The sequence below is a fragment of the Lotus japonicus genome, chromosome 5 (genome assembly GCF_012489685.1).
Source record: "Lotus japonicus ecotype B-129 chromosome 5, LjGifu_v1.2".
NCBI classification, from domain to species: domain Eukaryota; kingdom Viridiplantae; phylum Streptophyta; class Magnoliopsida; order Fabales; family Fabaceae; genus Lotus; species Lotus japonicus.
The window spans coordinates 54006254-54150432 of record NC_080045.1 but is presented as its reverse complement, the minus strand read 5'-3'; the positions used below and the strand labels follow the sequence as shown (position 1 = coordinate 54150432).

The 144179-nt window shown below is 35.3% G+C and overlaps 11 protein-coding genes, 1 non-coding gene and 1 pseudogene across 30 annotated transcripts; 8 read left to right on the top strand and 5 right to left on the bottom strand.

The window, feature by feature from the left end:
• Positions 1 to 47895: 47895 nt before the first annotated feature.
• On the bottom strand, positions 47896 to 141577 carry LOC130719796 (WAT1-related protein At1g09380-like; annotated as a pseudogene).
• On the bottom strand, positions 53209 to 58199 carry LOC130720065 (aspartic proteinase-like). The gene is made up of 14 exons (XM_057570650.1): positions 58038 to 58199; positions 56748 to 57116; positions 56595 to 56655; positions 56376 to 56470; positions 56185 to 56297; positions 55836 to 56004; positions 55710 to 55749; positions 55399 to 55463; positions 55207 to 55320; positions 55038 to 55102; positions 54192 to 54345; positions 53967 to 54086; positions 53709 to 53797; positions 53209 to 53544 (listed from the first exon to the last, which is right to left on the bottom strand). Exons 2-14 carry the CDS (start codon positions 57105 to 57107, stop codon positions 53460 to 53462), a joined length of 1530 nt encoding a protein of 509 aa, XP_057426633.1. The 5' UTR covers positions 57108 to 57116; positions 58038 to 58199; the 3' UTR covers positions 53209 to 53459.
• LOC130720075 (uncharacterized) lies at positions 58735 to 60013 on the top strand. 2 transcript variants are annotated; one of them, XM_057570674.1, is made up of 3 exons: positions 58735 to 58891; positions 59299 to 59457; positions 59658 to 60013. In XM_057570674.1, the coding sequence occupies exons 2-3, from the start codon at positions 59310 to 59312 to the stop codon at positions 59798 to 59800; spliced, it is 291 nt and encodes a 96-aa protein (XP_057426657.1). In that variant the 5' UTR covers positions 58735 to 58891; positions 59299 to 59309; the 3' UTR covers positions 59801 to 60013. The 2 variants fall into 2 exon arrangements, with proteins under 2 accessions (XP_057426657.1, XP_057426656.1); XM_057570673.1 differs by having other exon boundaries at positions 58745 to 58891; positions 59271 to 59457.
• Positions 61428 to 65358, top strand: LOC130720062 (uncharacterized). 3 transcript variants are annotated; one of them, XM_057570645.1, is made up of 5 exons: positions 61428 to 61588; positions 62184 to 62358; positions 62600 to 62949; positions 63038 to 64963; positions 65133 to 65358. In XM_057570645.1, the coding sequence occupies exons 2-4, from the start codon at positions 62338 to 62340 to the stop codon at positions 64944 to 64946; spliced, it is 2280 nt and encodes a 759-aa protein (XP_057426628.1). In that variant the 5' UTR covers positions 61428 to 61588; positions 62184 to 62337; the 3' UTR covers positions 64947 to 64963; positions 65133 to 65358. The 3 variants fall into 3 exon arrangements, with proteins under 3 accessions (XP_057426628.1, XP_057426627.1, XP_057426629.1); XM_057570644.1 differs by having other exon boundaries at positions 61429 to 61588; positions 65128 to 65358; XM_057570646.1 differs by lacking the exon at positions 62184 to 62358 and having other exon boundaries at positions 61429 to 61588; positions 65128 to 65358.
• On the top strand, positions 67637 to 69038 carry LOC130720069 (uncharacterized). Its single transcript, XM_057570655.1, has 2 exons — positions 67637 to 68701; positions 68823 to 69038. The coding sequence occupies exon 1, from the start codon at positions 67822 to 67824 to the stop codon at positions 68662 to 68664; it is 843 nt and encodes a 280-aa protein (XP_057426638.1). The 5' UTR covers positions 67637 to 67821; the 3' UTR covers positions 68665 to 68701; positions 68823 to 69038.
• Positions 70309 to 73945, bottom strand: LOC130720064 (pentatricopeptide repeat-containing protein At1g63330-like). Of its 2 annotated transcripts, none has more exons than XM_057570648.1 (2): positions 71359 to 73945; positions 70309 to 71029 (listed from the first exon to the last, which is right to left on the bottom strand). In XM_057570648.1, exon 1 carries the CDS (start codon positions 73729 to 73731, stop codon positions 71557 to 71559), a length of 2175 nt encoding a protein of 724 aa, XP_057426631.1. In that variant the 5' UTR covers positions 73732 to 73945; the 3' UTR covers positions 70309 to 71029; positions 71359 to 71556. The 2 variants fall into 2 exon arrangements, with proteins under 2 accessions (XP_057426631.1, XP_057426630.1); XM_057570647.1 differs by having other exon boundaries at positions 70309 to 70999.
• On the top strand, positions 84765 to 89579 carry LOC130720068 (nuclear envelope-associated protein 2). 2 transcript variants are annotated; one of them, XM_057570654.1, is made up of 6 exons: positions 84765 to 84922; positions 85497 to 85757; positions 85966 to 86073; positions 88198 to 88659; positions 88777 to 88878; positions 89105 to 89579. In XM_057570654.1, the coding sequence occupies exons 2-6, from the start codon at positions 85557 to 85559 to the stop codon at positions 89276 to 89278; spliced, it is 1047 nt and encodes a 348-aa protein (XP_057426637.1). In that variant the 5' UTR covers positions 84765 to 84922; positions 85497 to 85556; the 3' UTR covers positions 89279 to 89579. The 2 variants fall into 2 exon arrangements, with proteins under 2 accessions (XP_057426637.1, XP_057426636.1); XM_057570653.1 differs by having other exon boundaries at positions 84806 to 84934.
• LOC130720066 (uncharacterized) lies at positions 90388 to 92870 on the bottom strand. The gene is made up of 4 exons (XM_057570651.1): positions 92653 to 92870; positions 91470 to 92318; positions 91189 to 91381; positions 90388 to 90967 (listed from the first exon to the last, which is right to left on the bottom strand). Exons 1-4 carry the CDS (start codon positions 92735 to 92737, stop codon positions 90778 to 90780), a joined length of 1317 nt encoding a protein of 438 aa, XP_057426634.1. The 5' UTR covers positions 92738 to 92870; the 3' UTR covers positions 90388 to 90777.
• Positions 101717 to 101790, top strand: TRNAI-UAU (transfer RNA isoleucine (anticodon UAU)). The gene has a single exon. It is a non-coding gene; the product is annotated as a tRNA-Ile (tRNA).
• On the top strand, positions 104796 to 108868 carry LOC130720067 (shaggy-related protein kinase alpha). The gene is made up of 13 exons (XM_057570652.1): positions 104796 to 104947; positions 105510 to 105679; positions 105780 to 105875; positions 106442 to 106501; positions 106607 to 106879; positions 106966 to 107040; positions 107209 to 107265; positions 107358 to 107498; positions 107578 to 107628; positions 107871 to 107966; positions 108079 to 108162; positions 108353 to 108455; positions 108559 to 108868. Exons 2-13 carry the CDS (start codon positions 105560 to 105562, stop codon positions 108639 to 108641), a joined length of 1239 nt encoding a protein of 412 aa, XP_057426635.1. The 5' UTR covers positions 104796 to 104947; positions 105510 to 105559; the 3' UTR covers positions 108642 to 108868.
• On the top strand, positions 112182 to 113176 carry LOC130720074 (zinc finger CCCH domain-containing protein 3). The gene is made up of 3 exons (XM_057570672.1): positions 112182 to 112522; positions 112602 to 112689; positions 112773 to 113176. The coding sequence occupies exons 1-3, from the start codon at positions 112313 to 112315 to the stop codon at positions 112886 to 112888; spliced, it is 414 nt and encodes a 137-aa protein (XP_057426655.1). The 5' UTR covers positions 112182 to 112312; the 3' UTR covers positions 112889 to 113176.
• Positions 115484 to 118779, bottom strand: LOC130720072 (uncharacterized). Of its 2 annotated transcripts, none has more exons than XM_057570670.1 (5): positions 118627 to 118779; positions 117857 to 118183; positions 117206 to 117310; positions 117075 to 117122; positions 115484 to 115988 (listed from the first exon to the last, which is right to left on the bottom strand). In XM_057570670.1, the coding sequence occupies exons 2-5, from the start codon at positions 118133 to 118135 to the stop codon at positions 115749 to 115751; spliced, it is 672 nt and encodes a 223-aa protein (XP_057426653.1). In that variant the 5' UTR covers positions 118136 to 118183; positions 118627 to 118779; the 3' UTR covers positions 115484 to 115748. The 2 variants fall into 2 exon arrangements, with proteins under 2 accessions (XP_057426653.1, XP_057426654.1); XM_057570671.1 differs by having other exon boundaries at positions 118459 to 118638.
• LOC130720070 (uncharacterized) lies at positions 123869 to 130403 on the top strand. 13 transcript variants are annotated; one of them, XM_057570664.1, is made up of 7 exons: positions 123870 to 124374; positions 124513 to 124586; positions 124728 to 127141; positions 127797 to 127859; positions 128108 to 128209; positions 129374 to 129655; positions 129736 to 130403. In XM_057570664.1, exons 6-7 carry the CDS (start codon positions 129413 to 129415, stop codon positions 130237 to 130239), a joined length of 747 nt encoding a protein of 248 aa, XP_057426647.1. In that variant the 5' UTR covers positions 123870 to 124374; positions 124513 to 124586; positions 124728 to 127141; positions 127797 to 127859; positions 128108 to 128209; positions 129374 to 129412; the 3' UTR covers positions 130240 to 130403. The 13 variants fall into 13 exon arrangements, with proteins under 13 accessions (XP_057426649.1, XP_057426650.1, XP_057426647.1 ...); XM_057570665.1 differs by having other exon boundaries at positions 124496 to 124586; XM_057570660.1 differs by having other exon boundaries at positions 124525 to 127141.
• Positions 141578 to 144179: the final 2602 nt, after the last annotated feature.

The following is a 144179-nucleotide window of genomic DNA, read 5'->3' as shown; positions in this document are numbered from 1 at the left end:
TTAATCTGCAAAACAAAGAGGATCTGCAACAATTGATGTATCAGAAACCTTCACTGGGTTACATATATGAATTATGAAGTTACTGGTTTTTACATGGATTCCTTTTGTTTTGAAATTCTGTGATGTTTACTTGTCTTTGTTCACTTTGGAGGCTACATAGAACATGTTATGCTGTGAAGATGGATGTACAATGATTCATGAAGTGATGGTAGATAGCCAAAGAGAGAGCTTAAACACCATCGACATAAAGGAGGTGTTAGTGCAGAATGTTCATGCTAAAGCTAGTACTCTATTTATCACTCATTTAATAATGTTCTCTGTTAAAGAGTCTACTATTCATCTTTAATTTCTGATTTTATGTCCCATCCAATACCACTATAATTGAATGAGTGCATGAATATTAATTGACTATTCCTGCTGTCACTAGTAGTTACTAACATGTACAAAATGGCTGCTTATGCCCTGTTTGGTTCAAATAAGAGGTTTTGAGGATTTTCAATTCATACTATGTTTGGTTTAAGAAGAAGAGGAAGGGGGAGAGGAAAGAGAAGTGCTATTATAACCATCTAGATCCTCTATTGGTGCATTCTCTCCGGCCTCCATCACACTTTCAACCAACAAACTATTGATTTTATCATCCAATGATTTAGATTTAGATTATGTCGTCACTTGTTCTTATGTCAAATAAAAAAATTCAACGACCAAACAAATCATGCACAAATTTCCCAATAACCAATTTAGATTAGACCATAATTTAACCTTAAATTGTTCTTCGAGGATATATATGGGTGATGGCGATGCCCCCTGCCTAGATACGCCCCTATTCCAAGATCTTACGATGTTCAATGGTGAGCAACCGATGGTCTAAAAAGAGGGCACACCCTAGTCTTTACCTATTTTAAAGTATTTCAAAAGCTATCGGAAGTGTATATTTCAAATAATAAAAAATCCAGTAATGTGAGACTTGACAAAAACATTGTGATATCAGGTGTACGGTTCATTCTACTTATAAACGTATCAACATTTTTATTTTTATTCGATATGAGATTTTCTTTCTTAAACTAGGTATCCCAAAAAAATTCCCTTTCGTTTGAGGCAATCTCAAGTGAAGGCCTCCACATACTCATTATGTTGTTGGCTCTCATCACATCAATAGGACATGCCACTGACCAGTATATTGTCGTGAAGACATTCGATACAAAGAGTCGGTCACCATTCAGTAAGGCCACACTATCGGCTTAAATACCAAAGTTGGGCCACATGACACCTTAAACTTTGAGGGATCTCCATATTGGACTAGGAGCAAACAACACTAGAGGTTGAAATGTTTGCTGGTCATAGTTAAAATGCTCATTTTTTATCCTTATATTGGGATGACGATGGCGACATGTGATGTACAAAACTTATCTGACCATGATTATTTAAAGATAGGAATGTGTGCATTCGACAAAGCTAGGGATTTCCGTTTGATCCAGAACGGATGGTTCAAATTTAAGGATGTTACTCTACACTTAAAATATTTTTATTAAATTTGGATCACACTATTTTAATTAGATTACTATGAACCTCTTATTTAATGAGTTCAGGATTTCCAAATTGCACTGAGCCTGAATTCCTCCAACCTACTTGCTAGTCACCGTTTGAGAACTTGTTCACATCATTTCAAGTCAAATTGCTAGTCATAGTTCAAGAATTTGTTCACATCATTTCAAGTTAAATCGATCAAGATTTCTACAATGTGATTTCCTCCACCTTCTCTAAGGGTGTAATGCTAAATTGGTTTTGGAAAATTATATTTTTATACTCATTCTATCCACACAGGGAGAGATATGAGTAAAAACTAGAAAAATGAGTGATATGATAAGGGATTTGATATTGTGATGGAGTGATAAAAATAAAAAAAATGAATACATGAGATGGAAGAGGAAATGAATGTAAACTATCAAACTCGATTAGTTGTATCCCTCTCCTCCCCCTCCAACCAAACCAAATAAGGAATTTTTATTTTTCCTCTCTTACCCTTCATTCTCCTCTTCATTAAAATTCCTCCATAGTTTAAAGTTGAAGCTTAATTTTTAAAATTAAATCTTTTACATGCAAGGATCTGACAAATTTATTATCTTCCTTAGTGCATATAACATAGTGAAGTCAAATATTACCTGGAAACAAGAATAGGTTATTGATAAGTCCTTCACATACAGAGAACTTATAGGTGAATAAAAACATGGTATTGAGCCAGGGAATACACCACTAATAACCTATGCATAAACACTCACATTGGCCTGCAATCTCAGAGGTATTTCCTACAATAATGAAGTCATGATTCATGAGACCTTTACATTACAGATTTGACACAAGTGAAGCCAGACATAAGGAAGCATGCACTAATTGAATGTTCAAACCATAGTTTCTTGAGAAACATATATGTATCTATCTACTTACTTGAACTCATGGAGAAATAAAGCACATAGGTTGGGGAATTGAACTTGTCATCATTTGAAATTAACTTTTACCCAAAACTTTCTCCATTTATTTACTCTTGATCAATCATACACACTTATGTACAGAAACCATAGATATTAATCATTAATCATATATTACATGAAGAAGGAAGAGCAACATGAAACTGAAGACCATGCTACATAGTGATCAGCATGAATAACTATACAAGTAGTAGTAGTTGAACACACATGAAGTTACTTATAAATATATATAAGAACTAACATAATTTCCACCAGTACAAACCAGAACCAATAATAACCTATAAATGACAAACAAATATACATATGGATTAATTTCACATCATGCATCTTCAGAATGCGGATCAACTTGGTAGCAAGAGGATTCTGAAGCGCGTTGCTTGTATTTACGGATGAATGCATCAGCTTTAATGTTAATAGCAGGGTCAGCAACACCCCAGTTACCTTTGTCATAGTCACTAGGCCACACCTTCCCATGATCACAGGCATCATGGTATCCTGCTTTGCAGTGTTTCTTAGATGAGAAGATGTTGAACATTGAAAAGAAACCAGAAGAAGAAGAAGATTTCTTCTGCCTATTACCTCCCATGATGAATGAGTACTCTTCTCTTGGCTGCTAATTAGCACTTTGTGTACTATGAATTTCACTTGTGAAACTGTCTTGGTTTTTCAATTGATGAGGTTAATATGATTTATATAGTTGAGGTGGCTTGAATTGCATGACTATGAACAGTAAAAGAATCTGATAAAGGAGAGGTAAGACCAACATAAATGGTTGAAATGGTGCTGAGTTGGAAGGGTAATAAACGACAGTTTGCTCTTAACAACTTTGTTAAGGCACATTTTCTGTGGTCCGCTAGTTTCGTACTTGAAATTCTACTAGTAACGCACGATTATTGGTTCTGCTTTTGTACTTTCTAGTTTCTACTCTTGTGAAAATTCACTTCTTAATATTAATCTTAATCTTAATAATATATAAAGCTCATCCACCAAAGTGGTCATATAGTAACTTAAATGACACATGTTTTAATTCTATTGGAGGTTAAAATGAATTTCCAAATATCTTCTTCTGATTGGTCCACAATTGATGACTTCTCATTGGTCCAAATTGATAACTCAATAAATCAATAAATCAATTATCTCAAAACTTAATTCATTCAATCAATACATTTTGAAATTTAAAATTTGAATTATGTTTAAGGTGCTTGTTGTGGTACCTTAAGCCAGATTAAGGCGTGGTATCCAGAATGATATAAATTAATAAAAAAATAATACAATTTGAACTTAAAAGAAAATGATGGATGAAGATTTGCAAGGTTTAACATAGGTGAGGCATGGAGAAAGAAGATCTGATAAGAAAGGATCTTAGATGATCTCTCAAAATCGAAAGTTAAACTTAAAACCCTAATTTTTCAAATCGTGCATTGAACAATATAAACAAACTTAAATACAATATGTAATTAGTTAATTGAGTCATCGAACTTAAATTCTTAAAAAAATTGCAACAATAAATCATCCATTTTTTTAAGAAAATAACAAAATTATAACTTAAAGTACTATACGAGGTACCATACCCGAAAAAATATATGGGTACCCCAGAATTCACCTATGTTTAATTTTGTTAAGAATTTAAGTTCAATGACTTAAAGTACTATACGAGGTACCATACCCGAAAAAATATATGGGTACCACAGAATTTACCTATGTTTAAATAGGTATTCGAGGCACATGTGGAACATTTGGACCAAATTAGGAAATATACCAAGTTGTAAGCATATTTTTTCAATTCCATAAAAAAAAGCATATTTTTTCAATTAAAACTCAAAAAGAAAATTTTGGTAAAACAATTTTTTTCTAGAACTAGCTTTTAAAAAAGCGCTACAATTTTGGTAAACAAAATTTTCTTGGTAACGAAATTTGATAATTTGTAAAACTTTAAGCATCACTTTTTAATTATCATACGTATCAACTTTATTTTTCTATTTACCAAAAAAATAATACATATCAACTTTTTTTTAATTATCTTTTTCAATTAAATTTCATTCTCTATAATTTTTATTGGCTTCCCTCATTCAATTTGTTATCCAGAAATGTCTTCATGTAGTTATGGCTTACTTTTTCAATTGAAAAAAAGTTTTGATTTAATCAATTAGTTATTCACGTAATAATCAATTGACAAAGTTATTCACGTAATAGAACTATTCCTTTTTTTTTTTTGTGTTTCAAAAAAAAAACTATCCCTTTTTTTTTGTCTTGACCAAGGTATTGTAAGATCAAGTTTTGATCGTGTAGTACAACTCTATGTTTTGATGATTACAAGTTAACATTTTAGTATGAACAATTATGGTACTTTAACGTGTTTCCTGAGTGTGCTCTTAACAGGCTCTGACCTTAATATCATCTCACACAAATCAGAAGCACTTTGATTAAAGAGTGACCCTAGCAACGCTTTCGCAATCTCTATGTTCAATCTGAATAGTAGAAAAGCTTCAGAAGATCTGAAGTTAATCAAGCTCTGACGTGGACTCAACTCACTTGAAGTTCTGAAGATCCAGACGTTATGATAACCCAGACACTCTGAAGGTTCAGATGTTCTGATGGTGTAGAAGACTCTGAAGATCCAGAAGCTGAAAAGTGAAGACTCTGAAGTCCAGAAGCAAAATGACTCTGAAGACCAAGTACTTCTCCTCTGAGTTCAGAATCAGAAGATACAACGGTCAGAGGATCCATTCTTCCCTCTGACTCTGATCAACAAGCTTCACAAGTTCCAACACGAAGCATTCCTCTGATCAGAAGTCTACTAGGTTAAATGTCAAGTCACTATCCAAAGTACAAAAGCAAATGTACTATCCTGACGACCTAACCTAACATTCTCAGCCACAACAGAAGCTAGAAATCCCAGATCTGCCCTCCAACGGTAGCATTCCCATGCAATGTTCAAACCCTAATCCTTGGAGTATATATAGAGGCTGAAGATTGAAAGATGCGGTTGGAAGAAACTTACACGCGCAAGCTATATTAAAATCTTCTAAGCATTCTTTCTTCATTGAATTCATTGTGTTTACTACAAGTTTTTTAGAAGCAATCTCTTTGTAAACAATATTTCCTAAACAGTTGTTTAGTTTACCTTTAGGAGATCAAGGTTGATCGGATCCTAGAGAAGACTAAGAGAGTGAATCTTAGTGTGAGCTAAGTCAGTGTATTGTTAGTCACTTGTAGGTTTCAAGTGCAGTTGTAACAATTCTCTGATTAGTGGATTGCCTTCATTCTAAGAAGGAAGAAATCACCTTCACGGGTGGACCGGACTAGCTTGAGTGATTCATCAAGTGAACCAGGATAAAATCCTTGTGTGCTTTTCTAATCTCTTATCTTAAGCACTTTACTTGTGTCTCGAAAGATTTGCTAAAATCTTAAGGTGGAAGTTTTATTCTGAAAACGCTATTCAAACCCCCCCCCTTTCTACCGTTTTTCATACCTTCAATTGGTATCAGAGCGCAAGTTCTGATTACCACACCTAACAGTGTTCAGTGATCCGGGCCGGTGTGAAAAACAAATGGCTACCACCCGTGAAACGCAAAAAGATGGTTACAATGCAAAGCCTCCCATGTTCGATGGTCAAAGGTTCGAATATTGAAAAGACAGAATAGAAAGTTTCTTTCTAGGCTTCGACGCAGATCTCTGGGATATCATTGTGGATGGCTATGAGCGTCCAGTTGATGCTGATGGCAAGAAGATCTCCAGATCAGAGATGACTGCTGAGCAAAAGAAGCTTTACTCACAGCACCACAAAGCTAGAGCTATTCTTCTTAGTGTTATTTCCTATGAAGAGTACCAGAAGATTACAGATCATGAGTTTTTTAAGGGCATCTTTGATTCCTTGAAGATGTCTCATGAAGGAAATAAGAAAGTGAAAGAATCAAAGGCGCTGTCCTTGATCCAGAAGTATGAATCCTTCATCATGGAACCTAATGAGTCCATTGAGGATATGTTTTCCATATTTCAGTTGCTTGTAGCTGGAATAAGACCTCTCAACAAAAGCTACACTACAAAAGATCATGTCATAAGGGTTATCATAAGTCTTCCTGAAAGCTGGATGCCTTTAGTGACTTCAATAGAGCTTACAAGAGATGTTGAGCATATGAGTTTAGAAGAACTCATCAGCATACTGAAATGTCATGAGCTGAAGCGCTCAGAGATGCAGGATCTGAGGAAGAAATCTATAGCCTTGAAATCCAAATCTGAGAAGGCTAAATCTGAGAAGTCAAAAGCTCTCCAAGCTGAAGCAGAAGAATCTGACGAAGCATCAGAAGATTCTGATGAAGATGAGCTGACTCTGATCTCCAAAAGACTCAACTGCATCTGGAAGCACATGCAGAGCAAGTACAGAGGCTCTGGAAAGGCCAAAGGAAAGTCTGAATCCTCGTCAGGCCAGAAGAAGTCCTCAATCAAGGAAGTCACATGTTTCGAGTGCAAAGAATCAGGGCACTACAAGAGTGATTGTCCAAAGCTGAAAAAGGACAAGAAGCCAAAGAAGCACTTCAAGACAAAGAAAAGTCTGATGGTGACTTTTGACGAATCAGAGTCAGAGGATGTTGATTCTGATGGTGAAGTTCAAGGACTCATGGCTATTGTCAAAGACAAAGAAGCAGAGTCAAAAGATGCAACTGACTCTGACTCAGCATCAGAAGAAGATCCTAACTCAGACGATGAAAATGAGGTATTCGCTTCTTTCTCAACCTCTGAACTAAAACATGCTTTGTCTGATATTATGGATAGGTATAACTCTTTATTGACTAAGCATAAAAAGTTGAAAAAGGATTTCTCTGCTGTTTCTAAGACTCCTTCTGAACATGAGAAAATTATTTCTGAGTTGAAAAATAATAATCATGCTTTAGTGAATTCCAACTCTGTGCTTAAGAACCAGATTGCTAAGTTAGAAGAAGTAGTTGCTTGTGATGCCTCTGATAGTAAGAATGAATCTAAATATGAAAAATCATTTCAAAGATTCCTGGCTAAAAGCGTAGATAGAAGCTTAATGGCTTCGATGATCTATGGCGTAAGCATAAATGGAATGCATGACATTGGCTATTCTAGTCCTAGTAGAAATGAGCCTCCTATGCCTAAGGCTAAATCCTTGTATAAATGTTTTGTACCCTCTGGTACTATATTGCCTGAACCATTACCTGTTAAAGTTGCTAAATCCCCTCTCAAAAAGGGAACCTTCTCCATGTCTAAATATCATGCTAAAATTCTGTTATACTATCATGTTGAGAAACCCAAGGTGATCAGAACCTCTGAGGTAACAAACAGGAGAGGACCCGGAAAGTGGGTACCTAAGGATAAGATTATCTATGTTGCAGATATCCTTGATAGCTCCACTGAAACACCAATCATGGTATCTGGACAGTGGATGCTCGCGTCACATGACGGGAGAAAGACGTATGTTCCAAGAGCTAAAACTTAAGCCTGGAGGCGAAGTTGGCTTTGGTGGCAACGAGAAGGGTAAAATTGTTGGTACTGGTACTATTTGTGTTGATAGTAGTCCATGCATTGATAATGTTTTATTGGTAGACGGATTAACTCATAACTTATTGTCTATAAGTCAATTAGCTGACAAGGGTTATGATGTTATTTTCAATCAAAAGTCTTGCAGGGCTGTAAGTCAGATCGATGGCTCTGTTCTGTTTAACAGCAAGAGGAAGAACAACATTTATAAGATCAGATTATCTGAGTTAGAATCTCAGAATGTGAAGTGTCTTCTTTCTGTTAATGAGGAGCAATGGGTATGGCATAGACGGTTAGGGCATGCCAGTATGAGAAAGGTTTCTCAGCTGAGTAAGCTCAACCTTGTCAGGGGCTTACTGATAAAGGTTTTTTCCTCATTTTTTGTACTGCTTTTGGCTAAACCTTTATGATTCAATCATAGCAAAGCAGATACGGGTTTATCGTCCTCAGGGATTGTGTGAACATCAGTTCCACCAGTTAAACATTGATTTGAGCGGATAAAAAGATGTTTGATAAATTGTTTTTGTGATTTTCAATATAAGGAAAGCGGTAAAAGAAGGTTTACAGAGATAACAAAGAAGAACACGTATTCAGAAATGCATTCACATAATCCTTTGATTGCTTTGAACACAAACACTTATGTAAAGGTTCATTTCACTTACGATGTCGAGAGCTATCCACCTAACTATCCCTAGCCTAGGTGAATCTATCAGTTGGAATTCTTAGACGTAATCCCTTACCATCTAGAAAACCAAAAGGAACATTAAAACTCAAATTCTCTCTCAAAGACATTCACAATAACAAATTTATCCTAAGACAAGGTACCCTAAGCTTGCAAATCTCCGTTGTCACCCCGGAAACTCCTGTTAGAACTCAAAACCCCACGTGTCACGTGGAAGCCCACTATTGTTCCTACCTAAGATAATCTCACCATAAGACAACTAGTTCATTGAGTGGTTTCTCTCTTGAACCGGACCCGCAATTATCTCCCGATCTCATGCTAGTCCATAAAAATCTAACACAAATCAATGATACTTGAAGTGTAGAAAGCAAAACTTTAACACACGGCGTGACCTAAGACATAGGCATTCTACTTTCATTGATCTAAGCATACACCAACTCATATCAACCTCTCGATCTATTTATAAATTAGTGAAGCTCTTTTGATTATCAATTGATTGGTTAGAAGCATGAAGTACAAAGAGAAACACCATACATGAAAGATTTCCATTTACATCAATAATTGAGTTTACAACAATCAAAGAACTAAGCTATCACATTCTAGATACAAAAATAGAAAAGAACGTATACAAGAGATAAGAAAGGAAGAGATGAAACCCAAAGAACGGAGACGAATCCACAGCGATAGAAACTTTCTCAAGCTTTCCATAGCCACCAAGAGGTTGTCATCATGCTCCAAAGCTCCACTCCATCAATTCCTAGCCCAGGGACCCTTCCTCCATGAAGCCCAGCCTCCTCTGAATGTTTTAGGGAGGAAAAATGGTGAAGAATGGAAGAGATCCCGAGAAAAATCGTGTTCTGGCCTTTTATAAGGGTCCAAGGCGGTTTATCTCGCTTAAGCGAGAGCCTTTTCTTAACTCTGAAGTACTCTTCTCGCTTAAGCGAGAATAAGTCTCGCTTAAGCGAGGGTTCACTTTCCTTCTATGCCACTAAATGGTTCACTTAAGCGAGAAAGAATTCGGCTTAAGCGAGATTGTCTTCCAGAATTGATACCCTCTGCCATATAATTTCGCTTAAGCAAGTAAACATTTGGCTTAAGCGAAATTCTTCATTTCTTGGCCTTTTGGCATCTTATGGCACAGATCTTCATAGATTTTCACCTATCATTGAAAACAAAAGATTAAATGTGACAAATATAATATTTACTCTATTTCTATACTAAAATTAAGTATTTACTAAATCAACTACTTATGGGGATAAAATAATCAACAATGCAAGCATATAGGTCAAATAAGTGCTTAAAATGATATTTAAAACACGTAAAATTGGCACTTATCACTTACCCACTCTGAAGTTTTCTTCAGATGCTCTTTGTGAAGCATGTCAGAAAGGCAAATTCACAAAAGTCTCTTTCAAGGAAAAGAATGTTGTCTCAACCTCAAGGCCGTTGGAACTTCTGCATATGGACCTATTTGGACCAGTGGAAACTGAGTCTATAGGTGGCAAGAGATATGGGATGGTCATTGTTGACGACTATAGCCGCTGGACATGGGTAAAATTTCTATCCCGCAAGGATGAGTCTCATTCTGTGTTCTCTACCTTCGTAGCCCATGTGCAAAACGAGAAGGCTTGTAGGATTGTGCGTGTCAGAAGTGACCATGGTGGAGAGTTTGAGAATGACAAGTTTGAGAATCTGTTTGATTTCTATGGAATTGCACATGATTTCTCTTGTCCTAGAACTCCACAACAAAATGGTGTTGTTGAGAGGAAGAACATAACTCTTCAGGAGATGGCTAGAACCATGCTCCAAGAAGCTGGCATGGCAAAACACTTTTGGGCAGAGGCAGTAAACACAACATGTTACATTCAGAACAGAAACTCTGTGAGACCAATTCTGAATAAGACTCCTTATGAATTGTGGAAGAAAATAAAATCCAACATTTCTTATTTTCATCCTTTTGGTTGTGTTTGTTATGTTCTAAACACTAAGAATAGATTGCACAAGTTTGATGCTAAGTCTTCTAAATGTCTATTACTTGGTTACTCTGATCGATCTAAAGGTTTCAGATTTTATAATACTGATGCTAAAACTATTGAAGAATCTATTCATGTTAGATTTGATGATAAGCTTGACTCTGATCAGTCAAAGCTAGTTGAGAAGTTTGCAGATTTAAGTATAAATGTTCCTGACAAAGGCAAAGCTCCAGAGGAAGCTGAGCCAGAGGAAGATGAACCAGAAGAAGCTGGTCCCTCTGATTCACAACCTCAGAAGAAGAGCAGAATCACTGCATCTCATCCTAAGGAATTGATTCTGGGTAACAAAGATGAACCAGTCAGAACCAGATCAGCCTTCAGACCCTCTGAAGAGACCTTGCTCAATCTGAAAGGATTGGTATCCTTAATTGAACCTAAGTCAATTGATGAAGCTCTTCAAGACAAGGACTGGATTCTGGCTATGGAAGAAGAACTGAATCAATTTTCCAAGAATGATGTTTGGAGCCTAGTGAAGAAACCTCAAAGCGTTCATGTTATCGAAACCAAATGGGTTTTCAGAAACAAGCCGAATGAGAAAGGAGATGTAGTCAGAAACAAGGCAAGGCTAGTCGCTCAAGGCTATAGTCAGCAGGAAGGAATAGACTATACTGAAACATTTGCTCCAGTAGCAAGACTAGAAGCAATCAGACTGCTGATCTCTTTCTGAGTGAATCACAACATAATTCTTCATCAGATGGATGTTAAGAGTGTCTTCCTAAATGGTTACATCTCAAAGGAAGTCTATGTTCATCAACCCCCAAGTTTTGAAGATGAGAAGAACCCTGATCATGTTTTCAAATTGAAGAAATCTCTCTATGGTCTGAAGCAAGCTCCCAGAGCATGGTATGAGAGACTCAGCTCATTCCTTCTGGAAAATGAGTTTGTAAGGGGTAAAGTAGATACAACTCTCTTTTGAAAAACTTACAAAGATGATATCTTAATTGTGCAAATTTATGTTGATGATATTATATTTGGATCTGCTAATCAATCTCTATGCAAAGAATTTTCTGAGATGATGCAGGCTGAATTTGAAATGAGTATGATGGGAGAACTCAAGTACTTTCTGGGTATACAAGTTGATCAAACACCAGAAGGAACGTACATCCATCAGAGCAAGTATACTAAAGAACTTCTGAAGAAGTTCAACATGACAGAATCTACAATTGCTAAGACTCCAATGCATCCTACATGCATCCTGGAGAAAGAAGATGTAAGTGGTAAAGTTTGTCAGAAGCTCTATCGTGGTATGATAGGATCTCTTCTATACTTAACTGCATCTAGGCCAGATATTCTGTTTAGTGTTCATCTATGTGCTCGTTTCCAATCAGATCCGAGGGAAACCCACTTAACTGCTGTTAAGAGGATCCTGAGATATCTGAAAAGTACCACTAAACTTGGCTTGATGTATAAGAAAACATCAGAGTATAAGCTTTCAGGTTACTGTGATGCTGATTATGCTGGAGATAGAACAGAGAGAAAAGGCACTTCTTGAAACTGTCAATATCTGGGAAGTAACTTAGTCTCATGGGCAAGCAAGAGGCAATCAACCATTGCACTATCTACTGCAGAGGCAGAATATATCTCAGCAGCAATTTGCAGCACTCAGATGCTCTGGATGAAACATCAGCTGGAGGATTATCAAATCCTTGAGAGCAACATCCCAATCTATTGTGATAACACTGCTGCAATCTCATTGAGTAAGAATCCTATCTTACACTCAAGGGCAAAACACATTGAGGTAAAGTATCATTTTATTAGAGATTATGTTCAGAAGGGTGTACTTCTTCTGAAGTTTGTTGATACTGACCATCAATGGGCAGATATCTTTACAAAGCCCTTAGCAGAGGATAGATTTAATTTCATTCTGAAAAATCTGAATATGGACTTTTGTCCAGCATAAAGAGGGATCAGAACCTCTGACTATGATGCTTCTTTATCATAAGATGTCTAGTTCAGAAGGTAACTCCATCAGAAGATAAGTACCCATTGGTGCTTACTCTGAAGCTGAGACAATAAACGTGTGTCAGTAGCTATGATACATCGTTCCTTGTGCCCTTGCTGACAGTCTGTCGTAATGAGTGTTGATGTGCTTCTCTCCATCGTGTGATATGTGTATTAACTGTTACTATGATGTCTTTAATTTTTAACCGTTGATTTTACTTTGCTTTTTGATCAACAACGGTTATTTTCAAAAACCCACTATGCACACACGTTCTCCATCACTTACTGCTTTACTCTCTCTCTCTTCGGTTGCAAACCCTTAATCCCCACGATATCTCTCTCTCTTCATTCATCCTCTCTCTTTCTACCCAAACCTTCAACCGCTTCAGAGATGGTGAAATCTAACAGAGGTGAAACTGTTGACGGAAGGAGATTTCCTGTCATGGAAGTAGGTCAGATTACCGGTCAATCGAGCTCTGCAACTCAACGAAATCAACCATGAGCTCAAGCTACAGGGCAGATGATTCCTCTAGCACAAAGGGGTTGTGCTGTTACATGTGTCTACTCTCCTGATGAACTTCAGGTTCTTGCTGAATGGAGATTTGATCTTGACAACATTGCTGCAAATGGGTTTGATCTTCGTCCTGAAGTTAAAGCTCAAGGCTGGGAAGAATACTTCAACATGCTTCGTGGCCCAGTCTACATCAAGTTGGTAAAGGAATTCTGGAAACATGCCGACTGTGATGATAATCAAGTAGTCTCCTACATTGCTGGCAGAAGAATCTTCATCAAGGAGAAATCAATTGTTGATCTTCTGGGTGAAAATACTGGTACAGGCTACAGATTCCAACTGTCGGAATCAAAGGTAAAACCTAAGACCAAAGAAGATACCAACCAAGCTCTCTACACAAACTATAAGCCAGGCAAGAGTGACTACAAAGTAGTAGAACTTCATCCTAAGCTGAGGATTTGGCACAAGATTCTTCTACATTGCATCAATCAAAGGCCAAAGGGAAGCTCTCCTGACTACATCAATTTCTGTCAGAAAGTGATGCTCTTCTTCATTCAGGATCGCAAGAAGATCTGTCTTCCCTTCTTCCTGTTCTCTTATCTCAAAGAGTGCATCAAGAAGTCCAGAACAACTGCTTCTCCAAAGTCTGCTATCAGATACATTCCTTTTGGAAGATTGCTCTCAGATCTCTTCCTGGAAAGTAAGTTGATAGAAGATCTGACTAAGGCAGGCTGCACAGAGGATCTGACGACTGTTGTTGGTGATGTCTTCACCTCCACGTCCATGAAGAAGATGGGATTGATTAAGACAAAGGTTGCACCTGATCATGAAGATACCTCTAATGAAGTCAGACAGAGAAGAGTCCCTCTGACCAATTACCCTCTATGGTCCCAAGCTGATGATCCAGTTGCTATCTTGCACTATCTAGCTGACTTAAGGGAACAAGGTTATGAAATAGATGTGGACGAGTTCTTCAGAACCTTACCACCAGCTCCAGAATTTGATTCTCCTCCCAAGAAAAAGAAGAAGAAGAGAAGAATAATTATTGAGGAATCCTCTGAAGAGTCTGATCCTTCTGATGGTGTTGATCAGAGGAAGAAGAATGACAAGCTTAAGAGGAAACATGAGGAACCCTCTAAGCCAGATGCTCCATCTGATGGTGATAATGATGATGCTCCTCCACGAAAGAAGTCCAAGAAGCAAGTGAGAATAGTGGTGAAGCCAACTCGTGTGGAACCAGCTGTTGAAGTAACCAGAACTGAGGCTCCTGCCAGGGTTACTCGGTCTGCAGTGAGATCATCAAGTAAGTCTGCTGTTTCATTTATTGATGATTTAAGCTCATTTGATGCACTCCCAATCTCTGCACTTCTTAAACGCACTGCTACCCCACTCTCTCCCATTCAAGAGTCAACCAGCTGAACAAAACACCTCTCCACCCACTTCACCTAGATCTTCATTTTTTCAACCTTCTCATGAAGAAGCACCTCTTTGGAATATGCTTCAGACTCCAAGACCCTCTGAACCTACCTCACATATAACCGTTCAATACAACCCACAAGCCTCTGAACCCATTATCTCAGATCAATCTCACCATAAACCCTGAACCTATGATCACTCTGTCCTCAGAGCATCAGATCATCTTGTTCGCAAAACAACTGATACATAAACTACAACTCCTTGTCCCTCTGTATCTTTTCCCATAAATGTTGATGAATCCTCACCCTCCAATTACTCTGAATCCATTCACAAATTTGATCAAATTGCGAAAGAAAAAGAGTCTGCAATTCCTGAGTACTACCAGACCGTTCCTAGCCCAAGGAGATATCCTGGACCTAAACCAGAACCTCTAGTTGATCCAGATCATCCCATTCCAGTAGTCCCTCTGAATGCAGCATCTCCTTCATCTCTTCCCTGTCCAACCAGCACTTCCCTCACAACTAGAACCTGTCCAACCAGAAAACTCAGTCTCTAACCATTCCTCGGTTAGATCTCCAAACCCTAAGGTTGAAACCTCTCAGCCTAACCTTGAGATCAACAATTCAAATGTCCAAACTTTAGATGTTGGTTCTCCTCAAGCTGCTTCTGAAGCCAATAGCAGTAATCACCCCACTTCTCCTGAAACCAATCTCTCCATTGTTCCCTATACATATCTCAAACCAAACTCTCTTCTTGAGTGCATCAGTGTGTTTAATTATGAAGCATCATTAATGATTCGCAATGTGCAAGGTCACACTGACCTTCATGAGAATCCTGACTCTGTTGCTGAAGAATGAGATCATCTGTGTGATTGGATGATTGCTCAAGTTCCTATCATGATGAATCATCTCACAGCTGAAAGGGATCAGAGGATTGAAGCTGCTAGGCAGCGTTTCAACAGAAGAGTGGCTATGCATGAACAACAACTAAGGGTTGAGTTACTTGAAGCTATTGAGGAAGCAAGAAAGAAGAAAGAACAAGCGGAAGAAGCTGCACGTCTAGAAGCTGAACAAATTGAGAATGCAAAGTTAGAAGCTATGAAAGAAGCTGAAAGGCTACATGCTGAAGCTGAAGCTCTCAGAGGTCAAGTTCTTGCACCAGTGCCTTTCACAAGTGTTGCTTCACAGTCCACTCAAGCTCTTCACTCTGCTCGGGATGTTCCCTCCACTTCTACTCAGTCAAGTTCTTCCAGACTTGCTATTTTAGAACAACGTCTTAACTCTCATGAGACTCTCCTGTTCAGTATGAATGAAGCCATTCAAGAACTTCTTCGTCGCACTGCAAAACCTTAGTTTTTAGGACCTCTATCGTTTTCTCCTTTATTTGATAAACTTTTAGTTCTTTGTTTTCTTAAATTTAAGTTATTCGCTTCTATATCTTATGTCTATTTATTGCATTATGTGATTATTTATTTCATGTTTCTTCTTGCATTTAACATAACATATATCTGGAAGTTTTATATATAAATAACCAAACTATTGCATATTACATCTTCATACATCTACATTCTCTAGAATGGAGGATCCTTCCTCATTCTACTACATTCTTGGCGCTGCTCTACTCTATCTTTCTCCAGACGATCGAGCATGTACTCTATGTTGCCGAGCCTTTTGCTCAGATCATCCCTCTCCAAACGATCTCCTATCGTCTCCAGATTCTTCTCCACTGCTTCTTTTTCTTCCAGCAGATTCAGCTCCAGCTTGCAAAGCTCCTGAATCTCCTCCACGAAGCAGAGGAACTTCTTCAGATCTTTCTCCAACTCTGGACTAAGACTCTTTTCTAGCAGTGTTGTAGTAAGCTCATGTATGGTTATTGAACCATCTGGATGCCTAACATTCATGAACAAATCTTCTTCAAAGGCTTTCTTTCTGAGCTCCTCTAATGCAACCATGTATGATGCCATTTTATAATTGGAATTAATCTTGTTGTGAAGCTTACTGTGTTCCTAATCGCTTTATATAAGCATCCTTTTCTCTCCGGAAGTTATTGCTACTGCAGTTTCTCGAGGATAAGTCCTTGGTAACTGAAGCTTCTCTTTACTCCCGTGGCCGGTGGTAAACGTTCTACGCATGCATTAACTCCTTTCTTTAATTCGCTAATCTCTTTTTCATCATTAATTAATTCTCCATATTTTTGAACTTAGTCCTTCTTAAAGGGGGAGTACCTTGTACTTCAAGCTAAGTTTTTCACACCCCTAGCTTTTTGCTTATGACAAAAAGGGGGAGTATAACCCAGTTTTTGATGTATATGCTGATTAGTGTGATGTTTGTTTTTTTTTTTTGGAGAATTTAAGAGTTCCACTGTTATGACCATAGATATGTCACTGGGCAAGTACAAGGAATACATTTCACTTCTTCTGAAGTGATTTTAGTTGACTCTGATACCCTACTCGTGACTCTGAATACTTATGCGCTCTGATTATTTCAATTCATCTATGTCATGCGTTTTCACTCTGAACTCTTATATTATTTAGCTCAGAATCTAGATAGCACTAATGTTTTCATTAAGTCTTAGATTCAGGGGGAGCTAAGCTCAGAATCAAGCTGTGACTTGGATTCATAATGAGCAAAATAAACCATTCACATCAGGATAAGTCTAATTCTATTTCTCTAAACTCTGAGTGCATTCAGTTTATTGTTTAAGAATTGTTCATCAAAATACTTGGTTTTGTCATCATAAAAAATGGGGAGATTGTAAGATCAAGTTTTGATCGTGTAGTACAACTCTATGTTTTGATGATTACAAGTTAACATTTTAGTATGAACAATTATGGTACTTTAACGTGTTTTCTGAGTGTGCTCTTAACAGGCTCTGACCTTAATATCATCTCACACAAATCAGAAGCACTTTGTTTAAAGAGTGACCCTAGCAACGCTTTTGCAATCTCTATGTTCAATCTGATCAGTAGAAAAGCTTCAGAAGATCTGAAGTTAATCAAGCTCTGACGTGGACTCAACTCACTTGAAGTTCTGAAGATCCAGACGTTCTGATAACCCAGACACTCTGAAGGTTCAGATGTTCTGATGTTGTAGAAGACTCTGAAGATCCAGAAGCTGAAAAGTGAAGACTCTGAAGTCCAGAAGCAAAATGACTCTGAAGACCAAGTACTTCTCATCTGAGTTCAGAATCAAAAGATACAACGGTCAGAGGATCCATGCTTCCCTCTGACTCTGATCAACAAGCTTCACAAGTTCCAACACGAAGCATTCCTCTGATCAGAAGTCTACTAGGTTAAAGGTCAAGTCACTATCCAAAGTACAAAAGCAAATGTACTATCCTGACGACCTAACCTAACATTCTCAGCCACAGTAGAAGCTAGAAATCCCAGATCTGCCCTCCAACGATAGTATTCCCATGCAATGTTCAAACCCTAATCCTTGGAGTATATATAGAGGCTGAAGATCGAAAGATGCGGTTGGAAGAAACTTACACGCGCAAGCTATATTAAAATCTTCTAAGCATTCTTTCTTCATTGAATTCATTGTGTTTACTACAAGTTTTTTAGAAGCAATCTCTTTGTAAACAATATTTCCTAAACAATTGTTTAGTTTACCTTTAGGAGATCAAGGTTGATCGGATCCTAGAGAAGACTAAGAGAGTGAATCTTAGTGTGAGCTAAGTCAGTGTATTGTTAGTCACTTGTAGGTTTCAAGTGCAGTTGTAACAATTCTCTGATTAGTGGATTGCCTTCATTCTAAGAAGGAAGAAATCACCTTCACGGGTGGACTGGACTAGCTTGAGTGATTCATCAAGTGAACTAGGATAAAATCCTTGTGTGCTTTTCTAATCTCTTATCTTAAGCACTTTACTTGTGTCTCGAAAGATTTGCTAAAATCTTAAGGTGGAAGTTTTATTCTGACAACGCTATTCAAACCCCCCCTTTCTACCGTTTTTCATACCTTCAGGTATCCCCACAGCCGACAGTCGTGAGACTAATCCCTCGCCCCACGGTCAGTATCCCTTTTTCAAATTGATTCCTATAGACTTTAAAAAAAAAAATAATTCCTCTAGGAAAACCGTTGACAACAAAAAATTAGTAAAAAATAAGCATATTTGATTAATTCATTTTTTAAATTGATGAATGGATACATGAAATATGCTTCTGGTGGGATTTTCTTCAAGCAGATTTTCTTATTTTGAGGAATGAATACTAAATTCAAAAAAAAAAAGGAATGGATACATGGAATATGCTTATGTTGGAATTTTCTTCAAGCATTTTTTTTGAACTCGATTTTCTTATTTTAGAAATAACTTATTTGCTCCAGTTTTATAAAATCGGCCAACTTCATGAAATAGCTTTTAAAAAATCTCTACAATTTTGGAAATATTTAATGCTCGATTGAAGCTGATAATTAAATTGTAAGACTACCTCAAAATTGGACTATTTTTTTAATTTATTTAAATCATTCTTTATTTCTTCCTTAAATTCATTCATACTAGGTTATATATAATAGTTGCTTTAGTCACGTTTTTTCTCCCATCTTTATCCTTCTCTGAATCCTATTCTACTCTAAACGCTACACCTTTTGTTACATTGTCTAACTAATTTATACTTTTATCAGAAATCAAGAATCAGAGCCAGGGTTATCATGAAGTGGAATTGTGTAGATTTCAAAGACCGTACCAAAGTTACATGACGAAGGATACTACTTGATGAGAAGGTATCTTTCGTTAAGTTTATACTGTTTATATAATGTTTAGTGCGGGACAACGCATGCTATGATTAGAAGTGATCTCATGCCCAATTTTGTAGCATGTTTAGCAGAAGACGATGTGTACATTATAGAGAATATTTTGGTGGCTAATTCTATGCTTGGTTCAAGGTCTCCATGAATAAGTACATTTTAAATTTCATCGGCAATTCAAGGCTGTCACGATCAGAATTCAAGGGGATTCCAAAACATTTTTTCAAGTTCGTGCCGTTTCCGGAAGTGACAGAAAAGTGTGCTAATCAGACATCTTTGATAGGTACAAATACATGCCGTTATCCAATCACTATTGATTTAATCACTCTTATCATGGTTACCTTCAAACTGCCTTAAATTACGTTCTCATTTTTTCAATTTGGATATGGTGGTTCTTGCAGTAGAGTTTGACCCACACACATTAATATTTCTATCGTGAAGACAAGTTATGAGTTAATTTCTAGGATATAGGAATAGGAAGACCAAACTAAGAGGGTGGACATCAACTTCCATTTTTTTTTCCGATCCATACCTGTCTATGACATCTTGACGGTGCATTGTAGAGAGCAGATTTCGTGTTCTCATCAACAATGAGCGTTGCCCTTTATATTCACTTTCAGGTTTTTTTAACACCCCGTTTGATTCATCTGTGTACCCAAGCAATTTTCCAAAACAAATAATCAAAACTACTATCATTCAATCCATTTATTCAAAACTAACATCATTCCGCTTAAGTTTCGACAAGCATTCCAGCACAAACAGTATTGAACAAATGGAGACGCATCCAGGAATTGTAATCCACATGCCCTTGAAAAAATGGAGATGCATCTGAGCCGCCACCATGGTCCTTCGGAGCTACTTCAAACCCTAATTTTGAGCTGACAAGCCCATCTATTCTTCCCTAATTTTGGTACATCTTGGAGGCCGTAAATGGGATCCCGTTAATTTCTCTGTTATAATGCGCATGTACCATAAAAATGTATTCTCTCAGATATTATATTCTCTCCCGTTAATTTTGTTGCGCTAAATTATTTTAAAGAATTTATTTATGTTGCGCAAATTAGAATCAACCAAAAATATTCATGACCTGCAATTCAAATTCAAATTTGAGTTCAAAATTAAACTGCAAAATTGAGTTTATTCAAGGTATATTGCAGCCCCATATCTTCTGTTTTGTTCTCAATTTTCACGATTTTCTTCCCCTATTTGTTCTTATCTGACCTTATCTTTCTGAATTGAGTTTATTAATACAGTGTTGTTCATTGTTTCTATTACGAGTTTCATTTTTTTTAATTACTGTTTAATTTCCATTGTTGGAGGAGGAAGCAAAGTCAATGAGCAACAAGGTAATATCTTGAATCTATTGTATCGAAATTGCTGCATTGGTATTGATCTATGAATGAAATTAGTCTTATTAGAGTTTTCCAATTCATGATGTTGCAATTAAGTTTTACTTATTCTTTAATGGGAAGGTATGGTTTTTCTTATCAATTGAGTTGATAAATATATAATATACTGATTGTTACATTAATGTGATATCTCATAGCATAGCCAGTTTGAAAGCAGAATGTGCTGTTGTAGAAAACAGTAACTGCTGAGAGCCAGAGACTAGACTGTGCCAACAAAAAATGAAAGGATGAGAAGGCTACATTTGAGTCCATAAAACATTTAGAGAGATCTGTATCTACTTAAATATGTTAAATTGTAGATGGCTTTAAGTGCTGGTGTTGCCGGAGATGATTGTGGATTCAGGCGGTGGTAGGAGGCTTCGACGTGAGGTGTGGCGGGTACGAGGGTGAAGTTGATCTAAGAGGTAAGATGGGCTTCCCAGTTTTAATACAATTGTTTTTTGAACATATTTTATTCTTTTTCTGATATATTCAAAGAGAATTCTACATCAGAGTCGTAGATAAATGTTCACAAGTGTACCTTAGATAACCAAAATTTCTATCAATTTTAGCGTATACCAATCAATCATGTTCTAATTCAAGTTGTTAAGTTGTTAAGCCTCATATTTATCAAGTTTGTACCCTTCTATGTCAAGAGAGTCTCCCAAAATTTAGTTGTTAGAACATTATTTTCCACTATTTACTTCAATGACTAAAATTTTACTTTGAAAACCTCTTACATATATATGCTTTCAAATCCTAGCGGAACATCCAGTTTGTCCATGGTACACCTCGGTTTCTCTCGAACCCAATCAATCATTCCAACCACGCCCTTTCATCCAATCATAACGATATCCATATCATCAGGCTCCATATCAGGTAGTCTTTAAACAACTTCAAATTTGGTTACCTTCCTATCAAATTACTTGACCTATAAGTTTAAAATCTCCTTTTTATTAGCAGTTTTGTTATCTTCGCATTGCTAATTGTATGGATAAAGTCGTTACACTTTCAATTTGTTTCTTGCTGACCTTGTGGAATTTCTATCTAACCAAGACATCAAGGGAAACTTAAAATTTGAAATAAAAATTAATTCTCTAATTATAAAAGATATTAATTGACTACACTGAATTTCAAAATTTAAATAAAAAATTAATTCCCTAATTAGAGATATTAATGGAGTATTATAGTCCAGTAAGAAAATCAATACGAAATGGAGTACTATTAATGCAAATAATTCTCTTATGCCCACTTAAGAGTACTATAAAAATTAATTACCAAATTTTCATTTCGTATCCCAAAACTAAATTTACATTTCTTATGTCCTCTACTTAATTTGATTGTCATTTCTTAATTAATGTATTAGTTTGAAGCTACTTATTTGTCTGTTTTATATTTTGTTCCCTATGTGTTTAGGTTTGTCGAATTAAGCTAATCTGAAAGAAAAAGCTATACTGGATAAGCTTTTAAAAATTATTCTTATAAATTTAAAATATATTTTAATAAACAACGATTGTCAATGAGTTTCATACTTTAGTTTATGACGCCTCTTATGAAGCACTCTCTTCACAACCTAATGCAAAACTGCACAAGATAGTGAGAAAAGTGCTTAATGAAAAGCACTTCATGCATAGGTCTTCTACATTGAATATTTTTCTCCTTCTATTTTCATATTTCAAATGATTTGGAACGTGGAACTCTTAGTGTTGAACACATTGGAGTGAAACATGAACACTATCACTTTCTTTTCTTATGCTTATAAAAAAAAACTTGCTTTTCTTATTTCATCACAGGTTGCCCTTACTAATGTGCAATATTAGAAGGTAACACTATTTGGATCAATGTAATCTATTACTAATATAATTTCATAAGAAACTAACATTAGTAGGAACATACCAATATGTGGTTGAAGAAGTAACAATAAAACTGAGGGCCAGTAAAAAGAAGTAACATACCAGTATCGATTGGCTTGAAGAAGTAACAATAAAATGAGGGCCCATTTGAGTGGTTGAGAAACAGAGAGGTTGATTGTCAGTGTTTAGTTTGTGTTTTTCTATGTAGAATTCATATATGCAACTTTTGTACAAAGAGCTGTTATTTTGTTCATGGTGATAGCAGTTGTTCAGATTTCATATGCAACTGTAGAATAACATGTGAATTGGAGCAGACTATATGTGAAGTTGTGCAAATAAAGGAAGAGGAATGGCAGAGAAAAAGCGTGGTTTTCAAGATATCCATGATGGGGCTTTCATCTTCTAGAACTATGATATCCAATTCATAGTCATCTCTTCCTCTCTTCTTTCTCTACCAGGTAAAATCTCCTTTCTTTCTTCTACATGTGATATATTTGTTATATTTTAATCTAACTCCCTGAACCTGTCTTGAAAGTAGAAAATTAGAATGCTTTATATCATTCACTGTCTTATCCTCTCTTTATATGATTTTTTTTTGTAGGTGAAGCATGTCTACCTTTAGTAGGAGTTTCTCCTGATGGTGATTTTGGGGAGAGGAACATTTTAGATGAAAACACTTTCATGTTATAACCAATAGAAAGTATATTTTTTATTTAATTTAAGTACTTTTTCATTTTTTTAATAATGTTAGGAGTAAATTACGGAATTATGTGTTAAAAGCTCCCACGTGGAGTAATATTTTACATAAAATACTTTCATGAAAATACATATAGAAAAATAAATCTTAATATAATTTTAATGTTTTTTTAATAAGTTTCACATATATTTGGGACTAAAGCTATATAAAATATATGAAAATTTGATGTTGGAGATTGTAAAATATTGATATATATTAGTCTATGTTTATTTATGATTAAATTACAAAGTAAAGAGCTCAAAAGGGGAGGAACTTAAGACAAATAGTGATGTATGATACTTTCGTGAAAACATTATATAGTTTTAATTATTTATGTTTAAATATAAATTCAAAAACTCTCACATAATATTTTATATGAAAATAATTTCATGTTAAATAAATTTAATATTTTTTTAAAAATTTAAATTATTTTAGACATATATATATATATATATATATATGATGAGTTTAATTTCTATGCACTGACAGTATAAAGTTTTGTTTACACGGTCAACCAATCAGATTTGAGGATGTGAGAAAATCTGTGTTTTTATTTAATTTCATTAATTGACATGACACATCTTTAACTTTTGATTGGTTGACGATGTAAAAAAACTTTACATTGTCGGTGCATCATCATTTTTCTCTAATATAATTATGAACATATGTCGTGCGAAGAGAACATTTTGATAGAAAATTCCTACGAAAAAGTTTAATCATAAATAAATATAGTCTTATGAACATATCTATATTTATTTATGATTAAACTATAGTGTTAAAAACTCCTACGAAAAAGAACATTTTGCATAAAACACTTTCATGTAAATTTTAATAGAAAATTAGAAATTAATAAAACTTCACTTACTTTTCCATCTAATTTCATGTAATGTAAAATATAAAACTATAATCTACTATCATTTTTTACAAATTAAAGGGTAAAAACTCTCACGGGGAGAAACATTTTTCATGAAAATACTTTCTGCTATATATCTCATAAGACGCATATCATTTTCAATTGCAGTATGATTTGCGATTACCAAAAACAAAAGCCAAGGACAAACATTATCTCAGGTTGGGCTCTTCCTTCTGAGGTCCGTCTTCACTCATGGTCAGTTATATGTAGCTTTCTCTAGAGTACGCTCAAGAAAATGGTCTTAAACTTTGTATATTGGATAAGTCGGGCAAACAACAAACCCGTATTGTAAATGTAGTGTTTAAGAAAGTTTTTGGAAATGTTCAATGTAGACAACACAACTTTATTTATTTACTATATTTTTCTTTTCATATATTATCACACGGTTGACTTATACACGATTGACTTATTTATAATTAAAAAATTACATATATGTGAAAAGTAATTTATTTATTAAAAAATTCCAACAAAAAATTCCGTGCAGCACACAGGTTATCGCACTAGTTATTATTATTGCAACTTTTCCACTTCTAATCTCAGCATGCTCCATGCACCTAACTAGGTCATTGTGCCTCCAAAAATCTACCAACTTGGCATACCAAGACTAGGTGATACAAATCATATAACAAAAAATTCAACTAAGTTAGGTTAGTTAGATGGGTCAAACGAATCATCAGGTAAGGAAAACTGCATAAAATTTATTAAAAAAATAATAATTAGGTAATGAAAACTGCAAAGATATACTAACATCTACCATAAAGCACTATTTTTCTTACCTAGAAAGCAACAAAAATGAATGTTGTACACCAGAATTTAGGTGAAAATTGCGACACCAATAATTTGCGACGGTTTTCGGAGTTTATAAGAAAAAGTAAGCTCTGCGGTTTGTGGGGGTGGGAAGCCATCACAAACTGTAGGTGTCGCCTAAAATTCTGGCGTACATGAATCACTACTGGAGAAGCAATGCTTTGGTAGGATCACAAATAGTAGTTAAACTTACCTGCAATTTAAGTATGTGTTTGTAAATAAAAAGGTCTGTTTACTCCACTCATATGTACGTGAAAGGGTCAAATTGCTTCTTGAACAGTATTGGACAAGTATGCAAACTTATCCAAAAGGCCTAAATCATTCCTTCTTATCATAAAATTTATTTCAAATCTCTATGTGTATTGAATTTTTTTTGAGAAGATGCATCCATGCTTCAATGGAAGTAAAAGTTATGTTAGATACACTGTAACTCAAAACTTGAAGGCTTATTTGGACATGTATGCAAACTCACCCTAAAAGCCTAAATCATTTTGGTACAAGAGTTACTTGAAAACGATACTCAAACTAAAATCAGGTTAACATGGAACATGTATTGTCCCTTAAAGAAGCACAAACCCACTTCATGGAGATTCCTTCCATTCACTTAACTCTTCACGAATGCTGATCATACTATTAATGAGGAATTTTTGAAGTCATTAAAATGAAGGAGATTGATACTCCCTCCATCCCCTATTATAAGTCACTTTTAATCAATTCTTTAAGATTAAGAAAAATTGTTAAAATTAGTTAAGAGCAATAAATTTGTAGCTTTTTAAAAAAACTTTTCATAATCACCCTCATATGAAATTCTCTCTCTATATTAATATTCCACTACCTTTAAACTATAAGGGTCTTGGAAATCAAGCAAAATTTTGGGAAACATAAAAATTCTTTAAATGTGGAGTATTAAATATGAGGGTAAACATGGAAAAATATAATTAATGCTTCATAGATAATGTAAAGTGACTTATATTATGGGACAAGAAAAACTCAAAAAAAGTGACTTATAATAGGAGACGGAGGGAGTATGTTCACGGGAAGTTATGCATAATATGAGGAATCAAGCCACTGGTGTTACTCTGAGAAAGTTTCATACGCCCTAGGCCACTGATTTTCAGCTATGGAAGTTCTTTAGTTCGACAAAGAATGGTTTATCAGAATGATTTGACTCCTCTAAAACAAAAGACTCACGTTGAAATTTAAAGAACTGTATAATGTGTTGTAAATGTACAAGTATTTGATCAGAATCACAACCGTTGATTTTTCAACCAACCACTACAGTAACTTACTTTACTATCTAAAGTAGAGCATCACTTCCAAATTCTTCTTTGGGGTTTTGGCTGGTGTAAATTCTACTCCTCTTGACCTGTCTAAAGGTGACTGCAAACTTACTAAGAACAATAGTGTACTCAAGAACTGTAGGAAAATAAAAGTAGACTGTCAAATTAGTCCCTGAAAATACAACATTTTCATGTTAGTTTTGTAAATGAAAGAAATTATACTAGTCCTTGATTGATGTCTGACCTCTGTGAAATTAGTACTTGAATGTATATTCTCTCGATCAAATCCGTCCTTAAATACTTTACGTAGGAATGAAATTAACGTACGTACAAAATACACGGTTAGGGAATTTGAACTTAATTTCAATTATTCAAGAACTGACTAATATGAGTGACACTAAATACTTATTTGATTTGATTATTGGATTCATGAAAAAAAAAGATTTGTGCTGCCGACAGCAACAAACAGAGGAAGAGTATAAATTGGAAAATGTTTGGTGAACACCTCTTGGGTGTAAACACCAGACTCAGATAGCAAGAGAAGAGAGATAAGTGATAGATGTGTTATATGATATTGTGACAGAAAGAGAGATAGAGAGAAAAATAGACGTGTTTGAGGTGTAGTGGTGTACAAATCCGTACGAATCCATACTCGTATAAAACTGAAAGACTGTATGCACTTCATCAACAAAGGTATGAAATTTGAGTGAAGTTGAACTCACAAATGTTAAGCACCTGAACTTTTGATTCACTTAATTGTTATTCTTAAGTAATTGAAACGAGTAACTTACTAAAGAAACATCTGATCTGAATACTTTGTACTATTCTCTATATTGAAAGAAAAATTAATACTTTCCAAATCAACATTATTGGTTGTTTCAGCAGTTGTAAACAAAGTGAGTACAAAGTGATCCATGAGATAAATGATGTAACATATAACCAGACTCTAGAACTGCTAAAACAGTTCATGTTTTTTAAAAGCAAAAGACATCAAGAGAGGAAGAATTTGCATGACTATATGTACTAGATAATACTCAACAACAAAGATGAAAGATGATTCATACTACAACTTTACTTAATTTGATTCAAATATGAAATCAATAATTAATTACAATAGAGGCACAAACAGAACAGAACAGAACAAAGTAGCAAAATACAATCGTTTCCTACTACTGCTGAGGTTGAGCTTGCCAGTGAATTTCAGACTCTGAAATCTTTTTCTTGTACTGAGCAATGAAAGCTGAAGCTCTCATGTCAATGACAGGATCAGCTACCCCCCAGCTACCTCTGTCCTCATCACTAGGCCACACTTTGGTCCATTGCTTTGCCCCATCATCATCATTATACCCTCTTCCTCCTCTTTGCTTCTTATTAGAAGATTTGAAAATGTTGAAAATTGAACTGAAAGATGAAGACTTGTTTTGCTTGTTCCCTCCCATGCCTCTTTGCTATTGAAAAACACTAGTTAAGTTAGAAGAGAGAGTGTGTCTCTTAAGGGAATTAATTGTCTTGTGCTTCAACTTGTAGGCTAGGGGGTGTCAATTTATATAAGTGCTATCTAGAGTTCCTTTGTTTATAAAATCAGACAAGGGAATCTGATTCAAACCATATACTTGTAAGTCCAATATTCATGGTCCAAACATGCTCACATGGAACAGTAAACTATGATTCAACTTTTGAGCATGGTACATTTTCTGTGCTCCGCTGGTTTTCTTGCGTGACTTGATTACTCGAATGATTGGTTTTGGTTCTGTTTTTGAGTTCATTGATTCACATTTCTTTGGCCTTCCACTTGCACTTTGAGCCACTATGAGTTTTAGATTCATGCTATTTATGGCACTGTTTACTTTTTGTTGTTTTGTGAGAAAGAATTGCTGTCTATGCATTAGTTTGTGTGTATATGTTAAACTAGATAGATACTTAGCAGATTTGATTTCTAATTGAGTTTTGATGCACTATCGATTTTTCCTCCCCTTCATTTCCACTTTTTTTCTTATTTTATTCCTCTCTAATTGTTTTTACACATCATCTTTTATATCACAATTTACATGATTCTCAATAGAGTGGTATTGGTGAAAGAAAGGTGCTTATCTTCTTCAATCTTCACAGTAATTCATGTTTGAATGAATCAAAATCATGTGACTGTTGCGTACTTTTTACTACAAATTAAATATGAGCTATTAGTGTCACTGAATCTTGAATCAAAGACTACATTCCCATTTCCCTTATCTTTTGCTCTAATGGGAAATTGCTGGTAAAAAGACACTCATATTCTACTGAGGAAGCTAATTGTGTAACATTCAGCCAGTTTATTGTTATTCTTCTGCCTTGACTGCCAGCACTTCAGGCTTTACCTTTGCAATTTGTCTCTGCTGGAATATACCAGAAGTCAAAAAGGCAAGTGAAGATGAGTTAATCTAAAAGGAGTTCCACTTTCAAGGTTAAAAGTTAAAACATCTATGACTTGAAAACTGTGAGAATAGAATATTAGAATAGAATATTATAATATTTATTAATTTTTGATTTATTATAATGTAATTACGCATGTAATCTCGCTTAGATTTATTCTCTTTATTATGATGTAATTACGTATGTAATCTAGCTTAGATTTATTTTCTAGTTAAATTAGCCTAGGTCCTTTGTATATAATTACTCAGTTGTTCAATAATATTCATGGAATACAATTCCTTCATGGTATCAGAACCAATGGTTGTTTGATCATGAGCCTGAGCCCCTATCCTAGATCCATTTGTTGTGTAGACCTCCCATGTTTGGGTTACCCGTTTCATTCCACGCTCCAAATTTTCTACACTGGGCGAGGGGGTGTGTTAGAGTACCACATTGGCTAGAGATGTGGCCAAGCAAGTGCTTATATATAGTTGTGCTTTTTATTTTTTATTTTTTTTTCTCCTCCATCCTATGGCAGATCGCACTCCGATCCCGGCTCTCGGACGCCAACGGTGGTTCCTTCCGCCAATTGTGGTTCCCCCTCATCAGGTCACCGAGAGTTTTCTCCGGCCGCTCTCGCGTTTGACAGATATTTCCTTTTTTAGTGATTTTCTTTACAGTCTCAGCATCGGTGAACCTCCAGCTTCGATTGCGGGGGTGTGTTAGAATAGAATATTATAATATTTATTCTTGATTTATTATGATGTAATCTCGCTTAGATTTATTCCCTTTATTATGATGTAATTACGTATGTAATCTAACTTAAATTTATTTCCTAGTTAAATATTAGCCCCTTTGTATATAATTACTCAATTGTTTATCAATAATATTCATAAAATACAATTCCTTCAAAAACCCCTTCTATTTATATGAAGCCAACTAATTGCTTGATGAAAATTAATCAGTAGTGAGCCGATATGCTTAAGAGAGTTAAAGCTCCATCGCAGAAGAAAGATAAATTTTCTTGCTATATTAATAAATATGAGAGAGCAGTTAGACTAAATAATTCCAATAAATCCATTCATGAAACAATATTTAATAGGAAAGGTTAAGGATTCTGCTGAAAATAGTAAAAGTACTTTCTTCCTTCATATTTAAAAACAGGGAAAATGATGCGTGAACACCACTTTATGATAAATGTCATTGACAAATGTAGTTTATGACAATTGTTTACCGCCGCCAAATTACAGAATTTATATAAAAAATGTCACAAATTGCAGGTGTAGTGTAGTATACACCAATCGCAACTCCAAATCAGAGTTAAACAAAGAATACATCAAATCATTCCATCTTATCATATAACTAAAAAACTTTGAAGATTTGATATACGCTTAATCAATTTTTCAGTATTTGATATCTGAGGTAGGACCAAAAAAAAAGCAATAGTGTGTACTAGAACTATGGAATACCCAGCGACATGGTCCAGAGTCTAAAAAGCAAAAACAATCGGTTAGGAAACACTAGACAACCCTCAAAAGTGGCTCCTATGATTCTTGGGGAAAAAGCAGAAACTTCACAACTATAGATGGTTACCATTGCATCCTGTTAATCTGCAAAACAAAGAGGATCTGCAACAATTGATGTATCAGAAACCTTCACTGGGTTACATGCATGCAGATCTATATATATGAATTATGAAGTTACTGGTTTTTACATGGATTCCTTTTGTTTTGAAATTCTGTGATGTTTACTTGTCTTTGTTCACTTTGGAGCCTACATAGAACATGTTATGCCGTGAAGATGGATGTACAATGATTCATGAAGTGATGGTAGATAGCCAAAGAGAGAGCTTAAACACCATAGACATAAAGGAGGTGTTAGTGCAGAATGTTCATGCTAAAGCTAGTACTCTATTTATCACTCATTTAATAATGTTCTCTGTTAAAGAGTCTACTATTCATCTTTAATTTCTGATTTTATGTCCCATCCAATACCACTATAATTGAATGAGTGCATGAATATTATTGACTATTCCTGCTGTCACTAGTAGTTACTAACATGTACAAAATGGCTGCTTATGCCCTGTTTGGTTCAAATAAGAGGTTTTGAGGATTTTCAATTCATACTATGTTTGGTTTAAGAAGAAGAGGAAGGGGGAGAGGAAAGAGAAGTGCTATTATAACCACCTGGATCCTCTATTGGTGCATTCTCTCCGGCCTCCATCACACTTTCAACCAACAAACTATTGATTTTATCATCTAATGATTTAGATTTAGATTATGTCGTCACTTGTTCTTATGTCAAATAAAAAAATTCAACGACCAAACAAACAGGGGCGGAGCCAGGAATTTCAGAAGGGAGGGACTGAGATTTAAAGGAGTATAATTTGTAAGAAAATTTCAAGCCCTTTTATTAAAGTCTAAATCTTAAAGGAGATTTTTTTACGAACACTTGATGTGCATAATTTTTATCATTTTTTTTCAAGCAAAACACAAACACCACGAATTCAATCTCATATATAATTAGACTAATTAAGCAACCAAAAAGAGAATTGAACCGATAAATTCGAGTTTCAACTCATAAAAATTTGAATATCCATAAAAAGTCACACATGAGAAAGTGAAGAGTAATAGAGTTTATTATTTAGTTATAGGTAGAAAATTAGAAATTATCTGGGGAACTTCTCACCATGAAAAAACTTACTTCACTTCTTCACGTACAGGGACCTTCTATCCAAAAATCATCTCCTTCATCCCATAGCATCATATCACAAAACTCATCCTCCATGAATGTTTCTTCCACCTTCCCACCAATGTCCTTAGTCCTTACACTAAGCAGCACCTCTACTTCATCATCTCCCATTTCCCTTCTTTCCATTACCTTTTTGAACCACTAACAGATCACTATCATAACTTTTTTTGGATAAGCCAAGGTACCAGTGGTACCACCAAAAACACGGTAGACAAATTACAACAAAAGGTAAAAGATAAGTGGAAAAGGGATAAAAATAGGGGAATAAACATAAAAGCCCCTTCTACTTCTAGCAAAGCCTACTGCCTGGAAACAACAACGATGTAGAGCCAATCAGATCTGGAACCTTCACCACCATCATCAACTATCATAAGTCATAACTATTCACCATCATCAACTTTCCTGCATCCCCAAAACCTTCACCACCGTGACTATCTCCATCAAGTCCAAAATAGAACCACAACCTTCTCCACTTCTCTTCCCATTTTCATTGAAAAACAAAGCAACTGGAACCTCAAACCTCAAGCCAATACCTTGCCCCAATCATTCAACATTCAAACCTCAGACCCACAACAAAAGTCCCGCATCATTAATAAAAAAGAAAACAATGAAGTGGTCAAAACACAACCCACAACCACGATGAACACCTTGTTAATGAAACTTAATGTTTCATTTGAGTCAGGGGTGACTAAATAAAGTCCCACATTCACAAAATACAACCCACAACATATGAGTAACTAAAGTCCCACATCGGGTTAATAAAAAAAAAGGAACATTAGGAGAGAAATTCTAAAATTGCAGGGGTGACTAAGCACCCCTGGGGTGACTAAGCACTCCTGTGCCTCCGCCACTGCAAACAAATCATGCAAAAATTTCCCAATAACCAATTTAGATTAGACCATAATTTAACCTTAAATTGTTCTTCGAGGATATATATGGGTGTACTTGAATTTCCGTCAATAATGGTTAAAAGTAATTTTAATGAAAACTTATATCTCATAGTGGATTAAAAATACTTTTACATGAATGTAATAGAAATTCAAACAAAGGATTAGTAACTTTCAATTTGCAACTTTTACAAAAAGAATAAGTCTATCTAAGCACACAAATTTGAGCCAAGGAGTGACTCCCTTAAACAAAGTACAATCTAGCCTATTAAGAAATTTTGGTATCATAAATTAGTGATTGGTTTATTGTCTGATTTTTCTAAGTAAAATCACGATTTGAGTTTTGTAAATATAAAAGCCTTACAAAATTAAAAAGCTAGATACAAAGAGTCGGTCACCATTCAGTAAGGCCACACTATCGGCTTAAATACCAAAGTTGGGCCATATGACACCTTAAACTTTGAGGGATCTCCATATTGGACTAGGAGCAAACAACACTAGAGGTTGAAATGTTTGCTGGTCATAGTTAAAATGCTCATTTTTTATCCTTATATTGGGATGACGATGGCGACATGTGATGTACAAAACTCATCTGACCATGATTATTTAAAGATAGGAATGTGTGCATTCGACAAAGCTAGGGATCCCCGTTTGATCCAGAACGGATGGTTCAAATTTAAAGATGTTACTCTAAACTTAAATTATTTTTATTTAATTTGGATCACACTATTTTAATTAGATTACTATGAACCTCTTATTTAATGAGTTCAGGATTTCCAAATTGCACTGAGCCTGAATTCCTCCAACCTACTTGCTAGTCACAGTTTGAGAACTTGTTCACATCATTTCAAGTCAAATTGCTAGTCATAGTTCAAGAATTTGTTCACATCATTTCAAGTTAAATCGATCAAGATTTCTACAATGTGATTTCCTCCACCTTCTCTAAGGGTGTAATGCTAAATTGGTTTTGGAAAATTATTTTTTTATACTCATTCTATCCACATAGGGAGAGATATGAGTAAAAACTAGAAAAATGAGTTATATGATAAGGGATTTGATATTGTGATGAAGTGATAAAAATAAAAAAAATGAATACATGAGATGGAAGAGGAAATCTACTACTTCTTATTCTCCAATCCCTGTAGCTAAAAGACTGATGACCCGGGATTTAAGGCTATTTTCCTGGGTTATTTGCATGTAGTTTAATATAGTTGTTAGGATATTTCGGTCATTTTAGGACACTTTTGGCTTAGTTCATGCATTTTAATGTTTTCATTTAGTTTTAGTATTTTTCTATATTTTTTATGTTATTTTTATAGATTTCATTAGGATTTAATCAAGTTATTTGAATTCGGTATCTTACTCTATCTTCTAGTTAATCTCTATTATTGGTTTTTAATTATTTTCCTTTATTATTATTGTTATTTTAGGAGAAGATGTGGAATCAATGAGCAAATCAAGGGAGAGAGCCAAGAATCTCGAAGTCTGGAGCAATCTGGATTTCTTTGCGCCAGTTCTGCACCAATTTCCTATTGCATTTCGCGCAGACGCGCCAAGGAAGTAGCTGCTGGAAAATTCTGCGCCAGTTTTGCGCGAGTTCCTTCACAAAGTTCGCGCATTTGCGCGAAATATCTGTCAAACTCTATTTAAGTGCGTTTTAAACCTAATTTAGATACTTTTTCACGTTAGAACTTGGAGAGCTGCGTTTTTGGGTTTTTGCTTAGAGCTTACTTGGTTCTTTGTCAAGATTTTGAGGTTTGGCTTGAATTTTGATTTGTTTCCATGACTATGTCAGGCTAAACTCTCCTTTGTGTTAGGGTGATTGATCTAGTTTTCTTTCAAGTTATGTTTTGAACCAAGTTTCAGTTATGATTATGGATTCTATTTTATGTCTTGAATTTCTCCTCTGTTTCAATTGAAACTTTCTATTGCAATAGTTTGTCATACTATTTTCTATGCAATTGGAAAATTGGTAGAATTTAGGGATTTGAGGAGAAGTTGAGCAAGGGTCTGTGCACCTTAGGAATAAGGGTAACGAATTGCTTGTGTTTGCCTGAATTGAATTGAACTTCATCTCTAATTAATTAGGATTAGTTAATAAAAAAAAGGAACATTAGGAGAGAAATTCTAAAATTGCAGGGGTGACTAAGCACCCCTGTGCCTCCGCCACTGCAAACAAATCATGCAAAAATTTCCCAATAACCAATTTAGATTAGACCATAATTTAACCTTAAATTGTTCTTCGATGATATATATGGGTGTACTTGAATTTCCGTCAACAATGGTTAAAAGTAATTTTAATGAAAACTTATATCTCATAGTGGATTAAAAATACTTTTACATGAATGTAATAGAAATTCAAACAAAGGATTAGTAACTTTCAATTTGCAACTCTTACAAAAAGAATAAGTCTATCTAAGCACACAAATTTGAGCCAAGGAGTGACTCCCTTAAACAAAGTACAATCTAGCCTATTAAGAAATTTTGGTATCATAAATTAGTGATTGGTTTATTGTCTGATTTTTCTAAGTAAAATCACGATTTGAGTTTTGTAAATATAAAAGCCTTACAAAATTAAAAAGCTAGCACCAGCAATCCAGCATGATGATGATGTGTATGTTTCATGCTTTAACATGATACATGTATTACACCAAAAGAAACAATTTTGGCATTACGTTTTCTTTTGACTTTCTCTTCCCACCATTAATGTAATTGGATATAGAAAACAATAGTTAGCTTCAATTATGAACTTTGGAGAGACCATATATAGTGGCAGCTGTAAATTCTTCTCCTAGCTGTGGTTCTATTAATGACTAGTTCTCACTAGACAGATCTTGTTTTACTGTGCTGTCTAACATTATCTCCAATTTCTGAAAATTGAATGTTTGTGAAGTAGACTCTTATTTCCTCCATAGACGTTTGCCTTCAATGCCAAGCTAGAATTAACAAAAAGGCATGAGGAACTTAGTATATAATAAAGGAATAAAGCAGGCTGAAATGAAAAGAATAAAGGGACTTTTACTGAATCTCAAATCTGAAGGATGTGAGAGAGAAATACGCATGTTGAATGTACAATATTGTGCGCCTTGAGGAAACACAATCCTCTAACTGTGGAAACATGTACGATTCCTCGAGCTGGCAATCAACTTACTATTTGGTACAAGAGGAATTGGGAAAGAAGGAAAGGCTAGGCTAGGAATTCTAATAATAACTAGATATAGTGTATATTTTAAAGGCAAACAATAGTCTTTTTTTTTAATGGTCACAGGGTTTACTTGGTAATTTACTCTCTTCACTTCTATGATCCCACCTGTGGTCCGTTTTTCACTTATTCTTTTTTCTCATGAACACCACCACTTTGGTTGAGACCATCATCACAATTCACAACCATCATGAATCTTCACTTTCCTCATAAAAACTCCAAAAAACTTCCATCTTTACTTTTCTTAACACCTCAGGAGCATCTCTTTCTTCCTTTTCCTTTCTTCACTTTCACTTATTCTTCACTTTGAACTCCACCACCATGGCAGAGACCATTACCACGACCATGAATCTCCATTTTCCTCCACGAAAACTCCAAAAAGCTTCCACTTTTACCTTTCTCGGCGCCTCAAACACATCTATCTCTTCATATTCCTCTCTTCACTTTCATTTCTTCTTACTCATCATGAACATATATAACTTTCTTCTCTCATCAGATCGCAGTGGTTCACGACGGAGATGTGGAGACTCTGTCGCTGAAGAAGAAACTAAGTAGTAGATCCTCTTCCTCTTGTGGCCAAGAGTGCGATGGTGGTGTCCTTTCCTCTCAAACTCAACGAGTTGGCGACAAACTCCATTTACAAATCGGAGTTGCTCACCCTAAAATTTCCAAATTTGGATGAAATTTGGTGGTTTTTGAGTCATCCTCCTCCGTCCAGGACACAAATAACAATATCCATAAGAAGCTTCACCGGAAAAATGAAAGGAGATTGATGGTGGAACTTGCGGCGTCCTCTCTCCTCTCCACAGTAGTGGTGGTGGTTTATCCAACAATAAGGGAAATGAGATGAACTTTGTGAGGGCTGCAAAGCCTTTCTCATGAAGCAGAAAAAGAAAACGAGAGCTTGGTGAGGATTCGGGAGAGAGAATTCAAGAGAGATGATATTACATTTTTACTCTTTTATATCTAATTCATTCCTAATTACTCATCTAAAGAATATTCCTAGATTCCAAGACAGGGGCGTATCCGGCCAGGATTTTCTTGTAGTGGGGGTGAAATATAAGACTAAAAAAATCTTCATTAAATATTATATAAACTTTAAATAATAAAAAATTATTTAAATACAACTCTTCATTCTTTCATAGTACTAAATTTATCTGTTATTGTATCAATAGAGATTTTTTCAGCAAATTCTCTCCGATATATACAATTAATAAATTTATGAGAAGATCATCTTCAATTTTGTTGCGAAGTCGAGTCTTAACAACTTTCATTGCAGAAAATTAAAAGATCACTCTAAAGATGTTGTTGAAACAAGGAGTATCAAACAAGACGTATCAATCTATTAACAAATGAAAATATTGTTGCTTTTCAAATTTCAACTAACTTCTGGTAAAACTCGGATAAACTTCAAGTTTTTCCTAAATTAGGATCTCGGGAAACATCTGAATGATAATGTCTCAATTGGAACGGCAAATTTCTTCTTTCTACTCGAAAAAGACCTATAGTTGATGAACATTTCAAAATTCTTGGGGGGGCGATGGCCCCTGCCTAGATATGCCCCTATTCCAAGATCTAACGATGTTCAATGGTGAGCAACCGATGGTCTAAAAAGAGGGCACACCCTAGTCTTTACCTATTTTAAAGTATTTCAAAAGCTATCGGAAATGTATATTTCAAATAATAAAAAATCCAGTAATGTGAGACTTGACAAAAACATTGTGATATCAGGTGTATGGTTCATTCTACTTATAAACGTATCAACATTTTTTTTTTTATTCGATATGAGATTTTCTTTCTTAAACTAGGTATCCCAAAAAAATTCTCTTTCGTTGGAGGCAATCTCAAGTGAAAGCCTCCACATACTCATTATGTTGTTGGCTCTCATCACATCAATAGGACATGCCACTGACCAGTATATTGTCGTGAAGACATTCGATACAAAGAGTCGGTCACCATTCAGTAAGGCCACACTATCGGCTTAAATACCAAAGTTGGGCCACATGACACCTTAAACTTTGAGGGATCTCCATATTGGACTAGGAGCAAACAACACTAGAGGTTGAAATGTTTGCTCGTCATAGTTAAAATGCTCATTTTTTATCCTTATATTGGGATGACGATGGCGACATGTGATGTACAAAACTCATCTGACCATGATTATTTAAAGATAGGAATGTGTGCATTCGACAAAGCTAGGGATCCCCGTTTGATCCAGAACGGATGGTTCAAATTTAAAGATGTTACTCTACACTTAAAATATTTTTATTAAATTTGGATCACACTATTTTAATTAGATTACTATGAACCTCTTATTTAATGAGTTCAGGATTTCCAAATTGCACTGAGCCTGAATTCCTCCTACCTACTTGCTAGTCACAGTTTGAGAACTTGTTCACATCATTTCAAGTCAAATTGCTAGTCATAGTTCAAGAATTTGTTCACATCATTTCAAGTTAAATCGATCAAGATTTCTACAATGTGATTTCCTCCACCTTCTCTAAGGGTGTAATGCTAAATTGGTTTTGGAAAATTATTTTTTTATACTCATTCTATCCACATAGGGAGAGATATGAGTAAAAACTAGAAAAATGAGTGATATGATAAGGAATTTGATATTGTGATGGAGTGATAAAAATAAAAAAAATGAATACATGAGATGGAAGAGGAAATGAATGTAAACTATCAAACTCGATTAGTTGTATCCCTCTCCTCCCCCTCCAACCAAACCAAATAAGGAATTTTTATTTTTCCTCTCTTACCCTTCATTCTCCTCTTCATTAAAATTCCTCCATAGTTTAAAGTAGAAGCTTAATTTTTAAAATTAAATCTTTTACATGCAAGGATCTGACAAATTTATTATCTTCCTTAGTGCATATAACATAGTGAAGTCAAATATTACCTGGAAACAAGAATAGGTTATTGATAAGTCCTTCACATACAGAGAACTTATAGGTGAATAAAAACATGGTATTGAGCCAGGGAATACACCACTAATAGCCTATGCATAAACACTCACATTGGCCTGCAATCTCGAGGTATTTCCTACAATAATGAAGTCATGATTCATGAGACCTTTACATTACAGATTTGACACAAGTGAAGCCAGACATAAGGAAGCATGCACTAATTGAATGTTCAAACCATAGTTTCTTGAGAAACATATATGTATCTATCTACTTACTTGAACTCATGGAGAAATAAAGCACATAGGTTGGGGAATTGAACTTGTCATCATTTGAAATTAACTTTTACCCAAAACTTTCTCCATTTATTTACTCTTGATCAATCATACACACTTATGTACAGAAACCATAGATATTAATCATTAATCATATATTACATGAAGAAGGAAGAGCAACATGAAACTGAAGACCATGCTACATAGTGATCAGCATGAATAACTATACAAGTAGTAGTAGTTGAACACACATGAAGTTACTTATAAATATATATAAGAACTAACATAATTTCCACCAGTACAAACCAGAACCAATAATAACCTATAAATGACAAACAAATATACATATGGATTAATTTCACATCATGCATCTTCAGAATGCGGATCAACTTGGTAGCAAGAGGATTCTGAAGCGCGTTGCTTGTATTTACGGATGAATGCATCAGCTTTAATGTTAATAGCAGGGTCAGCAACACCCCAGTTACCTTTGTCATAGTCACTAGGCCACACCTTCCCATGATCACAGGCATCATGGTATCCTGCTTTGCAGTGTTTCTTAGATGAGAAGATGTTGAACATTGAAAAGAAACCAGAAGAAGAAGAAGATTTCTTCTGCCTATTACCTCCCATGATGAATGAGTACTCTTCTCTTGGCTGCTAATTAGCACTTTGTGTACTATGAATTTCACTTGTGAAACTGTCTTGGTTTTTCAATTGATGAGGTTAATATGATTTATATAGTTGAGGTGGCTTGAATTGCATGACTATGAACAGTAAAAGAATCTGATAAAGGAGAGGTAAGACCAACATAAATGGTTGAAATGGTGCTGAGTTGGAAGGGTAATAAACGACAGTTTGCTCTTAACAACTTTGTTAAGGCACATTTTCTGTGGTCCGCTAGTTTCGTACTTGAAATTCTACTAGTAACGCACGATTATTGGTTCTGCTTTTGTACTTTCTACTCTTGTGAAGATTCACTTCTTAATTATTATTATTGCAACTTTTCCACTTCTAATCTCAGCATGCTGCATGCACCTAACTAGGTCATTGTGCCTCCAAAAATCTACCAACTTGGCATACCAAGACTAGGTGATACAAATCATATAACAAAAAATTCAACTATGTTAGGTTAGTAAGATGGGTCAAACGAATCATCAGGTAAGGAAAACTGCATAAAATTCATTAAAAAAATAATAATTAGGTAATGAAAACTGCAAAGATGTACTAACATCTACCATAAAGCACTATTTTTCTTACCTAGAAAGCAACAAAAATGAATGGTGTACACCAGAATTTAGGTGAAAATTGCGACACCAATAGTTTGCGACGGTTTTCGAAGTTTATAAGAAAAAGTAAGCTCTGCAATTTGTGGGGGTGGGAAGCCATCACAAACTGTAGGTGTCGTCTAAAATTCTGGCGTACATATATGAATCACTACTGTAGAAGCAATGCTTTGGTAGGATCACAACTAGGAGTTAAACTTACCCTGCAATTCAAGTATGTGTTTGTTAATAAAAAGGTCTGTTTAATTACTCCACTCTCATATGTACGTGAAAGGGTCAAATTGCTTCTTGAACAGTATAGGACAAGTATGCAAACTTATCCTAAAGGCCTAAATCATTCCTTCTTATCATAAAATTTATTTCAAATCTCTATGTCTATTGAATTTTTTTTTGAGAAGATGCATCCATGCTTCAATGGAAGTAAAAGTTATGTTAGATACACTGTAACTCAAAACTTGAAGGCTTATTTGGACATGTATGCAAACTCACCCTAAAAGCCTAAATCATTTTGGTACAAGAGTTACTTGGAAAAGATACTCTAACTAAAAACAGGTTAACATGGAACATGTATTGTCCCTTAAAGAAGCACAAACCCACTTCATGGAGATTCCAAGAGCTTCCATTCACTTAACTCTTCACGAATGCTGATCATACTATTAATGAGGAATTTTTGAAGTCATTAAAATGAAGGAGATTGATACTATGTTAAAGGGAAGTTATGCATAATATGAGGAATCAAGCCACTGGTGTTACTCTGAGAAAGTTTCATACGCCCTAGGCCACTGATTTTCAGCTATGGAAGTTCTTTAGTTCAACAAAGAATGGTTTATCAGAATGATTTGACTCCTCTAAAACAAAAGACTCACGTTGAAATTTAAAGAACTGTATAATGTGTTGTAAATGTACAAGTATTTGATCAGAATCACAACCGTTGATTTTTCAACCAACCACTACAGTAACTTACTTTACTATCTAAAGTAGAGCATCACTTCCAAATTCTTCTTTGGGGTTTTGGCTGGTGTAAATTCTACTCCTCTTGACCTGTCTAAAGGTGACTGCAAACTTACTAAGAACAATAGTGTACTCAAGAACTGTAGGAAAATAAAAGTAGACTGTCAAATTAGTCCCTGAAAATACAACATTTTCATGTTAGTTTTGTAAATGAAAGAAATTATACTAGTCCTTGATTGATGTCTGACCTCTGTGAAATTAGTACTTGAATGTATATTCTCTCGATCAAATCCGTCCTTAAATACTTTACGTAGGAATGAAATTAACGTACGTACAAAATACACGGTTAGGGAATTTGAACTTAATTTCAATTATTCAAGAACTGACTAATATGAGTGACACTAAATACTTATTTGATTTGATTATTGGATTCATGAAAAAAAAAGATTTGTGCTGCCGACAGCAACAAACAGAGGAAGAGTATAAATTGGAAAATGTTTGGTGAACACCTCTTGGGTGTAAACACCAGACTCAGATAGCAAGAGAAGAGAGATAAGTGATAGATGTGTTATATGATATTGTGACAGAAAGAGAGATAGAGAGAAAAATAGACGTGTTTGAGGTGTAGTGGTGTACAAATCCGTACGAATCCATACTCGTATAAAACTGAAAGACTGTATGCACTTCATCAACAAAGGTATGAAATTTGAGTGAAGTTGAACTCACAAATGTTAAGCACCTGAACTTTTGATTCACTTAATTGTTATTCTTAAGTAATTGAAACGAGTAACTTACTAAAGAAACATCTGATCTGAATACTTTGTACTATTCTCTATATTGAAAGAAAAATTAATACTTTCCAAATCAACATTATTGGTTGTTTCAGCAGTTGTAAACAAAGTGAGTACAAAGTGATCCATGAGATAAATGATGTAACATATAACCAGACTCTAGAACTGCTAAAACAGTTCATGTTTTTTAAAAGCAAAAGACATCAAGAGAGGAAGAATTTGCATGACTATATGTACTAGATAATACTCAACAACAAAGATGAAAGATGATTCATACTACAACTTTACTTAATTTGATTCAAATATGAAATCAATAATTAATTACAATAGAGGCACAAACAGAACAGAACAGAACAAAGTAGCAAAATACAATCGTTTCCTACTACTGCTGAGGTTGAGCTTGCCAGTGAATTTCAGACTCTGAAATCTTTTTCTTGTACTGAGCAATGAAAGCTGAAGCTCTCATGTCAATGACAGGATCAGCTACCCCCCAGCTACCTCTGTCCTCATCACTAGGCCACACTTTGGTCCATTGCTTTGCCCCATCATCATCATTATACCCTCTTCCTCCTCTTTGCTTCTTATTAGAAGATTTGAAAATGTTGAAAATTGAACTGAAAGATGAAGACTTGTTTTGCTTGTTCCCTCCCATGCCTCTTTGCTATTGAAAAACACTAGTTAAGTTAGAAGAGAGAGTGTGTCTCTTAAGGGAATTAATTGTCTTGTGCTTCAACTTGTAGGCTAGGGGGTGTCAATTTATATAAGTGCTATCTAGAGTTCCTTTGTTTATAAAATCAGACAAGGGAATCTGATTCAAACCATATACTTGTAAGTCCAATATTCATGGTCCAAACATGCTCACATGGAACAGTAAACTATGATTCAACTTTTGAGCATGGTACATTTTCTGTGCTCCGCTGGTTTTCTTGCGTGACTTGATTACTCGAATGATTGGTTTTGGTTCTGTTTTTGAGTTCATTGATTCACATTTCTTTGGCCTTCCACTTGCACTTTGAGCCACTATGAGTTTTAGATTCATGCTATTTATGGCACTGTTTACTTTTTGTTGTTTTGTGAGAAAGAATTGCTGTCTATGCATTAGTTTGTGTGTATATGTTAAACTAGATAGATACTTAGCAGATTTGATTTCTAATTGAGTTTTGATACACTATCGATTTTTCCTCCACTTCATTTCCACTTATTTTCTTATTTTATTCCTCTCTAATTGTTTTTACACATCATCTTTTATATCACTTATTTCTCTATTTTACGTTCTTATTTCTCGTTAAATCGCTAATGTGGAGGGTTGGATGTACACATAATTTTTTCCTTAATCAAATTCCCCTGCTTTCTCTGTTCAGCCCCTTACCGATTGGGTGAGTAGACTGTTGAAAATGTCATTTTATTACTTTATTTATCTAAGAGGATTAGATTATTATTCACGGTCACACTAACTTTAACCAACCTACAAATTCTAGAACTACAATATCTGGTAACATCCAGACCGATCTTTATAGACTATAGTAAAAGATTGTACTAGAGAAAAGGTTTAATTATAATCTCATAATAACATGAGTTTGCATTCATTCATGTTCTTACTTTTTTTTTCACTTATTCTTCTTGAATTTCAGAAGAGATAATATCCGTTCGATCATAATAGTGCACAACGGTGTGAATGGCTGAGAGACAGTAACGTAAGAGATATTTACTCATCAATTCTTGTATCAAGTTAGCATTATACTAGGCCAATTAGTTCAAAAAAAGATCATAAGCTAGCTCATACGTAGAATAATTCTATCATGATGTGAAAGTTTGTGACTCCAATAGAATTATATTGAATAAGAGATACTTATGGTTAAACCATTGAAGATTGTGAATCTGTTGCTCATTTACATGAATATAAACATGGCAAAACAACATAAATTAATTATATGTTGCAGTTTCAAAAAAATATGTTGCGAATAAGATTAATGGGTTATTACCTTAATAAAGAATAGTAAAAAGTAGTCAAGAAATGGCTTTATTGATTTGGTTCGTGCACATCACACTATAGTAGGTAGGTGTTTTAAACATTTTTAAAAAACAAAAAAGTAAGGTTAAGGTGCTCTAAATTTTATAAAACAAAAGTTTCTTCTCCCTTTCTTCTAAGTTATTCTCTTCCCCTAGAAAAAGACCCAAGTTTCTTCAAACCTGTGGTGCCAGCTTGCAGGGAGGATTAACTTGTGGAATACACTAAATCCAAATAAGCAGTAAAAAAGGGTAAAGCTAATGCAGTGAACAGAGGGAACTAAATTGAATTTGCAAGTTGTCAAGTTAATTTGGGAATCTGAAAAAATATCTAAAATTTAAATAATTAAATGTGCAATGTCCAGTGTTTGGTACACCCAACTTGCACTCTTAGACCCGGATCTATATTATATTCTCCCTTTAATTTGCATTAAGAACTGCTATTTTAAGTAATTGAGATTATGCTCCCTTGCTGTAATCGAGCAGAAGAATAATGTGAGTTTTGTGTTTAATACTTAAATCACACGCTTTGCATAATTCTAGAACAATCATATGAATAATAAGTTTGAGTGTTTCACCAAAACAGAGTTGGGTGGAATCTATGTATATGAAGAAAATTGCTGTCCAGTGTATGTTGGTTATATGCTTGAAGCCAATAATGAAAGCAGAATTGGATGGAAGCAGTGAGTCTTAAAATTTGAGACCTTGAGGCTCTTTCTTTCTTTTGTAGGATGGTTACATCTTGTCATATTATGTGCTCTTTAACCTTCCACCATAGAGAAAAAAACAATGAAATGCTGCCCTTTTATTTTTGTAGAAATATTCTGTGACTGCCCAAATATGAGAAAAAAACGAATGGAAACTTCGTAATTTAGTAAATTCTAAGCAATTAATCAAGCTGTCAAGTAGAGTTTTATACGCACGAAATACGTATTTATCAGCGGTTTTCAACTGTGACTAAAAAAATGTTTAATGAGGGATTACGGGTCACAACTTCCGCCAATAAACACACTAAATTTATGACCGTTATTGTAAATATTTTCAAACCAACAGAAAAAATACTTCACAGACTGTTACAATCCACATATATCGAACATATGTGGCGACTTTCATATGTCTATGAAACACTATCACAAATTTATTCAATGACAATATTTAAACACGCTATGAGTACGTCTACATTCCATACACTCTATTTCTAACTTCTCAGTTACATGATATCATAGTTTAAAAAAGAGGAGTTACATGATATCATATATTAGATTCATAGCAAATAATATTTATTAAAATACAATATAAAATTATCAATAGTCGATCATCTAATGACTTAAACTTTAAAAAAAATTGGTTAATTATATGGTATCAACTGTTTATGACCAAATGATGAATGATGAATGATGAACAAGTGGTTAAGAGTTAAATTCTCATTGGCCCCAATAATTATAGTTAAAAAATATGAATTTCAGTACACGATATGAACATATGTGTTGTTCAAGACCAATGGGCTCTTATGTGAAAGCACACGTTTTTTTTTCCTTGATAGGTGTATTGCAACATAAATTAATGATAATAATATTATTTTGAAATAATTATAATAACACTAAAAAGGTCCTACACTTATATAATGGTAAAGATAACAATTAAGTCAGGGGAGGGCCATGGCCCCCCAAGTTTCTAGAAAATTCTTAAACAATAAAGAGTACTTATAAATTTTTGTATTCATGCTTTCTATATATATATATAAAGGTACAAAGTCTAACAAACAGAAAGCATTGCCACTGTGGGAGAAGCTCTCTTCTTTTTCCTACCTGTAAAGGGTTCGATCCCTCTTCAGCTTGTTTTTGAGTAATATTTTATTTTGACATTATTTCACTTTTGTCAGTTAGCATTTCGTTGTCAAGATTTCTTATTTTATATTTAACACAATTTCAATTTTGTCACAGTTATTACATTAAGCATTACGCTGTCAAATTTTCATATTTTCTCCTATTTTGATGTATATTATTTTACTTATTATTACTTAATAACTTTTAATCTTTTATACTATTAATTAGTGTAGGAATTAAAATAATTACAATGATATCTTGACTTTTTTCTTTCATAGAAAAAATGAGTGTTACAAATATAATAGTCTTAGAATAATTGTTTTTTACAAGAGGAAAGTTAATAGTCTTAGAGTAAAACATTAAATATATAAATTTCTCTCAAAAAACTAATAATAAAAAAAAAATCTTTTTTTTTCAAGAGAAACAACTTTGAGAATCAAAAATAAAAAAGCTAATTAAATGCAAAAAATAACTTGAGAATAAAAAATTTGAAAAAACAAATTTCCAACATTATTGATGATAAATTTTTCAATGATTATATTAATTAGTTTAAACAATATGAGATTTTTCCAGGAATACTTGAATTTAGTGAGAAACCTGATTTTAGAGGGACCAAAAACATATTTAATCCTTTAAATAAATTATAGATTAAAATTTTACAAATTGTAGAATCGCTTCTATGTGCATTGCACGGACACGAGTATACGTGGATAATTAGGTTGAAAATACATGTTTACTCCTTTTGAGTGTCAAGCTGAATAGTTGTGTTCTCCAGCGCGATTTGCATCTAAAAGATAAACAAATAATTCATACAAAGACGTACGAATAAGGTATATAATATATGTTGCTCAAATGTTGGTTTATTGAATTAACACCATACCTTAGAGCAAAAAATATTAGGAAATCATACAAACTATGGAGTGTGTGAAAAAGTCTCAGCTTGAAATTAACCAAATTAATAATGCACAATTATTCAATTAATCTCCATAAGTAAGATGAAACATTAATACATAAAGGAAAAATAATAACAACATATAAGTGTTTCACTAATTAAAATTGTATGTTTTAGTAAATATATATTGTATTACTTTATATATATATATATATATATATATATTAATATATATATATATATTAAATACTCAATGATTATATTTAACAATTGATTTGATAAAAAATTACCCGTGCACGTGCATCGCACGGGCAAATATATGAATTATATTTGAATTGATTAACATAATCTCTAATGAATACAGAATCAGGATTTGGTGCTGGTGAATTCGAGAGCACCAAAATAGTTGTTGGTTGCTAAAATCAAGCCTAATAATCAGTCATTTAATGACTGCTTGATTGTCATACTGATGAAGTCTGTAACTAGAACTGAGATTTTATTGAAGAAAAATAGAATTGAGATTCACAAAGCCTGAGAATCAAAGCTCTGAGTACAACAATGGTGAAGAACCCTAGTTCCCATCTGGAATATTCGAGAGTCCAGTCTCTCCCTTTTCCAAGTGAATATCAAACTGCCTCTAACTTCCCCTTTCCCGTTATTTATACCCTTTCCTAACAGTAACTAACTGATCCAGTTGGCAATAACTACTTCTAACATCAGTTTTTCCTATTAAGCTAGGCCATAGCTTTTCCCTTATTTCTCCTCTCATAGACATTCCTAATTGGAGGTCGATATTCATCACATACTTATTAGGCCAGTTGTACATATTTATATTCGTATTATTCCAGCAGGTTGCTCAATTATAGGGATTAGATTAATTAGTACTTAATAGGATTTATTTTCTTTGACTCCTTAGGTCCTAACCTGATGTATATACCAGCTATATATATCCCTATTGTACAAATTATATTTCAGTGGAATGAAATAAACTTTCCCTCAACATATTTCACAATAGTAATAGTAAATAATCCAGAAATACACTAAAGCTTAGCTAGCACAACTATTATTCAAAGAAAGGATTATGCTACTTATGCAGAAACATTGTATTACCGCGTATAGTGCAGATGTGAGCCTCATGGTGTTGTGGAGTGACCAAGCTGCGAGATTGTGCTGAAATCCCACTGCAATGGCCACGCTCTAAATGCATCCCAAGAAGCACATGTCGAAGCTGCTCGTGTACGGAGCTGGAAAATCTTGCTCATGTTTGTCTGAACAACCAAAACAAGTGTATTAATTTAACACATTAATGTATTAAGCGAAAACGAAATTATTACCTAACTAGATGATAGTTAGGGTAGTGAACCAATAACAGAATTATTTTGTTTTGCAGAAATCTACCATGAAAATGATTGGTTCAGCTAGTTTGCAGCATGGATTATAAGCTCTTCATTTGGGTTGCAATTCCAGGTCGTCATCGTTTCCATCGGTGCCATTGCTTTTAATCTCCTTGCTCTTTCCCCATAGAGCAGAATAGAGCCCGACTACTATCAGGACAACACCCATGAAACTGAATCAAATCCAAACACTGAATCAATTTTCATTCATCAGGAAGAAGAAAATAAAATCAAAGGAAATTTCTTACGTGCCCATGTATAATTTCTCGTGAAGCACAATCCAGCTTAGAACAGCAGTGATGACAAGAACCAGAGGGGAGAATATAGAGGCATAAAGTGCACCTCTCCTCTCAATGGTCCATGACGTGAGACCATACGTTAGCCCCGTCGAAATAATTGCCTGAAACCAACATTATGATTCAATTATAGAATGATATATTTTGATAAGATGAAGGAATATATGAATCGTATTTGAATTGATTAACAGAATATCCCTATGAAATTGAGGTGAAATCCAATGAATACAGAATTAGAATTTGGGAAAAGGATGATAAAGTTTTGGTGAATTTGAGAGCACCTTCCAATACTATCCCAATACCCCATTTTCCCTCTTTTTCCTATGTATTAATACTAATGCGAATTCACTAGCTGACCTCATCAATTAGTTACAAAATACTAATAGCAAACAATGCAGAAATATACTAAAGCTTAGCTGGCACAACTATTATTCAAAGATAGGTATCTGCTACTTATTCCTTAGGCTTTCTACGATAGACCTTAGTGATCAGAGGCTTGATCCTATCAATACCATGCGCCAAAATGCGCGTACGTGCTTGTGCGCGTGCGTGTGTGCACCTTTGAAGTATGAGAATATGTTTGGGGATGATGTGTGCACAGCTAGTCATTAATGTATTTCAAAACTTTTGAGATTGTTAACTTTTGGGTCCTTCATTTAATTTTTGCAGGTTGCGAGGCTAATAATAGAGAATTTGCTAGAATATATGTTGTGAAAGGTTATTTTGAATCAGAGATCAATAAAATACCCACCGGAGAAAGGTGGAAAATGGCACTTAAATGTGAAATGGTTTCTTATGATCCAAACATTATTGTACCTACTCCCAGCAACTAAAGGAGATCAAGTTGTGGATAAAGAATGTGTTAAATGTGGATAATTAGGTTGAAAATACATGTTTACTCTTTTTGAGTGTCAAGCTGAATAGTTGTGTTCACCAGCGCGATTTGCATCTAAAAGATAAACAAATAATTCATACAAAGACGTACGAATAAGGTATATAATATATGTTGCTCAAATGTTGGTTTATTGAATTAATACCATACCTTAGAGCAAAAAATATTAGGAAATCATACAAACTATGGAGTGTGTGAAAAAGTCTCAGCTTGAAATTATCCAAATTAATAATGCACAATTATTCAATTAATCTCCATAAGTAAGATGAAACATTAATACATAAAGGAAAAATAATAACAACATATTAGTGTTTCACTAATTAAAATTGTATGTTTTAGTAAATATATATTGTATTACTTTATATTTATATATATCAATACTCAATGATTATATCTAACAATTGATTTGATAAAAAATTACCCGTGCACGTGCATCGCACGGGCAAATATAGGAATTGTATTTGAATTGATTAACATAATCTCTAATGAATACAGAATCAGAATTTGGTGCTGGTGAATTCGAGAGCACCAAAATAGTTGTTGGTTGCTAAAATCAAGCCTAATAATCAGTCATTTAATGACTGCTTGATTGTCATACTGATGAACTCTGTAACTAGAACTGAGATTTTATTGAAGAAAAATGGAATTGAGATTCACAGAGAACTGAGAATCAAAGCTATGAGTACAACAATGGTGAAGAACCCTAGTTCCCCTCTGGAATATTCGAGAGTCCAGTCTCTCCCTTTTCCAAGTGAATATCTAACTGCCTCTAACTTCCCCTTTCCCATTATTTATACCCTTTCCTAACAGTAACTAACTGATCCAGCTGGCAATAACTACTTCTAACATCAATTTTTCCTATTAAGCTAGGCCATAGCTTTTCCCTTATTTCTCCTCTCATAGACCTTCCTAATTGGAGGTCGATATTCATCACATACTTATTAGGCCAGTTGTACATATTTATATTCGTATTATTCCAGCAGGTTGCTCAATTATAGGGATTAGATTAATTAGTACTTAATAGGATTTATTTTCTTTGACTCCTTAGGTCCTTACCTGATGTATATACCAGCTATATATATCCCTATTGTACAAATTATATTTCAGTGGAATGAAATAAACTTTCCCTCAACATATTTCACAATAGTAATAGTAAATAATGCAGAAATACACTAAAGCTTAGCTGGCACAACTATTATTCAAAGAAAGGTATATGCTACTTATGCAGAAACATTGTATTACCGCGTATAGTGCAGATGTGAGCCTCATGGTGTTGTGGAGTGACCAAGCTGCGAGATTGTGCTGAAATCCCACTGCAATGGCCACGCTCTAAATGCATCCCAAGAAGCACATGTCGAAGCTGCTCGTGTACGGAGCTGGGAAATCTTTGCTCATGTTTGTCTGAACAACCAAAACAAGTGTATTAATTTAACACATTAATGTATTAAGCGAAAACGAAATTATTACCTAACTAGATGATAGTTAGGGTAGTGAACCAATAACAGAATTATTTTGTTTTGCAGAAGTCTACCATGAAAATGATTGGCTCAGCTAGTTTGCAGCATGGATTATAAGCTCTTCATTTGGGTTGCAATTCCAGGTCGTCATCGTTTCCATCGGTGCCATTGCTTTTAATCTCCTTGCTCTTTCCCCATAGAGCATAATAGAGCCCGACTACTATCAGGACAACACCCATGAAACTGAATCAAATCCAAACACTGAATCAATTTTCATTCATCAGGCAGAAGAAAATAAAATCAAAGGAAATTTCTTACGTGCCCATGTATAATTTCTCGTGAAGCACAATCCAGCTTAGAACAGCAGTGATGACAAGAACCAGAGGGGAGAATATAGAGGCATAAAGTGCACCTCTCCTCTCAATGGTCCATGACGTGAGACCATACGTTAGCCCCGTCGAAATAATTGCATGAAACCAACATTATGATTCAATTATAGAATGATATATTTTGATAAGATGAAGGAATATATGAATCGTATTTGAATTGATTAACAGAATATCCCTATGAAATTGAGGTGAAATCCAATGAATACAGAATTAGAATTTGGGAAAAGGATGATAAAGTTTTGGTGAATTTGAGAGCACCTTCCAATACTATCCCAATACCCCATTTTCCCTCTTTTTCCTATGTATTAATACTAATGCGAATTCACTAGCTGACCTCATCAATTAGTTACAAAATACTAATAGCAAACAATGCAGAAATATACTAAAGCTTAGCTGGCACAACTATTATTCAAAGATAGGTATCTGCTACTTATTCCTTAGGATTTCTACGATAGACCTTAGTGATCAGAGGCTTGATCCTATCAATACCATGCGCCAAAATGCGCGTGCGTGCTTGTGCGCGTGCGTGTGTGCACCTTTGAAGTATGAGAATATGTTTGGGGATGATGTGTGCACAGCTAGTCATTAATGTATTTCAAAACTTTTGAGACTGTTAACTTTTGGGTCCTTCATCAAATTTTTGCTGGTTGCGAGGCTAATAACAGAGAATTTGCTAGAATATCTGTTGTGAAAGGTCATTTTGAATCAGAGATCAATAAAATACCCATCGGAGAAAGGTGGAAAAGGACACTTAAATGTGAAATGGTTTCTTATGATCCAAACATTATTATACCTTTCAAAACTCCCAGCAACTAAAGGAGATCAAGGTGTGGATAAAGAATGTGTTAAATGTGCTGTAATCCAGTGTTTTCCTTTTGTAATTCAATATCTGATTAATATGCAAGATCAGATTTGTACGGGTATTGTATTCTTGTGGGATGGCCTTCAAATATTCGCCTCTTATATAATAATTATGTTAAAGATCATGTATCTGTTTGTTTAAGTCTGTTAAGTGCTAGTAGCTTTTTCAAAGAAGATTGAGGTTTGTTCTTTTTTCATTTATTATGGCTGATTGAGAATCAATGTGCAAATAGATTATTGAAAAGGAAAAAGGATGCACATTAAAAATAAGGGCAGAATTGATCATGGCTCTTATAAAGCTAAACTAAACACCAGTTGTAACTCAAACCAAACCATATAGTATTGAATTTGATGTATCCATTTGGATTTTGTTTTATTGTAGTTTGGATCTTTAGGTCGACATTTTAAAGACAACTTCCAACTACGCCATAATTTTGCTTGATATCATTATTGGAAATAACAAACATCCAACCTAGAAGAGATGTTTGAATCTTCAATCCCAATCAACTAAATGGAATATTTTTCAAAATTGAAAATATGAATTACAATTGTGTACTAGATTTATTGAGTAAACCAATATATACTCCCTAGATCAATTCTTTTTGGTATGTGACAGATGTTGTCATCTGTTCAAGAAACGGTTATATGTCTCTCCCAACAAATGTCTTTATTTGATGAAGGGATCAACTACACGAATCTTAAGTTTAAGAAAGTAGTGTCATTCAGGGGCGGACGTACATATAAGTGAGGGTGTTCATCCCTGAACAAAAAAAATTGCACTTAATTTCCTATATAATTTTTTTTGAACTCCTGAAAATTTTAAATTATACTAGTAGACTATGTTTTGCACCTATTTGCACCAAAAACTCACATATTTGCATAATTATGACTTATATAGTTTCTAATGTATAAACATATTAAAGTTATTTTTAATTATATTTTTACTGATGTGTTCATTTGAAAAATTTGAACCCCGGGTCCTGGATCCGCCACTGGTGTCATGGTGAAGATAAAGGGTCAGGCAAGAAGATCACTTAAATGGTGGCCAGATGGAACATGTAATACTTGAAGTTCTGTATTGGTTACTAAGTCTCACCAAGATGCTTCATCCTAAAATGAAACACTATGTTAGCAAATAGAAAAGGGGCTCCAAGATTATCAAAATGAATAAGGAGTTTGATTGTTAGAGTAGACCCATGTAATTCACACACATTCACATTTTCTTCGAGAGATTAGATTGCATTAAGGGTCCATTGAATGTTCGTACCAGCAGAAGTTTAGGTATACTCTGGGCATGGCAATCACAGTCCAGGAAAAAAAATGTATATTTTCGCGGTAGCTTCTCAAGGAAAAAATGTTTCTTCCTTTAGTATTTTCCTTATTCTTTTACGAGCGGGTTGCTTTTGGCATATAGTGTCAGTAACGATATTCACCTCCATTGGCAAACTCTCAATAGCTACAGAATCTAAATAGAGCAGAAAATTGATCCATATCAAAGAGTTTATCAACTACGGTTCAACAAGGCAACAAATGAAAAAGATGCCTTCAAGTACAAGCAGTCAATACTGCAACGTGGATGGTTTAACCTATATGAGTACATTTATGTATCATCGATAAAGTGAACCAGCATCATAGTAGTTACAAGAAGAGCTTATTTAATATTTACAACACACTAACAAGTTCATCAAATATAGTCCCTACATAATCTCCCGGAGATCTCATTAGGAAGCTTCAGCAAAACCAACTCGGAGATTCCCATAGTCAAAGATGGTGTGATATACCCTCATGAAAACATCGCCAAGAATCCTTCAGCCAGATAATGACAGCAATATCAGGAAATGAAGGGGTAAAAAGAAAGACCAAGCTTAGAACATGAGATAAAATTCATTTCATGCATGGTTGCTTGTTCTGCACTATGCTAGTGTATGCATATATGATATAAATTGATGAACGTTATATGAGTAACATACCAGAGAGGACCCCGTGGAGGAGGAATGTCAAAAGCAATAAACCCACTAAGGCAAACTTCTGCAATGCCTTCTCCAGTTTTCAAAATATACTGAAAGTACAAAGTATTTTCAGGACCCAAAAGAAAAAAGAGGGAGTGTTAGACTTGGGATATAAATTATAATAGTAGGTCTTGTAATTCGGGTTAGGCCTAAGTCTACCCTGAAAGCTGAGGTAGAGTTAGACTTAATCCATATTGTATCAAAATTTGAAATGCTGACCTGCTCAGGAGCTAGGGTGAAAAGTTTATTTCCAATAGTAAAAGTAATGTTTGGCAACTGAGAAATACTATTACAGTCTACTACCGACTCTCCATTTGGACTTGGCAAGCTCTCGCAAAGCTGCAAACGATCAAATTAAAAAATATATATATATATCAGCACATCAGAGAATGATATAAATCTAAACAACTTAGGTTACTGGACATGATGACTCAAAAGACTTGCCTGATTTACATAGCTGAATACTCTCTCCTTGGTTGACTTTCGTTTCAGTTGATTCTGGATCCAAACTACAAGCATTTGACAGGAACTACATAAAGCAGTATCTTTAGCTGTCAACTCTTTCTGTTCCTTTTCAGTCACCATCTCTATCCCGACGCTGTAAAATATTAGGATGCAAAGTAAATTTAGTAGTGTTACAGCCAAAATATGATAGTAATAAAAGCTAGAATAAACCTCAACACTCCCAGTGGCAAAAGAAGAAATTAAAAACTAGTGATTGTAAACAAAGAAGGGTAATGGAAGTTCATTGACAGATTTTTCATGAGCAAAATATGCTTAGTCCTTGTAAAATGGTCAACATTTGATTTTAATCACTGATTTTTAAAACACTCCACTTTTGTCCCTAATTTTTGAAACTTGAGTCCCAGGCACCTGCTTTTTTTGAATTTTAATGCAAACTAATGTATGTTTGAAAACTGTAATGAACAAGTGGAGGTACCACAAATGTTTAGTATTGGCAACACCTTTTTTTTGTATGGTTTGATCCATTGTTTTGTTAATATTGAGGTCTAAAATGATACTATTTCAGAAAATGATAACCAAAATTAGGCGTTAGAAAATCCGATGCTAAAACCAAATATTGACCATATTGAGGAACTAACAACTTATTTTACCTTCATTTCTTCTTAGAGAAATCTCATGCATCTAAATATCTAATCAGAATTATGAAGCTTCCGTCCAACATTACCCATTGAAGTGCATAGAATTAAATATAATGATAAAGGCATACAGAAGTTCGATAAATATAAATAGTCATTTAAAAAGGGGAAAAATCATTGACTTCCTGACCTCTTAGGTTGATCCCTCTTGGCAAAACATAAACCAACTTGTGAGCATACATCATCAGGTCGTACCTGCAAATCAAGATTAAACTCTCATCTAGATCCAGGAGTAAATTTGCAGAAGAGGAAAGGCCAGAGCAAAAAGAAAAACTTTTGAGAGTGGACCGAGAACTTACCCCTGATACCAAAAGATCCCAAATCAACTCTCCATATTCAACAACAATTTCCTTACATTCTACACTCAGAACTCCTTCAGCTCCAATAGCATGGTTAATTTCAGTCACAACAGTCTGAAATTAATTCAGTCGATAAAAATTACGAATGAAAAGCTATGAGTAAGAAATATTCGTAAAGATGTAAGCGCATACAGTTGGACCAGCAAGCAAAGATGTTCCTGAGTCCACAATAGCAGCACAGCCACCTTCACAAAAACCTACAAATAACAATGATGCACTTCATAATCAAAGATTACAGCTACTAAAAGAGAGAATATCTAGAAGTAAACTCTGTGCATAGATCACATTTCTTTAAAAAACACTAAAGTATGAAAGGGGGGGAACGCAATTCAAGTTTGCTCCTGATACCATATCTTAAATCTTTTCAACCACTAAATCACTCCCTTATTACTCAGTAATTCCTGAAAAAAAAAACTATTTTTGTTGAAAAACAATGAATTCACCTGTTGAGAAACCTCCAACGAAAAAATCTCCCATTTCAATCTGAGAAAGAAAATAGTTACATTAAGCTTTTCTGCAGTGAACATTTAAAAAGAGTTCCTGATCAAACTAAATTTTGCTTTGCTAACCTGCCAGTAACCTTTTCTAGTAACAGGAACATAAGTATGATTTCCTTTGAAGTGCTTTGGATCAGCACCACCAAAAACTAGCTCACCGCCCTTTTTGGCTTTTGGATCCCCGTTGAGCCAGAAAGAGAACACCTGCTCACTCACAAGATTTTGTTCCACCATATTGTACCTGAAATTTCTAATGGATCAGTAAATTAAAGGACATAAAAGACTCACCAAACTTAATTTTGACATGGAAATCATATGCAAAGGATAGTTTAAGAGATTTAATATAAAAGTATCCATATTCTTCACCTAGCATGTTAAGCTTTTGAGATAGCAGATTCATAACAGATAGGTTGAAACATACCATACTGGCACAGCATTCCCAACTGAGATCTCCTGGAACCCAAGCCCAAATAATCCATCAAACTTCGCTAACACAAAGGAAATACTTCCTTCTCGGGTAGCCTCGATAAAATCCTGCATTTAAAAGGATATTAGTCAATAGAAAGTCTCTAAGATTTGCTACATGGATAACTGTACTAGAGAAGCACTCACCTGATCCTTGACAACAATATTACCAACTTTAACGTTATCTTGACTGAAAAAACCAGATATTCCTCCAGATCCATATCTTATTGTAGCTGATGTTCCTGATTGGCAAGTAGAAAGCAAATTTGGTCATATTACATGGCATATATATAACATACAGAACAATGAAAATTACTGTCAGCATCTACCATGTAATGAAAATGAATAATGAGAAGCTGGCATTACCATTTTTGGTATATGTTTTAGATTTCTTTGACTTGTACCAATGATGGGTGTAGCAGGCAATCTGTAAGAGAATATTAGTCAATAGGATACACAAATATGCACATATTGATGAAAGAGTGTAGACTGTAGACAAAGGAGTTAAGTTGAACTCACAGAAAAGTAGCACTTTGATGATGGAACCCAGAGGTTTGAGCTACCGGTATCAAATATGACATCAAAGGTCTGTGGGGGTGTGCCAATTGCAATCTCTCCATAATATTGCGCATCCAAATAATTCTTCAATGGTACTAAGCCATCATCAGTTTCGGTTCGCTTACCAACATTCTGATCATATGCACCCAACACAGGTCTTCCAAATAGCTTTTCTCTTTCCATTCTAGCTGCTTTAATACTATGAAGATCTAGAGGTTTTTTCTTCAACCCAATTCGCATAAGTCCACAGGAGGAAGAAGGAAGAAGTGAGCATGTTAAAGCCCACAAACAGAAAACCAGCCACAAGTACTTGTTCCCCATAGGGAAAATCTGTAAAACAGTATAAGAAGAAATTAACTGGAGCCAAATATCCCAAACTCTCAATTTTACATAAAAGGCAGCAACCAATAAACTGGGAAGGAAATGGAACAGAATCACAGATAAACTAGTATTTAATCAAATCAACAAGAAAGATGGTATCATAAAAAATATTCTCTGGCTCTGCAGATATTCAATTATGCCTTTTCAAGGTTTCCACTTAACAAAAAATAATAATTTCCTCGTACTAACACTTTGATGAGTTTGGATATGGTCTCTTCTAAGGGTAATTTTTTATATATACAAAAGAAAAAGCACACAAGAACAGAATACACCTGTTCCAGATTTGGTCAAAATAAGATCTTCATCAACAAACTCCATAACCAACATTAGTAGTGAGATTGATGCATCCTAAATTACTTCCTATAAGTGGAATCTAAATTGAGAAGACCAATTTCCTTGTACTATGTAGTCTTTATCCATATGTAAGTTATTTCTACCTTCGTTTAGCCCATAAATTATAAATATAAAAAAGTTTCTTTTTTAACAATACATGAAGACTCTTGGTGGAATATGAGGAATATTCGACAAGATGCGGAAAAATAAAAAGAATTGCCAAACAGGAGATGAAACATGGTTACACAAAAAACATGACCAGTTGAAATCTGGAGAAACCATATAACTGAAGAGAAAACAACTGGGTACAACTCAACATAATCATCATCAACAACAAACAAAAAATCAAAACAGAACCAGAGCAAAAATATAGTACTACAGGTCAAATTTTCATCAGAAATTTAAAACAAAAAATCAGAGGAATCAACTGGATTGAACTCACTATATATGATGATCATATGATGAAAGTTTCTTTATTTTTTTTAGGTGACTATATATATGATTAATTAAAGATTGAAAATATAACAAACATCAAACCTTGTAGATACTACAGATGGTGCTGGTGCTGGTGCTGGTGCAGCTGAGAGAGTACTAGTTAGGAAAGCAAGCTGAGTTGATGGGAAAAACAGGAAGGTAAGTAAGAACAGTGGACACACTTCTCTTCAGGTCCATACAATGGTATTGAAAACTTGTTGGTGTCGAAGACTTATAAATTTATAAATAAAAATAAAATATCTGCTGCGATGTTAAAAGCGATGCCATACTTTATCTTATTGTCACCAATAAGCCACGCCCTTTCTAGTTTCTACGTGCCAACTCCTACCATACTTTACTTAATTATTATTTCTATTTCTATGTTAGCACTTTACTTTAAAATAGACATATATGATATATGTTTGGTCACAAAATATTTATTCTAAATGGTTTAGACAAGGGCACATAAATTTCATTCTTGTAATGCATTGTGAGTGTTTTATACATGCATTCAATATTTCAATTATATCATGCACGTAAGATATTATTTTCAATTTTTATTTTTTTATATTAAGATGCTAGTAGAATTTGAACTCAGGATTTAAGAAATTTTAATTCATTAAGTACCATTTAGGCTATTCAATTTTTATTTTGAACATATGTTCATTTTCAATTTTAATTAAAACATAAATAAATTTTCTCCCTCATAACAGGTCGCAATTTCAATTAAAATTAAAAATAAAATAACAAAAAACTAAATCCTAATATGTTTGTGACTCGTATCAGTATCCCACTTCACCTGTACTCTTTCTCCCTCTGCGAGCTGCACCTTCTTGCCTCTCCCGGTTGTTTGCCGTCATCATCTCTATCGCACCGGCCGCCGTGACCGTCGCGCCGCCACCTTGAACACCAAACCAGTAATGACCTTGTCTCTTATCCCTATGTCTTATATTCACTTATCTACTTTCCATAGATCCCAATATTCACTGATGATTTTTCATTATTCTGCAAATGGCATGCTCTGGAGTTGTGTGCTAGCTAGTATGAGAAGAACTACACTGTGCTGTGCACTTGCTACACGATTCATTACCCCGTTCAGTTTGATATTCCTTTTACATCAGCTCTATAATTGCTACTTCTAACTTGCCCTCTAACTGTTCGATGAAATGTCTCAGTTCAATCTTCATGATTTTATTTTTGCTTCCTTGCATTTCAATCACAAACACATTGATACTAAGTGACCCTTTGATGTGCTTATTGATTTAAGTAATCAATCTTTCTTTTGTACATGTTAAGGTGTTAACGATGAACCGTATCGTATCAGGTAACTACACGATGTCGTTGAGGGGTTTCCTAGGGCTTTCTGAGGGTGAGGTCATGAGGTCTGATGCAAAACCTTGTTCGAGGTTGATGAGACACACAGCTGGAATTTGTAGTGTTGGTGGAGCATTAGGATTTTGGATCCTTTGCCGATTGCATTACGGTTCGTTCTACTTTTGCCCTTGCTTCTTGCTTGTTCTACATGAATTTCTATAAGTTGCTACTTTTGAAAAATCATGTATAATATATGTATACCTTATAATTTTTAACCTCTGTTTTCTTATACCATCTACTATCATGTATCTGTTATTCATTTCTTGTTAGTAGACAGTTCCTCAAATTTTTGCTTTGTTGTTCATGCAGGTCCTCGAATTACAGTTCCTCGGAGTCTTCGTTGGGCAGCGTGTGGAGCTGTAACTATGAGCTCAAGCACAGCTTTGCTGGTTCGTTTGTTTAGTCCTGAATGTGAACCCCAGAACATAGCTGCTTATGACACAAAAAACTAGCACTATATTGTAACTCCTTTTCTTTTTCCCTCCTCATATAGAAAGGGAGAAATGGTTAATTTTGAGATGATGCAAGATTGATATCATATACGGATAATATCTAGCATTTGTAAGTTTTATGGTATAAATGCCCTTTTATGGCATTATGTGGGAAAATTAGGCTTGTCACTCTCCATTATTGAGGTGCTGTGCAAAGCATGTTTTCATCCTGTATTTTTTTTTCTTTTTTCAGATTCATCCCTCAACTCATTCTTATTCTAAAACTTTCCTTTGGCCTATTCAATTGGCATCGATTTAGATGGGGTTTTTCTTTTGGTGTTGGCTAAGGTATCCCCACATCGATAGTCGTGAGACTAATCCACCGCTCGACATCACCGCATTAAGCAGTATGCGCTAACCAGTGAGTTTTTTTTTCTATTCACAAGATTTGGAAATTGAATCTTCAACCATGTGCTTAAGGGATGTAGTGCTGAACTAGTGCGTCAATTCACTTGTTTCATTTAAGGGTTTTAAATGGGAACGGCAGGAAAGATTAAAAAAAATTACTTTTAAAATAAAGGAGTTATAAAATATTTTTTATAAAAAATAAATTGAGAGGCATCGAAGCGGTTTTGCAAAAGTGAAAAGTAATTTTCATTCTTAGAAGTGGTGATAATCCATTACTATATAAAGCGACTTGAGTAGAGGTTTTTTTTCTACCCAAAGGGTTACCAAATGACACTTATAATATATGAGAATAAATTTCTAAGACTGTTGTAGCAATGCACACATAAATAAGAAAATGAAGAACAAGCATGCATACTCAGGCTAACAGAACCAGTAAAAAAATATGATGTAAAACCTAAATGGATTGGCTTCTGAGCGAAGAGAACAAAACATCCTAATAAACGCTTCCTTAAGCATCTTATCCATCACATCCAATTTCCCTAGTCTCTAATCCAGTCAAAGGTTAGATTGTTTGGACCAACTGTGTCTCAATTCCTGGGCAACATTGCATTTGGGAAGGAGGTTGTATTAATCCTTGAATTCTCTAATAAAAGTTATCTATGAACTCATTTGGATATTAAACAAAAAGAAAATGATAACGGATAACTAACACATTTTGATGATTTTTTTTCATTTTTTTATCATATAACCTCATGGTGAAATCATGCATAAACACACCCACTTTCTATTCAAAGAATTGCATTTTTGTCTTGTTAGTTTAAGCTTTATGTGATTTTCGTTTCCTTAGTTTTTTTTTTAGACAATCAAATCTCTCTACTTTTAAAAATTAAGCAACTTTAATTTCAAAAAAAAAAATTAAGCAACTTCAGTTCTTCTCTAAATTTAAATAATATTTTTTAGGTTGTGAATAAAATGTCATGTTTTTCTCCTTCTAATAAAAAAATCTTTTTATGTTTTTATATGGTCAAAAATCTTTTTTTGTTTAACACACCAAAAATAAAATGAAATGGGCATTGTTCTCATATGCAAAAAGCCCAATGTCTAGTGTCTAGTATATAGTTTTGGTCAAAAAAATGGGAGCAGGACTTTTGGGTCAATAAATAAATACATAATTAAGTTGGACCTAATAAAAAAACAAACTAATAAATAATTAAATTTTCTTCCTGGTCTTCTTTTGTTTCATATTTATCTCTCTGGTTTCTTTTCAGCAGCAACAAACCAAACATGAACGCATGCACTCTACCGACCATCAATTTCTGAACCTCAAAACCGACCTCAACATACAATACAATCTGTTTCAGGATTAGCTACCTCCAATTCCTTTTTCTGGCAATCAATCAGGTTTGTTTCCGTTGTTCTTCATTCAATTTTCTGATTTTTAGGGTTTACACTGTGATTGATGAATGATGATGATCAATAACTTTCTGAATCCTAATGGCAGCAAAACCAACTTTTTTCTCTCTTTCAGGCTATTGGGTCTCTAAATTTTTGTGCTTTTTTGGGGTAATGGCATGTTGTTATTAGTTTATCAGCAATTTTATCCCTATTTCACCTCCCATGTGTGTACAAATTGCACTGACCAAATGAAAAAAATCAATTTTGGTTTTTTTTTTCAAATTTCTGTGATGTTATTGTAGTGGAAAACTATAGAAGAAGGTTGAATGTTAACTTGTTAGTTATCTTGCACTGTCATGCTTAATGATGACTTGATTTTGGAAGGAGAGGAATGCATGTTAGGAAGGCTATAGTGAATATCTGCATCTGCCATTAAATGTGCTAAATGATTAAAATGTTTTGGATATGATTCAATGGCGGTCTTGGTACGGGATTAAGTCTAAAATGGAGGGGTTCAACAGCTCTCTTTTCGAATGGAAAACGAATCCGGTAATGTGTATTCAGTCATTGTAATACCTGAATTTAGATTTCATCAGTGTAGTTGCAGTTGTGAAGTTCTGTGTTGTTGAGTGGCATTGAGTCTGTGCGGCAGTGGACATGGCAATTCATGGGGAGGTGCGAGTCTTTGTGTGGGGTCGCTGTGCTTGTGCCTGGCACATTGGCTGCCGCATATCTAGTCCAAACTTGAATTGACTATGTGTTTTTCTGCTGGGGTGGTTAGTAATTCATTTGTTGGGAATTTTTTTTGTCTGTGCTTTTGTTTAATGCTTAATAGATTGAATGGTGTGTAATTTGGGTTGGGGCACCCCTTGTGCTCCCTATCAATATATTTTGCTTACCAAAAAAAAGTCTAAAAGTCAAAATACGAATGTTTTTTGCGCTTTTTGTCGTAATTATTCCTGGAATGTTTTTCCAATTTGGTACTTAGTTGATAAGTATCTTCTTGTCCTGTGCCAGGTCATGGCTGCTGTGAAGATAATTGCAATTTGTCAGTCAGGAGGCAAGTTTGAAACTGGGCAAGATGGTTGTTTGTCCTATAAAGGCGGCGATGCTCATGCTATCGACATTGATAACCAAATGAACTTTAATGACTTCAAGGCGGAAGTAGCAGAGATGTTTAATATCAATCTCTGTGCCATGTCTATCAAGTATTTCCTTCCCGGGAACAAGAAGACTCTCATTACAATTTCCAATGACAAGGATTTGCAACGAATGGCTAAGTTTCATCAAGATTCAAGTACTGTTGATATCTATATCCTTCTTGAAGAGGCACTTGCCATTGAGGTTTCGAACATGCCTGCCAGTAGGTAGTTTTCTTGTTTCTAAGCTAAAATCTCATTGTTGTTATTTTATGGGGCTTTCTAGAGCTTAATTTTGGTGTTCTCGGACTTTCAGGTCAAGCAGAACAACCTTGTCTGAAGCAGCAGAACCAGTCAATACCAATGAAAATCATGTTGCTTCTGATGCTCTACTTGATGTTGCTCACGATACCAATCAACCTGATATTGATATGGACATTCCTCTTGAAGTCTCCCCCACTTTCGCTCTCTCCTCAAATGATGAGAAGTATGCTAAAGGGGCGCAGCAATGGCAGAATACTATCACTGGTGTGGGTCAAAGGTTCAGCGGTGTGCATGAATTTCGAGAATCACTGCGTAAATATGCCATTGCTCATCAATTTGCCTTTAAATATAAAAAAAATGATAGCCATCGTGTAACAGTTAAATGCAAAGCAGAAGGTTGCCCTTGGAGAATTCATGCATCAAGGTTGTCAACTACTCAGTTGATATGTATCAAAAAAATGAATCCTACTCATACTTGTGAAGGGGCTTTTGGAACAACAGGGCATCAAGCAACTAGGAGTTGGGTGGCCAGTATAATAAAAGAGAAGTTGAGAGATTGTCCAAATTACAAGCCGAAGGACATTGTCAATGACATCAAGCAAGAATATGGAATTCAACTTAATTACTTTCAGGCATGGCGTGGGAAAGAGATTGCAAAGGAGCAGCTTCAGGGTTCTTATAAAGACGCATATAGTCTGTTACCTCTCTTTTGTGAAAAGTTAATGGAGTTTAATCCTGGAAGTCTAGCTGTGTACACTACAAAGGAAGACTCAAGCTTCGATCGTCTCTTTGTATCATTTCATGCTTCGTTGTATGGCTTCCAACAAGGTTGCCGACCACTCATTTTCCTCGATAGCATCCCATTGAGGTCAAAATACCAAGGGGCTTTGTTAGCAGCAACAGCTGCTGATGCAGATGATGGTGTATTTCCCGTTGCCTTTGCCATTGTTGATGTTGAATCTGATGATAGCTGGCATTGGTTCTTGCTTCAACTTAAATCAGTGCTGTCTACATCATGTCCCATAACATTCGTAGCAGACATAGAGAATGGGCTTAAAAATTCAATTCCTGAGATATTTGAAGGTTCATTTCATGCATACTGCCTGCGATACTTAACTGAGCAACTTTTTAGAGACTTGAAAGAGCAGTATTCTCATGAGGTAAAGCGACTCATGATTGAGGATTTATATGCTGCTGCCTATGCATCCAAACCAGAAGGCTTTCAAAACTGTCTGGAAAGCATTAAGAGGATTTCCACAGAAGCTTACGATTGGATCATACAAAGCGAACCGCAATACTGGACGAATTCACTTTTTCAGGGCACTAGGTATAATCACATGACCGCAAACTTTGGGGAGCTGTTCTACAATTGGGCCGCAGATGCAGATGAATTGCCAATAACGCAAATGGTTGATGTTATTATGGGCAAGCTTTTGGAGTTGATTATTGCCAGAAAGGCGGCATCTGATCAATGGGAGACTAGACTGAGTCCATCCATGGAGGAGAAGCTTAAAAGGGAAAGTCAAAAAAGTCATCCACTTCAAGTTATACTATCGACCGGTAGCACATATGAGGTTTGCGGTGACACCCCAACTGAGGTGGTTGATATTGATAGGTGGGAATGTAGTTGCAAAACATGGCAGTTGACTGGCGTCCCGTGCTGCCATGCCATTGCAGTCATTGTTGGGATTGGCCAGTGTGTCTATGATTATTGCTCCAGATACTGTACAACTGAGAGCTACAGATTAACCTACTCAGAGCGTGTAAATCCGATCCCAATTATGGCTGTGCCTGAATCAAAAGATTCTCAGCCTGTGGTAACTGTAACACCTCCTTTCACCCGAAGACCACCTGGTCGACCAGCTACAAAGAGATATGTATCTCAAAACATAGTCAAGCGTGAACTACATTGCAGTCGTTGCAAGGGACTAGGCCACAACAAATCTACATGCAAGGAATAATTGTAGAGCTGTACACAGTAAGTGTCATCTTCTTAGAACTGTACATAACTGATTTTATGTTGGATTTGGCAGTAAACCTTCTGCCCCCACCCCCTCTTACTTTTCTTTGATGGAAAACTGAACAGTTCAGATTGCTCTGCTGAATCCTGAACTAATTTATTTTCTCTTTTGATTTTGTTAGCACAGTTTCAGCCAAGGATTGGTGTGGCTAAGGGGGATCTGTATAATGCATCTAACAGCTCATCTGAAGGGACTGGAAAATAAATAAATAGGATTACTGTTTAAGTTATGCAATATGCAAAGCCTTGTAGTTATTTAGAATTCGATATTTATTTTGCAGGGGTAGGTACAATACTGTAGCACTTGTAGTTATGTTACGAATCTATGAAGTTTAATCCTCTTTGCTTTGAGATCTCTTTAGGCCGAGTTTGGAAGAGCTTATTTGAGCTTATCTGACAGCATAAGCTCTTATGTCAGTGTTTGGGAGGGCTTATGCAAATAGCTTATGGCCTACCATAAGCTATTTTTAGCTTATTTTCATAAGCTACTCAGGATAGCTTATGAAAAACAGCTTATGCTTATATACAACTTAATTTTAATTTATTTCAATAAATTTTTAAAAATAGCTTATGAATAAGCGCTTATGTCATAAGCGCTTATGACCATAAGTGCTTAATTAAGCTGTTTTTCCAAACGGGGCCTTAGTCTGGAACAAACAAAGTGCAACACAGTTGATAAATATGAGTAGGTCAAACCTTGCAACTGGCTTTTATGAGAATTTTCTAAAATACAATCCAATCCTTTTGTTGTGTTTTCTTTTGCTTATTTCAATAAATTCTTTGAAAATGCATTTGGAGTTGGTGTATGGTACATGTATTCCACTCTTGCTCTAACTCTCACCCTTTTGCAAATTAGGGGAAAGAATCACACAAGTTAGTTTTTTTTTTTTTTTGAAATATAAAGGATTATATATTATTATCCACAAAAAAACCCTTAAGGACAAAACCCTTAAGGAGAGAGTACAACCCCACTAAAAACGAGGCAGCTTGACAGTAAATAACAGAGCAATTCAGACCAAGCCAAGGGATACAAGCCAAAAAGAAGACCCTAAGACTATACAAGCATAACCTTATAGGAACAAAATAAATCAAGACATAAAGTGTTCCTCGTATACCTTTTCCAGACCTCGAATAGCATCAATGTCATTCCCCTCAAACTCTAGTCCCAAGACTTTACCAACAAGCCAGGTCTTTTTCGATCGCGTGAAGTAACGCCCTCCACTAGCTTGATCTGAAGCCTCCGACGCCAAGGGTATAGAGGCGAGAAGATCCTCCTGAACCTCCTCAAGTACTGGAGGCAGAACAATAGATCTCAAAGAGAGTTTTTCATGTAGGTACTCGTAGATTTGTGTTTGTATGTAATCAGAGCTAGGATGGATGAATATTAGTGAAAAAATGAAAAGGTTCACAGTTATCAAGTGTGAAAAAACACAACTCACCTTCGTTTTGCACTGCGGAAAATTTCACACCGAAATGCTTAAACGCAGAAAAGAAGAGGATGAAGAAAGACGAAGGATGGTAAGAGATAAAAAAAAAAGGATGATGGTGGAGAGGTTGTTCAATGCTAGGAGAAGGGATATGTTAGAGATGAAATTAAATTTTAAGAGTATTTTAGACATTTTTTTATATAAAGGATAGTACCAAAACAAGTCGGCAAGGCATTAAAACTAATGTCCTATCGGGAATTGGGATTTTAACGCTCATGCTGACTTGCTTGCTAAATTGAGTGTCGATCTGTTGTCTCCTGTAGTTGCATCATGGAGGCTCCCCTCCCGGAGCCGGAGATCCTTCTCTTGAAGGACTCTTTATCTCTTCCTTAGTTGTGTTTTTGTTTGGGAATTATTATTCAAAGCCCCATCATATGTATTCAACCCCCTAAAGTGCGAAAAATACTAAAATGTCCTTAATGAAAAAGAAAAAAAAAAACAATTTTCCACCACCTCACCCTTACATTCTCTCTCCTCTTTCCTCTTTCTTCCTTCTTCTTTCGTTCTTCTTCCGTCACCAACATCACCACCACCCATACTCATACCCATTTTCATAACCATCATATACTCAACTTTCATCTTCTCATCTCTCCTTTTTTCTGCCGCGTCGCCCAACATCAACCCATTGTCATTTTCAATTTGTGTTTTTTTTTTGCAGTTAAACGCACTTTCAATGTGCATTACTTACGCACTTTAAAGTGAGTTATTGGTCGCACTTTCAAGGTGTATTTCTATCGCACTTTAAAACTTAAAAGTGCGCAAGGGGGGTTTGAATTTGAACAACACACTTTCTTAACGGTCTTTTCAGATTTTACAAATATAATTAGTATTGGAATAAATGTGAGGGAAGTGGAATTCTCTTTTCTTTTTGTCATTTGGTCACCCGTCTCCACGAGGGAAAATGACTCAACGTGACTAATCTGGCTCGGGATACGGTTGTAATGTCCATGGCCACAAATGTAATTTTTTACCTCAGAGAAAATCAAACCCGGACCAGAAGCCTCGGCGAAATCCCTTAAGGAAATGCACATTCACCATTTGTGTCATTCCTTAAGATTTCCCTTTTCTTTTGTTTTGTTTGTTTTCCTAAGCATAGGGAAAATAAAAAAGTCTCTCTAACTCAAGGGATCCATATAAATCTCACAAATATGAGACTAGAGTGAGCTAAAAAGAGTGATTGATTTCTTTCTACAAACAAACAAGCAAAATTGAGACCAAATCGGATCACTGAGATTTCCGTTACAAATTCTCCATCATCTTCCTCCTCTTCTTCTTCTTCTTCTGTTCAACCAAACCCTAGAAAAGTGAAAACCCTTCCATTGCAATCCCATGAATTTCCCCAGCGACAAGGTCGTCAAAGGGGAATGCGTCAACTGCCGCCGGAAGGACCGGTGGCTTCTCCACCGCATCCTCCTCCGCGGCGCCGATCGCCGCGTCTGCACCTCCTGCGTCCTCCGCCTCCACCCTTCCTCATTCTGCCCCTACTGCTTCGAATTCTTCGACCACCCTCTCTCCGCCACCTCCTCCGCCGCCGCGCACCGATTCATCTCCTGTGTCAAGTGCTCCTCCCTCACCCACCTCCGCTGCCTCCCTTCTCCGCCCCCTCCTCCTACCCCCTTCCTCTGCCCTCCCTGCTCCAAGCCCAACTTCACCTTCTTCCCTGTCCCTGAATCCCCTATTGACAAAAACCTCGCCCGCGTCCTCCTCTGCGCTTCCAAGATCGCTGCAGCTTCCATGGCCAAGACGCTCTTCATCGCCACTAGCAGGGCTGACAGGGCCGTCAAGGAGTCCACGGCGGCGCGGAAGAGGGTCAAGGAGGCGTTGGATCACTACTGCGAGGTTCAGAAGCTTAGGCAGCTTGAGGAGGTTTCCATTGAGGTTTCTGGGTCGAGGGATTTTGAACTGGATCACAAGGTTGAGTGTAAACATGAGAACTTTGATGGTTTCAATGGAGAGCAGGCTAAGGTTAAGGTTCTTCCTTCTGAGGTTTTGTCTTTGCAGCAGCAGCAGCAGCACAAAAATGGGGCTAGTGGGAATGCTGTTATCGTGAAGGATGAGATTGTTGACATTGTTGGTGATGATGATGGAAGATTAGGGAAGTGTGAACAAGATTTGGAACGAGTAAGAGGTTGTCATGGCAGGATATTTGATCATGTTACTTCTACAACATGAACTCTTGATACTGTGGAAACAATTCAGATTAACCAAGGTTGGGGAAACTTTGTAATTCTTTGATTGATTGGTGGTAGTGCTAGCTAGTTTTTCACTTGAATTTTTGTTTGTTTTTGCTTAAAATCATGAACAAGTTGTTTCACATGGTTTGAATGCAGATGGACAAGGCTAGTGGTTTCCAGAGTTAGTAGTACTGTGGAATTCTGAGTAAGAGAACAAATTTGTCTGACCTGTTTGGGGATGTTTTTCTCAGATTTCATATTACATTCCATTGTAAAGCTTCCATACTGATGTGATTATGCAATTCAATTGTATTTCAAGTGCTTGGCTGTAACTATGTTATGCACATTGTTATTGTTTTTTCTATTAGAGTATATGAAATAGCAACAAGTCCCTGATAGATATATGAGCTAATTAAACATTTAGTTAGATATTTGATTCCTATGAAGAATGATTTGGCTCCCGGCTGGCTGTCGGATACTTGGTATTACCAAAAAGAGTATCAGATCAGATGCTAGTCCAATCTTATACATTCCCTCCCTCATTTGTCTTTCCCCTTTTCTTTGGCTACCAGTGTCATTCTTTGAAATGTCTACTAATTTTTTGATTGGTTAGATTTATGAACACTCTTTTCCATTAGGAATATATTAGACTTGGGCCATTGAAGTGTCATGATTGAGTGATTGACCACCCAATATTGCATAGAAATGTAAATATTTTTAGTTTTCAAGTTTATGTTAGATTTATGCAATTATGCTTACCTAGCTGTTGGGTTTCGTGTGAGGTGGCCATCTTCCAAATAAACTGTTGAAAAATGAAAACCAGCAGATCCTCATTCGGCACACTTGATATTTAGTTTTGCTATTATTGGTAAAAGTGTCTCCGTGACATCTTGTTTGTCTGGATGAGACATGTTTTTTCACCATTTTGAGTCTTGTGATCATGAGTACTTTCTCCTGGAATTGTTAGCAATTATGGAAAAATACTCATTGTTGTGCTGTTCCTTCAAGTCATTCTTTCACATCATTACAACTTCCTAATGACCTTTATGAGAATAAGAGGATAAGAGGATTGGACCACTAGAGAGAGAAGATACAAGTTTTGATTTGTAATGTGATGTGATCAGAAGAAAGAGATAGAGAGAAAAGAAAATCCGGAGGTGCATGGATTGTGTAGTGGTCTTTGAATCATTAGTGGAAATAAAATGATGACTGTTTTTCTTTCAAGGCATCTTATTATCAATAAAGTTTGGTGCCTAAAGTGAGATAAGAAAATAAGAGAGATAAGTGATAGATGTTTTTTTTAAGGGATAAGCAATTGATGTTATGTGACAGAAAGAGAGATAGAGAAAAGAAGTGGTATTTGTATTTGTAGATACTGCATTGTAGTCCGGTAATTGGGATTGTGATTCATCTAATGGGCCAAAACAATTAAGCTAATAAAATAATGAAATCAGGCACTGTGGCTTGGGAACCCATCAGCGTCTCTTTGTGTTACTTGCTCGACCCCTATCATCTCATTCCTTCTTTTCTGTAGATCGTTTTGCTCAGCAAATTGATTGAGTTGCTTTCAATGTCTCGATTGATCATATGGACTATGCAGGAAAAGAAAATGATGGATATAGCATCAAACAGAGCACTGTCATGCAATCAAGTAAAATCATAGCATATTTTATAAATGAAGAACATATACAGTTTCAGATGTAATCCTTTTAAAAAGTAGTTTTACTAGCTATTCCTGCTCTTGGTGCTCACAAAAATGGTTGAGCTACGTTTGGCAAGGCAAAGACTTGTGGTGCGACAAGGTGCAACAGGGCTTTCAATGACTGATAAACCTCCTCCAACAATTGTGATGCAAAGATAGGGTGAGCCATTAGCTATGCTATTGAATGCGTTGTTGGAATGATGGATGGGAGGAAAGAATACCCGAGGCGAGACTAGCTACCGGAAAGAGCTCAGAGTTGGCTATAAGATATATATTATCCATGGTGTTGTCAATGGAACCAATACATCCCTCTTGTATGTCTCTCCCTATAGGTTATATCGCTGAAAGGTGTGTACGGTGACCGATGAGCAATGGTCAACTTGACATGCTAATATACATAAGCTTGAATCAACAAACAACAGAAGCTTGATAGCAATTTGAAAGCAATCTTCTCATCCCCTTCAGCTAATATCCACTAGGCATAAAGAATAAGAATATAGCTTGGGGCAAAACCCTGAATAAGGTAAAAGGCAGTAAACCAAAATGGCAGCAACAACCCAAAAATATTCTCTTTTAAATAGCACTTGGTAGCGTTGTAAATTTATCATATTTATTGGAGAATGCAAGCCATCTGCCAAATATAAACCAACGAGGTTAGTTCCTGCAAATCAACAAAAGAAGAAAATAGAAGATCATGCTTTTAATTATGCATGTGTTGTCGAAAAGAATCTAAACCCTCTTGAACTGCAGCTATGGTTAGCATCAGCTTGTAATAAGCGAAAAATGCAACAAAATAAACTCTTGACTGACTTTGGGGGTCTTTGGTTATCCGTTTGAACTTATGCAAGTGCAAATGGATAGCCAAACACACTTTGAGATCATTTAATTTCATCAACAAAGCATGCATGCCATATAGATTTGTAAGAAAATCGTAAATCTATCCTACAAGTGAATAGATATTCAAATCGTAGAAGTTAGTCCACATCTTACCAAGTACACTGATGGGGAACAAATTTGACAAAGCTAACATCTGCCAGCTGCATCCCCTGAAAGAATATCTGGTGTATGACAATAATTTTCACTGCTAAAATACTAGGTGCTGAATAAACAATCGTTGATGGACAGAGCACCAATCAATAGAAGCAGCGTGTTAAGCAATCAAGATTCTTCTCATGGAATGGTTAAGTTTCATGAATCTCCAAAGCCTTCTGCAAGTATATTGCTAACAGAGTCTTGTAACGTAGAATTATCAAACAATATTGCTTGACTCCTTCCACCTCTAACATCGGATCCAATCAACAACTTATGAGTGGTTGTATCAGGAAGCCAACCCTTTTCTAACATCAAATCCAGTAATCGATGAGCCTCACATTCCTTACCCTCTTTCCACAGGCCAGTTATCAGTAAGTTATATATTGCTGAATCCAAAACTTCACAATCAGAAAGTTTTTCAATCGCACTATAAATCATGGATAACTGAGAACGGTTGGCTATGAATGATAGTTGATCAAATAATATGTCTGGATCAGGTATGAGACCTTCATTGACCATCATATTGAACAACAAAACACATTCCTTTACATGATTTTGCTTACTCATGCTACTAATAAGGATACAATGTGATTCCACGTCAAGATTGCTGCCCATAATTAACATTTGCGAGAGGAATGCTAACAGATCTTTTGCCTTGCCCGATTTAGACAACTCACGCATGACAGTAGTGCAAGTGGCAATGCAGCAAGAAATACCACAATAATAAGCTAATTGCCATATTCTTATGGCTTTGTTGACCTGTCCTGAGTCACATACACATTTTACCAACTTGTAGAAGGATAAGGAATGAAGAGAGCATTTCTTCATTGACATATAGTAAAACACTTCAATGGCATCTTGACAATGTTCGATGTCACAGAGGCCACCAACTAGTTCAGAATAAGAGGCAAAATCTAATAGCCAGCATCTGGCATAAATTTGATGAAATAGTTGCATTGCTTCTACATATCTGCTCAATCTACAGTTGCCAACTACAAGAGCAGAATATGTCTCATGGTCAAGAATAACTGAGGATCTGATCATTCTTGCAAGAAGTATATATGCTTTCTTAGTCTTCCCATTCTCGCAAAGCCACCTGATGAGAATATTCCAAGATTGACAATCAGCTATGTTTCTCTCAGACATTTTCTCAAGCAGAACATTTGCTACCAGAACTTCACCAGCATTGCAGCAAGCTTCAAGCAATGCATTGAAAGGAGCAGTTTCATGAACTTGTTTATCTTCTAAAAACACTATAGCCTCATCTATCTTCCCTAATTCACAGAAGCAATTTACCATATCCACAAAAACCTCATGTTTCAGATGTATGCCATGTTCTATTATCTCATTTATCAAGGATACAGCGGGATCTAATTGCAAGTTTTTGCACAAGCACCGAACTAGAACCTCATAAATGAAAGAATCTGGCACAAAATCAGAATCTTTCATCATTTTAAACAATCGTACTCCCTCCTCTACTTTATCTTCCCTGCAAAAGAGAGGTATGGTGCAGGTATAAAAACTCAATTCTGGTTGACAATTGAGTTTGAGCATTTGCTCTAAAACAGAAACAGATTCATCCACTCGACCATTTTCGACGAGACCCTTTATGACAATCTCAAAGGTCTTACTATTTGGACTACATCCTTTATTGTTCATTCTTCTAAATTGATCCAAAGCCAAGTCAACACGATCGGTAACGAACAAAACCTCCAACAAATAGTTCAAAGTGTCAACTGTGGGCAGGATTCCTGCCTTCACCATCTCCTTATAAACAAACAAGGCATTTTGAAAATCTCCACTTCCTTCCACAAGGGCACCCAATAAAGCATTAAAAACTTCAAGTGGGGGCTTATAACCACCCAAATTCATGCTCCCTAACACCGCGATGGCTTCTTCAACCCTACGGTGCTCGACAAATGAGTGAATCAATGACACAAGAGCTTCTTCGGCACCCGGGACTCTGTCCTTCACCATTCTCTGACAAAAATGGCCCATCTCCACAACATTCCCAGCAATACCCAGTTTCAAAATCATCTGAAAATATGTATTGGCAGTGTGGCGAAAACTCTTCTGGCGAGAAGCCCATTTGAAAATCTCCACTGCTGAGTTCAAATCACTAGTATGGTTCAAAACCCGGATTAAGTTATCTGGGGCAAGCTTTTTACTCAAAAAGTTAATATTTTGGTCGAATTCAGATGAAACATTGGGCTTTACAATTCCTATGGTTTCTGAAATATGTTCAATACTGTTTGAAGAGAGAGATACCCATTTGAGGAATCTACTAGGATGTGCCAAAGATTGGAGCTTTATTGCCATAGAACCAAGCATCAATTTCCAAAGGGTAAAGGAATGTTCACAGGGAAGAAATTGAAAATGAAGAGAAAGACATACAAGGAGAATTTGAAATCTGACCTGAGAAGAATGTGTTGCCAATCAGTGAATCCGACTAGAGAGAGTTGAGCAAGTTCGTACCAAATTTTGTGTTTATCAACAAACAGAAACGAGCAGACAGCAAATTTGCAACAATTCTTCGAGATTTGGATTTCCCACTCCAAGTATTAGATTTGTCACCCAGCATTTTAAAATAAATGCCAGGAGTACCCTTCGAAACATAATCTTCCGAAATATGTTATGTTTAAAAGATAAAGTTCCGAAACCAACACTATTTCAGAAGATTAACTCCCGAAACTATTATTCACAGCAAACGTTGGTTTTTTAAGATTCGGATCATTAAGATTCGAAACCAATCAAAATAAGTTTCGGTAGATAAACTTCCGGAACCTGTTTAACAGATGCACACACAGTAGCAGAACACAAACCAGAAACACCTCAATGAGAAGCAATGAAGATACACAAATAAAGCAATTGAACCACATTATGAATCAAAATACCTTAAATTAATAATTAGAGGTCTTAAACATAGTCTTGAACATAGGAAAATTTACATAAATCTCATTCATTGACACCAATTTACAAACATCAATCATTAGTCTTTTGTGATGTCTATGTAGTCATTCACATTTGGAACAAGAGGTCCACCAATAGCAGCCCTCCAAGCAGTGTGTTCAAGCGCAAATCTGGCCATACGGTCTTGATATGGGTTAATCCATTCGGTCGTGGGTGGTAGGACGTTGTATGGCCATTGGGGAGCAATATACGGAATAGGATGTCCATGCAACAACTTAAGCTACATTTGAGAGAGTATAACAATAAAAATAGATAACTAACATAAATTATCTAGCAATAAAAATAAATTAGGGTACATAACAAAAGATATACATGTACATAGTGGTTGGGCACATGACCAACAGCTATAACTGTGTGTACCTCTGGTGGGGCGCCTATCAATGGAAGGTAAGTGTAACTTGATTTTTCCGAAATGGAGATAAATACCACATGAAACCTTGTAGCAATGAGATACCCCATCTCCGGTAAGTGCATCCATTTGTCGTTAGTGGCCATCTGATCATGAGGGAGGGTGAGACGAAAGTGCAAGGCCTGAACTATATCAAAACCCCACATGGTGTTATATAAATACTGATGCCGTTCGAGTTCTTCCATCAACTTTTCCCTAATCGAATGCCAACCATTCTGCCCTTTCGGATGTCCCAGCAATGCAGCGACCACTCTATAGCCACAATTACCATCTCCATCAACATCTATCACTTCATCTATATATGGTAGGAAAAAAGATGGCAAGTACCCCAAGTAGATGCTGGGGGGTGGAGACTTCCCGATAGAATTCTTGTTCTTTGACTTACTAGCTTGTGATGAACGATTCCTGGACCGTATAGTTGGTGGAGGACATTTGGCAAGCGTAGGTGTTGCGTTGCTCTCATTAAGTTCCCAATGTGAAGGCTCCCGCCTCAAGGATCCTATTGGTTCACATGTAGGTGGCTTACTCCCCTTGGCTTTGGATGACTGCTTGGTTTTTATCTTCACTTCAGGAGGACATAGTGAACTACTCTGAGGACAATACAACTCTTTAACCTTCCTCCTCAGCATACTTTGGCCTGCATCATCCAGAGTATTGTAATGAGCAACCAAGGCCTCAATGTCATACTGAATGTCTCCACGGTTTGAGGTTTGTCTATCCGGAACAGGCACTTGTTCCCAAGAAAGTATCTTCCAGAACGGATCCACTGCCTTATACGGAATTGAAGCATAACTCTGAAGTGCACAAGCGCAAGGTAGTCCATGAGTGACTTTCATCAAGCAACCACATACCTCATCCTGACCCCACCCTCTGTTTTGTTCATCGTGCATGAGCTGAAGGGCTTTTTCAGCCACGAACCCCTTTACATTCACATACATTTTAGACTTGAAACGGTGCTCTACAATGTTAATGTTGCGCTCAAAAGATGCTATAATTTCATTGTGCCTCACAGTTGTCAACCTATCCACTGCATCCCATGAATCGCACAAGTTACCCTTGCTGTTCCTTAGCATCTTCTTGAAGGCTGCATGTGCACTTTCAGCCCTGCATACAAACATTGTAACTCTGAATTACCCATTTTCAAACATGAAACAATAAATGAAGTCGTTTAACAAATGTAAAACATATCACAAGTAATAAACTGTGTGTATTACTTGTTACTTGTTGTGTTTCCAAAATGCATCACATTGTTTGTCCATGCCTTCACAAACTTCTCCTTGTGAGTTAACCATGTCTCAGAAATGTACTTTGTGAACTTTGGGTGATCTTTACACATGGCACACATGTTCCTCCATTCCTTCTCATATTGTTGCTCTGTTTCCGCATTCACCAAATCTGTCAATTGCTCCATTACTATATCTTTGAAATCGTCTTTGGCAACCCACAATTTGCACTTTGCCTCAACAGCCTTCTTTATGTGGAACAAACATAATAAATTGCAAGAGGTGGGAAAAGTTTGCAAAACAGCATTCATTAAAGCCAATTCTTTGTCAGTGACAATAACACCAGGTAATCTGACATGGTCGGCAAGCAGAGACTTCATGCAGTCCAAGGCCCAAACATAGTCATGTGTGCGCTCTTGAGTCATGTAGCAAAATGCTATGGAGAAAGTCTTACCAGTAGAAGTCAAGCCAACCATTTCAAGCAAGGGGATCCGGTATTTATTTGTCTTATACGTGCAATCCATGACGACCACATGAGGGAATGTGTTGAAGAGTTTGATAGCATCAGGATGAGCCCAGAAAACATCTCTAATGACATCTGAATCGTCAGCTTGTCTTTCAAAGTGAACATAGTTGGCTTCTGTCAGCTTCTTCATCAAAAATTGCATTTCTGTCAATGGTCCTTGTGCTTCTTTCTTGATTGTTTTGCAGCAAGTGTACACTTGAGTGATTGTAGTCAAGTTACCTGGATTTTGTTCCTTCAAAGCCAGTAGAATGTGTCTCGGTGCAACCCAAGACTTATGCATAGTTGACAACCGCCCCTTCTCCTCCCCCGTTAGTCGACCAACGTAGGAGTGGCCAACTAGTGATCTAGCTGGTTCATGGTTGTGCTTCCCCCACATGACTTTCAGCCACCAATTTCTATCACCCTCCGTAGGTTGTCCTTTTAGTGTAAAAGGACAATTGCACTTTTTTGATCCGGTGGTGTTGTACTTGAACGTTTTCGGGTCTTTGTAGGGCACGTACACACCATTCCTCCCGCACAACAAAATAACTTTTATAGCTCCGCCTTTTGTTCCTTTGTTGGACCTTTCGATCACTATCTCGTATCCATTCTCCTTTCCAACATTCCGAACCCAATTCAAAAGGTCATCACGTGTATCAAATATCTGTTCGAAAGTAAGACATATCATATTTATCACTTCAGATTCGCTAAACAATACTGTCATACTATATTCAATTAATACCTGATCAGTTGTAAATAAATGTGTGGCATCCACACTTATAGTTGGTGGCACAAACGGAGTGATACTTGTAGGCTCAACATTCCCAGCATCATATGCATCATATGCAGCTTGAAGCAGCCCTACTTCATCAAAAATGAATGGGTCTGTCATCTGCCTGCAAAATGCCACTGCCACTGGTTTAATTATATAGTTTCGGCAGTTTATGTTCCAAAGAAATTCGGCAGTTTATGTTCCAAAGCCATTCGGCAGTTTAAGTTTTGAAACCTCTTGGAACTATAAGTTTTGAAACATATGTGCAGAGATGAAGCACGGTACAGAAATAAAGAACATACATTAAAATAAAAAATGTGGTGGGAAATTTAATCATTTGTATGTAAATCTGGTGGGAGAGAAAGAGAACTTACCAACCAACAACCTTGAAACTTGAAGATCTGGAACTTGGTGGCACAATGGAACAATGGTGGTGGCACAATGGAACAATGGTGAAATGGTGGTGGTGGTGTCTTGTGGTGGTGGTGGTGGTGCAATGATGGTGGTTGGGAAGAAGGCAGGAAGAATAAAGAGAGAGAGAAGTAGAGAGGGTTGGTGGTGGAGGAGGGTAGTAATAAATCAGTAGAGTAGTAGGATAGGTGGAGGAGTGTGGGAGAAGTCATGGTGGCAGGGTGGCAGGGTGGCAGACTTGTGCACCTTTAATTTCGGAACTTTATGTTCTGAATGATTCTGGTGATTTATATTCCGAAACAGTAAAAATGTAGATTTGCCACCCCTTATTTGTAAGGTTTTGGAACTTTATGTTCTGAAAGGTTTCGGAAAGTGAAACTTATAATGTCTAAAAACTGATGTTGTACCAGAATATCACCTGCTACAATTTCTTAATTGAAAAACTAAACTCAGAAATTATGAAATAAAAGTACCGGTGATCATAAAACTCATAAATTATGAAATAATAACGTGATCAGAAACTCATAAAAGTACTACAATAATGTCAAAGCCAAACTCAGAAACTCATAAAAGTACTAAACATAATGTCAAAGCTAGTCACTATCCCCTACCCCTACGGCCTCCCCTACCCCTATGACCTTCCCCTCCTCTACCGCCTGCCCTGCCTCTAACTCTGGCTCTGACGCCTAGTCTCTCAGCAGCAAAAGCAACGCCTTGGGTCCCGGCCAAGTTTCGGAAGACCTCGAGTGCCCGATCAACTAAAGTGCGGGAGACTGAGTCTACTGAGGGAGCATCATCAACCTCGAGTGACTGCTCAAGCAAATCCACACCCCTACGCAGAGCAGCCTGAAAATAAATAAATACACATGTTAGTAAATGACATACACAAAATCGCAAGTGTAAAAGAAAATAGTTTTCATACTTACAACGGCACTGAGTTCCGCCCTCTTTGTATCCGGGATGATGAACCGATGAGATACCATGCTGTACCAGTCCATGTAATTTGACGATGTCTGTCCACCTACAGTAGCAGGGACGCCCTCAGGAGACAATTAGTCATTGTTTAAGCATTATGCAACATTTATGAGAATCTCACTGCATCATGAACTCCTAAACATGAAAGTTCATACAATGCAAAGAAAATTCAGATTAAAACAAATCCAAGTTTCAACCCATGAGCTTCACCACAGACCATTTATGCGAATCTGACAACTTAAAACTAGCCAATTTCTCCCATTGCCTTGGGCAAATTTAAAACCAGCTCTCAATTCAGTTCTGAAACTGAAATTCCTTGAGCATGACAATAAGTGATGGCCCAAAATAATGAAGAAACTGAGACATTTAAAAGAACTTGACAGCAGCTATCAGTTATGTGTAAAAAGAAAATGAAACACTTTTGAACTACTATACAAATGTGTTACTTTCAAAATCATAAATTCTGACCAATGAACAACACTTTTGAACTACTTACTATACAAATGTATAACAGAAAATGAAACAAAAGCATGAATTCTTCCTCATGCATTACATATTGCTACACCACACAATTAGTAGGACCAAGAAATGCACCTATGCTAGTTTATATGATTATTGACTCATTAAAGATTCTAACCCTGAACTAGTCTTTAATTAAGCATTACGCAACAATGCCTCATGACATGATTTCAAACTTGCAAATTTGAAATTGCATCCAGAAAACTCAAGCCTCAATTCAACTATACGTCTCCAACTATACCTAACCCAAATAACTATGTGCTGTTGTTCTGTTTATTTTTCTCTCATTCTATCCATCCTATGTTTCTACAAATACAATCTGGTTTTCCTTCCCAAAAAAAAAACTATCAAATAAGTAAGAAATCATGCCATATTCAAGCAATTGAAGCTTAGGGTATAATTTCAACAATGAAAATGTTAAATATACCACCATCAGTTGATAATCCTACCAAAGGCCTACCAAAGCATTCACATTTTTGACTCAACCAACAAATCAAAAGAGAGTAGACAAGGAACAGTGGAAATTTTTGACTCAACCAACAAATCAAGAGTCTCACAAATCAAAACAGCTTGAATGGCTCAATTCCAATCTCTTTCAGTCAATTCCCCTATGCTTGAATCCTTCTAACCCCACCCCACGAACGCTGAATACCAAAACCCCCAAAATGCAAGAACCCTAATCTACGAAATTTGATGAAGGTAGGGTTCAACTCACCTCTACACTTGATTTCTGACGAAGATGATGAGGCTCGATGATGAGAAACCTCCCCGCTGATGATGAACGTTGAAGAGGTCGAATGGAATTCGCCGAAATCGCCTCCTTTCAAGGTCGGAAAGTCGAAGAGGGAGAGGATGTCGAAGAGGGAGACGATGGGGGGGAACTGGTTTGGAATTGAAATGAAATTGAATGGTTTGGAATTGGGAATTATAAAATCGATTAGTTTCGGAACTTAAACTACCGAAACATTTCGAATTTTTATCTCCCATAAAATAACACGGAGGGATATTTTAGTAATTCCCCACTTTAAGTGGGGTGGCAAATCTAAATCTTGGAGTGGGAAATCCAGTTCTCCAATACTTCACCTGAGCTTCAATTTGAAAAGGGTTTTGACTCCAATTTCTCTCTACTTATTTTCTCTTCTTATCTATTTTTCCGAAGGTGTAAATGAATTAATTTCATTCTCTCATTCACACTAAAAAATAGTTCAGTTTCTATGGTGTTGATATGTCAATGAAATTCAATTTACACCCAAAAATACCAAGCACCTTGTAAGAAAATGGAGAGTATGATGACAAAAAAAAAACATAAACCCTAATGGTTTTGGTGAGTGGAATATGACAAAGTCTCATATTTAACTATCAATTGCAAGTGTGAACCTCACCCCTTCTCATCATTCATCACATGTTATAAAGAAATTTTACACTCTCAATGAATATATACTAACCTTGAATGTATTATTTTTAATGATAATGGAGTTAATTTTTCATCTTACAAACCTAACAACAGCCTCATAATCGCTCAAGCTAGTCATAACACTATCCGGACACTAAAAACCCTAAGTATTAGCACATAAATCTCCTTATATGCCTGCAATGCAACCAAATATAATATAACTGACACGAGGTTGTTATATTTTAAACATATATCTTGCAATCGAGTCTCCGTGAATACATTTTAGTTAAATACTTGATTGCGAGAGTTATAACGTCCATAATGGTTATATTCGACTTGAACATGATTGTCTTAGTGCATGATATATGTGGTTGAAATAGGGAAAATCCACATGTGCTCACGATAAAGTTCATCAATCTTTTCTCATTATATGGTTCCAAATAGGGATTATAAAGTGGGTCGAGTTTGACCCATTGGACTAAGTCGCTTAATCCACGGCATGGAGAGGGGTGGACTCTCTAATCCATCAATTCGTTTTGACTCACCTCATGTAACCCATAAAAACGAGTTATATGAGTTCTTCTTGGAATCTGGAGTGTTGAGTTGGAGCTCTTTAAGAGTTTCATTCTTGTGAGTTCTTCCTGGATGAAGAAGCTCCTTCACGCTGTCATCTAGTTTGTTTACGTTTATTATTTGATATTTTCAAGTATTGTTACCTTTTCTTTTCATTATGTTTCTTACCTTTTAAGTCATTTTGGGTCGGCTAATCCGCCAAACTGTTGCTTTTTGGGGTCAACTCTAGGGTTGGAAGTAGGCTAAGTTTCACTAGGTTTTGCTTAAATAGGCTGAGCATGGCTTGTAGCCCGTCATAGGCTTTTTTCAGGCCTGAGTCTGATCTATTTGGAAGCTTGGTCTAGCATGTTAGCCTATTTAAAAGACTATTTAATTGTAATACATTCAAGTAGACCGAAAATTTTACTTGTAAACATGTCAACAAACTTATAAACTAATGAGTTACAGAGGTTTATATGATTATATTGTTCAGTAGTCATTTTCTAAAGAGGTTTATATAGTTAAATCAGTATATAGTCTCACATATTTATACATATAAATAGTTCACAAGTATATAGTCTCACATATTTATACATATAAATAGTTCACAAGTATATAGTTTTAAGATATTATGATAAAAAATATATATATTTATTTATTTAAATAGACCGACATGTTAGGCTTGTGAGGCTTTTTGTGCGGCCTAAACCTAACTTTTTTAACTAAATAGACTTTTAAAAAAGTCTTGGCCTTATCTATTTAGTAATTTGGGTTGGCTTGGACTGAGCCTAACGTAGGCTAGACCATAGACCCATGTCAGCGGTCTGACATAATTTTATCCCTGACTCAACTCACCACATATAGGGAATTAACTTGTGACAAATAATTTTTTTACGGCTTAATCCACCTCAAAACAACAAACAGGCTATTATGGTGACCTATCAACCCGCCCCACCAATCGACTGGATCTAACTTAGTTTTCTAGAACCAATTCTAATACCTCGAAACTATTTATGGAATCAATCGACATAGAGTATAGTATGAAGTCTGATAGTATAAAACCCGATAGTATTAGATCTGATAGGATAAGAAATGATAACAATTTAATACTCTACTATACAATGTTTGGTCATACACAATATAACTTATCATATCGTTTATATTAATATAACCATATGTTTGGTGAAATATTGATAAAATGAGAATGATGTTAGTGTGTGGTGAAGATGATGGTGGTGGGTGGTGGTGGTGATGGCAACAATGGAGAGTAATGGTTGTGGCGGTAATAGTGATGGTGAGTGGTGGTGGCAATGAAGGGTGGTAGTTGCGGCAATAGTAGTGGTGGCGGCGATGGCAGTGGAGGGTGTTGGAGGCCGTGGTGTGGTGGTAGTAGTGGCGACGATTGCAATAATATTTTTTTATGGATTAGTTACTGCCAAATTACCAGAGGAAAAAAAGACAATTAGTAATTTCAAATTTTGAAATTGCCTCCTACAAATAACTTGGCGGAATTTTAAAAAATTGAAAACTTAATACCGACGAAAAAAACCATTTGTAATTTCAAATTTTGAAATTGCTGCCTACAATAACTTGGCGGACTTTTAAAAATTCAAAATTTTATCACCGACGATTTTATTAATAGAAAAGGTGATTGATAATTTCAAATTTTAAAATTTCCGCCTACTGAAAACTTGTCAAACTTTAAAAATATTGGAAATTTATTACCGACGGATTTTTTGATTGAAAAAATCGTTGGTAATTTCAAAATTTGAAAATTATTGTTTACCAAAACCTTGGCGGAGTTTAAGAAAATTCAAAAATTAGTCACTGATGGTCAAAATCATCAATAATGTATAAATATCATGAAAAAAGCTTTTGGTAACCTATAATTAGGAGTTTTCGTACCATCCACCTCAAAAACTCATTTGTCAAGTATTTTGAAAATGTTGATAATATAGAGGAGATTTTGACGAATTTTCAATAAATTTTTTTGAAGATGTTTATTTTGGAAAATTATTTGAAATTGATTTTGTGAGGAACAAGCTTGTCAGACTAAGATTATAATATTTGCATTGGTTACAACTTAATATTTGGGTTGTGACTTGATTAGCTGAAAAAAAAGTTAGGATCAAAATCACCCATGATTAAAACTAATAGGAAAAATAATGCAGTTAATCCTTATTGTTTTCCTTTTAACACTAATCTCCACAGAACATAAATTTTACATAGCGGTGAACTTGGGATCTAAACTTTTAAACAAGTGAAAATTAGTAAATTACTCATGTCATAGTTCACTCTCATTGTAAGTTTGTAACCAACTACACTCTTAGTTTCCTGAAATTAATCTTGCACTCAGGTCTAAACTTTTATTCACGATTTATCTTTACCTTAATTGGATTAGTTTAATATGGGCTAGTCAAAATGTTTTTACAAAATTAAATAAAGTCAATTGAATATAGTCAACTTAAAACTTAAGCTGGTTCAAATTGATTTACGAATATTTATTCTCTAAATATACCAGAAAATAATGTCATGTTAAAATTCAAATTTCATAGTTCAAAAAAAAAACTTTGATAGTTCAAAATCAAATGGAGGTACTGTAGTAACTTTAGCAGACGACAATAGCTTCATATCCGAATATTCACTCCAAAAAAGCTCCCTTATGATACCCACGTGTCAGAAAACAATTTGTTCATGTCAAAATTTGTATTTGCCGCGCTCATGTTTTAGGGTCAACACTCAAATCAACACATTCAATCCTAGCTGTAGCTTCGGAATTTGTCATGTCGGCTAGCCCGAGGTTCGGAAACTCCCAACGTAACACCTTTATTTTGATTTCCCACACAAACAAACCTTGAGTTGTTTAAAAAAACATTTAACCAAATAATTTAAGTTATTTGACCCAATAAAAATAAATACTTTTGAGCCTTGCAAAGCTTCCCTATATAATCTTTTAACATTCTCATTGACTTTTAAAATTATTAATCAATTACTAAGAACGTCTAACCCAACTGATAAATAGCTGAACTCCTTAAACATTCAGTTTATAGTACGACTCACATGTAATGTGTATGAAGAAAATTTTGTTAGTAAAAGTCCACACAACTTAACATGATCAAGAGTGTCGAAAAATTAGTCTTATGATGACCGACGAAGATTATTTTGGGAATAAAAAGTTAATTAACCCAATAAAAATAAACACTCTTGAGCCTTACCGGGTATGTAGAGTTTCCAGAGCGGTGTGTATGGAGATCAATTTGTTGGAAAGGTCTACATGCTTAATGTGAAGAGTTTAATTTTGATGCACCGACGAGGTAGAGTTTTTTTACACCGTCAACTAATCAGATTTCAAGGATGTGACATGTCAATTAAAGAAATTAAATGAAAAGAGAGATTTTCTCACATCCTTGAAATCTGATTGGTTGACAGTGTAAAAAAACTTTACACCGTCGATGCATCAAACTTTTTCTCTAATGTGAATAAGAGTGTCGGAGATTAGTCTCATGAATACCGAGTTTGTGATTTTGATAATTTTGGAAAAAAAATAATCATTACGAATAAAAAAATATATCCGAACCTAATCTCTCCGGAGGTTTCGTATATGCGTAAGACACAGACATGTCGCGTAAACCAAGCCAACTATCACTCACGTAAGACAAAAAAACAATTTAAAATAAAAAATAAGCATAGTAGTTGCTACATGAGCTTCACCTGATTCCCATTACTTGATTCGTGTCTCATTTCAATTCCTTCGCTTTCACCTTCTCCTTCTCATTCCAGATCGAAACTGCAGGTATGTATGCATGTAAGCTACTACTTCCATTCCATTTTCCTCACTCTATTAGATCAGTTTCAGTTGAGTTCCAAGCTAGAGTTGCAGATTAATCTCATGATTCTTTGATGGGGTGTCTTAGAATCTGCTAAGCTTTGAAATTTTAGTTCAAATTTTGAAACTTGTTCACAGAACACAACCCATTAAAATTAAATTCGATCACGTTTGTTTTTCTATTCGACAGTGACAGAACCAATGGCGGGTCATTGCTGCTTCTGTCATTCTCTCTCCTTTCAATTATGATGGAGGTTGATGTTTGGTTTCATAAGCACCAGAAAAAATAAAATAAAAAAGGGGAAATTTCATTTTATTGGATTCAATTTTCAGGCAAAACTAGTGATCTTATCTATTAGAGAAAGTCAATTTGAATTTCAATCTAGTACCCTTTTCATGAAAAAGCAATTTTCATGTAGTACTTTCTAAGCTTCTTTATTTTTTAATTCTGAGAGTTCTAATTAAATTGAATGCACAACTGCCATGTTCACATGCATGAATGAAGTATAATTTAATTGAATTTCTGATCCCTGGTCCATAGGATCTGAACTTCATTACTACCAGAGGAGAGGGCATACTTGAAAAGAATCTCAAATTTCCCATGTCAATTTCTGAGAAGTCTTCTTCTTTGTCGTTGAAATCTGTACCTGCTAGAGATGTTGATCCTTTGTTGAAGGATTTGGATGATAAAAAGCAGAATTTTCGGCGTAACGTCGTGTCTTTAGCTGCAGAGTTGAAGGAGCTCCGGGGCCGCCTAGCGGCACAGGAAAAATCTTATGCTATAGAAACCCTAACAAGACAGGTACATACATGATTTTTCATGTGTTTTTAGGGTTGCTTTTGTTTTGTGTCTTTTTTGTAGCAATTTACAACCATTTCTTTTTGGCCATGCTACAAAAATTACAACTTTGATATCAATCATTTCTGCTTTTTGTGTCCTTGTGATGGGGTCAGGGAAATTCATTGGTTTATTTTAGTACAACAAATTTTTTATTGGTATTTTTTTGCAGGAAGCAGAGACAAATGCCAAGAGCTTGGAATTAGAAATTGGCAGATTGCAAAAGAATTTGGATGAACGAAACGAGCAGCTTCAGGCTTCAGCTTCTTCTGCTGAGAAGGTTTCTATTAAACTTTTTTAATGACTGAAGTAGTCTGATTTAAATTACAACACCATTCCCTATTTATGTTTTTTGTTTGCTTGCTTTTCTAGCTGAAATGGTGTCGATGGTGGTTTATATCTTTCACTAGCCTTTTATCTTGTCTTCATTAAACAAATATTTCACACTTGATGCCCATCTTTTAGGATATTTATACTAGTTCAGTTGTCCTCTTTCATTTTAACGGACCCTGTTGGACTTGGAACAAAAGAGTGACTAGGTGTTTTGAATAGTTGATCTATTACTATTGTGGTCCCTTTCTAACTTGGATTGTTTATTCTTCAGTTTTGTCTGTGCCACATTTTTCTGTACTAAAAACTATTAGCTTATTAATTTAGGGAGTAGACCATAATCTTTTGTTTTCTAAATTGAAAAATCTTAGTAAAAGTTATTTTGTATCATTTTTGTCTTTGATCCCCTGCTAATTGATTTTTAAGTACAAAAAAAACATATGGAGTTAATTAATAAGTAATAACCAATAAATTCAAGTGACTCTTCCAGTGCTAGAGCAGCCTAGTTTTTTTTGCTGTAAGTAATTTGACATATGTTGAGAACTTATCCTTGTCCTTGTTAGAATCAAATTTGTAAATTCCTTCAAATTTGAAGTCACTTGTTCACTTTGTTGCAAGGCATGGGTTAGAAGAGATGCATCTAAAGTGGGTAACAGGAATTTTATATTTTATGGCTGTAGAGATTCTAGATTTCCCTTGAATCAGGAATTCACTGCATACCAAATTGGTTTCTTTTTGTTAATTAAATCAATGATATTATAAGCACATTTGTTTATGCTAGCTGGGAAGTAGGAACATAGTTTTATTTAGTGGGTGGGTGACTTTTTCCCTTCACTTGGGTGATATATTATTAAGAGAAATGAATGCATCTAGCTATTTCTTGTGCACCACAATTCCTTGCATGAATGAATTCGAGTATACTACAATATGGAAGGAAAATTATGTGGGTACAGTCAAGAGAAAGAGTGACATATTTATGCCGAGACTTGAGTGAGCTTTTGGCATAATTATTTTTTCTTAAACATTAAGTTGTTTATGATGCATCATAGTGTTAGATGAGCATCTTATCTCCTGTAATAATTGCAACAGAGGTGTACTCCAAATATGAAGTAGCACAAAAAAAATATTAATGAAGTAATACATTTTTGGAAAACCTTTTATACATTTAACCTTTAAACAGATTGTATTGTTGGAAGTGTAAATAAATGAAGTAAGTGAAGATTTGTGTAGTTTGCAACAACGGTCTTTTGGTATGTTTCGTATCTGCTGGCGTCAATGCTAACGGACATTAGCACTCACTTCGAGGGAAAAAGTGAATGGAGTAGATGTGCTTTTGGCCAATCACTGTCTTTGTGTCACTGTAGTAAATGTGTTTTTGGTCAACTTGAACATAAATACAAACACAGACGGAGAAGAATGTCCTTTCATGTTAACATGTCCTTTCATGCTAACACAACTGGTATCCAAACACTGCATTAGCGGAGGATTAGATTTTGATTATGTACAGGTCTCCATGGTTCTCTAACTAGGAACAAGGCATTGGGATTAAAAGTAAATTTAACATTGCATGCGCAATCTTTGTTGCTGTACCATAGCCCCTTAGATTTTCTTTCAATCTTGAAGGCACTATGGGTGATAAATAAAAGTTTTCTAAGCGTATTTAAATTTACAGAAGTGCTTATATTTGTTATATTAGAGGTTTAATAATGGTAATTAAATCAAATTGCTTGTAGAATTGCAACAAGGCTTGTGGTTCCTTCTGGGTGAAATTACCTCAAAATTGTATTTATCATGAAATTACAAATTATTCTTTTTCTTATTATCTCATGTGTTTTTTGTGCTTTGTTAATTATTAAATATAGAAGTTTGCATTACATGCGCGGTGAATGGCTATGTATCTAGTTTTTCAATATTTTCTAAGTTTTAATGTTAAGTCTACCTCTTTGAAATCCATTAGATTGTGATCAATTGAAGGCTCCATACTCTTAAGTCTAAAATTTGATATCATCTTTATTGAGCCTGAAATTAGTCTTGAGTGTCATTTACTGATATTGTATTTGTAATTTTGATACAGTATCTGATGGAGTTGGATGATCTTAAAACACAGCTTGTATCAACCAGAGCAACTGCAGATGCAAGTGCTGCATCAGCAAAATCAGCACAGCTCCACTGTGTGGAACTCGTGAAAGAATTAGATGAGAAAAATAGTTCGCTAAGAGAGCATGAGGATCGTGTAACTAGGCTAGCTGAGCAGCTAGACAATCTACAAAAGGATCTTCAGGCAAGGGAATCTTCACAAAAGCACTTAAAAGATGAAGTTTTTAGAATTGAGCATGATATCATGGAGGCTCTTACAAAAGCCGGGGATAACAAGGATCGCGAGCTGCGTAAAATATTAGACGAGGTTTCTCCTAGGAATTTTGAGAAGATGAATAAGCTTCTGGTTGTTAAGGATGAAGAAATTGTAAGAATGAAGGATGAAATCAAGATCATGTCAGCACATTGGAAGCTCAAGACTAAGGAATTAGAGTCACAGGTATAGCCATCCTGGTTTACCTGTGTAATTACTCATTCATTTATTCAGTGCTTTGTTGTCTTTATTCAAGGTCCTTGGCTAGTGAATTTAAGGGCATTTATGTGTTTTAAAATGCAGTTGGAAAAACAGCGGCGTGCTGATCAGGAGCTGAAGAAGAAGGTGTTGAAGTTGGAATTCTGTTTGCAGGAAACTCGTTCTCAGACTCGAAAGCTCCAAAGGGTAAATCTAGCTCTTGGGCTCATTTTTCATCGAAAAGCTACTTAATATTCTTGTTGTTTATAGGGAGTTGAGTTCTTCAATGATGTTTTCTTGATTTTTTTTTTCTTTGAATCATTTGATCAATTGCTTTGATTGGTTTTGGGTGAGATAGGTTGGTGAAGTTTATGTCCTTTGTTTATTAATGTTCTAGTCTAATACATGTTCCTCTGTATGGGTTTGTGAACAGATGGGAGAGCGACGCGACAAAGCTATTAAAGAACTGAGAGATCAACTAGCAGCAAAGCAACAAAGAGGAGTTGCGGCTGAAGAAAAGCAACAGCAGAATTTCTGGGACACTTCTGGATTCAAAATTGTGGTCTCCATGTCCATGCTTGTCTTGGTGGCATTTTCAAAGCGGTGAAATCCTTCCTATATCCAAAACCAAAATGATCCTTGTATATATAGGAACCCTATATCTTATAATAGGAGGGTAGAGAAGTTGTGGAAGCCATTTTGCGCTTTAGAAAAGTAGTCTTAGATATATAATCTAGCATTAGCTTGTGCACTATGTAGCACCATCAGGACCACAAGGCATTTTTTGCTGTGTTCTATATTACATTGAAGGCTATGTTTGAATACTTGTTGGCCTAAGTGCTAACAGACGTTATCACTGGCTTCGAGGCAAAAAGTGAGTGAAACTCTTCTTATGGACTGAGATGAAAGTGTTCACATTAACTTAACTTAACTGATCTTTAACTACACACATGAAGTAGTTGCGCTTATATATTGTAAGGTGTTTATCCCATTGTTCTTTGTTCTGAATTGTTGTTATTAAGAGAACCTTAAGACAAATTTAAAACTAATGCACATCTACCAAAAAATCTCACTTTATAACTAATTGTTGTTGTAATTGATTTTAGGACCTGAATTGGGTAGCTAAAGCTAAACCAAACACACTTTTAGGCTGGTCACTAGACGTTAATTCATGTAGTTCCACAAGATAATGATGTCAAGGCTCTTTAAGGTGGCCATAGAGTTACCATAGTGATGCTGGGTAGGATCTCTGGTGGGCCTTGTTCACACTAATTTTTGTAGAAAATCATGAAACGACAGCCTCTTCATGATGTGGCTTGAGTATGATTGACTATGCTTTGGATCTTTAGCAAAAGTATCACATGCCGACATTAAAAAGTCAAGATATTTGGTACACTTGGCTGATAGCCGTTGCTTTTCTCATTGTTGTCTTTTGCAATTGAGTGAGATCTAACGTTAGAATTGGCATCCAATGTATAAAAAATGAACGTAGGTGTCTTCTTGTGCATACAGAGGCACTGGCCTCAGTCTGTGTGTAGTTTGGTTTTGTTCTCTGAATCTCTAATGTTTTGGTTCAATCACTGTTTCTTGTGGTTTACAAACAATAACATTTTCCCTCATGTTGGACAGTTGGAGCATTTTATCCAAATGTTCAAACCAATCTAGGAGGAACCGTTACACAATTTTTATCCATCTAAATTTAAATAGAGCCTCATCAATCATAATGGACTATTTTCATTAATATGAAATGGATTAAGTTTTTTTTATCAATAGCAATCCTCCCATTTATGCAAACCGGTTGTGAAAACAACCCTGACCAATTTACCTGAACTACATACTGCAAAATGTAAGAAATTACTAAGCCCTATACCAAAATATAAAGTACCTAAGCTCTCAATATATTTACATGACCAATATTGACCATAGTCTGTTGTGCAACCTAGAAACCATAGCTTGCAGCTAATTCTACAGGTTTTCATCTTCACCTAAATTAAAGTTTAGCACATTGATGAAGCTGCTACCATCATGCACCTTTTCTTCACCTTAATACTGCATGCAATGTTGCAAGACCAGTCCACTGTCTTTCTATAAACTTGTTTGTGAACTCTACTGGCACATACTGAGTCTCGCAGCGACAAATGATAACATCAGAACAATGCAGCCAGTGAAAGGTTTCAGACCAATGGAATGTGAGGTTGATGTGGTATTCACAATGGGAGGGCTATCAGTCCCAAAATCTGGCATGGTACCTGAGGCTGGGTTGCTTGAATTCAACACTGAAGGTGGAGTGCCATAGCTGCAAAAAGTAGCATTATACAGGACCATGATCAGTATGCTTACTGTTGTCTCATTGCATGTTTGGGCACACAATGAAAAACTACGGTGAAACCAAAATCACAAGCAACTTCCCTTGGCTTTTAAGATAGTCCATCGTGATTTTTGTCTCATTGTGGTTTCCCATTGTATCTGAACATGCACTTAAAATTATTGAAAACAAAATGTTTCTATCTCACTTACCCAAAAGTGCTGGATCCTGAGGGTGTTGTTGGTGGAGCTGTAGGAATTGATAGTGGAGTAGGTGATTTAGGAGTTGATGGTGCACCTATTGTTGGACTCAGAGGAGTTGATTGTGTAGGTGGTGTTAGAGATGGTGTCATTGGCGTTGTTGCTGATGCTGATGATGATGATGGGAAAATGCAAGATCCTGAACCTGTTCAAAATTCAGAAGATTCCTTTAAAAAATTGTCATCAATTAAAGGAAGCAAAACAAAAGGGTTATTAAACTGTTAAGATCTTACTTGGGTTGGTGTTAACTAAGGTGGCAGCCCCTCCAAAATCACAACTTGTTGGAGCTGGATTCTTCTGATAGTAGCTGTTGAAGGCATAAGAAGCATGGTTTTGCAAAGTAACAGGACTGTAACAACTTCCACCCTGTTGTAAAGCAGCACAATCTGCACCCTTTCCACAAGCATAGTCCAGGGCTGCTTGAAGGGAAGCTTGTGGAGCTCCTGTCTTTGCAACACACCAACTCTGCCCCTGAGTGGAAGGAGGGTTATTTGTGTTTGCAGGAGGAGGTTGAGGGTTTATGACAGGAACACTTCCTGATGGAGGTGGAAAAGAAGGTGTTACTGGTGGTGCTCCTGGAACTGTTGTGGGAGTTGTTGGTGTTACTGGTGGTGCTACTGGAACTGTTGTGGGGGTTGTAGCTGGATTGGTTACTGGAACTGGTGAAAATGTTGGATTTGTGGGAGGTGAAGGTAAATTTGTGGTTGGAGTAACTGTTGCAGGAACTGCAGCTGGATTTGTGGGGGAAATTGTGACAGGGTTTGTGGAAGGAACTGCAATGATGGTTGGTGTATTATCTGGGGGTGTGATGATTGGTGTAGTTGGATTTGTGGGGAAAACTGTGTTTGTTGGGTTGTTTGTGTCATCTAAGGTTCTTCTTCTAAGGAAATTTCTTGATATCTCTTCCCTTTTGAGCTCTTTCAGTGCAAAATCTTCTGTTGTGTGCATTTCTGCATACAATGCAGCCATTCTTTCTCTTGCTTCTAGATATTTGGACACCCTTTCACTAACTTGAGATGGGGAAACCTCGTTTTGGTGAAGGAGTGATATGGTTCCAGAAGATGTAGAAGTTGAAGTGTCTCCTGAAAAAGAGAAAGAAGAGGATTAGAATCTGAACTAGTTCAAATTGATTATCCTATAGAGTTTAAGCAGCCACAACTGATTCTGCTACAAGAACACAAATTTGGGTAGTCCAGAAACTATTAAAGACAACATTTTGATCATCATTAGTCACAGGCACAAATATGATTACTCAGTGCATATTTAAAAATTCTTCTACAATTGATTCAGAAGACAAAATCAATATTCTGCGAAGAAGCTTCTATAAGTAGTTTCAAAGTTTCAGAATTGATTGCGATGAAAAAAAGTTAGTTGAAACAAGTTATCAGTACTATAATATCAGTTTCAGCAACTTACCAGAACATGAGATGATGAGAAAAGAGAGGTACAAGAGGCACAAAGAAGCTCCCTTGGCCATTATCAGAGAGTGTAACTGGAACATAGAATGAGCTTGTTGGAATTAGAGTGATTGTGTTTTTGTCAAAAAAAATCAGTGTGATTCATATAGGAGTAGTGATCTAAAGACATGGCATGAGGCTTGAATAAAAAGCCCAAATGGGCGGGGGTATGTTGAAGATAAAGGTGATGAGTGAGAAGGGAAAACAAAGGTGTCAAAAAAGAAAGGGACCTACTTATAATGATAAAAAAAATATGTTGGATTAGAATTTAGGTGTTACTTTAAGGATTGGGATGGGAATCAAATCAACGTGCTTTTTATTGCATCTTTATCTTTCCCAATTCCCTTGCATAAATGTGCATGGCAAATACTTTACAATCATGCTCTTATTGAGATTATGAGTGTATATTTAAGAATACAATTGGAGAAGTGATTATGGGAAAAGTTATTAGGAATAATTCTAAGGAATTTTTTCATATGGAAATTCTAAGGAATTCATATTAGGAGTATAAAAGAATAATTCATTTTGAAAGAATCAAATTCAAAAGTGGATCCAAATAAATGGTATGAGTTGGTATTCTATAACTATGGGAATTTGCTTTTAGATTCCATACAGCCTATTGCACAAACCAAGGGCTTTGATTGAGCGAGTTTGGAAATGTATTTAAAATAGTGTAAAGTTTATTTAATTTAACTAATTTATAAGATTGTTTTATCAAAATAAATGTGTTTGATAAGTCAATTTAACTTTGATAGTTCAGGGTTCGAACCTCAAGAGGTGTGTGTATGAAAAAAGATTTGTTGGAGAGACATACTCACTTAATATGATATTTGAGTCTTGATGTGATTAATCTCATGATTGTCAATTTTAGGAATAACTTTGAGAAACCAAAGTTTTTGTTCACCATTTTCTGAAAATATTTCAAGTAGCGTTTGAGCTTATTTATTATTTTTATCTTTATTTTCAGTCCTACTCTTCTAACTAAAATCTTACATATACAGATATACTATTCCCTTTTAATTATTTAATAAATTATTATTATTAAAAAAGTAAACATTTCATTATTTTTTAAGAAATATAAATTTGAGCTCAACTGTTACACTTTTACTACAATCAATTAATTTAAATACCTTTTAGGTATAAATTAATTTTTTTAACTTTCAACAAATTTATCCCTTTCAAAAGAAAAAACTAATTTATCAGTTTTCAACTAAGTTATTTGCAAATTTTATTTGAAAGAGTTAACTTTGCAAAGAGACGTATTAGCATTTTTTAATTGAGAAATTATTCTGGACCACTTATTATGAATTGAAGATTAATATGTTGAGGAAATGGGGGGTAAAGGGGCGGCGGCAAAAAGAAAATGGTTTTGCTTTAAATCGGATGATATCAGGCGGTAATGAGGTGGATGTTGTTAAAGTTTATATCAAGATTAATATAGTGCTCTCATTAACCATTACAAATAATGTTTTTTTTTTACATCAAAAAATACCATTACAAATAATATGATATTTAACTTTTTTTTTTGAGAGATTAATTCTGAAAGACATAACTACACATAGATGAAACTCGAAAAAGAAACTCCCGAATAATCATAGACCAAGAAAGGAGAGCATCTATGGGGAGAAACTTCGAACACATGATATAACTCAGGGCAAACTCTTGAGCCATATTGCAAAGCAATTATTTAATACATGCTTGGATCAACTTTCTTTTTTCTTAAAATCTATTTTGATTATCAAAAAAATTATTTTGATTTCAAAATTAATTATATAAAGATTTTCATACATGATTATAGACTTAATTAAGTGCAACCAAAAAGTCTATTTCAGTGATTGGCTATTTATTTTTTACAGAAAGTATGTGCTCTGTACTAGCTAGCCATATGCAAGCCTTGTTTAATTTACAAAAATTGGACAACATGGTGGGACAACCCATGTGGAATAAGCTTATTCTGCCTTCTTCCCATTCAAACTTTCAACTCAAAAAATTAAAAAGCACTGTATGACTCTATCACAGGGGAAAGCAACTTAGAGGGAGAAATACAAAGTGGTTGCACAGTCACCATTGATAAGGCTGATGCAATGTATATGTGAAAAGCGTCCCTTCTAAATCTCTAAGCCACAAAAAGTGGAAAAATACCAGTGTGAAATATGTTATGGGCCTTTAGGCATTTATTTATTATTAGATTAGGAGAATAAAGATTCATTTAATTTAAGAGCGATTAAATTTGTTATAATTGAACCACTAAGGAAGGTTGATACAAATACGTACACTCTATATAAAGAGTTGTCTGATATTACATGATAAGGGAATTATGTGAGGTCGGGCTTTGTTGTATATCTATAAACGTCACGACAGCAAACACATCATGCATTGCAAATGCATAAAGGGTGTTAGTGCATGTTCGGGTGAGTATCTTTGAAAGTTAGGTAATCAGCCTTAAATTGTCTAAAGTATTTTTGGGTATTCCGAGGTTGGATAATTTTCCAAAATCAATTAAGATGGTGTGTGAGATAATCAGTGTAATGAATCTCGGTTCGGACCGGACAGTCTGACGAAAAACCAATCACTTGACTGGTCCAAGTCTCTAGTTAGATCATGTTTTTTGTTAGTTGTTAGTAATGTTCGTAAATTAGTCTTCTTCAGGGTTCGAACCATGGACTCTCATCTTTTACCCTCCCAAACTCTTATATCTCCTAACTCTTACCACTTGAGCTAACATTTGGGGACCTCTAGTTAGATCATGTATGCTAGTTTTTGGAACCAATGTCGATCGACCAATTTTATGATTGTTGGCACTAAATTATTGATCATCTTGTAACGGCTAGAAAGTGTTTGTGCTGATAAAAGAGTGAGCCAACGTGAATAAAAAGGAGTTAATTGTAGCCGAATGGAGCAGGTTAGCCATTAGGAAGAAAGCTTTGCACTCGAAAGGGATTTTGAAACAAGAAGCCAAGCTTATATTGAGAGAAGATAATATTTCAAAAATATTTACCCAGGTTCTAAGGTTTGACAAATTGGAAATCGAATAAAAGACCATTCCTTAATAATAAAAATAATTGTTACAGCGCAGGACCGACCGACATTTAAAGATGACCAGATCTTCAAGCTGACTACGAAAGAGGCATGAATCACTTCAGATGAGGGAGAAGTAGAACCATATTTTTGGGAATTGGTGGATGTTACTCCTCCTTCCGTGTGTTTTTTAGTGAAGGAGTTAATTATTCTTTTTTTTTGTCGAAAGTTAATTATTCTTTGTTTTAGTTTAGATGGTTATCAACCAAATCTTAGTCACAACTATCTTATGCGCAAAAAAGAAAACACTTCTTATTAACATTTGATCCTGTTTGGAAGAGTTTATTTGAGTTAACCTTATGTCATAAATGCTTATGCAAGTGTTTGAGAAACTTATGTAAATAATCTAGGACTACCTATAAGTTGTTTCGGGCTTATTTTTATAAGGTTTTTAAAATAACTTATTAAAAAGGTTTAGGTAACATATTTTCAATTTATTTCAATAAATTTCTTAAAATAGCTTATAAACAAATGTGTATGTGATAAACGCTTATGGTCATAACCGTTTAATTAAGTTATTTTCTCAAATGCATCCTTCCCAAACATATATTAAAAATATTATTTAACTATAATTGGTTCAACCATAGTTTGACCATTAAACTTTGAATCAGCGACTCTATCAGTTCAATGACCGGTCTGGTTTTCAAAACATTTGGAAATGATCAGTCTCGATTCATGAACCACTAACACCTCCATTTTTCTCTTTATATCCTTATATTCTTTTATCACATCACATCATATATCACATATATCACTTACATTTCTCCTCTTCCTATCTCACTCACTCTAGATGTCTACACATGATAACTCAGGGTTTATTCTATGTTTTTCGAGTCCTTCTTGTTTTTCCTTTTAAGTTTGGAGTCATTTATTGAGTTTTAACTCAAGATTGAGTCACTTTTAGTGCATCTATGCATCTGTAATATTAGTTTAGGTGTTTTTAGTTGATTTATTTGATCTTTTTATTAGTTTTATTTAGAATTAATTAATTTGGTCAGTTTAGGGCTGAAATCTAAAGAACTCATGAATTTTGATTTCATGTTGGGAGTTTCATTTGATGAGTTGATTGGAAGAAAGCTGAATGATTGTGATTGAATGCATGTTTTCATGAGTTACATTGTTGTTTTGATGGAGATTCTTTGCAGGTTGGATATGATCTTGATTGCTAATGATGATGGTTGAAGGTCAAGTAAAGATCCATATTGATAGGAGAAAAGAGAGTTACAATTTGGAAGGGGAATCAGATGAACCACGTATGTGCGTAATGGATGACACGCACATGCATGGCAGAACTGTTGAATAAGCACCACCAGACCTGAAAGTCACGCATGTGCGCCGCATAGGCCACGCACATGCGTGGCAGCACTGACCTCCAAATCTGATGGTCACGCATACATGTGCGCCACTAGGCCACGCACATGCGCGACAACACTGACCTGATAGCTGAAAACTTAAGTTTTGCCCACGCATGTGCGTAGATAAGGCCACGCACATGCGTGGATAGTCGCTAAAAACTTTATAAATAGAGATTTTGTCATTTCTATAGGTATCTTGTAATTCCTTAAACAAAACTTAGAAGTTTAGGTTATTGGAGCTTGTGGGAGGCTTCCTAGTACTCTTATTTTAGATTTTGTTCTTTTAATTTGCATTATGTCTTTTCTTGTCATGCTTTGCTAATTTATCTTGTACCTTGTGGATCCTAGATTAAGTTATGTTATGAACTTCTTAGTCTTTATACGGACATAGTTTCATTTCTATGAATTGTTTCTCTGTTTCAATACTCTCTTGTGTGCATGTAAGTGTTTGACTTTCTTCTTGCACAACGGTAGTTGTAAGGATTAAGGACCTATGATTAGATAGATTTGTTTACTACCACTTAGATATAAGAGTGAGAACTTATTGTGTTGGCCTGAATATAGAACAATAATTCTTCAATTCTATTGACTAGTTACTAAGGTATTATGCTTAGCAAATTGAGATTGAATGATTTGCTTGATTAAGGTATTAAAAAGTGAAGGTAAAAGCTATATCACCGTAGAAATGTTTCTAAGAGCTCATATAGGAATTATATTGTGATTAACATAACTGAATTAGGTGAAACTTGACTTAGGGTACTGTTTTCTCATAAGTTCTACAAGATTAATTCTTGTTTATGCTTTTATTACAATTACTTTCATCACAGCAAACTCTAAACTATATCTCTTTTTCTTTTCCATTCTGAACATTAATCTCCAAGAGAAATTCAACAAACAACTATCAATGTGATTCGACAATCTTTTATATTACTTTGATCGATTCATATACTTGCGAAATTGTTATCAACACACCATTTGGGTGCATGTATACCTAACATTTTTTACATATAATTTTTTTATAACTAGCTGTCTTAAGACCAAGATGTATACTCTCTTATATCTTGATCTATCATCATCGCATTGACGCATTGATACTTGGAGAGTTTTTTTTATTAAAAAAATTGTCAAAATTTCACGACATTGTACGTTGATCCCTAAAACCCAACCCATTCTCACATTTTATGACGAAAAAAAGACAACATGCTCCCAAGGAAGCTAGGAAAATATGTGTTTTAGTTGGAGCAGCGACTTGGCTAGCAAAACATGCTTTTTTTTTAAACACTTAATTACCTAGATCTTGCAACACATCCATGACAAAGACCGTTTATTTTTTGCGACATTAGACGCAAAGCAAGTAGTACTGTAGTAGTGTTGCTTGGTTAATGCAATGATAAATCCAATTTTTCATTATCAAAGGGGCTAAAAGCCCAAGAAATGATAGATCCATATTGGCCCCATTTGCTTTCTTTTAATTTGGTAGTTTGATACAAAACAAAATCATGGTGAAATCTAGCATGCAATATTTTGGATAAAATGTAAATTAGGCATTATTGTATCTTCAGTCTTCTTCTCAAAGATAATCATAATATATAGAAATAAAATTTGGCTTACATCATGATATGATAGACTTAACACACAGGAGCCAACTATAAAAACATAAGACACGATATAACACCCTGCATATCCAAGAAATTAAACGAAAACAAACCTAAACAGTACTCAAACACCTTGACAAACAAATTAAAAGATACAGATTAATTAAGCTTAAACAAAAGCTCTACCGTACTTAATTAGTAACTAGCATACTTCTTAAGCTTCTACTATATCATTGCAATCTCAACCTGCAGGGTGGTCTCTTTCTCTCTAAGCATGCGGTGGTGGTATCCCAAAACCAGGGATAGTGGGCAGTGCAGGGGTAGGGGTACATCCACCAGGGAAAGTGCAAAAGCCTGATGGGCCAAACCCCACACCAGTGAAGCCCGGGCTTGGAAATAGCCCACTAATGCCACCCCCTCCTAGGAAGTTCTGTGGCTGATCCACCACCTTCTCCTCTTTCTTCAGTGGCCTTCCAGCTCCTTCCACATCTGAACCAAGGACCAGCACCATGATGGCTACCATCAGCAACACCTTGGAAACTCTCTTCATAATTCTCCTATCTCTCGCTAGCTAGCTCACTTTTAGATGGTAGTGCTATAGTAGGAGACATTCCCTCCCCTTTTATAGGACCAATTATCTATCTTATGGCCTTTGCTTTCATAATGCTAGATGTGGTCCTACTCCCATATGTGATTAAATATTTTAAGTAATTAACTAGCCTGATAAAAATTTGAAAGCTTATTATAGGAGTTCTTGTTGAGTCAACAACTTGTACAGTACAAGTCACAGGTTAGGGCAGGCCACGCCAACCAATACATTAATTAATGGTCTTATTCATGAAAATTTCTAATGGTTAATTATCTATAAATCATCATAGTAAAATTACACTTAGTAGAGAGCTGACTCATTAAATATCTAGTTTAAGATTCGATCTTTAGATAATTTGATGATTATCAGTAGTGATTTTTTATTGGAAAACAAAAAATATGGGTAAAATCACCATAATTTAGATAGTTTGATAATATTGTGACACAAGTCTTAGAAAATATCAACTCATAACACGCGTTTAAATATTAATTGATCAGTTAAGTCTAGAATGGAAAAGATGTAGATGTGAATGTATAAATAATTTATATTTTTTGAACATGGCATATCCACAATTCTAATAGAGATGAAAGGGACAAATAAGTGAGATATATATATACACCATTTCTTGCTGGTAAAGTGCAGTAGCGCACAGCGTACATACATAAGTAACTTTTATGGTCATTTACCATTGCCGTTGGGGAATTAAAGAATGGGCCAATCAACCTAATGAAACGAACGAGGATCCTTGAAATGTATCTTACAATGGTGACAGAATGAATTAATTACATTTCCAAGTTCAAGTGTTTAAGTGTTGCCAGCTTGTGTATCTACCCAACTGATTGTTAGATAGCTTTTACCATAATAAGGGTTGCCGAAAGCAGCAGCAGTAATGGCTATAGCAATGTCACAGTGAATGAATCACATCCTGTTGGTTAATGTAGTTTCAAAAACATTGGTTCGTGTGACATTGAATCAGATCAAGTATTTTTCACAATTTAATATATATTGTCTTGGATTAGATCGATGATCGTTTGAACGATCGAGAATGAAACAATAGCGATTCGTGTGTAATTGTTTCACTTGCTTAGTTAAGAACTTTTAATGGTTGATATTGTTAGAATTAATCATCATCAGTGTTCACCGAAGTTTTTTGAATAATCGGTTCATGAGATAATATCAATTAAAGATTTATAGAAATAAGCTAGGTTAGGTTAGTACATTTTTTAATAAGTCTAGCCTACTTGAAAAATTAAAGGTCTGAGTCTGACTGCTTGTTATTTGTTATAAACTTTTTTCGACCTGATTCTCATCTATTGAAAGTCTGGTATGTTGAATGTCTGGTCTGTTGAATGTGTGGTATGATCTCTAATAGCAAATTTAAAGGTCTCGTTTAATTATATTATATGACATTCAAGTAGACCAACAAATTTATTTGTAAATATGTCAACGAATTTATAGCTAACGAGCTAAAATATATTAATATCATTAATTAATTATATCATGTAGGTGAAAGTAGGTCATCAATTTTTATCTATAGAGGTTTATATGGTTAAATAATTATATAATCAACCATGATTAAATATATAAATAAGTCAATTTAGAAATTCAATGTAAATAAAAATAAAAATAAAAAATTTAGATTTTATTTATATAAATATGGTCGTGTGTTAGGCTTATAAAGGTTTTTGAGTGATGTAAACCTCTAATGCATTTAACTAAACATGCTTTTCAAAAAGCTTTGGCCTATTTATTAATTTAGTTTGGCCTGAACCTAATGTAAGCTAGACAGACTTAGGCCCCTATCAGCACTCTAACCTACTTTCATCCCTATCGCTAGTATCAAAGTATCTATATATTATCAAAGTTCTTTTTTTCTTGGTTACATGTGAAAAGAAAGGTAAAAACAAACCACTAGACTAAGCAAAGTGATCACACTCAGGAGGAAGTCTCCAATTCTGAAGAGGAAATGAGATGTGAGTCTTACATTGTTCATGTTTCAAGCTTAATAAGCAACTTGCATGAGAGAGTATATTAGAAATATAATCATTTATGTTACCTAATAACTTAAACTTTTGGGATAATTGATTCATGTGATATTGCCTTTAATTAAAGTGTTATAAACTATAATATTATCCTTAATAACATTGTGTGAAAGTTTAACATTTGTGCTTGATCAAATATCAAATCCTTTGATAGAATATTTTATCAATTACTAAAACTTTTATAACTCAGTTTTTATAAAATAAATCATCCCTTAATATAACTCAATTCATAATATTTATAAAGTATTTAGCTTTTTTTCAAATTTTATCCTTCCAATTTTTGGTAGATTACACAGTCTTTAAGCAAATGACATGTTTAAATTTTAATAGATTATAAAAACAATAAGCGATCTGATATCAACAAGGTCCCGTAGCTCAGTTGGTTAGAGCGTTGGTCTTATGAGCCGAAGGTCGCGGGTTCGAGCCCCGCCGGGACCATGTTTTGCCAATTTCGAACCATTTTTGTCAAAGCTTATTACGCAAATCCAGTTTCTTTTTGTCAGACACAAACCCAATTCTGTAATCCATTTTTTGGACAATAAAACGGCCCAGTTAGCTTCTGGGCTAAAAATACCTCCCTGTGTTTGAACAGAAAAACGTGACCCAACCCTTGGCAAGAAGTATAAGCTGAAAAAATGGTAGAATCATGAAATGATAAACTATGTTGTGATCAAAAAAATACTTGAAGGAGTTCTTTCTCAGCTTCCACAGCTTATAATTAGAGGGAGATTGTAGGGTGAATCATTTTTGTAATTGGTCTATTGTTTTTAACCAATAATAATATAATGACTTTTATAATTAATGATCCTGATTCTATATATAGTAATAGTGGATCACCGGTGGATCAGTTAAAAATCGATCCATCTTATAACTTTCATGAAATTAAAAGTGCAACCATTATAAGATGGATTGTTATTTTCATCGCCCTTTTTTTTTTATCTTGCTTGATTGAGGTTAATACACAAAAAAGTGAAAATTTAAATGTAATGATGAATGTAATATGGTTTTTTTTAGTTGAAGTATTTTTTTGTCACACCTCATCATATATTGACCGATTTAGATACGTCTTTTACTATGGGGATAGATTCGACAACATCGTGCCAATTAAACCAATCTATGGTCATGACTATCTCCACCCTTGTCCAGCCAACGACACCCGCGTTATGCCGATAACCAATCATCAAATCAAGAGTGTATATGTCAGCCCACCACATCACATTACGTGTCTATGACACAACAACCAAGATAATAGCGCGAAGAACAGTAACATATTAGGCACTCATGACAACATTGAACCCCACAAACTCAACATCTACAAAAGGCATGACATTGAAAATTTAATATTCACATATGCTTCATATCTTATATACCTTTTTTCACCCCTTGTTATAACTTGAGTATCATAATGTCATTGTATAGAATCCTCTCGGGTGTTGAAGACGATGTACCACGACAGTTTCACGTCAATTGAAGCTCGAACCACCAAAAAGCTCGAGTTCCTCATCAATCAACACTCACTTTAGTGATTTGGTCGGATTTATCTGAACAATTTGCACATTATGTGGGAACGGTGTATTTACTCCTATCCATGGAGACAACTTCTCGAAACAACATCCACTAAGACAACCACAGTTTTGTTAGCAACAACGACAATTTCACAACCAGTCCGAAGGACTACTAGGAAGATGAAAGCGACATCGAAAGGCTTCATCCACCCTTGTATGGCTAATGCCTCTCAAATTTGTAGATGTGGAAGCTAAAAGTCCATTAATTGAAAATAACTTTAAAATAAAGAAGCGTTTAAAACACCCTGAATAAATAATGAGTAAACAATTATAATTAACTTTAGATGACTCGATAATATTTTGACAGAGTTGTGACCTGAAGTTTTTCAAATACGTATTAAATTATTACTAAGACCAAAAGAGTGATTTTACTTTATGTATTTATTTAAAGTGATTTAAAAATGCATAAAATAATTAGGAAAACTTGCTCTTGATTGTAGACAGATTGACCTTTACTCAACATTCAACAATTTAAAATAATTGATTGTTTTTTAACTACTAATTTACATGGCCCATAAGTGGTCACCATTCAGCCATGTGGCAATTGCACCGCCCCAATTATTTTGAAAACTCGGGCCTAGCACCATTGGCCTATTATTTCACGTTCATTCATTCATTCATTTTCCTTTCTAAAAACTTGACATGATATTGGTATTTTTTATTTCTGCTTTCGATAATGCATCAATAATTTGTAATCCGTTCAAATAATTCTATCATAATTTTAGAAAGGCGCACCTGAAAGATAAAAGAGTAACGTTATATTCTCTTAATCTCTTATATAAATGAAGAAGTTATTGTATTTTATTTACCCCTTAAAATCTTACCACATATTAAGTAAAGAAAGAATTAAATGTTTTTACATATTACTAAATGAAGAAGAATTAAATGAAAAGTTAATGTACTTTCTTAGTACATTAGATATTTAGAAAACATTTAATTCTTTTTTACTTCGTATATATAAGATGATTTTGTAGGAAAATATATAATTACTACCCATTTTATATGGAGAATTGAGGGTGACAAAATGTATTTGGCTGCTTTTTTATGGTTGAGTTGAGTATTTCCAACCCATGGATTCACTCTTAGCCTATTTATCCGACCCACTTAATTGATAGCTACACATTAAAAAGTGATGAATTTAACTTTCATTTTTTAAAATTAAAAATACCAATAAAATTTAGCATAATTAGTAGATATATAACTAAGTTCTTTAAACATATAATTCAGGGTTTGATCCACACATGTTGTATATGAAAAATGATTTATTAACAGATAACCACCTATTTAATACTCCGTTTAATGTGATCTTACGGTGATAAGTGTTAAAGCAGTGTGCTCAAATTCTACCATTCCTAACAAGAGGTGATGTTACCCCAATCCACCAATTGCCATACGTATTTCCATCTCTTTCCTATACAGTTGTCATACCAAAAATAGGGTATATGTTGCAGTTGAAGTATCTTCATCCATGATTTTCATATGTCATAACTCTAAATAAAAATATAACTTTATGATAAAAAAATGAGTTCCCAATTCTCATCCATGAAAATAGGCGCCAAAAACATGAGCCATTCTATTCACAGTTGTTAACCATTCATTCATTCATTCAATGCAGTGAGAGTGAGTTTCGAACTTTGAAGTTTGAATGGTCAAAAGTTAAGAGACCCAAGCAAGCTTCACTCATGTTCACACTCATTTATTTTTTATTTACCCCACAATTAAAAAAAATAAAAATAACCAATGGTTGTTGATTTAAATAAGGTGTCGGGTTCGAGTCATGTAGATAAAAAAAATCATGTTGGGAGAGTTAGCTCTACTATGATGTAGATGTTCACGGCTCGAATAAGATTGTCTCCGAAAGAGAACACATGTCTTACACCGAAAAAAAATAAAATAAAAATAAAGAAAGTTTTCTTCTTTGACTGTAACCAGCGCATTATAGCACAAACCACACAAACAAAAAGCACTTCACAAAACCAAACAAGCCATTACACAACACAACACAACGGAACAACACATGGGTATGTATGGTATGGATCTAACTCTTTCATCTGCGCCGTTTTTCTCTTCCAACTTGCTTCTCTTCATTTTTCTTACTCAACTGTAGATTGATTTCACCTTTCCCTTTCTTCTTTTTCATGCTTTTCACATCACTGTTCATTTTTTCTTCTTCCTGAGTTTGATTCTTCATCTTCTCGAGATGCAATTGCAACCCATGTTTTTTTTTTGTTTCTCGTATGTTTCTACCTCGTCCTGTTCCTTAATTATGTTCTCTAAATTTGGATCGAGTTGTTTCTTGTTCGATTTCATGGATCTTCGGTTAAAAAAATTGATTTTTAATTTGATTTTTGATGATTTGTGGTGTTTTCATGGAGATGATTGATGGATCTTTGATATTCCTTCAAAAAATTTACTTTTTGCAAAATGGGTATTTAATTATTTATTTATTTGCATTTGTGAATTGCTTTAATTAATGTTTGCTGTATGTGAATGGTGTAATGTTCCTATTTGGGTTCTGTTTCCATGTTTTTTTTTGTTTCTGATTAAGGCTACAGATAAAGAAAGTTACATTTTTTTTTTTCATTCTGGCAGGTAGATGAGTGGTTTTTGAGAAGCTAAAAGAGAAAGGGAGTTAGTGGGAGATGGCTTCGGTTGGTGTGGCACCAACTTCAGGTGTGAGAGAAGCCAGTGGTTGCCATGGAGCAGCAGGTGTTGATAGATTGCCAGAGGAGATGAACGATATGAAAATTAGGGATGATAGAGTATGTCACATAGTTTCAGACTTATTCTATTTTGTGTTTGTGTGTGGTTGATTTTTAATTTCAGGCCCAGTTGCTTACAGCTTTGCTTCTCTTGTTGTAGGAAATGGAAGCCACAGTTGTTGATGGTAACGATGTAACGGAGACTGGACATATCATTGTCACTACCATTGGGGGCAGAAATGGTCAGCCGAAGCAGGTATACCTTCTCCCTTTATTTTTCTATTGTCAAGGATGTCATGTGAAATAATTCAACTCTTGCTTACTCACTTGCTGTGCTTACCTCATGCTTCTTTAACAGTTGATGCTTATTATTTTATTTGTTTGTGAGTGTTGTTGATATTTTGATTGAAAATAATTGTATATGTAAGTTTAACAAAAGAACCCTCAAGATTTGGGTATCATGACAATACTTTTTTTACAGCGACTAACATGTAACTATTGCGGTGTTCAACATGTTTGTGTTGTGTCTATTGATTGGCAACCAACTATCCTTAGTATGTGTCTTGATACCAGCTGAGTGCATTGTGAACAAAATTTCATCCCAATCAATAAGAAGAGTTCTGTTCTCTTTTTTGTCTTTCTTAGAGCGCACGCTAATGGCTATTGTTGCCAATGAATATCTAGACATAGCTAGCAGTTACTAATTGGTGAAGATGTAAAGAATGTCTACATATTTACTGGCAGTATCTATTTGAATTCTTCTGTCAATATTTTGAAATATTATTGCTTTAGAATAATTTTATCTCCTTTTTAATATTTCAGACTATAAGCTATATGGCAGAGCGTATTGTCGGGCATGGATCGTTTGGAGTTGTCTTCCAGGTATCAACAATGTGTATCCAGTCAATTGGATGGGATGCGTTACTCTTGCGTTTTCATTATGGTGGCTTGTGATGCCTTTAGCTCTAAAATTGTGCATGATTGTAGGCTAAATGCTTGGAAACTGGTGAAACTGTCGCTATCAAGAAGGTTCTTCAGGACAAGAGGTACAAGAACCGGGAGCTGCAGACAATGCGCCTTCTTGACCACCCGAATGTCGTTGCTTTGAAGCATTGTTTCTTTTCAACTACTGAAAAGGATGAACTATACCTTAATTTGGTACTTGAGTATGTTCCTGAAACAGTTCATCGTGTGATCAAACATTACAACAAGTTGAATCAAAGGTTACCACTGATTTATGTGAAGCTCTACACATACCAGGTATACAGTTTTACCCTTCCTGTATTCAACTTTCACCTTGTTGCGGTAGTAATAAATTTTATTTCTTTTGTTAATGTGTATTGCAGATCTTTAGAGCATTATCTTATATTCATCGATGTATCGGAGTCTGCCATCGGGACATCAAGCCTCAAAATCTATTGGTATGACCTTTATCTTATTTTGCATTTATCCTCTCATTGATAACTTTCCCTCTTTTAGTTCAATTCTCATGCTTTAAAGTCATGGTTGTATTTAGAGTGGCTAAAAGATAGGAAATGGCACTAATTCAAACTCTGTTGAATTTTCTAACTGAATACTTCTCTTTGCAGGTCAATCCACACACTCACCAAGTTAAGTTATGTGACTTTGGAAGTGCTAAAGTCTTGGTATGTATCCTTCAATAATTTCTCTTCAACCTTATGTTGCCCCAGGTTAAATAGTAATTTTATTTTTCCCTAATTGGTCTTACTTTTGACAGGTAAAAGGAGAACCAAATATATCATACATATGTTCTAGATATTATAGAGCACCTGAGCTTATATTTGGAGCAACTGAGTATACTACAGCTATTGATGTTTGGTCTGTTGGTTGTGTTTTAGCTGAACTGCTGCTTGGACAGGTTGGTAGCTGTTAATATGAGCTTCTTTAATTTGTGATTTAGCAGTATATTTCTTTTGAAATGTGTTTGCTTTTTCCAGCCTTTGTTTCCTGGTGAGAGTGGAGTTGATCAGCTTGTTGAGATTATCAAGGTAATCTTTATGATACTTATTTGCATTGGAGGTTTTTTGATATTGACATACTTGAATATTCTGGTAACTTGTAACAACATTATGTAATGCATATTGAGTTGTTGATCTTGTCATTTGATTTAGCATTTTAAGTTGAATTGGATTTGAGGACTTGATCAGTTGGATTGGTGGCCTTGCTTTTTCTTGAAAGAGCGCAAGTATCTTTAAAATGTAAATGACCCATTTGTGGCTTGTTTTGATAGGTTCTGGGCACTCCTACAAGGGAAGAGATTAAATGCATGAATCCTAATTATACAGAATTTAAATTCCCACAGATTAAAGCACATCCATGGCACAAGGTAGTATTAATAAATCTAATAGCATGTGATGCTTTATTCTCATGCTCATCATACTAATGTGTTAAAAAATCCTCATTCTAAATTATGTTTATGTTTGATTTTCTTCCTCTAGATCTTCCATAAGCGCATGCCTCCAGAAGCTGTTGATTTGGTATCAAGACTACTACAATACTCCCCTAACCTGCGGTGCACAGCTGTGAGTACATGACTTCTTGCTAACCTTTTGTATCCACCTTAAAAACTAAAAATAGTGCTTCCCCTCAGTGGCGTAATGATTCTGCAAGTTTGTATTTGGCAGTGTTGTGGCTTCTAATCTTGTTATTCAATGGCTGTTTCTCATCTTCTGAGGATATATATCATGTGTGTCTTTGCTTTACTTGATGCAGTTAGATGCCTTGACCCATCCTTTCTTTGATGAGCTTCGTGAACCAAGCACTCGCTTGCCAACCGGCCGTTTTCTTCCACCATTATTTAACTTCAAATCTCATGGTATGTTAATTTTGGAATAGGGAATTATGATTCTGGTCCTCTTTTGCTTTTCGTTAGTAGTTATGGCTAAATCTGTGTGTTGTTATTGGTGCCTGTGTACCAGAACTGAAAGGAGTCCCAGCTGAGATTTTGGTGAAATTGGTTCCGGAGCATGCGAGGAAGCAATGCCCATTTCTTGGCTTGTAATATGTTGTGATGAAATGTAACAGAACTGGAAGTGTTGTTTCCATATATGAACGTGGCGACACGTTCATTCTATTTAATGATATGATATTGTTAGTAGTTTTGTTGTATTCGGTTTCCCTGTCTAAGCAGATTTAGCGATACATGCTACCCAATATTTACCCAACCCTCTATGGGTATTGTATCACAGCAGATTGTAACAAGCAATAGAAGACAAATGTTTGCAATTATCTAATTGTTGAATCTGTGTATTTGTATTTGTTGAGACAATGATGGGTTGTTGGCTTAACTTAGTCATGCTTAGCATGTTAGTAGGAAGTTGTGGTATCCTTGTTTGTATTCTCCTGTCTGTAATCTCTGTCATCAACATAGGACCAAGTCTCAGTGATGTCTTGAATAGTTCTCTATTTAGAAACATTAAACTCAGTAAATGAAAGTGATTGTTTAGTTTAATCTAACAATCAGGATGATCTAGTCAAGCATTATAGAGAGATACGTTGGATGAAGCATGGTTTTTGTATTAATATTAGCTTTAAACTATATGTTTGTGTTTGATATTCATGGAGAGTCCATTTAGATTCCCTCTCACTTTACTTAAACATAACATGTGAAAAGAGCTTGCAATCTCACTCTGTTTACTCAGATTCAAACTCACTTGAATCTTGAAAGAGTGGTTGATATATATTCCCTGATTACTTTTTGGACTTTTGCAGTCCCCTTTAGTCACCAAAGCTGAAAATGTTAGCCAGACACTGATTATGCATTGACATTGTACAGCCAAGTTGCTTTTACTTCCACCTTTACTTTTTCTTTACGGCAAGAATATTTTCATCATTTGAGACTAGTAAGTAGTAACTTTCCGAGTAATTTCACAGGGGGGGCTTTTTATATTGGGGTATTATTATTTATTAAAGTATTGGCTATAGGTTAAGAGCATAATTCCTAAGCTACTTTGAGTCTAGGGTCAATTTAGTTGTTTGTGGTTGGATTCTTGGCATATGGGGGCACACTTCAAATTGACTATTTCGCATCTAATTATTATTATAAATTACATGCAATGATACTAAAAGAGGACTACCTGCATATTTGGATGGAAATCAAAGAGCAATAATTAAAGTTTATTTTGGTGCATTTTTTGGTAGATAAACTCTAATAAATTTTAATTTGTCTGTATCCAAACAAGCTTTACATACTACTTGTGTGGATTTATTAGTTAATTTGATTTGAGTCAGTATTTGTATGCTTAAAATTAGAGTAAAGTACACTCACCTCCATCAAAGTTGGTTAGAATTACACTCCACCCCATTCTTATCTAAAATCTACACCCCACCCCATTTTATATAGAAGCAAATTTAGTGACGAAAAATACTCTTCATTAATAATTAGTTATTATTTAAATTGTTAATCAATAATTTCAAAAAATATTTTCAATATAATCCAATAAATTTAAAAAAGAAAACATCACAGTCCTCCTCATTCTCTCAATCGCGTTCTTACTCCGTAAATTCACAATGAAAATTCTGCAATAGCACACCTGACCGGTTTACAAACCATATCTCGAACATAATGAAACATGCTTGTGTTTTCATATTTGGTAATAATTGAATTTTAATCAAAATAATCTCTTTATACCTCTAATTTTCAAAATTGAATTGTAGACCTAAAAAGCAACACAAAGGGGTGAAGAAAATAGAGAAACAAAATTAAGAAATATAAAGTGGATCAGAAGTTATTAGAACCCAACGATGCGGTGAAGCACCGTTTTTAACAAAATCCAACAACATCTTAAACCAACAGAGCGTTAGCTCACAACTTAAAGGGTGAAGTTCACAAGAATTAGTTGAACAAGTGGCTTTGGGGATTGCGATTCACGTTTTGGGGTTCAGGTCGCAACAAAACTTTGAGGCATGGTGGTGTCATGGAGTTTCACATTCTAGGACGGTGACCGCCGTGTTAAAGGGAGCAAAGGTTTGGTGGTGATCGTTTGTGGTGAGAAATATGATTTGGAGATAGATGGGACGTTGACTTAACAGACAGGGTCGATGGTTTTTTTAAAATTTAATTCAGTAAAATTATTTTTATAAATTAATGTATGATAGTGTATATGCATTAAATTTATTTAAATTTGAACTAATTAGTAATTATTTTTTATTAGTGACGAATTTGTTTTTTCGTCACTAAATTTTGCCTTTATAAAAAATGGGGTGGGGTGTAGATTTTAAAAAAGAATGGGGTGGAGTGTCATTCTTGCAAACTTTGAAGGGGATGAGTGTATTTTACTCTTAAAATTAATATAAAAGCATTAGATGTGATAAGATTAAAAATGGACACCTAACCCTAGAAATCAAGTTAAATTATAAGCTATTAGGCAGAAATTATCTAGAAATTTCGAGATTCAAGTCTCTATGATGTTCAAGCACATCCACTACACAAATTACTACATATAATTAAACAAGAAATTTCAACCACAAATTATTTTTTCTAATAATGTATCTCATTATTAGTATTTAGATTAGAACATTGTACGATGTAAAATTTAGTACAAGCAATCTAATATACATTTAGTTTTTTTTACATAATTAGAAGTAGTACCAAAAAAAAAGAAGAAGTATTAATAATTTTTTTATGAAATTTAAAATTATCATTTAACTTGCCTTTTGGGCCAATCCGAGCCTGTTTTTTTTGGTCCGATCTTTCTTAAACTCGCACTTTATCAGGTTTCTTCGAGTTACGATACATGTTTAGGTTTAAAAATTGGTCTTACAAATATTTATGGCCGAGTGGGGGTCAAACATAACTCGTCCCAACCTTCGCATGGACACTCTTAGCGGAGGATACGAGTTTAGGGGTCTTCGCGGTTTGGTTTGGATTGGTTTTAGGTGAAAACATGAATAAATCCAATCAAAGATCATTGATTCAGTTGTTCTTATTTGGATCAGTTCGGTGAATTAGTTTCACAACTTTTTTTAAGACAACTTCAAATATATAGCAATAAACAGGTATAAACAACACATATGTGGCTGCAATTACATATGATTCCATACTTAACAATGTAGAAAAATTGCACATTGCCACCGTACAACTTTCGAACGATGATGTGGGTAGATCGAATTATGACCTACCAATTACTCAGAAACAACGATGATGTGGAAGCGTGGTGGTGTAACGACAACTGCGATATGGAGTTCTGTGTGGTGGTGGAACCGCAACCACAATATGGAGGTGTGCTTGGTGGTGAAATCTGTCAGTGGAGGTGTGGTGGTGGACTGTAGAATCGCGATGAAAAGAGATTATGATCTATGTTATGTGGAGAGCGAGACTAAGGAACACGATTATGATTTTCATAAGTATTTATACTTGTCATATTTTTAAATTTCTTTAATAAATACATATATCATCGGTTCTTTGATTTTTAACTTTTTAAACCGTGAATCAAACTAACTTTTGTTGATTTCAATGGGTTTTGGACCAAATATCAAAAAAAACCATTCTAATATAATTGGTTGGTTTGGTTTGGTTTGGTTTGGTTCGGTTCGGTTCGTCGGATACAAAGTGCAAACTCACGTTTGCAGCGAGTAAACTCTAGATCCAAACACGGTGGCTCTCGCCGCAAGGGTTTGAAGAGAACGGCGCGGCGCGGCGCGGCGGTTCTGCGACTGAGAGGGAGGGAGAAAATGCCGCAAAGGAAGTTCTACTGCGATTACTGCGACAAGCTATTCCAAGACACGCCAGGCGATCGGAAACGCCACGCTCGAGGCATTCAACACCAACAAGCCAAAGCTCGCTGGTACGATTCCATCAAACAACAAGAATTTCAACAACAACAACAGCGTCTTCTACCACCACACCATCAACAACCCCTTTGCTTTCACTTCGTCAACACGGTATCATGCATCTTTTCCTTCAAAATTGCAAGTTATCATAACAACCATGAGTGTTAATTGTTGAATTTTATGTGTTTAGGGTTTTTGCCGTTACGGCGATTCGTGCAATTACATTCATCCCAATGCCAATAATATGCAGCAGCAGCCTGCAATAATAAGCACACAAGGTCAATTTCATCAGTGTTTACTGTTTTTTGCATTGTTTGATTATGGTGAATTCAATTCATGTGGTATATGGTATATGATGCAGGGAATGTGGTGAGAGATAGCATGGGAATGGGAGTTTCGTGGGGGAATTTGCCGCCGTCGCTGCAGCCTCCGCCTGAGGGAGGATATCCCCCTCTTCCCTTTGTGGATTGGGGGTAAAGAGAAGAATCATAGCAGAGGCAAAGAAGGGTTAGGAGTTAACAGTTAGTAACTACTTTCTGTTGTGAGTGGTTATTGTTTTCTTTCTGGTTTCTGTTAAGCTAGTTTTAGTCTTGCTTTCTTGCACTAGAATCATGTACTGTAGTATATATAGAATAGTCATGTATAGAAATCAGTTGAGTTGAGTAATAAGAATTTTCTTATGGAGACTCACATGGAGTTTTCTCCTAGTTTCATGGATTGTTATCTTGTAGCTTCCACCATTGTTAATAGATTGTACTTTAGCCCCACTTGTCTACCAAAATCTCTCTATACAGGCTTGACAATCTCAGTTTGTGTTGTGTAATATTTGAAAAGGAGACTTGTTTTCATGAACAGGTAAAGTAATAGCACCCTGTTAATGATGCAAGGGGATAATGTGGTAACATACTTATATGACTCACTTGCTCAGGAACACTAGATTGGAAGAAACCTAGCTTTACATTGATTAAGTATTTGATGTTTTTCTCTTGTACTAAAGAATTCTTTTTGGTTCTTCCAACAAAATTAATGTAATATTTTGCTAAAGAAAACCAGAGGGCTACCTCCTCAATTAAATGAAATTAAGCTCGCATGGTGAAGTTCTATAAATTAGTTTGATATTTTCTTTCCCTTTTAACATTCTCCATGTTTGTGAATCAAGAGTTTGCAAAGTGATAAGATGATACAGTATCACTCAATTATTTTCTATCAAACCACAACCTCAACTGACAAATTATAATCCTGATTCTAATGCAGTAATGAGCTCGATGTGTCCTCTTAGTTATTAATCGTTAAACTGCTAATCTTCTGTCTAATGAAGGTTATCGATCTGTCAAAGCTCAAGATAATAATTGTTTGGTGAGTTTGCTCTGGCTGATAAAAGCCCAAAAATCTAACTAACCCAAACTTTTGTCTAACACAAGTATCATCCTGGTTGAGGCATGAACATCCACATTCTCGTAGGGCTATTCTCATAAGAGGTCTCATACACAAGACTCGAATACAAATCATTGTTTAAGAAAGTCAAATACGTACAACTCGAACCAACAAACAATTGATTGATAATCCTAATTAACCAACAAACAATTGATTGATAATCCTAATTGAGATAAGATAAACGACTAAGGGCCAAATGTTGTCAGCAGCAGCAGCCTAAAATGGAGATCTCTGTCGAAGATATGGCTGTTGATAGTTTGGTCCACAAATGGCAAAAGGCGTGCTACATGCTTCAGTAACAGTGTTGGAAGAGGACATGATAGGAAGTTAAGTGGCCTACATTAAGCGGGATAGTCTTTTTTTTTTGAGTTTGATACAATTGAATGGTATTGAATGAATAAGATATTTGGGATTTTGGGGTGAAGATAAGTTCTAACTGACATAGAAGTAGGGCGAGCAGTTGTATATGATAGCCTATTTGGTTTCATATGGTGAAATATTTTGTACTTACTTCTAATTAAAAGCCACAAGTTATAGCAAATTGTGAAACCAAACATGTTAAAAGTTTTTAGAAGCCATCGATGAAAATTAAAGATGCTGGTGAAGTGGTACATTTTTAAACTCTTCTTGATCATAGAAGAATGGAGTAAACAAGAATGTGATATTAGACCACTTTATCAGAGTGTACTATATCGGCAAGTGGCGGAGAAGTACTTCATGGTGACACTATTGGAGGATGCTAGGTGGCGTTGGTATTAGAGGGTACTAGGTGATGGTGGAATGGTGGTGGTAGGTTACATAGTGGCAATGGTGGTCGAGGCGATGGAGGATATAAGGTGGCGGTAATGGAGGTTGTCTAGTGGCCACAACGAGTACTACATGGCAGAGGTGAACCGTAAACGAGATGTGACACCTAATTAAACTAACAGAGTTTATGATTATTTATAACTTACTTTTCAGCTTATTTAAATAAATTTCTCAAATTAATTTATGAATAAACGCTTATTATCATAAAACTTGATTAAGTTGTTTACCTACCCTTAATCATAAATAATTTCATGCATAATAGCCGGGATTTCTTTCTACATTTTGGATCTGAGATTTTATTTCATCTACTACTCTTGTTGTTGGGGGGAGGGTGGGTGGGGTGGAATTGGTTAACCCATAAATTTTCCCTTTACTATTTTACATAAGCTCTAAATGTCATTGCAAACCTACCCAAGAACTTCCCAAATGGCGAGAAAGTGACATGAACGATAAACCTAAACTATGAATGTTATGATAAGACCTTTGAAAAGCTTTTAACATATTTGGTTCCGCGGTTAGAAATTCCTGTAATCACTTTTGGAGAGAAGTTACAAAATATAGCTTCTGAAGTTATTATGCACATTATTGTATTCCACCATCAATTCAAACAGGTAATTCATCAATCTATTAAGAGCCCGTTGCACACCTCATTTTCATCTTTCCGAGGCAGGTTAACAACCGAAACTCATGTCTCTTGTCGAGTTTTCTGAACTGCAGTTTATGCCACTCGTAACCGAGAAACAAATGAAATCTAAGCATCTAACGGGAGGAACCTTTGTGACATGCTTATTGGATACAATAAGCAAGTTGCAGAAATAACAAGGGCAGTACTAAGGAAAAGAAAAATGAACATTATTCACACTGTAACATTGAAGATGTCAATTTGTGTCAACATTTTGCTGAAGCCTTTAATCAGGATCATTTGCCAGCCCAAGCAAATGCTCATGGCTCAGCCACACATGCCATTTTCAATCAACCGTTTCCATTTCATGACAATATCTTATTATCACAATAATTTATAACATTTCATTAAAGGAACACTCATCCACTTTCATATGCATTGCAACACCAGAACAATTACAGGAGCCGGATGTTACTAACATATTGAAGGAAGTAGATCTAACAAGGAAGCAGCAAATTGCATTTGGACTTCTTCATCTATTGTGAAGAAGAGCGGCACGTGCACAAAGAGAGATTTGATCCCGTTCTGCTCTGCAAATCGAAGAGAATGATAGTAAACATAATTGCACACAAACCTGCCGGCATCGTCAGATGTCATCACATTATAACCCTTCTTTGCCAAGGCCTTGGTAATCTCCTCCACAGGAAGGGTAGTCTGCATAATCAAATGACAGATGAAACAGGGAAGAGTTGTTATACAGCAATCCAGGTTGTCAAACTCGAGATTTACGTAAGCCTGTAAACTTGTAAACTGGACTCGTAAACTCATAAGAGTTTATCTCATCCAAAAAGAATATTTAAAAAACACAATAATGATTAAAAACACAATTAAAGTAAAAATACGCTTAAATAGACAAATCATACAATGGAAGTTATATAACAAGTTAAAATCTAGCTATATTTTAGGTCTCCGATTATCAATTCATAATTTTAAACCAAGAAGACTTCATATAACAAAAAGATTCGGAGTCAAGGGATTCGTACACAATTTTAGTATTATTGCAGCAACTGGTTCTTGTGCACAATAGACAAATAAATATTAGAGGAAAAGAGGAAGAGGACGTGGATGAGAGGGGTTTGCAAAGAATAAAGTAATACTGCAAAGATTGTATCATGAAATGGCATCATTTTTGCAAAAAGAAAATTTTCTCCCTTTCTTGCTGAACTGTTGAACTCGGTAGTGAATTTGCGAGTTTATCCGAGTTTATCAGAAAACGAGTTTACATACGATGTAACTTCACTTTGTAACCTAGGATCGTAAACTCATATAGGCAATTAACTCGTGAGTTTTCTTAGAAGGTTTCATGTTGTATATATGTGCACCAATAACTTTGTGCCTACATATGCCTCCATCAAGAGGCACATACTGATAACAAAAAATTCCTTCATAACTCATTAGTTTTAAGTTTTGACAAATGAAGAGCATAAAGTTTAGTGCATGGGTCCAAAAGACAATTGAAAAACCTGCTAAATGATACTTAGAATAGTATGTTGCCCCTTTAAATTCTTGCAAGGAGGATACAAAATAAATACTATTCTATATGAAAAGCAAATTTCAACATCACTACACAGGAGCGTGTTTGAATTGGCAGTGGACACACAATCCAAAGCAAGGTAACCCCACAAGCTACACTTTGTAGTTTCTCCCCTGAAATGATTATGGGGATCCTAACCGCAGAATCAAGATCAAGAATACAATTTAAGGAAAGTAAGTGTGAGAAGAATCAGTGATCCAATTTACCTCCCGTGTTCGCGAAATAGCACCATCTGAAGGGACAATGGGGACTTTCTGCAACATACAAATTTTTGAAATTTCACTAAAGGAACAATAGAGTAAGCATATTTAGAATGCATCCACTATTCTAATCTGACCTGAGGCTTCCATCCCATTTCATCAGGGCAACGGAAGGTGGCCTCGTTGACAGCTTGACGCTCTATAGCAAACTTTGTTGCACCACTGTTAACCCCAAAATGCAGCTGAAAAAAACATGATCAGAACTCAGAAGTAGCCAGAACTGAAGATTCATGAATGTAGAAACAAAAATATAATCAAATGCTGCTTATTTTAATCAGCTGGTTACCTCTTCACCATTCTCCCTAAGGGTTCTTATCCCAATTACACGATCTTAATATTGTTCACCATTATATGTTATCCGTTTTAGTTCAGCCATAGCGTTACGGTTTAGGTACTAAGAAAGAAAGTTCCTAAGAGGTTTCAATGTAGTTCTAGACTAACCCTTTTAAAGAAATTTCAGTTCAGTTCAGACTACCTTAAAAGATTAAGGCAGTTTTAGTTACACAATAGCTTTCAAGGGGACTATTTTGAAGTTATCTTTGGTTTTTGATTAGTTGTGACTAGTATATATGATTCTATGAATGAGAATTTGATCTGATTCCCTTAAATAATAAAATTCATGGAGAGGCGTAAACTTGATCTGATTCCATGAATGAGAACTCAAGGAATCATTAAAAAAGAGCATGAACTCCGATCCAGCCGACACATCAAGTATATGAGAAACTCACCCAGATAACTCTGTTAGAACTTGAAGATTCAGATTCCTTGGCAGCAGTAATGGCAGATTGCAATGTCTGGTACAAGGGAACAAGTGCTCCCTGACCAGCAGTCTCAAGAATGGTGCAGCTCCCAATTACTAAACCTTTAGGCAAACCCTTCTTGTTCATATACTCCGTCAAATTGCGGACGATCGCCTCCGTCGGATTCTCCGAAACTCCATGGAATTTCTTGAAACCTGTTACATGAACTGTTGTTACAGCAGCTGCTGCAGGACCTTCAGACCCCATCTGCCGATGACGGTCTGAATTATTTTAGAGTCTCTCTAAATACAATACCTGCATCAAATTATGAGCCAATTTGAGTAAACAGGGCACAAAAATGATAAATTGAACCGTTTTCCTATATACAAAAGAAATTACATCAAGATATAATTTTGCAAGCAAATCTAAGGTTTCGATAACAATTGAAGAGAACCCATTTTCAAGAGTGACAAAAAGGAAGATAATTTGATTTTTCCACACGTTTCAGAGAGAGAGAGAGAATTCGTGGTGTACGAGGAGACAGAACAGAAGTACAGAACACATGGGTTTAAGGTTGAATTATAGTATACCCAGAAACAAAAAGCAACCTTAAACCAAAACATGATCGATCACAATGAAATGATCATGAACTCATGAAATACCCAGGAATATTACATCGAATCAAAAAACATGATAATTAAGATTAAGCATGTGTTTGTTTGGAGAATTGAGAGAGAGAGAGAGTTTCCTTTCCTTACCGGGAATAATACAATCAATCTTGAAGCTTCAATCAAAGAGATAACGCATCCTCCAGTCTTTATCTACTCAAAGTTGATTAACTGGTGAAGATTCCGATTAGATTTAGACAAAAGAAAAGAGGAAGAGAACGCAACAATATTATATATAAATATAAATATAAATAATTAATAGAAGAAGAAATACCAAAAATAATAGAGGAGAGAGTTACGTCATACGTGCGACTGTGCAGCAAGTCACTTTCAAAAAACAATGCAATGGTTGTTGGTGGGCTACGAGCTCCTTTCCTAACAAGTCAATCATCCGCATTATTACCCTCTCGAGGAATCCAAGTTACATTCACCCTCCAACTCCGGGCAACAGTTCCAAAATTTGCCGCAACACTAGAGCCTTCGCATGAAGTTTCACATCCTCCACGTGCTCAAGAACATCAATAAGGTCCTTGCAATCTGTTTCACATATGATTTGACAGTGATCTCAATTCCTTGCAAGGTCGAGGCCATCCGCTCTCGCCCCTGCCATGAACGGTGACCCACCAAACTCAAAGCTTAAGAAGCGCACCAACCACTGACCTCAAAGAACGTCACCCCCCCCTCCCATCACTTAATTACTCATTAACTTCCTTAAAAAAATATTTAAGAAAATTTAGATGCAGTTTTGTGATTTTTACTGTTGTTCAATTATAACACTATAATATGACATGTGTAGAAAAGAGAAAATTGAGTGAAGCAATCACATTGATAAAATATCAAAAAAGTAGTGACTAACAAATCTAATAGCTTCATGTATATCCTTATGTGAAGAGTCACAATATTTTAAACCATACTCTTTTATGAGGTAGTTTAAATGGTTTATACCCGTTGATATTTTATTCAATTATAGACTACACTGTTCTAGTATATAGGTTACCATGAGATTTATGATATCCATTGATCATAAGATGGATATTCTAGAAACATAAAGATAATACTCTTTCATCTGAAGGAGGTTTCTATTCAACATTCAATAAAAAGTTTCTCTTTAAAAAGAAAAGATAATACTCAACTAATGTTTATAAATGTTTATAAATCAATGAAAGAACATAGAAACAAAGCTATTTAACAATGTTTGGCATGTTCTTGTTATGCCTATCAACATGTGAAAATGAATTAGCCACACTACAAAAAATCTCGCTATTACTAATGCCAAAACATCATTGGTAACAGTCAAAAGTTGTCGGTAATGACATATTTTCGACGGGTTATCAATAACCATTTGTTAGCATTAATACTCTTCGTGGGTAACTGTTAGTGATAGTTTTGTAGAAAGTCATCGGTAAGTTACCATAGGTATTGGCCGTCAGTTATAATGATAATTATAATTTTAATCATTTTGACCTGAACAAGAGTCACTCTTTCTGTCGTGGATCGACGGATGAAAATGTCGCATTGGTGGAAATAACTTAATTTCAACCCTTCTAATCCATTATGTCATTCGACTCCATTCATATAAGTTCCATATATTCATTGGCCATTAGCAATGGTTTTGTAGAAATTAAAGTCATCCATAAATTACCGACGGTATTAGCCGTTGGTAAATGCGAGAGATACCGATGATCATAACTGTCACTTACTACAATTTATAATTTTAATTATTTTAACCTAGATAAGAGCCACTCTTACTATCGTGGATGAAAATATCACATAGACGGAAATAACTTCCATCTTCTAATCCATTATGTCATTCGACTCTATTCATATAAGTTTTATACATTCATCGACCAATTATTTCCCGCTTCAACAACTCTTTTGCGTCAAATTCCAATTGTCTTGAGTTATATATGCTTCAAATTTTCAATCAATTTTTTCCTTTCCGAAAGAGTCTTCATGGAGCTTAGCACTTTTTGTAGAACCTTATTGCCAAATTTGGACCTAGCTATCTTACATCTTGGAGGATAAATCTTTTAATTTCCAACCTATGAAAATATATGTTTTACGAATCCTTTTGGCCATACTAGTGACCTTTGTACAATTTTTAAACTCAGCCAATTATAGCAAGGTTGTGTTCAATTTTTTTTTTCACAAAGGAAAGATAAATGATACCCTTTAAGGTTTGAACTCTAGACCTCTTCCTCCCAACTCACATGTTTCAAGCTCTTACCACTTGATCTATCATTTAATGACAAGTTTGTGTTTAATCCTATAACCTTTTGTTTTGATTGAAATTAATAATTCATTTGCAACCAACTTTAGCTTTCATACCAACCAGTTTATTCATGAATTTTGAGTCAAAAGATTTATTTTTTTAACTTCTCCAACCAATCTCATGGGTCATGGCTCATTTTCATGTATCAACATGCTCCTATACTTGGCAAAAAATTCATCATGCTATCTTTCGACCAAGTAATTTAATTTGATGCCAACACTTACTTACATACTTGACAAAACATTTATTTAATTTGTACCGCCACAGATCCACCGAACACAACCTGTCCTCTTACCGGCCACTTGGTGCGTGTTTTGTTTTTGGTTTTGGGGCTGATTGAATGGCTTACTTTCAAGGTCTTTAAGATGCTGTCGTGGTAGTGTTTGCTTTAGAATTAGCAGCTCTTGTTTTTGTTGTCTGCACCTTTCGTTTTCCCTTTTCCTTTTCCCCTGTATTTGTCCCTCTTGTACAGGGTTGGGGTACTCTTGTACAGGGTTGGGGTACCCCTAGTACCCCTATATATTACATCTTTGCTTATTAAAAAAAACAGATCCACCGAAGAGTACTGCCTAAAATTTGATTCTATTCCCTTGTGCAAATATAAATGTCAGTGGTCACCATCTTCATATTACCATGGTGGTTGCTAGTTGCTACTAGCCACCCATCTATATATTTATCAAAAGTCCATTTACTCATCCACAAGTCAACTTTAGTGCTTTTTATTTGTAATTTTTAAAGATGACCGTTTAAATTTGATTCAGTGTACTTCAACTTAGACTTCAAATTTCAACATGTTTGGATACGAGTCTTTTTTTTTGTACAGGAGGAAAAGTAATTTGGATACGAGTCTATTGGAACTAATAGTAACTTATCTACTGAAAAATGCATTAAGTATGTTTCAATAAGAGCTCTTTTATTTTCATAATGAAAAAAGGAAGTTAAAATATAATTACTCATTGCTTAAAAAAACAGAATAATTATATATCATCATTAAAACGTAGGAGTCTAATCAAATAAGTGAAACAACTAAATGAAAAAAGAGGCCCAATTACCTCACATAGCAGAAAAAACAAAAGTCCATCAATACTATACCCCAACACATCCCCAAACAAAAACAAATAGGATGCTCTAAGAATAAAAGAAAGAGTTATCATATTTTTTTCTTTTATTTTATTTTCACAAATTCACTTTTTTTCCATCATATCATCTACCATATGTCTCATATCTCTTAAATTTTTTTATTTCTTTCTAGAGGTGAGTGAGAGTTAAGTGTGAACTAGGATTTATTGAAAGAAAATTAGATCAATGTGATGAAGACATGTTATCTCCTTGACTCCTTGGCCGTATGCTAATCTAATAAAATTAATTAGGGCTTGAACTTTTTCTAATATGACAAATCTTTATTATGGGGTGGATCTCCATCTCCATGATGATTGTCTACCTAATTTATTCCTTTCACAAATCCATCTTTCTATAAGATGCCGTGTTAGTTGTGGTTTATATATATTTTAGTTTTTTACTCTCAATTATTGTAAACAAAATCAATCAAATCAAGTTTTATCATTTTATTATTGATTTTTATGTGTTTAATAATTGAAAAAATAAAATAAAATAATTGTAAGATAGTGAAACTTGACATGATCAATTTTTTTTTTACTATTGAGAGGATATGAATCTGGCTCATACCTATTTTGGTATTGCAAATACAAAAGCACTTTTAATAAAGTTATGTGATTTTTTCTAAGTCTATTCAAAGATAAATCAAGCCACTTTAACTCATGTTAATAATACTCAATTCAGCCAAAACCAATTTTTCCAGAATCAATTATGCAAACACTCACATAAAATATAATATATATAGTTTCTTAGAGCATTTCCAATGGTGGTTCTTATTATAGATTCTTAATCTAAGAACTGGTCCTTATATTTTTTCCCAATATTATAGAAGGCTGAGATTCAACAAAAAATAAAATAAAAACATGTGTGATAATTTGAGCAAAATTTGCAAGGAAAATTTGAGTTAAATCACCTAGCTGGTGTGTGGATCAATCACATTTAAATTAAATGAGTTATAAATTTAACATTTAATTATTTATATTAAATATTATTTATTTTCTAGAACTATATAGTGATTCAACCAAGTATTTAAAATTTAAATAGTCCACCTAAAATAAAAACTCATGGATTGAGTTAAATGACCACACGTTCAAAACTTCAAACACGTTGAAAATGAGTTTGGATCCTCTCCCGCGGGTTTGCCTCTCCAGCCCCTCCATCAGTGTTTCCAGCCACACGATCCATCAAACGGCAGTAATCAATGTTGTGCACATGTACCTTCGCGGTAGGGGAAAAAACAATCAAAGACCCAATCCTTTTGGCACGTGAGACCCAGATTTATTATATCTTATCGATAGATCAAATTCATGGTATTATTTTTTTTCTTTCCGTAAATGTTGAAATGCATGAAAATTTTTAAAAAGTGTAAAGTAATAAAAAAATTAAGTTAATATTTCTCTACATATATCATAAAAAATCTGTTTTTTTATTTTTTATTTTTCTTTGAAATTAAATTAAATTTGATTTTAAGTTTCATAAAAAAATGCAAGTTCATTCAATTAAGTTAAATACTATATTATCTTAAAAATCTAATGAAATATTCATATAATATTTTTTTTAAAGATAAAAAATATCTTATTTTTATTTTTAACTTTATCTTAAAAATATTAATGTGATATACAAAACGCTTATATTTATTAAATTTAAAGACACTAAAAGAAAAAATAGAAAATAAAAAAGAATGAGAAAAAGAATATACAAGAAGTTGCACTTTGTAATAGCGTGAATAAAAGAAATTGGTACACGGGTGTTATTTTGCTGCAGCAACATCTTGTACGTTAGATATATCAAATGGCTTTAATTAGTGCTGGAGAGAGATGGAGAGAAGGAGTTGCTGGAGAGGATCCAGATCCGTTGAAAATATGGGTGGAAATATGCGATGACGTAAATTGTGTACATGCATGTGGCTTTCACGGAATATTGCTCTTCAAACTTTACCGTGGTACCCTTGCTTCCATCAAGCCTAACCCTTCCTCATTTTTGTGACCCCATGGCTATTCTTGTCAAACTCAATAATCGCCAGTAAATGAAACCAACCTGTAGCTACCATTTAGTGAGTCATTCAATTCAACACGCGCTATTTGCAGTTCCTGAACTTCTTGCCTATATCAGGTATAAGCACATGCACTGCATGAAAACTGAGGATCAGAACATGGAAGGAGAAAGAAGGAAGAGGAAATTAGGGAATGAAGAAGAAGAAAGTGAAGAGCAGCAGACACTCTACGATCAACGACAACGTCAGACGCCCCCTTCCTCCACCATTCGCTTAGCTGTGACCCAATATTAAAAGCTTTGTCAACTAGTGCAGTAAGCTCCTCTTTAAACGAACGGGCAACGATTAAAATAGTTTTTAGTGAGTGGTGTTTCCCGTTCACCTTTGTACACTCGAACGATCTTTAGCGGTGGAAAAAGAAATTCAGGAAAAAGCTTGCAATGCCCTTTTGTTCAAGGTAAATTTGCTTTTGCCTTCCTATTATTTGTCTGACTTCCCTTTCAAAGAAATTTCTTCCTTTTGAAAATTCTCTTCTAACTATATGTGTAATTTTTCAATTTTTACTATCTATTCTATAGCTGAATCAAATTGACAGTTTAATTGATAGCGTTGAAGTTGTGGAGATGAATAAGATAGCTTGCACTGAGGAGTCATGGCTAGCCACCAAAGGTTTTGAACATTATTGGTTGCCCCCTCAGCTCCTGATTTTGTTTCATTTTCTAACAGTGTATCTTTCTATGTTTGTGCTCACTAATGTGTTTCATATTATAGTTGTTACATTCATTGGTTGACACATTCATTTATCCACAGTTTGAATAGGGTCTCTTGATTGAGAAGAAATATAGAGGTTGAAGAGGCGCATGAAAATGGTTGTCAACAAAGGCCATATAATATAGTAGAGATGCTTTGATGTCTCGGTTTGTTTTTTATATGACTTTGTATCGTGTGTTTATTGTTTGTTTGAATTTTTTTGAATAAATTGTGAGATTGTTCTGTCTATCCACTAAAGTGGCAACCAACAGAATGCAACTCTGTGCCTAAAACAACACCAGCACTCAAATACCGCTTGAGAATTCCTTTACCTTCACTCTAGGTGCGCTTGGGAAGACAACCCCATATTAAACCAGGAGATTTGGATTTTCCAAATAAAACATGTGTGACACTAGCATTGAAATACTTTCCATGTCATCTACTCTTAAACCAGAAAAATTTATGAAAATATTAACCATGAGCTTTTACTCATTGTCTAATAAATCCAAAGAATAGAACAAGACAAAAGTAGGAGGAGTGCTCTAAAAATCACATACACTCAATATCTATCGTCTAAGTCAATCGGGTGCAAGAGGAATCGCATATGGATTAGTATCTATAGGATAACTGTATAAACTCATTGGGAACATCATACACTTTCAAAATTTTGTTTTGGTTGTAATATTTGAGAATGAGCTAGAAAGGCGCTGAGATAGTCAAGGCAGTAGATGGAATAAAAATATTGGGTCAGTTTGTGTGGAGTGATGAGAGGAAGTTAGCAGAAAATATTTTTAGAGTTGGGACCTTTTGGTTTTTCTTATATGTACTTTTTAGATTTTCCTATTAGGCTCTGGTCCTTGCATTTTCCAAGTGCATGTTGTTGGATAACCTCCAACTGACATTTGGTAATACTAGGGAAAGAGAAATATTGGTGTGGTGACTTGGTTGACAGATAGCCCAAATGGAAACATTAACTTTTCATTTTTCTTGCAGCTATATAACATGATTAAGTAAGCAGCTAGTACAAAATTCAGTATGCAAGTATGAAGGACACCATTTTAAGTTTTCAGTCTTTCAAAATTGTGTTTTGGAATAAGAAGACTGGGACAATTTGTTTGGCGTGATGAGGAAGTGACCACAAAATACATATAGAGTGAGACCTTCTAGATTTTCTTATATTTACTTTTAAGATTTGCCTATTCGGCACCACTCCTTTCACTTTCTTTCATACAAGTGCTCCCTGCATGTTGTTAAATAACCTCCAAGTGAGATTTGGTAATACTAGCGAAAGAGATTGGTGTGGTGACTTAGATGACATATAGCTCAAATGGAAACCATAGCGTTTTATTTTACTTGCAATTGTATAACATGAATTAGCATACATGTGGTGCAAAATATAATCCCCATGTGTGAGGGACACCATGATTTAGCAAGCAACTGGTAAAAAATCCAATCTGCAAGTATGTGAGACACCATTTTCCAAAATATTGTTTTGACTGGTGATGATTGAGAAGGAACTAGATATGTAAGGCTGGGAAGGTCAAGGTAAATAGAATGAGAAAAAGATTGGGGTTGTTTATCTGAATTGATAAGGTCGAAAGCATATAATATTTATAGAGTAATTAAAGGTTAAGGGATACCGACATACTGTGGAAGGTTTATTGTAGTAGCATTTAGTTATCTACACGACTACACCTATGTCGTTAATTTAGATAGGAATGCAAAAGTTTTGATGACCTAATCTATATTTTGGTGCAAACCTATGATGTTGGTTTTGACGCAGAAATAATGGAAACAAGAGTTTGAGTGAGCCCTTGAGTCGAGAACTCTTAGGCACAACAAAACAACAAATTCTGGTTATGGAAAAGGTTATCAGATCAGAGGTTATCGGTGCGTTTAATTTGCTGTCATCACCACCGATCCCTTCATCGAACTTTCTTCTGCAATCCACGTTAAATGCACTACCAATGATCCCTCATACTAGACCTAGACCTGTGATTCTGTGAATCAATTCTTGCGACTAAGGGTCCAGAAGGAAGAATCAATTGAGCTTACTTTAGAACCACTCAACAACACCATTATCAGTGCTAGAGAAGATGTTATATTCATGTTTGGGATTCTGAGGTGGGAAAACTTCTTAGGTTGTGTTTGGATGGGGTGATTTTTGGGGGGAATGTAATTCTAGAGGGTATTTTAAATCCCTTAAATTGAAATACCTTGTTTGGATATTTATTTGTGGAATTCTGAAAATACTGGTAATTAAAAGAGGTAATTTAATGAAGGGATTATGGGGTAATCAAAATACCCTCAAAATTGGAAGTAATTGGAAAATCCCTCACTGGCTCGTGTCTCTCACTCTCTCGTTCTCGCTCCCAATCTCACTCTCGCTCCCGATCTCAACCTCTCTGCGATCTCGTTCTCTCGTTCTCGCTCTCCCGATTCATGGAGTGGCTCTTTCTTCCCTCTTCATTCAGGTAAAATCTCTTGATTCTTTCACAAATTTTGCAGTATTGTTGTTGTGGTTGTTGTTGTTGTTTCGAATTTGATTTTGTTTTTGGAGTTGAAAATATCTGTTTTGTTCTTGTCTTGAGTTTCGTTCGTTGATGCTAGTACTGGGTTTGTGATGTTTTTTTTCTCCATTTTGTGCCTGGTTCAGAAGCAGATGAACATAGGTGAGGAAGACAATGGTTTCTATTTTTTTACCAAAACAATAATTAGAGTTACATAAGAATTGCTCAAACTGAATCTGAAAATTGACTAGGCCTCAATTCATGTGTAAATCAAAGGTACTTTAATCCTCTGTTGCTCTTGGCCTTGACCCACCTTGATTTCCAACCACCCTTTTGGAATTTCTTTGGTCCTTCCATGGTGATGGTATGCTTTTGTAGGTGTATTTCTAGATTAGGATGGTTTTGGGGAGAAACAAAGGGACAAAATCCCATTATGCAGAGAAGGAGTTTGATGAATAAAGAGTATTTTTATAGCAAGTAGCAATAGCATGATGTGTGTTATATATAATAAGGTGCATTGCATTCCTCAAGCATTATTCAAGTTGTCATGACAGTGATTTGATTTGTGTTTATTGTCACTGTTTTTTGCTAATCCTTGATGATCGGAAAAATATTTCAGGCTACTGCTATAAGTGGATACACTAGCAACTCTGCTTCTGCCAAGAAGTGCAGAAAGAAGAAGGTAAAGTTATTCATTTCATCTTATAGTCAAGCCTGTGATTTTAATATTTGTAGTGAGTTTTATTTCAAAACAACCATGGACATATTAGGATAGAAAGAACTTTTCACTAGCAAATTCTTCCAGTTTATTTAATTGGACATATTGTCATTTAGCTCTGAAACTAAAAGGGATAGTTGTGAATAAAATTATAGGGATAGTTGTGACTAAAACCTTTCTGATTTTGTGCTCTTACACTCTCTGTTCTTCAGGTAAAAAATATAGGATTTACTGGCGTTTTCAGGTTGATTTTTAAGCCGCTAGTTAATGAATTTCCTGGCTTTGCAGCAGTATGTTATTCATTGAGGCAGAAGGTAGGTTACCTCTTCTTAAAACATTAATTTCCCACTTGTTTCAGTGCCCCTACATTGGAGCAGTATGCTTGTTCTTTTCTTTCTTTTTGGGGTGACTTATCAAATGATATATTTGTAGAACTCGGATTGGGTGGTTAACTGTTTACTAAATTTTGTTGCTTCCTAATTTTATGATTAGTAAAGGCTTGTGATCATTTGAGGAAGCATGTTAACTTGAAGATGTTACAAATAGGTGTATGTAACATAAGCATTTAATTTAGGAGTTTGAGGATGATATACTGCCAAGTGCCAACTGAAGATGAGTGCTAGGTAGTTTTAGAATACTTGCTGGGATTTCGTTTCATTTTGTGTGCCCTGATAATTTCTATGACTTGTAGTAGGACTACTTCACCTTCTAGAGCTTAGAATAATTGGTAGTAACTAGTTAGTCCGATAATCTGAACCAGGTAAAATATCTTAATCCAAACCTGCTTTGCTTCTGAAAATCTGATATGGAATTTGTTATTTCTTGCTTGTCAAAAGTCATGCTCATAATTTATCAGCAAAAAGAATTTATGGAGTAAAGGAGATTTTATTACATTTTCATTGCTGTGGTTATTCCGGAATAGATTCAATTTAGTTGGAAAAGAGGTCCATCAACTCTGCTATTATGTCCAAGTTTAGTTTTATAATCTGCACAGAGATAAGACTTGCAGCTTATAGTCTGAATTGATTTTAGAACATTTCATCATAAAACCAAACACATATATATGTTTTAATCACATCTTATTATATGAGCTTTTTAATCACATCTTATCCATTTTTATGTTTAAACTAGCTGATTTTGAATCTGATTGAGTTAGCTTCTCTTACTTCCTATTTTCTTTATAGTGTCATGCAATATTGATGTTTTATTATATGTTTTTTTTAGTTAACAAATGGATCTTAGAGTAGTTGACACTTCAGTTCTTTTACGAAAACGTAAAAGAAATGAAGAAGAAGAGGCAAAATTGCAGGAGCAAATAACATTCATTGTTGCTAGTGTCATTGCTATGCTTTTGGGTGTAGTAGCTTGGTATCTGTTTCTTAAGTATTTTGCTGCTATTATCTTTGTTCAGTTATGTGGATGTATTTCAAAATTCTTCTGGTTATTAGTAATTGTCTAATGTTTGTTTATGTTTGAAGGAGAGATGAGGGGAAAAAGGAAAATGGCGGAAGCTAGTAATGAGGATAAGAAAGATGATAGCAGAGCTTACTTTACTTGGAACTTGGAGATGGACCGTGCACTTGCTGATATACTTAGAGATCACAGAAGCATGGGAAACAAGAGTGATGGTGCATGGAAAGCAGTGGCATATAACACTGCGGCTCAAATGTTGTCTTCACGCTTCAATTTGCAACTTATTGAAAGCAGTGGCATATATGATTTCTGTTACAAATGAAGATGCATGGAATGAGTATGTCAAGGTAATCATTTTTAATGTTATTACTATTTAATTAAATTAGTGTTTGTGTTAGTATTAATATGCTGCCTATTTTCTTTGTAGTCACATAATGACGCTAAGAGGTTTCGATTTAAGGTGATTGCTAATTGGGATGACATTGTAGACTTGTGTGCTAAAGATAGAGCAACAGGAATTGGAGCGGAGACATCCTTGGATGCAGATGACATCATGAGCAAAGAAGCAAATGAGGATGGAGCTAATATTGTGGATATTGATGCTGATGAACAAAGCTCTACAACAAGGAAAAGCAAACAACCAATGGAATTCAAAAAGGGAAAAAGTGGAGAGAAGAATGGGATAATTACTTCAATGAATAAAGTGGCTGAGTCATTGAGTGAATTTGTGCAAGCAACTAGAAAAGGGGTGAAAAATGTCCAAGAAGTGGTTCATGATGTGATGGATGAGCTAAAGAACATTCCGGACCTTAATGGCACTCAATGGCTAAAAGCAGTGGATTGGCTTTCAGAAAATCCAAATAAGTTGGAGATTTTGAAAGCTCTTCCCATGGAGAGAAAGAAAGATTACATCTTAGCTTTTATGCACTGATTCGTGATTTGCTATAGTTTATGGACTCATTTGTAGTGTTTTCAACTTTTCATTATGCCACTGTTGAGACTTTGTTTTATTTATTTTTCATTTGGATTGATGTTAGCACTTGTTATAAACACAGTTTGAAATTTAAATAATAGAAAATGTGATATCTCGATGAATGTTTGTTTGGATTGATGTTCGCACTTGTTAAAAACACAGTGTTTCCAACTTTTCATTATGCCACTGTTGTGATCCAACTAATTTCAGATTTTTGAGTCAATTCAGGGGGTTTGGGCAAATTATAAAATTATGGGCTGATTTTAAGTTAAGTTTTTTTATTATAATTATTCAAATAATATTAATTAGATTAAAAAAATAAGATAAAGGAAATTCCATTACATTATCCAAACAAATAATTTTACAATTGAGGGAATTGCATCACCTTATCCAAACAAGGGAATTTGAAAATCAAGGGAATTCAATTGATTCAATTGAATTCCCTAGCATTTAAAATCCCTTAGATTTCTCAAATCCTCCATCCAAACACAACCTTAGGTCTTAATCTAACATCTTTGAATGAAAAGAAAAAAATATCCAAACATTTGGTAATTCTTTACTTCTTTTTATGATCTCATTTTTGTTCATGGTGATCACGTCATATTTTTTCAAACAGACACGTCATTTATAGTAGGTATTCACACATTTAATTGTCATCCACTTTTTTGTTTTATGAGGGAACACTTTCATCTTATTATCCACACTTTATAGCTAGTGTTAGGTCTGTAAAATGAAGGCAATGTTATAAATGGGATATTCATCAATATATATGGATGATGATTAAGGCTTAGAATAAGACCACTAACCTGATAAACAGGAGGTTAATTTGGGATTTGGTGGAACTAACTTGTTTGTCTCTGTCTTATCTTAAATATTATAATCCATGTTCTACTCTAATAAAATTCCTATATTGGCTACTTTAGGGGGGTGTGATATGCCTCAATTCAATCCATTGTAGGAAGGAATAAGACATACAAATATCACAATTATTGACTACCCAACTATCATTATATTATATTAATCAAACGCAACGGGTGATGTTTGCCTTCGTCACCAATCCATCCCTTGCTTATCCACAAAACAACCATCATAATCATGATTATGAATAATATAGTAGTGAACATATTATTTTATGTGATGACTACACAGTGATGATGTCATGGTTCATAAACAGAATTTTGCAACCAGAAAAAAGAGAAAGGAGTACAAGTGAAATTACTCAAGCTACTGGCTGAAGTTTTTGGGATTAACAAATGCGCAAATGAAACTATATTTTTTTATTATCATAGTTTGGTTAATTAGATGGAAATTTAGTTAGTTGCAAATGTTGATGTTTTAATATAGTTAATGGTTAATTACTTCTCTAACCTTTTATAAACGATTTTAAAGGCATGCTAACTTTTATTTGCATTGAAATCAATAGATATCCAAATCAAAATATACATGTAGAGATTGCCAAATTTCTTTGGGGTCAAGATGTAGTAGATTCCGTTCAAAAAAAGATGTAGTAGATTCCAAATATAAAGAAAATACTTTCACCAAGCAAGATAAGCCCAACCAATTTTATATTCTTGGCCTGAAAAAAATCAGCCTGGTCCAATGATATTTTAGGCCGCATTTTTTATATCCGAGTTAGGATGATGAAATTCTTTACAGAAAACAAAAAGTTAGAATCACTTGGTAGATCTGCCGATGGTTTACATTTCGTTACTGTCTCCTTGATAAGTTATGAACATTTTGTTTTTCATTCGTTACATTCTATTTCCATCTTCTTCGTAATATGACATGATTTTATTTTCAGCTATTCAGTTTTTTTTTATGTACTACCTCTGTTTCTATTTAACTGTCCGGGAAGAGAAGAAACACACATATTAAAGGAAACAATTAATTTTGTTAATTTTCATAAATTTATTACTTGTTTTTCTATTTTACCCTCTAAAATGTGTTTTATCTTTCTCATTTATTGCTTCTACAAGGGTACTATTAGGAAAAACATTGTTTAATACTCTCTTGAAATGCTAAATAGATAGATATAAAGGAAGAAATTTATTTTCTACAAAATAGACAGTAGGTAGTAGATGAATGTCTTGTGGATATTAAATAGCATTGGGATACCAAAACGATGACTCTTATAAGGACATTTGTGTTTGTGTATTGTAAATTTGTTAAGCTCTCATATTTATAGTGTAAAGTAAATATTATGTCTTCATCCAACATGTTGAGCTTTAATTCTAGGACGATGGTTAAAAATGTATCCAATGCTATATCTTATTTAGTGGTACAAATTTATTCCCCATAAACTACTAACTCTACTTTTGCATGTAGGTGTTGGTCACTAATGAAATGAATTCTAAATTGTTAATTATTTTTTTAGAGCACCAAATAGTTCATACATGGCGGAGATAATCATTTATCTATTTCAATTTTCTTCAATTTTACATTAACTACATTATTAATATACTTTTACCACCGGGTAACGTGCGGGTTATAGTCTAGTTATAATTTCAATTATAGCATGTAATTAATCTACTAAATCACCTAATGTGGATATCATACCAAAAAAATATGAGGGTACCACAGAATTCATCTAAAGTTTATCACCTAATCATTCATCAAACTCATACACTATCAATTATTCATATTTTCTTAAAAAAAATATTAATCTTTAAAGAAATGAGAAATCTTGGATGTAGTCATATGATTTTTATAGTTGTTGAATTACAATATGAAATGTGTAGAAATGAGAAAATTGAGAGAAAATATCACATTAAAAAAAATTAGTGAGTGACAAATCTGATAGCTTCATGTATACTAGTGTTCTTTACCCGTGCATTGCACGACGATTAAATGTATTGCAAAAGTTTTGATGACCTAATCTATTTTTTGGTGCAAACCTATGATGTTGGTTTTGACGCAGAAATAATGGAAACACGAGTTTGAGTGAGCCCTTGAGTCGAGAACTCTTAGGCACAACAAAACAACAAATTCTGGTTATGGAAAAGGTTATCAGCTCAGAGGTTATCGGTGCGTTTAATTTGCTGTCATCACCACCGATCCCTTCATGGAACTTTCTTCTGCAATCCACGTTAAATGCACTACCAATGATCCCTCATACTAGACCTAGACCTATGATTCTGTGAATCAGTTCTTGCGACTAAGGGTCCAGAAGGAAGAATCAATTGAGCTTACTTTAGAACCACTCAACAACACCATTATCAGTGCTAGAGAAGATGTTATATTCATGTTTGGGATTCTAAGATGGGAAAACTTCTTAGAGTCTGATTGTTGGGTTTCTTACTCTGGAATCACACAGAAGCAATTGATAATCACAATCAATTGTAGGGTTAGAGTACAATCAATACTGGAAGAAGAAAGAGAATCAAGAATCACTCTTGATGCTAATCATCAGCTAAACACGGTGTCAATGAAGAGAGAGAGAAAATGATTGAAGGGAAAAACTTTTATTGAATTGCACACAATCACATAGTGTTGACTCTGAGTATTTATTACTCAGCTGAGGACCTAAGTCCACTAACATCAGACCCTAGGGACCAAACTATAACAACAACATATAATTCTGAATTACAATTAACTCCAATACTCCCTCCTAATTCAGAATACTATCAAGTGACATGATGTTGAGCTTCTTGCAAAGCAAAGAAAACCTCTCGATCAGCCTTCAAAGGCTTAGTGAACAAATCTGCAAGTTGATCTTCAGTTGGACAATGCTCAAGCATCAGCTTTTCCTTAGACACTTGGTCTCTCAGAAAATGAAACCTAGTTTCAATATGTTTGCTACATCCATGTGCCACTGGATGCTTGGCCAAGTCAATCGCTGACTTATTATCAATCAGAAGCTTTATTGTGTTAGATGTCTTCAGTCCAATCTCTTCTAACAACATGCTAAGCCACACAGCCTGACAAGCACCATAAGAAGCTGCAACATACTCAGCTTCACACGATGATAGAGCAACAATAGATTGCTTCTTTGAGCACCAAGAATTTGGTGCATCACCACAGAGAAACACAAACCCTGTTGTGCTCTTCCTATCATCCTTGTCACCACACCAGTCAGCATCAACATATCCAATGATCTCAGTTCTTCTGTTGTGGGCCTTGTCAGGAAATAGAATACCATGATCTAATGTACCTTTCACATATCTGAGAATCCTCTTAGCTGCTAGAAAATGAGACTCCTTAGGCTGTTCCATAAACCTGCTCACCAGTCCCACACCATAGCTAAGCTCAGGCCTACTGCAACACAAATATCTCAGTGAACCTACAATCTGCTTAAAAAAAGTAGAATTCACTGCTTTTCCAGTATCAGCCTTAGTGAGAATCAGTCCACAGTCCACTGGTGTAGCTGTTGGATTACAATCAGCAAGATTGAATCTCTTTAACACTTCAGTAGCATATTTCTTCTAACTCATAAACACACCTTTCTCAGTCTTCAGAAACTTAATTCCCAGAAAATAGGATAACTCTCCCATGTCACTCATCTCAAACTCCTTTTGCATCTTTTCCTTAAACTTGTGTACCTCAGCCTCATTGCTCCCAGTCACAAGCAAATCATCAACATACAAACATACAATAAGAATACCTGAACTCTTAGACTTGATCACATACACACCATGCTCAGTTGTGCATTTTAAAAATCCCATCTGATTCAAGAATGAATCAATCCTCTTGTTCCAAGCTCGAGGAGCTTGCTTGAGGCCATACAAAGCCTTATGCAACTTGTACACCATATGTTCACTGCCCTGAACCTCAAAGCCAGGTGGTTGATGTATGTAGACCTCCTCATCCAAAGGACCATTCAAGAAAGCTGACTTTACATCCAGCTGATGCAACTTCCAACCCTTCAAGCTAGCAGCACCAACCACCAACCTAACAGTTTCCATTCTTGCTACAGGAGCAAAAACCTCAGTATAGTCCAAACCCTCTTTCTGTTGGAAACCTCTAGCTACAAGCCTGGCTTTGTATCTTGACACTGAACCATCAGGCTTTAACTTGGTTTTGTAAACCCATTTCACAGAAATTGGCCTCTTCTTCTCTGGCAGTTCCACTAAACTCCAAGTTTTATTTTTATCAATGGAATTCAGCTCCTCTCTCATAGCAGTAACCCAGTTCTCATGCTTGAATGCTTCTTCAACACTCACTGGCTCAGTCTCAGCATAAAGTGCCAAATGAACCAAGTCACCATCTCCAGTAACTGCATTGTCTGGGAAAAGAACATAGTCATTAAGCCTAGCAGGAGGTTGTCTCACTCTTGAAGACCTCTGAATTCCTTGTTGAGTAGGTACTGCCGTTCCTTGATCTCCATTAGAGACTATCTCAGTCTCAAGCAAGGGATTCAACTCAGAAAAATTAAAACTTGTTCTAGTATTAGGCAAGCTAGTGCCCGCTGACTGACCCTGTTGCCAATCCCAACTAGATTCCTCATCTATGACAACATCTCTACTAACAGTTATGGCATTGGTAGTAGGATTAAGAAGCCTATAAGCACCTGTAGAATGAAAGCCAACTAAAAAGAGCTTCTCACTCTTATTATCCAGTTTCTTCCTTTTCTGATCAGGTATATGTCTAAAACATAATGAACCAAAAACCCTTAAATGTCTCACACTAGGTTTAAATCCTGTCCAGGCTTCTTCAGGAGTAAGAGACTTCAGCTTCTTAGTAGGGCATCTATTTATGATGTATGTAGTTGTAGACACAGCCTCTCCCCACAAATGAGCTGGCAAATTCTTACTCTTAAGCATGCTTCTCACCATGTTTGCAATAGTCCTATTTCTCCTCTCAGTCACACCATTGTGTTGAGGAGTATATGGTGCTATTACTTCATGAAAAATTCCCTCTTCTTCACAATAACTCCATTTCATTTGAGACATACTCTCCACCTCCATTAGTTCTTAGAGTCATCACTTTTCTTCCACTTTGCTTTTCAACCAGAGCCTTAAACTTCTTAAAAGTTCCAAACACCTCTGATTTCTTACTAAGAAGATATGTCCACATTCTTCTAGTATGATCATCAATGAATGACACAAAATACCTATTGTCTCCTGTAGAAACAACCTCAAAGGGACCACAAACATCTGAGAAGACCACATCAAGAGCTCCCTTTGACACCACTAGCATTGTATCACCAAATGAGTTCCTAGGTTGCTTACTTAGCAAATAACCTTCACAGAGCTGTCCTGGAGACTTGATCATTGGTAGACCCTCAACCATTCCATCATGATGAAGTTGATGCAATCATTTGAAATGTAGATGACCATATCTCAAATGTCATAACCAGTTCTCATCTTGAAGACTAGCTGACAAACACTTCAATTCATCAGTTTGCAAATCTACACGAAATGTCCTATTCTCAGACAATATTGACATCAAAATAAACTTCTTCTTTGGATCAAACAGCTCCAATCTCCTATCTTCAATCTTAACAGAATATCCATTTTCTACCAACTGTCCTAGACTGATAAGATTATGTGTAACATTTGGAACATACAAAACATCAGGAATGAAGGCTTGCTTTCCATTCTTCTTTTTTACCAAAACCTTACCAACACCAGCAGCCTTGATAGTGTTATTATCTGCAAATTTGACACTACTAACCTTCTCATCTAACTCTACAAACCACTCTTTGTGGCCTGTCATATGTGAGGAACATGCTGAGTCTAGGTACCAAGTATTCTCAATATTTGAATGAGAACCCATTGCAGAATAGCTAACCTCATGACCAGATAATCTAGTGATCTTAGTAGGAATTTCAGGTATAACAAGACTATCACTAGATGAATTTGATGAAACAACAAGAAGTAGCTACTCATCCTCTGAATAATCTTCTTCTTGAGCAGAATAAGCATTGTTCCCACTACTGCTTGGCTTGTTTCCCTTCTTCTTGTTCTTACATTCGAATGCAAAATGTCCATACTTCTTACAAGCAAAACACTGTACATCTTGCTTCTTCCCTTTTCCTTTCTTCCATCTATCTTTGTCCTGACCTTTCTCTTTATCCCCTTTCCTCTTAAAATCACCATCCTCTTCATTGCTAGAGGTTTTACCAGAATCCTTATTCTTCCAATTTTTCTCCTTGGAAGTCTTTGAGTAGTTACTCCATTTCTTCTTACTGGTACCACCATGAGCATACAAAGCTTGCTCAGTTTCTCTGTCAGACTCTCTCAGATTCAATTTCATTTCATGATCCTCCAATGAACCTTGAAGCTCCTCAACCTTCATAGTGTCCAAATCCTTAGACTCCTCTATAGTAGTAACTATATGATCAAATCTTGTAGTCAAAGATCGAAAAACCTTTTCTACAAGCATTTGATCATTCATGGTCTCTCCATTCGTCTTCATTTGGTTTGTCAAGGTCTGAAGTCGAGTGAAAAACTTAGAAATTGTCTCTGATTTCTCCATCTTCAGAGCTTCATACTGTCTTCTGAGAGTCTGCAACTTGACCTTCTTCAATTTTGCCACACCTTCGTAACTCTTGTTCAGAATATCCCACGCCTCCTTCGACGTTTTCGCCGCTGCAATTTTTTCAAAATTAGCAGGGTTAACACACTGATGGATAATGAACAGAGCCCACATATCTTTCTTCTTTAACTCCTTATGAGCAGCACTTTGCTCCGCCGTGTGTTCCGCCGGTAGAGCATCATACCCAAAAGTCACCATCTCCAGAACATCTTGGAACCCGAAGATCACGAGCATCTGGGTATTCCAACTTTCCCAATCACTCTTGCCGTCAAGAACCACAACGAAGCTGGGAAATTGCTGTTCGTTCCAGCCATCACCTTAAAAGTAGCGTCCATTTCCACCAGAGCTTCCAACGGAGCAAGCACCTCTGTTGTGACTGATTCACACTCCGCCGTAGATCGTCGTGCACTGGTGGTGGCTCACGTCGCCGGTCGCCGGATCGTCAAGCTCTGGATACCACTGTTGGGTTTCTTACTCTGAAATCACACAGAAGCAATTGATAATCACAATCAATTGTAGGGTTAAAGTACAATCAATACTGGAAGAAGAAAGAGAATCAAGAATCACTCTTGATGCTAATCATCAGCTAAACACAGTGTCAATGAAGAGAGAGAGAAAATGATTGGAGGGAAAAACTTTTATTGAATTGCACACAATCACATAGTGTTGACTCTGAGTATTTATTACTCAGCTGAGGACCTAAGTCCACTAACATCAGACCCTAGGGACCAAACTATAACAACAACATATAATTCTGAATTACAATTAACTCCAATACTAATAAGGAATTTGGGTATAAAAGGACAATAACTATCACTTGGTAGATCTGCCGATGGTTTACATTTCGTTACTGTCTCCTTGATAAGTTATGAACATTTTGTTTTTTCATTCGTTACATTCTATTTCCATCTTCTTCGTAATATGACATGATTTTATTTTCAGCTATTCAGTTTTTTTTATGTACTACCTCCGTTCCTATTTAACTGACCGGGAAGAGAAGAAACACACATATTAAAGAGAACAATTAATTTTGTTAATTTTCATAAATTTATTACTTGTTTTTCTAATTTACCCTCTAAAATGTGTTCTATCTTTCTCATTTATTGCTTCTACGAGGGCACTATTAGGAAAAACATTGTTTAATACTCAAGAACTTCCCACTGGAAAATTGCTAGAATCAGGGCTCCTCCCATACTCAGCAATGTGCCCAATACCTTGGTAGTCCCGGCCTTTGTCTTGCTCAAATACTCTTGTCTATCCAAGGAAAAACAAAATGTATCAATTCTGAGAAGCTGGAATAGCATTTGCTACGATAATAATCTCATTATTAACTTAAGTGTATATGGAACATATGTAGGTGTGAAGTTCTTACAATTTTATTACACTTTATTATACAATAACAATTTTACAGTATTTATTGATAATGTAGTATTTGCATATAAATTATTACCGTTGGAACCAATAAGCGAAGAGAGCAAGGGACAAAGTAGCAAAGATTTGACGATAAGCAACAAGGCCAAGAGGGTTCAAGCCAGATTCAATGGCAAGCTTGGAGGTCATGTTCATCCCTTCATAGCTAAACTGCACTACCACCATTGCTATGAATGGAACCACACTGGTCATCCTCATTCTTGTGATTTTTCTCTGTTCTGGTTTCGTTTCTCTTTGTTCTTTTCGTTCCTTCTTTAATTTCTTTCTTTTTCTTTCTTTGTTTCTGCGCTATGACCAAAACCACTGTCACCATGGTAATTTAATTCTTCTTTCTTTTCCTATCAAAACTACCCAAATTCGATCGATTACTTATTATGTCATAGAGACAAATATTACTTATTATGTTCATGGTGGTGGTGTTGGCCAGAAGAGAGAGAGAGAGAGAGAGAGAGAGAGAGAGAGAGAGAGAGAGAGAGAGAGAGAGAGAGAGAGAGAGAGAGAGAGAGAGAGAGATTTTGCAGAAATGGAAGAGAGAAGGAGAGATGGGGTCTCGGAATGGAATGTTGAGGAGAGAGAGAGGGTGTTTTTTAAAGGAAAATTTTAAGGTGCCACGACAAAATATGAGGCAGTGATGCCACTCGTACGTGACCCAGTAGAAATCCGTTTAAGCGTGTGCCATTAGTCTAACCAACAAATTTTCGAGTATATTTATTTCATTTTCACTTAACACACTAATTTGTTAAATTATTATATACAATTGTTTTGCCTGTTCAGGCAAACATGAGTAGAGACTTCCCAGCTCCTTACACAATAAGTTTCTTCATGTGTTTATTGGCAAGCATTCAGAGCGTGGTCATTGCAGTGGGCTTTCAGCACAATCTCGCAGCTTGGTCACTCCCCAACACTATGAGACTCACCTCTGCGCTATACGCGGTAACACAATATATATGTTTTGCCAATTGCTTAATTGTGTGTTTGAAATTCCTTCTACAATTGACTTGTAATGTTGGTTTCAGGGAATTATTTCGAGGGGACTAACGTATGGTCTCACGTCATGGACCATTGAGGGGAAAGGTACTCTTTATGCCTCTATATTCTCCCATTTGATTCTTGTCATCACTGTTGTTATAAGTTGAGTTGTGCTTCACGAGAAATTATACATGGGCACGTAAGAAATTTCCATTAAATTTATTTTTCTGTGCTTGTGAATGAAAATTGTACATGAATTATGGTTCCCACTAGTTGGTATGTTTTTATTTAATTCCATGTTTTGATTTGGTTCAGTGCCATAGGTGATGTCTTGATAGTAATCGGGCTCTATTCAGCTTCTCGACAAAAAAAAAAGAATTAAATTCGAGAGAAGAGATTAATAATGAATATGGGGAGTTTGGTTCTAAAAACAAAAATTCAGCATTATACACATAGCATCACACCAACTCTCATTTGCAAGTAAAATGCTATACACAAACTAGATGTGCACATATCATCCACCAACATATTCCCATACTTCAAAGGTGCACGCACGCACGCGTGCGCACACACACACACAACATCATCCAATAACAGAATTGATTAGAGGAAGCTAGAATTAACAGAATTGGTTAGAGGAAGTTAGAGTTGGTTAATGCTCAAGATACACTGATTAGTGTATAAATACACATGTAATGACACAGAGTCATAATCAATGAAAATAACACTTTACTCTCTCTGAATCTTAAGAGAAATAAATATAGTAAGGAGTAATCTAAATTACCCATGAGCACTTACTTGAACTACAAACCATAAGGCCCAAGCAAGAGTACTGACAATTACGAAAAGCGGGCCTAAAAGCCTGGTTGATCCACAACCGGAGGTTGCTTCATTTAACTTAATGGCATATCCCCAGTGAATCTTTGACTCTTCTAGATCAAGAACTTTCCACTGGAAAATTGATAGAATCAGGGCTCCTCCCATACTCAGCAATGTGCCCAATACCTTGGCAGTCCCGACCTTTGTCTTGCTCAAATACTCTTGTCTATCCAAGGAAAAACAAAATGTGTCAATTCTGAGAAGCTGGAATAGCATTTGCTACGATAATAATCTCATTATTAACTTAAGTGTATATGGAACATATGTAGGTGTGAAGTTCTTACAATTTTATTACACTTTATTATACAATAACAATTTTACAATATTTGTTGATAATGTAGTATTTGCATATAAATTATTACCGTTGGAACCAATAAGCGAAGAGAGCAAGGGACAGAGTAGCAAAGATTTGACGATAAGCAACAAGGCCAAGAGGGTTCCAGCCAGATTCAATGGCAAGCTTGGAGGTAATGTTCATCCCTGCATAGCTAAACTGTACTACCACCATTGCTATGAATGGAACCACACTGGTCATCCTCATTCTTATGATTTTTCTCTGTTCTGGTATCGTTTCTCTTTGTTCTTTTTGTTCCTTCTTTAATTTCTTTCTTTTTCTTTCTTTGTTTTTGCGCTATGACCGGAACCACTGTCACCATGGTAATTTAATTCTTCTTTCTTTTTCTATCAAAACTACCCAAATTCGATCGATTACTTATTATGTCATAGAGACAAATATTACTTAGAGAGAGAGAGAGATATTTTGCAGAAATGGAAGAGAAAAGGACAGATGGGGTCTCGGAATGGAATGTTGAGGGGAGATAGAGGGTGTTTTTTAAAGGCAAATTTTAAGGTGCCACGGCAAAATATGAGGCAGTGATGCCACTCGTACGTGACCCAGTAGAAATTCGTTTAAGCGTGTGCCATTAGTCTAACCAACAAATTTTCGAGTATATTTATTTCATTTTCACTTAACACGCTAATTTGTTAAATTATTATATACAATTGTTTTGCCTGTTCAGGCAAACATGAGCAGAGACTTCCCAGCTCCTTACACAATAAGTTTCTACATGTGTTTATTGGCAAGTATTCAAAGCGTGGTCATTGCAGTGGGATTTCAGCACAATCTCGCATCTTGGTCACTCCCCAACACTATGACACTCACCTCTGCACTATACGCGGTAACACAATATATATGTTTTGCCAATTGCTTAATTGTGTGTTTGAAATTTCTTTTACAATTGAATTGTAATGTTGGTTTCACGGAATTATTTCGAGGGGACTAACGTATGGTCTCACGTCATGGACCATTGAGGGGAAAAGTACTTTTTATGCCTCTATATTCTCCCATTTGGTTCTTGTCATCACTGTTGTTATAAGTTGAGTTGTGCTTCACGAGAAATTGTACATGGGCACGTAAGAAATTTCCATTAAATTTATTTTTCTGTGCTTGTGAATGAAAATTGTACATGAATTATGGTTCCAACTAGTTGGTATGTTTTTATTTAATTCCATGTTTTGATTTGGTTCAGTGCCATAGGTGATGTCTTGATAGTAATCGGGCTCTATTCAGCTTCTCGACAAAAAAAAGAATTAAATTCGAGATAAGAGATTAATAATGAATATGGGGAGTTTGGTTCTAAAAACAAAAATTCAGCATTATACACATAGCATCACACCAACTCTCATTTGCAAGTAAAATGCTATACACAAACTAGATGTGCACATATCATCCACCAACATATTCTCTTACTTCAAAGGTGCACGCACGCACACGTGCGCACACACACACACAACATCACCCAATAACATAATTGGTTAGTGGGGAAGCTAGAATTAACAGAATTGGTTAGAGGAAGTTAGAGTTGGTTAATGCTCAAGATACACTGATTAGTGTATAAATACACATGTAATGACACAGAGTCATAATCAATGAAAATAATACTTTACTCTCTCTGATTCTTAAGAGAAATAAATATAGTAAGGAGTAGTCTAAATTACCCATGAGCACTTACTTGAGCTACAAACCATAAGGCCCAAGCAAGAGTACTGACAATTACGAAAAGGGGGCCTAAAAGTCTGGCATATCCCCAGTGAATCTTTGACTCTCCTAGATCAAGAACTTTCCACTGGAAAATTGATAGAATCAGGGCTCCTCCCATACTCAGCAATGTGCCCAGTACCTTGGCAGTCCCGGCCTTTGTCTTGCTCAAATACTCTTGTCCATCCAAGGAAAAACAAAATGTATCAATTCTGAGAAGCTGGAATAGCATATGCTACGATAATAATCTCATTATTAACTTAAGTGTATATGGAACATATGTAGGTGTGAAGTTCTTACAATTTTATTACACTTTATTATACAATAACAATCTATATATATATATATATATATATATATATATATATGTAAAGCTCACTTGAGCTATAAGTATTAAATGCATTAATGATTAAACAATGAAGTTAAACAAATTTCTATTTAACTTTCAATATACATCCCCATATTATTAATTATTAATTAGTAATTGTTAAATTTTTCAATTTCTCATATTTCAAATTAAATATTAATATTATTTAAATTTTAATTATTAATTACATATGAGGGAAATTTTTAAGTAATAATAATATTTGGAATCGACTAACTTTACATTAATAACAATATTAGATAGTTAATATTAATCTTTTATACTTCCTTCTAATGGTAAAACTTTCTAATTTGTTATATATTAAACTTAAAATTAAAATTAATTTAATAATAATTATTCATCATAAGTTGAGGATTTTAAAAAAAATAACAAATAAAACTTATTACTATTTTTCACACTACCTACTAAAATGTAAAAAGTTACTTTAAACCTTTGAATTAAAATTTTCCTTTGTATTTAATAAATTAAATTAAAATATTAGGTATTCAACTACTACTAAAATGTACAACTCTATTGAAATTTTGTTATAAATACACCAAAAAAAAAAAATCATTTGTATTATATACATTAAACTAAACTAAAAACTTATATATTTCCTACTGTAACAAAAAAACTAAAAACTGATCAATAAAATTTTCAAATCAATTAATTGTTAAACTACCAACAAATTTTCGTGTTTGTTGTATAATGTAGATTAGAACATGACAAACGATTCCTTAA

Coding starts and splice junctions, on each gene's coding strand:
- LOC130720068 (XM_057570653.1), top strand. Junction 88,660..88,776: donor CTAAGGAATTAGAGTCACAG/GTATAGCCATCC, acceptor TTTAAAATGCAG/TTGGAAAAACAGCGGCGTGC. Junction 88,879..89,104: donor AGACTCGAAAGCTCCAAAGG/GTAAATCTAGCT, acceptor GTTTGTGAACAG/ATGGGAGAGCGACGCGACAA.
- LOC130720070 (XM_057570666.1), top strand. CDS start 129,413: ATGAGGATAAGAAAGATGATAGCAGAGCTTACTTTACTTGGAACTTGG. Junction 129,656..129,735: donor CATGGAATGAGTATGTCAAG/GTAATCATTTTT, acceptor TTTTCTTTGTAG/TCACATAATGACGCTAAGAG.
- LOC130720062 (XM_057570645.1), top strand. CDS start 62,338: ATGTGTTTTTCTGCTGGGGTG. Junction 62,359..62,599: donor TGTGTTTTTCTGCTGGGGTG/GTTAGTAATTCA, acceptor GTCCTGTGCCAG/GTCATGGCTGCTGTGAAGAT. Junction 62,950..63,037: donor TCGAACATGCCTGCCAGTAG/GTAGTTTTCTTG, acceptor TCGGACTTTCAG/GTCAAGCAGAACAACCTTGT.
- LOC130720067 (XM_057570652.1), top strand. CDS start 105,560: ATGGCTTCGGTTGGTGTGGCACCAACTTCAGGTGTGAGAGAAGCCAGT. Junction 107,629..107,870: donor AGCTTGTTGAGATTATCAAG/GTAATCTTTATG, acceptor TTGTTTTGATAG/GTTCTGGGCACTCCTACAAG. Junction 107,967..108,078: donor AAGCACATCCATGGCACAAG/GTAGTATTAATA, acceptor TTCTTCCTCTAG/ATCTTCCATAAGCGCATGCC.
- LOC130720066 (XM_057570651.1), bottom strand. CDS start 92,737: ATGTTCCAGTTACACTCTCTGATAATGGCCAAGGGAGCTTCTTTGTGC. Junction 92,319..92,652: donor TCTCATCATCTCATGTTCTG/GTAAGTTGCTGA, acceptor TCTCTTTTTCAG/GAGACACTTCAACTTCTACA. Junction 91,382..91,469: donor CTTAGTTAACACCAACCCAA/GTAAGATCTTAA, acceptor AATTTTGAACAG/GTTCAGGATCTTGCATTTTC.
- LOC130720065 (XM_057570650.1), bottom strand. CDS start 57,107: ATGGGGAACAAGTACTTGTGGCTGGTTTTCTGTTTGTGGGCTTTAACA. Junction 55,750..55,835: donor CTAGAAAAGGTTACTGGCAG/GTTAGCAAAGCA, acceptor TTTCTTTCTCAG/ATTGAAATGGGAGATTTTTT. Junction 55,103..55,206: donor GGGATCTTTTGGTATCAGGG/GTAAGTTCTCGG, acceptor CTTGATTTGCAG/GTACGACCTGATGATGTATG.
- LOC130720064 (XM_057570648.1), bottom strand. CDS start 73,731: ATGCTTGGTTCTATGGCAATAAAGCTCCAATCTTTGGCACATCCTAGT.
- LOC130720075 (XM_057570673.1), top strand. CDS start 59,280: ATGAACCGTATCGTATCAGGTAACTACACGATGTCGTTGAGGGGTTTC. Junction 59,458..59,657: donor CCTTTGCCGATTGCATTACG/GTTCGTTCTACT, acceptor TTGTTCATGCAG/GTCCTCGAATTACAGTTCCT.
- LOC130720069 (XM_057570655.1), top strand. CDS start 67,822: ATGAATTTCCCCAGCGACAAGGTCGTCAAAGGGGAATGCGTCAACTGC.
- LOC130720074 (XM_057570672.1), top strand. CDS start 112,313: ATGCCGCAAAGGAAGTTCTACTGCGATTACTGCGACAAGCTATTCCAA. Junction 112,523..112,601: donor GCTTTCACTTCGTCAACACG/GTATCATGCATC, acceptor TTATGTGTTTAG/GGTTTTTGCCGTTACGGCGA. Junction 112,690..112,772: donor TGCAATAATAAGCACACAAG/GTCAATTTCATC, acceptor TATATGATGCAG/GGAATGTGGTGAGAGATAGC.
- LOC130720072 (XM_057570670.1), bottom strand. CDS start 118,135: ATGGGGTCTGAAGGTCCTGCAGCAGCTGCTGTAACAACAGTTCATGTA. Junction 117,123..117,205: donor AAATGGGATGGAAGCCTCAG/GTCAGATTAGAA, acceptor TGTATGTTGCAG/AAAGTCCCCATTGTCCCTTC. Junction 115,989..117,074: donor CTATTTCGCGAACACGGGAG/GTAAATTGGATC, acceptor TTGATTATGCAG/ACTACCCTTCCTGTGGAGGA.